This window comes from Macrobrachium rosenbergii, chromosome 32 (assembly GCF_040412425.1).
Source record: "Macrobrachium rosenbergii isolate ZJJX-2024 chromosome 32, ASM4041242v1, whole genome shotgun sequence".
In the NCBI taxonomy this organism is placed as follows: Eukaryota; Metazoa; Arthropoda; class Malacostraca; order Decapoda; family Palaemonidae; genus Macrobrachium; species Macrobrachium rosenbergii.
In genome coordinates, this window is record NC_089772.1 from 7,236,309 (window position 1) to 7,380,487 (window position 144,179).

General features: G+C 38.8%; 2 protein-coding genes across 4 annotated transcripts; both read right to left on the bottom strand.

Moving 5' to 3' along the window:
* Positions 1-9,676: 9,676 nt before the first annotated feature.
* On the bottom strand, positions 9,677-104,245 carry LOC136855588 (integrin-binding sialoprotein-like). The gene is made up of 3 exons (XM_067132681.1): positions 104,154-104,245; positions 98,273-98,359; positions 9,677-9,806 (listed from the first exon to the last, which is right to left on the bottom strand). Exons 1-3 carry the CDS (start codon positions 104,243-104,245, stop codon positions 9,677-9,679), a joined length of 309 nt encoding a protein of 102 aa, XP_066988782.1.
* Positions 104,246-127,878: 23,633 nt separating this feature from the next.
* LOC136855627 (uncharacterized) lies at positions 127,879-137,536 on the bottom strand. Of its 3 annotated transcripts, XR_010858086.1 has the most exons (4): positions 137,306-137,535; positions 132,555-133,087; positions 131,811-131,987; positions 127,879-128,561 (listed from the first exon to the last, which is right to left on the bottom strand). XR_010858086.1 is itself a non-coding variant. In XM_067132777.1 (3 exons), exons 1-3 carry the CDS (start codon positions 137,430-137,432, stop codon positions 131,962-131,964), a joined length of 681 nt encoding a protein of 226 aa, XP_066988878.1. In that variant the 5' UTR covers positions 137,433-137,536; the 3' UTR covers positions 127,879-131,961. The 3 variants fall into 3 exon arrangements, 2 of the variants coding, with proteins under 2 accessions (XP_066988878.1, XP_066988877.1); XM_067132777.1 differs by having other exon boundaries at positions 127,879-131,987; positions 132,560-133,087; positions 137,306-137,536; XM_067132776.1 differs by having other exon boundaries at positions 127,879-131,987.
* Between the last annotated feature and the right edge of the window lie 6,643 nt (positions 137,537-144,179).

Consider the following 144,179-nt stretch of genomic DNA (forward strand, 5'->3'; position numbering starts at 1 on the left):
TTCGAGTGATACGAAGGTTTTATTTTTCTCAGATTTAGACAGGTTTATGGAAGAGAACGCGGTTGACGATTCATATCTTTCGCGTATTTTCTGCATTGCCAAGCAACGGAGGTACTTCATTTCATCTACGGCAAGGCTGTTATGCATTTTGGCGCCTGTAGTTTAAAAAGCCTGAAATGCGACAATAGCATGTGTTTATATATAAGTATCACCCTTGAAGACATGAGATACTGGGTACTGGTGTTAGGATATAATATAGTAAACACAACACACACATACACACACACACACACACACACACACAACATGCATATACATACAACATACAGACACACGCAACACACAAACATATACATATATATATATATATATATATATATATTTGTATATATATATATATGTTTGTTTGTGTGTGTGTATGTTGTATGTGTTTGTGTGTGCATATATATATATATGTATATATATATGTGTATGTGTGTGTATGTGTGTATGAATGGATACAGCTTTTTCCCATTGACTCCCCATACAAATGTGATATTTACTATCTTAGCTCAAGATCTTGTATCCCTTATCTTCAGGGATACAAGATCGTATTTTGAAGAAAAAGATGAAAATCATTGCCGTGGTGTTTCATTAATCATTATTCAGTGCCAACAGCTGTTTGTTTTTATTAAAAGTTTTACTTATCATGTATTTTCATTCATCTTTCTTTATTTAATTTTATTTATAACTTAATGTCATACATTTTTTTACTCAGGAATATGAAACTTTGATTCATTTCGGTCGACTGGTTGTGTTCAGAGGTTGAGGGAAGGTTCACGAACCCTTTTGAAACCTTTGCACACTTTATTCTAACAGTCGATGATTCTGAATTTCACCTCAGTTCTTCCAAAGTCGTGGAGTAGAGTAGGACATCATATTTTATCGTACAGCATTGGGTTAACGCTGACAGAGCTCTACGCGTCTTCAGTGATTGAATAGAAATGAACCCAGTGAAACCGGCGTTAATAATAATAATTCAAGCGACGAATAACTGCGCAAAAAAAGGCAAGGCGAGAGGGAAACTAAATAAAATATATCGAGAAAACACAGCAGGATTACATTATAACAGGACCTAGTTGCGTCCTTTTTTTTGTTTTGTTGCGTCCTGCGGCAGCCGACCTTCAATGGGGTAGATAATATGACGGGCATTGTAACCTTGCTAACAATAATGATAAGCGATAATGTTAGAAAACAAGTAAAAAATGTGCCGAAGTTTCTTCGGCGTAATCGAGTTTTCTGTATAGCGTATAATGCTGCGTGAAACTTTCAGCCATGGCCCATGGAACTCAGCCACGGTCCATGAAACTCCTAGCAGCGGCCCATGAAACTCAGCTACGGTCCGGTGGTGGCCCGGGTTGTTAGTAACTATAGCGGTGCCAGAAGTACTATCATGGCTAACTTTAACTTTAAATAAAATGAAAACTACCGAGGCTAGTGGGCTGCAATTTGGTATGTTTGATGACTGGAGGGTGGATGATCAACATACCAATTTGCAGCCCTCTAGCCTCAGTAGGTTCTAAGATCTGAAGGCGGACTGAAAAAGTGCCGACGGACAGACAAAGCCGTCACAATAGTTTTCCTTTACAGAAAACCAAAAAGTGTTGGAAAAACATTGACACTTACGAGACCCTTAACGCCATCCACTATGCGACAAAATAAATTCAGATCGTGTTGCTCTTCTGCTTAACGTGTTATGGAGCAGTGAATTACCATAACTTGGTTCGAAGACCACACTGAATATAGCTCGCCTGAAAATCACTTTCAAATGATGATAATTGCTAAATGATAGCTAGCTGTGTTTGCAATGCGCCTCTGAATGTAATTATGAACAACGGCAATGCGGCCTATGGTCTCTCCTGTTTGGGATGTCCAAAGGGTACATCTGTAGACGCCACAGCAACGAGAGCGGAACAACAGCATTTGGATTTTCCTGTAACTGGAAGCAAACCTTTCAAATGTTTCGGGTTTCCAGTCAAGCAAAGAGTACGTCATCTCTGTCCTGAGTCAACCGTTTCATTTGGGTCGGCCGTGATGATGGGCCCCAGATGCGGGAATTCGCATGTGAATTCCAGGGGAAGTTTCCCGAGGGGCAACTGTGGTTCTTCAGCGCGTTTAGGCGATCTGGGTAGCAGCGACATGCACGGGGTCTTGTTTGCTTCATTCAATTCTGTTACATTCATCTGCACATCCACGGCAGATATCGATTAGTCCTTGGAGACCTTGCACAGAACGAGATATCAGAACCGTATAATCGGCGTAATAAAGGATGTTTATTGTTATCTCGATGCCAGTGCATCTGATTTGGTATGAATTAGTGAATAGCCCAATGGTTTTTTCGTTTATTCATTACATTAAGATCTCATTTTATTAAATTTAGATTATTTAGAAAGAGTCAGCTTTCCACCGAACATTCACCTTCCCTATAACACAACATAGAACGAAAAACAATTTTCATTTGTTCTTCCTTTTCATATTCTTAAGACACACCACTTCTGCTACTGAGAAGAGAAGTAATGTGGTAACTGCAAATGTTGAAATTGGACTGACAGATACAATAACCTATTTTTCGTAATTATGATGCTATCATAATGACATTGCAAACATGCATAAGCTCTACTTATTGATAAAGTTATCAACAAATGTTAAATATATATTTGCTTTTGTTGCGTATTATAGCTTTAAATCTAAAGTCGTTCGTTTATACATTCTATTCCTTTCTTTGACGAAGAACTGAATGGACGCAAATGCATTTTAAGAACAAAGGATTGCTTCTCAGAGGTTCTTAAAGGATGCCATATACTTCGATAAAAAAAGAAGAAGAAGGAAGCGCTGGTATGGTTATCACTGGTCCTCCAAGTGGAGGTGATACCCGTGATTTAGTACAGGCGCATGAGGATGACTAGAATATCAAGAAACTATGCCTGAAGTGCCCTGCAGGTGAAGATTACTGTGTGATCTATGAGGAATCTGGAGTAGATAATAGCATTCAGAGTTCAAACAAAATGCAAAAAGTCATTTTACCTAAGTTGAGGCATATTTTTACTTCTTGTGTGCCTTACATATTCCCCCCAAAAAAGATGGGGGCGAGGGAAAACTTCTGATCTTGCCAGAATTTCTCAGTGGACTGTTTACTAATGTGTATCAGATTTACTTAATCATCTAGCTGGTGAGACTTATAGGTGTGATAATGGATACAGAAACATACAGTACCAAGCGTCCAACTAATAAATGAATAAATTTACATCCTCGTGGGACAATGAATTTTTTCTGTATACAACATTCACATAACTGAAAGAGTAAATCAGCGGATCTCCTCTGCTCAGCTTTTGTCCAGCCAGCGAGTATCTGTCGTTTTCCTCAGATCAAAGACAGTTCTCATGTAGCATGAAATGATCCACCACCCTCTGTGAGATTCACATGTGGCCACTAAACACCTTAGTACTGATGAACTCATGGTTCGGTGTTTTGGGAGACTCCAATGAGAACAAGTTGGTGAGGAAAACCGATTTAGTTTCGTTACAATATATTGCTAGTGATTTGAACTGCTTTTAACTTTGTGAAAATACCTCCCCTCGCCACAGTTTTTTCAAAAACTAATTTACACCTTACGATCTATGCACCTGCATAGGGTGTTTCCATAAATACCATACAAGTAGAAGAAGGACCTGTTGGCTGTGACCAATATCAACTTTGTATATTCATTATTACTCGGAAAGGATAAGTGAATATTACAGGAAAATGCACCGTTTACTTTTACGTAAGTATTTTTATTGTGCATTATGTATATTGCTATAATGGTTGAGTTTTTATGATTTTATAAGTAAGGAAAATAAAGTAGCGTACTGAAACATTATCTAAGATATATTTCACTTCATCTAACGCATACATTGACCCGCGCGCACGCGCGGGCACACACACACACACACACACACACACACGTATACAGGGGAGGCTGATGATAAATAATAGTTCAACAATTCTTTCAGGATATAAATGCAAGTAAAGGCTGAGAGTTTAGCTTTAAATCCAAGCTGGAGGTGTGAGGTGAAATGGAAGGGGGGAAAAACCGCACAAAAAGAACGGACTTGAATATTATTGATGAAATATTAGTAACTGCAGTCGGGAGAAAGGTGCCTGGATCACATGCATCTTTTAGCCTGAATTAAGCAAGTACTGAATAATGAAACAGTTAAAAGAATCTGAAGCTTCTTATCCTGTGTTCACAGTCTCTGAAACTTATTATTCTGTGTTCACAGTCTCTGAAGCTTATTGTCCTGTGTTCACAGTCTCTGAAGCTTATTATTTTGTGTTCACAGGCTCTGAAGCTTATTATCCTGTGTTCACAGTCTCTGAAACTTATTATTCTGTGTTTACAGTCTCTGAAACTTATTATTCTGTGTTCACAGTCTCTGAAGCTTATTGTCCTGTGTTCACAGTCTCTGAAGCTTATTATTTTGTGTTCACAGTGTCTGAAGCTTATTATTCTGTGTTCACAGTCTCTGAAGCTTATTATCCTGTATTCACAGTCTCTGAAACTCATTATTCTGTTTTCACAGTCTCTGAAGCTCATTATTCTGTGTTCTCAGTCTCTGAAGCATATTATTCTGTGTTCACAGTCTCTGAAGCTTATTATTCTGTGTTCACAGTGTCTGAAGCTTATTATTCTGTGTTCACAGTCTCTGAAGCTTATTATTCTGTGTTCACAGTCTCTGAAACCTACTATTCTGTGTTCACAGTCTCTGAAGCTTATTATCCTGTATTCGAAGGCCATGAAACTCATTATTCTGTGTTCACAGTCTCTGAAGCTCATTATTCTGTGTTCACAGTCTCTGAAACTTATTATTCTGTGTTCACAGTCTCTGAGGCTTGTTGTCCTGTGTTCTCAGTCTCTGAAACTTATTATTCTGTGTTCACAGTCTCTTAAGCTTATTATTCTGTGTTCACAGTCTCTGAAGCTTTTTATCCTGTGTTCACAGTCTCTGAAGCTTATTATTCTGTGTTCACAGTCTCTGAAGCTTATTATTCTGTGTTCACAGTCTCTGAAGCTTATTATTCTGTGTTCACAGTCTCTGAAACTTACTATTCTGTGTTCACAGTCTCTGAGGTTTATTATCCTGTATTCACAGTCTCTGAAACTTATTATTCTGTGTTCACAGTCTCTGAGGCTTGTTGTCCTGTGTTCTCAGTCTCTGAAGCTTATTATTCTGTGTTCACAGTCTCTGAAGCTTATTATTCTGTGTTCTCAGTCTCTGAAGCTTATTATTCTGTGTTCACAGTCTCTGAAGCTTATTATTCTGTGTTCAAAGGCTCTGAAGCTTATTATTCTGTGTTCAAAGGCTCTGAAGCTTATTATTCTGTATTCAAAGTCTCTGTAGCTTATTATTCTGTGTTCAAAGGCTCTGAAGCTTATTATCCTGTATTCACAGTCTCTGAAACTTACTAGCCTCTGTCTGTGGCCTCTGTAGCTTATTATTCCTCTCTTTATGTTCGATAAAGCCACCGTTGGCAGTATTTGGGGGATTCTGTGCCCCTCACGACTTCCGTTTTAACAACGAGAGGGAAAAATATATTCTATAATCTTTCGGCGCTATTGCACGTTGCGTATCAATTGATCATTTGTTCATACTGATTTCTCTCTCTCTCTCTCTCTCTCTCTCTCTCTCTCTCTCTCTCTCTCTCTCTCCAGCAACTGAAGAAATGTCAACAAAGGTTAACATAACCTCGTACAACAAAAAAGCGTAACTAAACATGTTTACAAATGTATATTCGCAAATGTTTATAAGAAATATTTCCGATTTTTTATGGAACTTTGCTCGTGTTTAAAGATCTTCGCTTATTAAAGAAGCCTCGGTAGGCGTTATTGTACCTTTTCTAGTTCCTTCGCGCTCTCTTACAATAACCGATAACAAACACAAAATCAGTGCCCCTACGCCATGGCAACAGCCTCCCTTTACAAAACAAAACAAAATAAAAAAAGGTAAAAAATAAAAAATCAGACAGACTGACCTCGAGAACATCGCTTCTGCCAACAACATCAAAAAGAGTCCAGCAAATTAGTGCATGTGTGGCTTAAAATCCAGGGTGACGCTGTATGATAATCAACCTTATGAGATGAAATATATACTTCTCTCTCGTTCGTCAAAACACGTAACCCACACGATGTTTGTATTCCGATGGTGGCCAGACGTCTGTATTTTTGGAAACCAAGTTTTTAAAAGGATAAAATTTGAAATATGCGATCACATTAGCCGTGAAGATGGAGAGTTTTTACGCGATGAAGAAAGGATAAACCGTAGTGCAAGAGACGAGCTGATGAGGGAATAACAGTAAGTAGGTGACGTCACTATTTAAAGGTCTCTTAATTTGGCGGATTTCGTCGAGACGAGCGCGGCATTTCCGTTCTGGCGATATCTCAATTTTTCGCTCACCCGGGGAGGTGCGTTGTGGCCTTTTGCGTAATTTTTCATATTTTCCCTGTACCTTTTCTTAAAGAGTACTATTTTCTTTTTTACTGATATTAATGTACGCACGTTCGTCATTCCTATCAAGACGTTATTACTTCCAAAATTACAAACTAATGTCAAGGGAAACTCGACATTTAGAGGATAGTGACAGACGAATAGACTTGAGAAAAACACGAATGTTAAAGACATCGCTGAAAAGCGACTACGGAACTTACGATGAACCAATAGGCAGACGGTGGTTACCTCGGGCGTTTTGGTATATTTGGGTATGAGAAGAGAGAGAGAGAGAGAGAGAGAGAGAGAGAGAGAGAGAGAGAGAGAGAATCAACTCTTATCTTCCATAACCCTAATCCGAAGAGAATATCGAATTCGCGACTTGTACCGTAAATTTCAAACCAATTTTCTACAGAGATTATGGCGAAAGTCTTGACATTTTTCAGACTATAAATCGCAGATATTCGCGTACAGGTGCGAGCGTGGAGACTAGCCAAGTGGTTTCTTATCGTCTATAGTAAATAAACAAACAGTAATTCAATACAGCACAGTGTTGGAGCGTCGAGTTAGATAGGTTGCGTCTTTGTCATACTGCCTGCGCTCACCAAACGCTCTGCAGACAGCTCTCGCGTTATAGCATCCACAGCAACATTTACAACAGCACTGGCAGCAAACAGCCGACTTGAAATGCTGCTTTTTACAGCACCGTATGGTGGTTAAATCTCTGACTCTTATTTAAATCTATAATAAACGCCGAAGGCTGAATGCTTGACTACATTAACAATAACAGTCTCACAAGTCATTCAAAGCTGAATCTTGGAATTATCAGTAAAAACGCTTACCCCACCAACATGAGGTCTATTGAATTGAATGTAGAAATCAGGCCAAAGGCCAAGCACTGGGACCTATGAGGTCATTCAGCGCTGAAACGGAAGTTGACGGTAAAAGGTTTGAAAGGTGTAACAGGAGGAAAACCTCAAAGCAGTTGCACTATGAATCAACTGTTAGAAGAGGGTAGAAAGTAAGATGGAAGAAAGAGAATATGAAAGGAGGTACAGTCAAAGGAACGAACGTGGTTGCAGCTAGGGGCCGGAGGCTCGTTGCAAAGAACCTTAAGTGATGCCTACAGTGTACGGCATGAGGCACACTGACGGCACTAAGCCCCTACGGGGAACTGGAGGTCTAGTATCAGTTCCAAAACATCGACTCTTCCAACATTCTCAAGAAGACAGAGTTTCAAAACATCTTGAAAATAGAATCTCGGGCCTTCGACAACATTGCTTCGGTCGCTGAAAGCTGAATCTGAATCTGAATCCTTCAGGTTGAATTTAAAGCTGAAAATAGAAAATACAATTCGTTGAAGGCCGACTCGAACTTAGTAAAACTTAGTAAAACTTATACCGCCAAGTAAAAGGCCAGTTTCAGATCTGCTGTAGTAACAGTGCCAACTCTACGTCTCGAAACTCACACCAATCGAATCCAGGGAAAAAAGTCACAGAAAGAAAGTCACAGGGGAAAAAAGTCTCATTAAGATTTCCTAGATAGTGACCCCCAAGGATTTTAACCCGGTATGTATCCACCTTTGCGGCGTGGTTAGTGCAAGCCCGTTTGGGGATTACCGTAAAAATATAAACAAAAGACTGTAAATTAATGTGACTTTTGTTTCCTGTGACTTTTTCTCCTGGACAAAATTGTGGCTTTTTTTGACTGACTTTTTCCTGACTTTATTACCGGCCACCCAACAGCCACTTCTGCAAGTCGAATCTCAAGACTTGAAGTTGGCACACCAAGGCTTCGACAGCCACAATATTTACAGCTCCCATTTGAAGGTACACAGTATTTAACTGTAATGGTTCTCAATGCCCTCTCTGTAATGTTCCTTGGCTGCATAAACAACCGCTAGACGCTGTCTCAACACCAGATTGCGAAGAAGAAGAAATATGGCCTTTGGAGCAGTCATGGTTACGAATGAAATGTGTAATGAACTTATGGAAAATGGTAACATTAATTAAGAAAGTGATTTATAATGAGGTTTCAAAATGAAGTACGATAAAGGATCGGGAATATGGATGCAATATACATTTAAGGCGAGAAAGAAGATCTGGAGTAGAACTATAATCAGGAATGTAATATACAAATAACAAAAATTGACAAAATAATGATAATTTCTTACGATACTGATTATAAGCTCAATAAATAATAAACGAACTGCAAAAGAAATCATGTATTATGGTAACCGGACTTTATAAGCAATCAAAATTTACAATTATGATCATAAGTAATAGTAACGTTGTAGTCATTCTAAAGATGAATTTGATGATGATGATGATTATTAGCCTACACATATATACCGTCACAAGAGCGGTAATATAAGAGAGGGTCAACAGTGCAAAAATAAAATCTGGAGCAGTTCTTGAATAAATACAAAAATGGAAAACTGAAAAATAAAAGCGTTTTGGAGGCTTTATTGATTATCCATGAATAGAAGGGATTGAAAAGTTCAAACATTTGGACCATTAATGAATGTGGATGTCATAAGCAATGAAGATTTATGTGAGGTTACGGAAATCTATTATGTGAAAATAAAATCCTACGAAAGGAAGAGATGAAAAAGTCATAAAGTTTCAAATGTCTTGCTATAAAAAAAATATTAGTTACAGAACATACCTGACATGGGAAAAATTTAATAATAATTCTCAAAATACTTTGAGATTAACTGTTTTTTTATCTACTCTCTCTTCTCTCTCTCTCTCTCTCTCTCTCTCTCTCTCTCTCTCTCCTTACGTGTTTACATGCACAAAATTAGGATATGAGACTGGATGAAATTTTAATTGTCATAAAAGGACAAAGTGGCTGGGAGATGAAATAATAGTTGATAAATCAGGATTTTATTGGTTAGATTGGAACCTTCTCTCTCTCTCTCTCTCTCTCTCTCTCTCTCTCTCTCTCTCTCTCTCTCTCTCTCTCTCTCGTTGGGTGTCTGCGCACACCTGCATGGATATTCATGTTTGTGTGTATGTATATACACATATGTTTGTATCCGCATAGCAATATTCTCTTTGTACATAGATCACAAACGTCAGACTGAATCGTAGAAAGCTCTTAGATAATTCTGTTTGTAGTGACGTCTTCAACACGAACAATAATTAATTGACTGGGAAAAATGAGATATGCCATCAAGGGCTGAATGTCTTGTCGGGTGATGTTGCATTCGGTACCTCTTCTTCTTCTTCTTCTTCTTCTTCTTCTTCTTCTTCTTCTTCTTCTTCTTCTTCTTCTTCTTCTTCTTCTTTGTCAAGGTTAAGGCTGAGATTGCAGGTCGCGTCGTAGCCAGAGATGTCTTTGCAAAGCTTCTCCCTACCTTAGCATCAATCTGTATTTTGTTGGTATACTGTATATATATGTGTATATATATATATATATATATATATATATATATATATATATATATATATATATATATATATATATATATATATATATATATATATATACATATACATATATATACATATACATATACATACATATATATATATATATATATATATATATATATATATATATATATATAATCAAAAGTACGAATGACGTTATAATAATCCTGAAGATGAATTTGATAACGATGATGGTTATTAGTAGCGTACACATACATACCGTCACTAGGACGGTATTATAAGAGAGGATCGACCGTGCAATCCCGCCCTGGAGAGGGTCCGTATACCATTCCGAAGCTTGAATGAAAGTACTTTTATTCTCCTTCCTTGCATAGTGGGCCAGAGGCGTGAGGCTAGCCCTGGACTGGACGACGGCGGTATTTCTAAACATGGAGTGCATTACTTGCAGGCTATCGCTATTACGCACATACACAAACATACTATATATATATATATATATATATATATATATATATATATATATATATATATATATATATACACATATATGTATATACAGTATATATATTATATATATATAAGAAGATTACTAGTATATGTATATACATATATACATATATATATGTGTATATATATATATATATATATGTATATATATATATATATTTATATATATATATATACTGTATATATATATATATATATATATATATATATATATATATATATATATATATATATATATATATATATATATATATATATATACAGCAGAACGCTTCGAATGCCTGAGATTTTACTACAGCCTTTTAAAAATCTCACAACAACTCAAACGCTGCGCTTTCCTCAGCCCTGCGTACGGCGCTAGAGAGATGGAAATCCACCAATCAGCCCTCCTTCCTGGTTGAAAATGACATGAGGCGATGTGATAATCAAATTTCAAAAACAGACTCAAGAAGAGGAAGCGTTTGGAGTTTGGTAAAGATGCACAAGTCTGCCATAACATATAATATAAGGTGGCGGAAATTACGCAACACACAATTATCGAATTATTATTATTATTATTTCATTAGGTGAAACCTACCCACACAGAACAAGCCCCTGGGGCCCTTGACTTGAAACTCAAGCTTCCAAATAAATGCTGGTTTCAGCCTCCCACCCCGCAGACCCCATGCTGCAGCAGTAACTGATCATGATATAGTGCCAGCGACTTCTTCGTTGCCCTGGGGGAGACGCGAACTCGCGACATGTGAGCGGCATGTCACGACGCTAGCCGCCATAACCAAACAAGCGGACCGTTGATATAAAAATGAACGATAGAATTTTTGTTTTTCCACCGATAAACAGTAGTAAAAAACTTGCCTTTGCAGCATTGCATTAAAAAAATGAATTAAACACTCATTCAAAAGTGGATATTCCAGTAATATTATTTTCGAAAAGGAAAGTGCACCGGAACTGATATCTCATTTCTGATTTTTTTTATTCATCCTTTTTACTTCGTGTGACTTCTTTCAGATGAACGCCATATAAACTCTTTGAAAGCCTGTATTTCAAGTAAGTGGTCCCTGCGGCCTTGTTGTTCCATCAGATTAGGATTTATCTCCTTAACAATAATACTTAAATATTAAAATGCAAAAATAGGTCTAATCTTCAGTGTAAGCAGATATGAATCAAACGTTGATTATTAGGCAGGAGATTATTCTGGATTAATTAGAAAATGATAATGCCAGCGAGGAAACATTAATAAGAGCATTCGCCACATGTATGTATTGATAACAAATCACCCGGTGTATTGAACAGGTTAGGTATAATCTTAGTTTAACCAGACCACTGAGTTCACTAACAGCTCTCCTAGAGAGGGCTGGCCCGAAGGATTAGATTTATTTTACGTGGCTAAGAACCAACTGGTTACCTAGCAACGGGACCTACAGCTTATTGTGGAATCGAACCACATTATGACGAGAAATGAATTTCTATCATCAGAAATAAATTCCTCTAATTCTTCCTTGGCCGGTCGGAGAGTCGAACGCGGACCCAACAGCGTGCTTGCCGAGAGCTCCACCCACCCCTCCAATGAAGAACTTCAGGTGCATTGGACAATATTAAGAAACTGAACAATATTACGAAATCGATAGAGCCATTACAGTAAAGCTCCCCAGTATAGCGATATCATGAGACCAAACAAAAATTGCGTGCTATACGATTAAAATAGATTCATAGCTCCCGCATCTAAGACACAGATTTGAAACCAAACCAAAATCATCGTTAAAATCGAGTGCATACCTTAACACCTCACAATGGCTAATGCAACCGAGTCCTTGAATTCCCTTCGTTGCATTTCTTATGAGAGCGAAACGACATTTTTCTAGTCGCGGGAACCTTCTCAAGGAACAGATGCGATCGGCGTCACTGTCACGTGTGCCCCGCAGCTGCCGGTGAGAATTCTCCGATGAGTGTTCGATTAATTTATCATGCATCACGCATAATTAGTTCCAAGGAATACGAGAAACTGCAGCCCCTCTTGGCGAAGTTTCTCACGCTTTGACGTAGGTAGGCTATAAATTTGTTTGTCTCTACTTGTCCGATATTTTACAGAGTATGTTGTTATTATTATTATTATTATTATTATTATTATTATTATTATTATTATTATTATTATTATTATTATTAATTTTCGTCTCAGTCACCTGAATTCCTAATATTTCTGTTAATACACACAAACGACACAACGGCCTATGCCACATTCATATCTAATTGATGAATTGAAGAACAATCGGTGTTTTCAGCCGTATATCACCCCTTCAATTGCTATAATTTATAGTAATTTAGTTTCTAGAATGTTCCGTCTACGAAGGAACAAATACGTCAGCTAACTTTAACTGAATAATTAGCCTATTCAAAGTAATGGGTGAGATTCCGTGAGATTGGTGCCATTAAATCCCCGACCGAGATGAGTACGGGGTCGGTCTATTATACGTCACAGGGTGATGAGTGAGCGATGGCAGCGGAAGCATTTAAAAGAATTGGTTTACTCATCAAGGATGTAGACGAGACGATGATTAAAACTCCTTATGAGCGAAGCTCATTACGAGGCAGGCCGTAATATTCACAGAACCTATAGAGGAAGAACAGTTTGCTAGTAACAGTTTTAATTTCGTGAGAAAAATTGCATGCCCTTATTCCATGCGAAGATTTATAAAAAAAAAATTTATGTATATGTATATATATATAAAATATATATATATATATATGTATATATATATATATATATATATATATATATATATATATATATATATATATATATATATATATATATATATATATATATATATATATATATATATATCATAAGATCTTATTCTCATAGCCCATTGTCGATAATCACTAAAATGCTGTTTTATTTCTTATTTTAATGACAAAATAGCAACGAACCTTTCAGGTGAACTTTGTGTTCAAGCAAGAATACGAGAAGTTAAGAGGGCATTGTGGTTATTACAATTGTAATTGTAATAACCACAATGCTCTCTTAACTTCTCGTATTCTTGCTTGAACCACAGGATTGTAATAACCACAATGCTCTCTTAACTTTTCGTATTCTTGGCGAAACACAGGATTGTGATAACCACAATGCTCTCTTAACCTCTCGTACTCTTGCTTGAAACACAGGATTGTGATAACCACAATGCTCTCTTAACTTCTCGTATTCTTGCTTGAACCATAGGATTGTAATAACCTCAATGCTGTCTTAACTTTTCGTATTCTTGCTTGAACACAACGTTCACCTGAAAGGTTCGTTACCATTTTGTCACTAAAATAAAAAATAAAACCGTATGTTAGTAATTACCTACAATGGGCTACGGGAATAAGATCTTACGATATGTTTTTCTATAAATACACACCTCTATAAAAATAGGCTCAGCTGCATATCATGATGCAAAATGAAGGAAAAGACGAACGCATATCAATGTTAATAGGCCTACGAACATATCCTGAATAACCAATCCTGTGGATATGCAAATAGAAAAAAAACTAGGAACTTGTTCATCCTCTCTAAGCCTTCTAAATAGCATACTTTTAGCTAGGCTAAGTTCAAAATACCAGAGAGAGAGAGAGAGAGAGAGAGAGAGAGAGAGAGAGAGAGGAGTGTCTCTGTCGCCCTTAGCTTAACCAACATTATCTGGTAATTGGGGGGAATATTAGAGTCACTGCTTTATGTGTTCGGCCCCCAATTGGGAAGAAAAATCGCAGACCCTTATCTTGTATGCCATTTTACAGCGAAGGGAAAGGGCATCTGACTGCGACTAAAGAATGCAAAGCATTTGCTCAGAAGTGAGGTGGTGTAGTAAAAGAAGCGGAGTCGGGATTCTAGAGAGGTGAGGGCTACCGTAAAGAAGTGGGCTCCGAAAAAGATTCGCGCCCTCTTCGCACTTGTATCATTCGTCCTTGTCTTTCTACCGACAGTCTGTAATACCAGGTAATCCTTGATCATACAGTGAACATCTGTAATCCCTTCGCTAACTTCCAGAGCAGTTTTCATTTCCTCTCTCTCTCTCTCTCTCTAGGTGTATCACTTGAAACCTGCAACGTACGAAACGGACTCAGCGTACCCTGCGTTTCTTCCGAGACCAAAAAACAGTTTCCATTGTCGTTGGAAATCTCTGCTATTATTTCACCCAGCGATAAATCAGGCGTGTCCAGCAATTACGGCATTATCGCCGCTACATCGGTAATTGAATCCACCATATCTGCAACGGAAATAAATCATTTGACGTCATTGTCGCCATCGATTATTTTTTCACGGTCGCCAACGCTTTTAAAAAGGGATAAAACATTCTTGGGATGCAACGGACAGGCAATAATTAGTAAACCAGGGTCTTAATGGCACTCCCGAGGGAGCACTGAATTGCCGTTTCTGAGGCAACACTTAGGGGGTCTCCATACGTTACGTTGATGACCACAAGTGGTTCTTTTTAAAAGACTCCATTACTGGCACTCTCTAATGGTCTCCTCGCCATTACCGATTATCATTATAGACGACGTAATTTCCTTCCCTTCCTTTTGGAAACGAAGACGACGTTGGAGTAAGATAACTTATCCTTTTGACCTACGAGGTCTCATATCATTCCAGTAGCCAAAGGTTAAAAGCTAAATTTTGGCTTGAATTTGTACTTTCAATTATAAGCGTTGGTTCATTTTTATCTCTGAGGGACTGTGTTCACGTCTAATGAAGCGTTACATTTTTCCCTTTGCCGATGGAGACAATCTCTCGGAGTTACGATGACAGCCCTTTTTTTTAGGTCTAAAAATCAGCTTTCCATTTAACTGAATTTTATTCACGCTTAAAAGTATTTGTCTGTAGCGAAAGAAACAATATTTATCAGTGAATTCACGTTGCAGAGATCCTTTTTAGTTTCCTGTAAAGAAAACTGTTGAGATGACTATTTGTCTGTCCGTCCGCACTTTTTCTGTCCGCCCTCAGATCTTAAAAAACTACTGAGGCTAGAGGGCTGCAAGTTGGTATTTGATCATCAACCCTCCATTCATCAAACATACCAAATTACAGCTCTAGCCTCAGTAGCTTTGATTTCATTTAAGGTTAAATTTAGCCATGATCGTGCGTCTGGCACCGCTATAGGTGCCAAGAACACAGGCCACCACCGGGGCGTGGCTGAGAGTTTCATACAGCATTATACGCTGTACAGAAAACTCGATTGCGCTGAGGAAACTTCGGCGCATTTTTTACTTTTTTTTTTTTTTAAATCTCAAAATAAGTTTTCCATTTAACTGAATTTTATTCACGCTTAAATGTATTTGTCCCTAGCGAAAGAAATAATATTCATCACTAAATTCAGAGTCCAGACTTCCTTTTTTTTTTTTTTTTACTTAAGTTGCACTGAAGAGTCTTCAGCATATTTCACGTCCTTCTTGGAATACTTCTCTTACCAGATATCTTGATTTGCATGCATGAAAATATAATTAGTTTTACTGTTGCAATTCACTGTTTTTGGGGAGCTCTCGCAAATGGATTTTTGTCTGTCGATAAGGCAGAAAATACTGGAAAATTACTGAGAGATTTTGTGTGAGTATGTGCATATATATATATATATATATATATATATATATATATATATATATATATATATATATATATATATATATATATATATATATATATATAGAGAGAGAGAGAGAGAGAGAGAGAGAGAGAGAGAGAGAGAGAGAGAGAGAACTGTAGTAAAAATTTAGTCTCATCCATGATAAAATATTATATAACCTATCTGTATATCGATATAAACAGTGTGGATGAACCTCTGTGCAAAAAACTTTCACAGTATTGGCTGCTTCATGCTTCACAGAACGTTCACCAGATGCGCAGCAAACCCACCGACACTCTGCTGTTCGCTTCTGTTTTGCACGCAGTCTTGCACTTCTGGGATATTTAGGTCCTCTCCCTTTCCAAAACTTCTGTCAATCCCTTTCTAAGTCCATCTCTTCTCCTCCTTCTTTACCACCAATTTATACACTCTCTTCTCCAAATTATTGTCTTTCATTCTTTCCACATGACCAAACCATTTCACAACACTCGAGTCTACCCCGCCACCGATGTTAATCTTTTTATCATCTCTACATATTTCCTGTTTCTCAGCCTTTCTGGCCTTCGCTTTTTTCTCACTTTTTAAAGTTTTCTGTGAAAGAAAACTATTGTGCCGGCTTTGTCTGTCCATCCGCACTTTATTCTGTCCGCACTGTTTTTCTGTCTGCACTTTTTCTGTCCACCCTCAGATCTTAGAAACTAATGAGGCTAGAGGGCTGCATATTGGTATGCTGATCATCGAGCCCCCAATCATTAAACATACCAAATTGCAGCCCTCTAGCCTCAGTAGTTTTTATTTTATTTAAGGTTAAAGTTAGCCATAAACGTGCTTCTGGCTACGTTATAGGACAGGCCACCAACGGGCCGTGGTTAAAATTTCATGGGCCGCAGATCACACAGCATTATACCGAGACCACCGAAAGACAGCTCTATTATCGGTGACCTTGATTGTAAACTGTAGCGGCTGTACAGAAAACTCGATTGCGCCGGAGAAACTTCGGTGCATTTTTACTTTTTTTTTTTTGCATTCAGCATCCATACTCCACATTCATATTTGGACGTTGGTCCAGCAGGCTTTTCATGCACTACCATCTTGATTTCATTATATCATTAGTCTCTTCAGGCTTCTAAACACATCTCCCTACCTTTCTTGTTTCACATATTCTGTGACTAACTTCTTCTCTCATCCTGCCATCATATCCAATATATTTTCTCTTAAATACTGTGATGAATCAAATACTTCCGTTATTCCTCTATTTATATTACCATTCATTGAGCTATCTTCCAGTTCCTCGTTGGGCTTGTCGGTTGAGTTGTGGGCTAGCACTCGCTAGGCCCGAGTTCGAGTCTCCGGCCGGCTAATGAAGAATTAGAGGAATTTATTTCTGGTGATAGAAATTCATTTCTCGGTATAATGTGGTTCGGATTCCACAATAAGCTGTAGGTCCCGTTGCTAGGTAACCAATTGGTTCTTAGCCACGTAAAGAAAGTTTAATCCTTGGGGCCAGCCCTCTCTAGGAGAGCTGTTAATCAGCTCCTCAGTGGTCTGGTTAAACTAAGGTATACGTAACTTTTTTTCTTTGAGCTACCTTCCTGATTTCTATTAACTGTCATAACCGTCCTCTCGCTCACATATTTACTCTCAACTTCCTCTTCTTGGAAACGTTTTCAAACTCCTTCTCTAGTTTCTGCAGTTTTTCTTCACTATACCACTCTCCTCCATTTAATCATAACACAAACTTCGCTTTCATCATAGAATGTTTAATTGCTCAACAACCTCCTTACATACGTTGCATTCTTAACAGTCTCCGCTCTGCTTCACTGCTGTTCCGTCCTAGGCCTTTTCTTGGTCCAAACATCCCAAGTTCATCCGTTTTCCTTTCTTCACAAGCTTCTCACATAGCTGTTTTTATAACAAATAACTGATCCACACAACTTCTTCCTCGTCCAAACCCATACTGTTAACCAATTGGTTCTCAGCCACGTAAAATAAGTCTAATCCTTCGGGCCAGCCCTAGCAGAGCTGTTAATCAGCTCAGTGGTCTGGTAAAACTAAGGTATACTTTTTTTTATCTTCCCTTATCGATCCTCCTGCCATGTCGTACTCTAATTCTCAGCACGGTACATATTCATTCCGTAGCACAAAAGGAACGTTATGCTCTGTAACCGATACAGTCACCTCCATCATCTTCATCTTTATGTAACAGAGAAACTAAGTTTCTCTCTCATTCTTTCAGAACTTTCTTTACCCAGACACACACCAAGCAATTACATATGCAGTAGCGTCTCATTCTTAATGAAGGCACGTTAGCATTAAGGAACCAGTGTAGGCTTCCACATAAAAAGTTGTTTTTCATCTAGGGAATGGGAAAGGTCTCCTACGACTTTAAATGTTATTGCGCAAATGACATAATGCTAATTGATGTATATTAAATGAGATCACGTGATTAAGTAAGATTTGAAAAGGTTCAATTTTTAGAATAATATTTGAACATGATGTTACATCTGTTAAGTTTCGTGAACTTTAAATCATACTGGAAACGATGGGAACTCAAGTATCGGAAGGTAATCCATTATTATTATTATTATTATTATTATTATTATTATTATTATTATTATTATTATTATTATTTAGTAGATAAAACTTGTTCACATGGAACAAGCACACAGGAACCATTGACTTGAAATTCAAGCTTCCAAAGAGAGAGAGAGAGAGAGAGAGAGAGAGAGAGAGAGAGAGAGAGAGAGAGAGAGAGAGAGAATGTTGGTTAGAATCCCGGTATGGGAAAAAGTATAAATAGTGTAGTGAAAAGTTACCGTTGTCATGACAAGTTTTTTTTTTTATTGTTAATTATGATGGAGCCGCCCCCCCACCGTTCGCGCTTTCAATTAGAATTCCTTCAGTTACGAAATTTGCCTTCGGCGTATGCCGTTTACCAGATCACTTAGCTCCGATTACGTTACGCAGTATTCTCTAATTAAACTGATATTGCAATCTGTGAAATTGATATAGATATCAAATATCATTTTGTCATTTCTATGCGGCATTCAGACACTGCTATAGAGACAATGGGAGATGATTTTAAAACCATCTATCTTGTGGAATATTGATTCGAACGGTCGTATTCGGTGGCGATCATGGAAAGTTCATGAGAATTCAAAGAGTTGTTGACAAAGAAATGTATATATATATATATATATATATATATATATATATATATATATATATATATATATATATATATATTATATATAAATATGTATGTATGTATGTTTGTATATATGCATACTCCTTGTCTGCCCGTTGGACTGTGGATCTGTCGGATTAGACTTAAAGATTTATTTTTAAAGTTTACTTATATTATCATCACTTGCATGCAGGTACGAAACATTCATTTCAAATTAAAATGATTATTTGAGGCGTCATGAAGCTGCTCATTACTAAAAGGGACAGACAAGGAGGAAGAAGAAAAATAATAAACTGTTATTCGGGGCTAAAGACAGTCTCCATCTCATGAAATGCTTGAGCTTAAGGACATTCTTGTTCAAAATAATTTTCTCGTTCTTCCAATAATACACATTATAATTTCAAATAAGCAAACGAAGAAAATGTGTCAGTTACTATTATGACTTCGTTTATTTAAAAGAAAAAATACATATTTATAGTTATATGTTTAAATACAGTTTATTTGTATACATGGGTATGTGTTTGTTCATTTTCATAGCAATATTGTCCTCCTAACTACTGAACACCCACGCGCTTCTTTGGATATGATTATCGCTCAAGGCTGTAAACAGATTCTGTCACTTTTGTGACGGGATTCGAACCAGTGCAGATATCATTTTGTGTTGATTTTCTGGCTGTACTCGTCAAAATATTGTTTTATAGCCGGTTTAGCTGCGGCTTAATGATGAATTATTCGAGCGGAAGAGTAGCAGTTAGTGTTTGTCCTTTCAATATTTCAGCTTTGAAGATAGGAAGAAATATAAATTGTTGTAGAGTTCCCAGAGCACTAAGAGGGCGCATGCGCATTAGCATTTAATGACAGTAAAAGAAAGGCTGTGCCGGAAGAGCTTGCTTAAAAGTGGAGAAGTATGGACATCTTGGATGGTCACAGAGAGAAAACCACAGCTGCAAGAGAGTACTGCTGAATATTCAGCTTCCCCAATCTGACAGCCACCCTTCTGATGTAAAACTTTATCACTTCTAGTTGTCATCTGACTTCAGAGGATGTGTGGAAGCCTCTTGATAAGAACTGTGTTGGAAACTTGATGGGCGCACTCCAAATGAGAAGCCTTGTCACCTTTATGCACTCCAAGGAGTCTTGGATCAGCATAGTTTATAAATCTAAATTGGGAGGAGGCATGAAAGCCTCTCAATATGAACTGCACTGGGCATAAAGTGGCTGCATTCCACTAGGACTCTCTCTCTCTCTGGAGCATAGGATTCATGGAGAAGCATCCCAGCCTATGAAATCTGTTAATCATTTTTCTGAACTTTGATATTTGAATTAAATTTTCATATTGAGTTCTTTTTAATCTATTTTCTCTTTGTACTCAATTGTATGTTGGAGAGTACTGCCATTTAAGACCTGGCTTAGCCCTGAAGATGACCATGATTTTATGGCTGAAACAGCTGTCTGCTTAAGAGTTTGAAGAAGAGGAATTAATGAAATTACTGAAGAGATAGGAAGTTGTTTGTTTTGTGCAATATACATACATATATACATACATAAATACATACATATTATATATATAAATATATATATATATATATATATATATATATAGCATATATATATATATATATATATATATAGATACATGTATATATATATGATATACAAATATATATATAAAATTACACACACACACACACACATATATATATATATATATATATATATATATATATATATATATATATATACATATATATATATATATACATATATATATATATATATATATATATATATATATATATATATATATATATATATATATATATATATATACATACATGTATATATATATGATATACAAATATATATATAAAATATACACACACACACACACACACACACACACACATATATATATATATATATATATATATATATATATATATATATATATATATATATATATGAATGTCTTTTCCTGTAATACCACAGTGTAATATGAATATAAAAAAGGCCTATAAAACACTATTTAAACGTTGCAACCATATATTTCAGGCACTTGCTTCTGTGCCCAAGTTCACTGGTAGAATATGGACAGATGAGATGTTACAAGGGTATATATACAACACATACGTAGGTGTGCCATTGTCCCCGATGGTATGCAGGTGACCGTTTCCTAAGAAGGTGGAGAGTAACCAATTCCCTAGTGGCTTTTGGCCTCATTAACTCCTGTTTGGCGATATATATATATATATATATATATATATATATATATATATATATATATATATATATATATATATATATATATATATATATATATATGAGTTTGTGTGAAAAAGCCGCACAATATAGAAAGTGTTGAGGATGTTTGTTGCAGAGGTAATTTATTAAAAATAATTGACATTTTCATGATAAAAGGAAAGTTTTGTTGGGCTATGTCACCGGAAAAGTGACTGGTTTGGTGTAAAATTAACTGTTCATGATATTTTTCCTCGTTTATACCGTTCTCGGAAAAGTCATCGTGAAAGGCTGACGATGGTAGATGATGCAGATGTAATCGGTGATAGTGAGGAAAAACTGCTATGGTTGATGAAAAATTTTTGCAACTGATTAGACAAAAGGTAGAAAACGAATGTTAGCAATATTATGTTTCGAGGGCGAGTGAAGAGCATATTTTCGGAGAATGGAAATGGGTGATTCATGTAGTGTGGCCAAAAAGTTTGCATGCGAAAGCAGAATGAGAAAGAGTGCATTGTAAAATTGGTGAAACACGGAATATGTTAGGACCTCTGTTGAATTTTCGGAGGAGGATTAAGAAGGGGTTTGCGTGCCCACTGGTTTTAACGGAAGCAAATTATAGTTGTTGAATAATAACGAAAGGAAAAAGAAAAAAGCTGTCAAGATGAATTGTCTGAAAACAATGGCTGAAACGGTTAGAGATGCACAGATACGAAAAGATATGGTGAAAATCTTTGCATGCGCGCTCGACTTTTTTGAGTAAATTGGATTTCGTCTTCAAATTCGGAATAATGTGGCTTCATGTGATACTAATCACGAATCCGTTCCCTCACTGCAATATCGCGCTGAATATGATTATTACACACACACACACACACACACACACACATATATATATATATATATATATATATATATATATATATATATATATATATATATATATATATATATATATATATATATATATATATATATGTTTGTTTGTGAGAAAAAGAGAGAGAGAGCGAGAGATGCAGCTTTATTCAGTCTTTCACTTTTGTATTTCTTCGAATGACGGCCATCCATGCATGGATAAGTGAAGATTTTCAGGAACCAGATAGCGGGATGCCCTTTGTCTGCTTGTAAACCTCATCAGACATTCATGTCCAGTCTGCAACTGGGGACTGCACCAGGCTTCCTTCACGCCTAGGAATAATCTCTGTGTCAGTTCTTGCAATATCATTTTGCACCTTCAGAGCTTTGCATAATTTATTGCAGGTGTGTGAAATGTACATTTGTAATTGTATGAATCTGTAAAGCATTCGCAATAACCATTTAACTTTTCACCCGTAAAAGCCTGAGGCCTAACGTAACAAGGGAGGCCTGGTTTCTTCATTTGTTTTTAAAGAGGATTCAAGGCCCGTGTTTTCGTATCCAAAAGTGTGAGGAATTCGAGGAGGTTGGAATTCATTGTGTCTATTACAAATACATATATATCAATGTACCGACGTTTTTCACTAAAAAGAATTTAACTTCGCATTTGTGAATCTTTGAAGTGTTGCGTCACTCGCTACAGCCGAGTAAAGCGGCCGACGGGATGGGGAGCTTAATGTTCCTTTCAAGCCTAGATCTGACGAGAAACAAGGAGGCCTTGTGTTCTTGTATCAGTGAATTATGACCATGTTACGGCTCCCAACAGCTATTACCCGACTTGAATAAGTCTCGTCCCTTTCGTGCTACGAGAATTTTCCATTTTTCATGGAACCTAATTCTGTGTAAGGAGATCTAATTCTATAAAGTAATCCCTATCCCTACAGTCTGTTGCGGCTCAACAGGCATTACTTTTCGACAGTCTGCAATTGGAATAACGTCCAAGGCTTCTGCCACATAAAACTTCCCTCACGCTTACAAGGCAACTAATTACCCACTCAACGGATGTCGAGTGCTTGTGGAATTCATCACTGTTAAAAATCAATCCTGTCCCAGCGCAACTATAGAGCTGAAATTCATCCTGAGCAACAGAACAGTGACGACACCCATCTTCATAAAGCATATCTGAAACTAACTTATCTTCGTGGAAAGACAAATTTACCTTAATGGAACCTCAATAAGGTTAATACTGAGCCTAATGTGAAAACACACCTCACACCAAAGGTGATCTCAAATCACCAAAACTGACATCATATCAATCATGATAAAGAATCGGAGAGTATGATATTCATCCTTATGGAGTAAAAGCTCATCCTAAAATGTAGCAGAGTAACAGAAATGGAGCGCAAATTCATCCTTTTAGTACAAAGCTGCGTCTGAAATTCAGTCCTGTGAATAAAGTTTCACCCCAACTGAAAATCGGGCGCGGCGATGAGACATATCACGAGAGGACAAGGCCAATGAGAATTCTGTTCATCATAAATAAACAATACTGAGACTTAATATGTACCCCCAAAATGGAATTCAGCTCAGAATTTCTTTCGTCGCGATGGAATATGGAATACAGAGTTTAGGCCAAAGGCCAAGCACTGGGACCTATGAGGTCATTCAGCGCTGGAAAGGAAATTGAGAGTAGGAGGTTTGAAAGGTGTAACAGGAGGAAAACCTCGCAGCTGCACGTAATCCCAATGGGACACAAATCTGACTAAACAACTCTTTAACGGAAAAACAACTGAGAATAAAATTCTTTCTAATGAAACGCACCGAAAAGAAAGTATTTACAAATGGAGCAGAGTGGATAATTTAACGCAATTATGGAATGAAAAATGAAAAGTTGAGCATTCCACCTTTAGAGGACGAACACGAATTGAGCCAACAGACGAATAATTGGTATGGATACATAAAAAACAATAGTCTTTGTTACTCTTTGCTACTCGTAATTATTTCTGACAATATTTTCTCCGTTCTTTATTCGGTTCGTTTTAAAACCACGATACAAGAGTTGAAGAACGCTCAGACGAACGGCTACTTGCGCCCAATTACTCGGAAAGCAAACATTGACTGCACAGCATGATTTGCGAACGAAGGTCTTAAGTGCACTTGTAAATGTATCGCAAACCCTTATTTAAAAGAACTGTACACATTCTAGTCCGCACATAATACTACAATTAACACTTGACGCGCGTGTAATGTTCAAGTGCCAGCGCTTGAAATTCTTATTTATTGCAACAATGCAAACATTGAATAATTCGTGCTCCTTTTTATATTTGCGCTCACTGCAAGTGTGATTATATTCGAATGAATTATTGCTGTCGGGAACAATTACCAGTTTTCTTCTCAAACCTTGATAGGTCATACATTTTACAACTTTTTTATGGCAATACTTTGCCTGCCTATAAATTTATGATGGCCTTATTTGAACATTTCGGGGAGTCAACTATTTGGGTACTTTCTTTAGTGTATGTCAGTATTGCTTTCTAAAGAACAATGATAAAAAGTTATTTAACGATGAGGTTATTAGCGCGCGCTACGCGCGCTGGAACTCGGCGCTTCTGTCTCCCTTTCCCTCCCGATCCACTACCTACCCCGACCCCACCAGGGGTGGACAAACAGGTTTTCAGGAGGAGGGTGGATTTCTCCCCTACCCTCCCATTCCCCTACCTACCCCGCCCCCACCAAGGGAGGACAAACAGGTTTTCAGGAGGAGGGTGGATGTCTCCCCTACCCTCCCATTCCCCTACCTATCCCGCCCCACCTGGCCGGACAAACTGGTTTGCATGGGGTGGGTGGCTGTGTCATGTCTCCCCTACAGTCACCTGGGGGAGGACAAACGAGATCTACTCGGATATTATTATTATAGATTATCTTAAAACACCAAGTGAAATTGATGCTATTTTTCATAAAAACATAAGCTTAACTATAAAACGTACATACACACCAGCATTTGTACGCATATAAACTCTCAAAGTATAAGGCGACAGTCATCCAAAGTTGGTTCTGCGGCTAAGTGGTGCAGTGCTCGGACATCTTTGCTTGGTTCACAGATCGCTTCCGGCCAACCGGCGGCCAGTCTACCCAACTGTCAATGGGTACCAGAATCGGCTGCCATCAAGGAAATGACGTGCTTGGTCGCTAGTGGGATTCGAACCGCTGCCTGGTTTAGAAACAACGAAGACACAGTGACTTTGATCAATGAACCTCGAATCCTACAGGTGAAAAAGTACTTTTCACCTATCATTCCCCTTGAGTGTAAGTTATTCCCAAGGTATAGTGAACTGGATGCTAAGCTAAATTTGCAGCTTAAGATTTGTGAATATATTCTCGTGTGTGTATATATATGTGTATATATATATATATATATATATATATATATATATATATATATATATATATATATATATATATGTGTGTGTGTGTGTGTGTGTGTGTGTGTGTAAGCCACTTCACAAGGGGACCGATGTCTCACAATTCTACCCAATATGATCAGAGAGATGAAATATAGCCTATGTATGGGGTCACTTCTGGAAGCTGAATTACGCATTAATATTCCCCGTAAAAAGTCATGGTTTTTACATTTGTTCCAAGAGATACTCTATAATGATATTACATATAAATGAATATAAACAGTAAATTACAAAATTTATACTCTTGAAAGCCATTAAAACTTTTGTTTTTTTGTTTAGAAATTATAACAACAAAATAGCACAGCATAATATATTGGAAAGTTGAATCAAGTTAACCTAAAGCATCTATATGCAGCATAATCATGATTTGTTTCACGAAAATTCAGTGCTCGAGACAGTGAAAAGAGGCAGTTGCAGTGGAAGGACAGAGAGAGAGATTGAAGAAAAGCAGCGGAATAGAGTTAAAATAAAAAGCTAGACAAGTAAAAAATGCGCCGAAGTTTCTTCGGCCTAACCGAGTCTTCTATACAGCCTCTACGGCGCATAATCCATGCCACCAAAAATAGATCTATCTTTCGGTGGTCTCAGTATAATGCTGTATGAGCCGCAGCCCATGAAACTTTAACCACGACCTGGTGGTGGTCTGTCCTATATCGTTGCCAGAGACACGATTATGTCTAACTTTAACCTTAAATAAAATAAAAACTACTGAGGCCAGAGGGCTGCAGTTTTTGTATGCTTGATGACTGGAGGGTGGATGATCAACATACCAATTTGCAGCCCTCTAGCCTCAGTAGTTTTTAAGATCTGAGGGCGGACAGAAAAAGTGCGGACAGAAAAAAGTGCGGACGGATAGACAAAACCGGCACAATAGTTTTCTTTCACAGAAAACTAAAAGTGGGTGCAGCTAAGGTCTAAAGGGACGCTGCAAACCACCGTTAATAATGCTTACAGTGCGCCACGTGAGGTACACTGACGGCACTACCATCCTGCCGTAAAAGAATGAATCAAATGAATGACTCTTTATAAAAAAAAAAAAATAAATTGTATGAGAATTCATTGTTTTCAAGTGAGACAATTCAGCGCCATCTAAGGGCAAACTGTCATAAATTTATGTACGTCTTTTTGTAACAAAATTAAAAGCCACCAAAACTGCGAACAGACCGACGCACTACATAAATAACATATCGACAAAACTCTTTGATAAAAATAAAAATAAAAACCAAATGAAAATAAAACATCTCTTGGATTCCACCTCGGCTGTATCTCCTGGTTGCCATGACAACAACCCATAAATCTTCCCCGCCCCTCCCTCTCTCCTGGAGGTTATTTGGTGGCAGGTGTGGGGCGGGGGAGGAGGGGAAGGGGGTGCCGGACGGGGAGAGGAAAGAAAACCTGCGCTCCGGCCATCTTCGGCTTGACCTTTGACACATGGACGACAGTTTTGTTCCACTTGACTAATAGAGTCTGAAGGGAAGTGTGTCGCGGGAGTGGGAGGTGGGGGTTGAAAACGAATGGGGAGGGGGTGGCTACTAGGAGTGAGGGAGAGGTGTGTAAAAGGAAAGGATAGGAACGTCACTTGTAAGGAATTGAAGGAAATGATGCTGGGTGTATGATGAAGGGAAGGGGATCCATTCCGGGAATATGGAATGGAAAGAGAGAGAGAACACACCGTTGGGAATGCACTGAGAGAGAGAGAGAGACAGAGAGAGAGAGAAAGAGAGAGAGAGTTTGTGTGGGGGATACTCCATTGTCAATAATATTCATGTTCGTAGGTTTTTGAGAGAGAGAGAGAGAGAGAGAGAGAGAGAGAGAGAGAGAAGAGAGAGAGAGAGGGGGATACTCCATTGTCAATAATATCCATGTTGGTAGGTTTTGGAAAGAGAGAGAGAGAGAGAGAGAGAGAGAAGAGAGAGAGAGAGAGAGAGAGAGAGAGAGAGAGAGAGAGAGAGAGGGAGGGAGGGATACTCCATTGTCAATAATATTCAAGTCTGTAGGTTTTGGAAGAGAGAGAGAGAGAGAGAGAGAGAGAGAGAGAGAGAGAGAGAGAGAGAGAGAGAGAGAGAGAGAGGATACTCCATTGTCAATAATATTCAAGTTCGTAGGTTTTGGAAGCGAGAGAGAGAGAGAGAGAGAGAGAGAGAGAGAGAGAGAGAGAGGGAGGGGGATACTCCATTGTCAATAATACCCATGTTAGTAGGTTTTGGAAGAGAGAGAGAGAGAGAGAGAGAGAGAGAGAGAGAGAGAGAGAGAGAGAGAGAGAGAGAGAGAGAGAGAATACTCCATTGTCAATAAGGTTTTATTCAAGTTGTAGGTTTTGAAGGAGAGGAGAGAGAGAGAGAGAGAGAGAGAGAGAGAGAGAGAGAGAGAGGGGATACTCCATTGTCAATAATATTCAAGTTCGTAGGTTTTGGAAGAGAGAGAGAGAGAGAGAGAGAGAGAGAGAGAGAGAGAGAGAGAGGGGAGAGACTCCATTGTCAATAATATTCAAGTTCGTAGGTTTTGGATGAGAGAGAGAGAGAGAGAGAGTGGTGGGGATACTCCATTGTCAATAATACTCATGGTCGTAGGTTTTGGAAGCGAGGAATAGAGAGAGAGAGAGAGAGAGAGAGAGAGAGAGAGAGAGAGAGAGAGAGAGAGAGAGTCGTAGGTTTTGGAAGGAGGAAGAGAGAGAGAGAGAGAGAGAGAGAGAGAGAGAGATACTCCATTGTCAATAATATTCAAGTTCGTAGGTTTTGGAAGCGAGAGAGAGAGAGAGAGAGAGAGAGAGAGAGAGAGAGAGAGAGAGAGAGAGAGAGAGAGAGAGTGAGATACTCCATTGTCAATAATATTCAAGTTCGTAGGTTTTGGAGAGAGAGAGAGAGAGAGAGAGAGAGAGAGAGAGAGAGAGAGAGAGTGAGTGGTGGGTGATACTCCATTGTCAATAATACTCATGGTCGTAGGTTTTGGAAGGAGGAATAGAAAGAGAGAGAGAGAGAGAGAGAGAGAGAGAGAGAGAGAGAGAGAGAGATACTCATGGTCGTAGGTTTTGGAAAGGAGGAATAGAGAGAGAGAGAGAGATACTCCATTGTCAATAAAATTCATGTTCTTAGGTTTTAGAAGAGAGAGAGAGAGAGAGAGAGAGAGAGAGAGAGATACTCCATTGTCAATAATATTCATGTTCTTAGGTTTTGGAAGCGAGGAATAGAGAGAGAGAGAGAGAGAGAGAGACGGACAGCGAAAAGAAAAAGCGACACCCTAATAGCAGAACATCGGCGTGGACAAGCGCGAGAAAGAGAGAGAAAGTAAGAGAGAGAGAGAGAGAGAGAGAGGGAGAGAGAAAAAGAGAAATTTATGGACGGCGGGAAGAAAACGTCCAGACTTAAACAAATTATGATGATATGGCCCGGGCCCCTCCTCCTTCCTGTTTCGCATTTTATCACAAATTTTCATTTGCTGACGCAACTGAATTTTACAACTCCGGAATTTTGGGGAGCCGGGCCATTTTTCGAATAGCTCTTTAGGGTTCGTGGATTTCAGGTTCCAGTCATTAGGCAGCCGGGAAAAGTGACATTGCATTTTGGCCACGCGCGAGAAAAAGGTATCAGATTTATTATTTTTATATTTATATTCTAGTATTCTATACTCTCGTGCGTTTTATGTTTAACTTACTGAGACAGTTTTTTTTTTATTCATATCTGTTCACTGGATTTTTCATTTATTTTTTATTTACTCTGTGCTTCCGACGCTAAATCAGGCATAAATTTTGTCAAAGGATTAAGATTCCGTGACTTTAAATTCGTTATAGACTTTATTTGCATGAATGTAGCTTGTACTGCACATGTAGACAAGAGTGCACTAAAAGAAATTAAATATACTGACATTAATATTCATCTTTACACAAAATGCACTTACTCACAAATACTATTCTTGTACATAAACAAGTAAAAAATGAGCCGAAGTTTCTTCGGAACAATCGAGTTTTGTGTACAGCGTATAATGCTGTATGAAACTCTCAGCCACTGTCCATGAAATTCTCAGCAGGCCGTGGTGGCCTGTGTTGTTGCGGTGCCAGACGCACGATCATGGCTACCTTTAACCTGAAAAAATAATAATAAAAAAAAACTGCTAAGGCTAGTAGCTTATTTGGTATGTTTGATGATTAGAGGGTGGATGATCAACATACCAATTGGCAGCCCTCTAGCCTCAGTAGTTTTTAAGATCCGAGGGCGGACAGAAAAGTGCAGATGGACATACAAAGCCATCTCAATAGTTTTCTTTTACAGAAAACTGAAAAAGAGAATGTGGACGTTGGGTAACGAGTTTAGTATTGAAGTATTTCTTCGGCAGGGGTTGTGCAGGGTGCCTCATTGCCTGTTTAATACTTCTGTGAATGAAATAACGAGGGACGTTAGGTTAAGACTAGTTAATTTTGGTGTCAGTTTGAGGGAGAAGAGAAGGGATTTTACAAGGAAAACAGGAACTCAAGAGTAGTGTTGACTCGCGTACTGACTACACAAATATACCTGAGACATGAAACAACTGTCGGCAGCAAGGATGTTTGAAGTGTTCCTGAAATCCCCAAACAAATGTAAATGAACAATTGCTCTGAGACTTAAAATTTCCTGAGTAACTTTGTATATATATTTCCAAGAATGAGATATAACACGAGAACTTACAGAGCTGTTCCAGTAGACTGAAAAGCATATTTGTAACTTTCCAAATAAGAATTACAAAATTTACTGATATATACGTGCTCTCAGGACAAGGAGATAATCCACCATCACTCAAGATATTAAATTTTAAGTCTCAGAAGAACTGTTCATTTACACTTGTTTGGGGATTTCAGGAACACTTCAAACATCCTTGCTGCCGACAGTTGTTTCATGTTTCAGGTATATTTGTGTAGTCAGTCCGTGAGTCAACGCTACTCTTGAGTTCCTGTCTTCCTTGCAAATGGTTATTCACCTTGGCTATATCTAACACAAACTATAGACGCCACCAGGAATCGGATGGTCCTTGAATTAGGACAGAGCGTAAACTTAACAATAATGTACAAAAGGCTCTCAGAAAACAAAAAACAATTCAGATTGGGATCCCAGAAATTACCAATAAATCTATGAAAATTTTCGCCTATCATAAATGTAAAAAATTTCAAACTAGGGCAAACAGTTTTTATATTCCCCGTATGACTTACCGGAGTAGGTCATTTCCGCCTTCAAACTATCTTTGCATTGCAAAGTGACTTAAATGCTTGAACAGGCCTTCAATCTTCTGGAAATCTCGATTACCTATTTTCAATATATTCAAAATTAAGAAATATGACTTCGACTTTCTCTAAAATACTTTCGCCTTCTTTAATGAACCGTCAACATCTTCAAAAGATTTTTACTTTTATCAAGAGACTTCTACCTTCCTGAAAAACTGTTAACTGAAAAAGATTTCTACTTCCATGAGCAATTTTGCCGTCTTTAGGAAAAAAGAAACTGCATTCATTCACATGCTTTAGCTCCAGTACGTTCTGGGGGTCGTCACTAAGTACTTATGTTGCTTTTCTTAGGCAGTCCTAACTAACTGGTTAATCTAGCATAACACAGGCATCCTCACAGGCGGCTGGCGCTCTGCTCAAGGAAATCTACCACCAGATGGCTTAACCAGTCTACCCTAGAATTATTCACTCTATAACAGTGATTCTCAAACCGGGTGCCGTGGCACCCTGGGGTGCCACAGACAATGCCTAGGGGTGCCGCAAGGTTGTCATGAATTTTGTCTTGTCTAGATCATTTCAATGAACATTTGTAAAAAAAAAAAAAAAAACTTTGCAGAAGTCTTCATATAGTTATTATCAGTGTGTACTCTAATATATTAACATATATATATATATATATATATATATATATATATATATATATATATATATATATATATGTGTGTGTGTGTGTGTGTGTGTGTGTGTGTGTGTGTGTTAATCCATGCGATATGGTGGGATGGTAAAGAAGGGTGCCACGGTAATCATCACATTAGTTAGGGTGCCACCACTAAAAAAAAGTTGAGAACCACTGAATAAATAGTTTACAATTTTTCAACAGATTTCGAAACTTTCACCATCCCTTTAAATTTCTGAAAAGGCTATAAAATACTTCACGAATAGCCAAAAAACAAAAAGAAACATGTGTTCGATAGAGCCATCTATTTTCCGAAGCAGGGAGAAAGAACGGAAAGCACAGTCAGATTAGTTCAAAAGAACTGAATTTAAATGTGAAGGCCACCTTCCTTTTTGAATGACCTAGAAATGTGACTGTACTGAAGTACCTCCGTAACCACTCTTTACTTAGCGCTTGCGAAGAGTGAGTTTTGTACAACGAGGCTACTGAATGACGCACTAAATATAATAATAATAATAATAATAATAATAATAATAATAATAATAATAATAATAATACGAAGGAAGAAGAAGAAGAAGAAGAAGACCCTCTTTGAGGCAAGTTCTGTTGAGTAAAATGGCTGCATTTTGCGAATTGATTTTATACAGAGTTTTCTCAATTCTTCTAATAATTTGCTTTTCCTGCACGTATGAACATTGGACAATTACTGACTAATATTGATATGCAGGAAATGCGAATTATTAGAATTGAGAATACTCAGTGCAAAATCAATTCGCAAAATGCAGCCATTTTATTCAATAATAATAATAATAATAATAATAATAATAATAATAATAATAATAATAATAATAATAATAATAATAATAAACTTTCCATCAGATTAGAAGTTAGAAAAGGGTAATTTTTTTATCAGGTTTCACTAATAGTATTACAATTGATCTTTGTAAAATTCCACACACCTGCTCACAGAGGCATATATATATATATATATATATATATATATATATATATATATATATATATATATATATATATATATATATATATATATATATATATATATATATATATATATATATATATATATATATATATATATATATATATATCTGCACAAGAATAACCACAGTGATCCCTGGTAAATTGCAGCAACCTGGTATTACTGTAGCCTACGCATGCCGACAAAAACTGTAGTTTGATTCAGCACTTTTAAGAAATTTGGCACAAAGGGACGAGGTGGGACTCCATGAAAAAGGTGGACACAAGAACACATTTTGTCTTCGTTTGAAGAAATTTAAAAAGTATAGAAAATGGGATACGGATGCTTAGTTGTAAATAACTCCCTTCCCAATTATGCCCTAGTGACTGTCTCTCTCTCTCTCTCTCTCTCTCTCTCTCTCTCTCTCTCTCTCAAGCAAGAAAATTTGATCCCCCTCCTCTCTGGATTTTTAAGAGCACAAACCACTTATCTTTAACAACCGATTCAAGGTGACATTGCCCTATTATCGTTGATGATAAGGAACTGATTCACTTCTGTCTATCGCCGAACGTACTGTATACGTATAAATGTCTTTGGTTTGTGCGTATTTATCAAAAAGAGCAAATGGTAAAAATAAGAAAATTAAAAATGAAAAGTCGAGATTATGAAAGTAAGATATATGGAATGTCCAGACCGAAAAAATAACAAGACAAAAATCTAGAAGCGAGCGCTCCATTATAGTTCCATACATTTTAATTCTGGGCTCAAATGTACCGTAGTAAATCCTCATAAGTCATTTCCCGCCCTTCCTGATATCATGCGAAGAAATTTACTCATATTTCACTCATAAATTACTCCTAAGCTTCCAGACACCGCCTGGGGAGAACCGGGCCATGTATATACGCCGTTCTGCACTATTTCTCTCCCCCGTTCGAACAAGGTCTCCTCCTGGAAGCCCTACGATTGGCCGTGAGCAGTATCTCGACCAATAAGAAGTCAGGCGATTCATCAACCGCGTTCGTGGGATTTTTTGAGACAGAGATGCGTCAGGTTCTTTTCAAATCCAGCGTTCGTCTGGATTTCGTGTTTCATCTCGAAAGAGTGGGTTGGGAGGACGATAAGTTTAATGCTTTGCAAATAAGTTGGTTGATGCATTAAGCCAGAGATCGTTGCTTGACTAAGAGTGATTCACATTTTTTTTTTTACTGAATGGCGCATTTATCAAACGACGAATTTGACCTAATGCAATTTTTACTTTAGCTGACATCATTATGCCGCCATTAATTCCCTCGTCTTCTTACTTCTCTATTATTATTATTATTATTATTATTATTATTATTATTATTATTATTATTATTAAAAGATACTCATAGTAGCATGAGTCTTGAATGGGAGGAGCAAATCCACAGTTATGTACATGTACATATATTTAATGTACACATATTTAAAGATAAATCTGTACAGAGAGCTTTCGGGAATCTGTTCGATTCCCATTTCCAATCTTTAAAAATATGTACATACACATAACTGTGGATTTGTTTATCCATTATTATTATTATTATTATTATTATTATTATTATTATTATTATTATTATTATTATTATTATTATTATTATTATTGGAGAAAGCAAATCCAATACATGTCCATATATTTAAAGATAAATCAGTATAGATGGCTTTCGGGAACTTGTTCGGTTCCTCTTTTCAAGTTCCCGAAAGCCATCTATAGTCATTTATCTTTAAATATATGTACATATTCATAACTGTGGATTTGCTTCGCCATTTTAAGACTCATGCTATTATTATTATTATTATTATTATTATTATTATTATTATTATTATTATTATTATTATTATTATTACGTAAAATTCTGCTTTCTTGCACCTCACTAGTCGGCTCGCCTGCGGGTGAGTTCCTCTGGGTCATGGCGTGTGTGAGTGTAGCTTTTCAATTCACATGTCAGTCCCTTCATCTTTAATACTTCCGTATATCATCTCGTTCCCAGGCCTTGACTCCCTGTTGCATCTTTCATGAAAATTCCCTTTGTCTGCAACTCTCAGATTTAGATTTCCTGTCAATCACGTTCGCTCATCCATTATTTCTCGTTTTACGCGGGTTGGAAGGACTCGTGGTCTTCAAATGAACGAATTTAATTAGGCAATATCAGAAATAAGTAATGATTCCAAAGATCTCTGCCCGTCGCTGTGACGAGACGCGTCGCTCTAACATTTGATGCAAAGCTTCAATTTCTGATTTTGTCTTTGTTGTTTAATTCACCTGTCTGTCAATTGGTTGTCCGTCCCTTCCTCAGTGTCTAGCATTATGTATCAGGTGTTTTTCTGTTTGTATTTTCACATTTTCTCTTTATTTATTTTGTCTGGCTGATTTACCTGCCCGTCAGATTATCCTAAATTTTACTCGGCATTCTATCTCATTTTTGGTGTCTTTCCACGTCGTTCCTTGGTTCATTTGTGTAACGTTCCCGTGTCCAATCGCTCTCCTCTAGAGCATGAATGCGTTTCTCTTTCGTGCGCCGTTGCAAAAACAACGATGCAAAAGGGAACTGAAATCTCTCCTCGACTCAATTATGCGTCTAGAAATTTTGGTGTTTCGTATTTTTCTGTTAGTTCTTTCTTTATCTAATTGCCTTTACTTTTAGTGCTCTGTGCCTCATTATATATCTTTGCTTTCTTTAATCTGTTTCCCTCTTTTATCTGGTGCTTCGTTCCGTTTCATGGACGCTTGTTCAGTAAGCCGGTTTGCTTTATGCTTTTACCGAATGGATGTGCCAACGTTCAGGGTCTAGAGAGTATAGACTCACTCTCTAGACCTTGCACAGGTTATCTGTAGTGATGATAAACATATACTTTAATAGTTTATTACTTATTTCAATTTCCGGTTTCATTGCCCCTAGTGCTATCAATACCCCTTGGCCTTTTAACAGCATATCCTGCGATATGTAACTGGACGCATTCCATCATGACCAACCAAACTGGAAAAACCGCTTATCAACCTCCAATTCTTTAAGGGAAGAAAGGGGATGATTGCAAATGACCACCACCCACCCACCTTAGAACCCAATTCCGGCAAATCTTACGATCAGAAAAGACTAAGTGTCTTCCTATTCACTTATACTATCAAGCAAAAACAAAACCTGCCGAGATGAAAAATTAGCAATGCGTAAAAGAAGGTTCCAAGAGAACGCAATGTTACATTCCAAGGGATCATAACCCACTTTATGACGCGACAAGTTATCGCAATTCAGGTCAAAATAAATCAGAATATCAAAAAATCTACGAGAGGAAGTTGATTAGGAATATAAGAACTAATTCTTCATTCACCATAAACCACGCCCAACCCAGCCCATCAGCAGTTCGGCCATCCCCTCTCCCCGCCCCATACCCACTACCAGAGAGTATAATGAAGTCCAGTTCATCCTCGTCAGAACTCTGGAGTTTACTTGTAACTGAAAGTGGGACACAGGCAGCTCCTCCATACAAAGATCATTTGCCATTTTGTCCTTGCTTCTTAAATATCTCAGTGTAGCTTAAGCCTTAGGCCTAATGGATCTTTGTCCCCTTAGTACCACACTTAGAGGTGTTAAGGTTTCTCTCCTTCATGAAGCTCTTCATTAGAGGGGTGGGTAGAGCCTCGTCTAGCACGCTGTTGGCCCAGCGTTCGACTCTCCGACCCGGCTAATGAAGAATTAGAGGAATTTATTTCTGGTGATAGAAATTCATTTCCCGTCATAATGTGGTTTGGATTCCACAATAAGCTGTAGGTCCCGTTGCTAGGTAACCAGTTGGTTCTTAGCCACGTAAAATAAATCTAATCCTTCGGGCCAGCCCTAGAAGAGCTGTTAATTAGCTCAGTGGTCTGGTTAAACTAACATATACTTACTTTCTCCTTCACGAACGTACTGGCATCCTCAAACCACGATTGGATGCCATATAAACCTTTCTTATCAGAAACCTTCCCTAAACTCTTTGAGCTCCTTTGCATATACTTCGGCTCAATGGCCATCAACCGCTCATTAGCCAACTTACGGCTGTACTTCTCGAGCAACGCGGCTAAATAGTATTTTTGTCATCTACCTCATCTAGGCCCCCCTGGCCAAAAATCTTACAATTTCCTTCCAAATACTCCTCAGAATGGAACCTTCAAGGCATACATGCTGGCCATATGGTGTTCACTTTTGAAAAACGAACTTAATCCCAAGCATCAGCAATGAAGCAGATTGCATCTAGGATGTTGAAGTTCTTTCACTATTCTATCGGGACAAAGGCCAGCAAATAAGAGCGAGCTCTCCTCATACACTGCAGATAATACCCCTTAAATGTCCAGATAATCCCTTGGTCCCGGGAGGCAAAACCAACACCTGTGTTGTGATACTAAAAGCCTCACAAACATCATCAATAGGAGGAACCTGTTGGGGATTTTATTCTACCTGCCAAACCACTTAATGGGTGCCAAAACATATCCATTCATGTACCTATGATTGATAGCTGTTATCACCCGTGATCTCAATTTGTACATCCAAATTTCTTTGTAGTTGCTCTGTGTTGAATCCCCTCAGTGACTACTGATTCTCAGAGTCGCAAATCAGTCAAGGTATCAGGTTCAAATTTACTTCTGCAGGGGGAAGCAGAAAAAGGTATGACACAGTACTGACCTTGGCAGCCTTAAACTTGAAGTCAATCCTCTCTTTTTGGTCAACAAACTTCTCTTTGGTCATTCCAGAAGAGGTGCGGCTTTCTCGTGCTCAAGGCTTGCTTTGTACTGTAGTTCAACTAACGTCATGAATTTGTTTCTTCCTTATTAACACCAGCAACTTTTGTGGATGACTTCTTAGAGTCCCTGTACCACCACCTATGACTTCACAATGCCTAAGTACCTCAAACACTCTCCAAGTGAATATGGAAGAATGTACGGTAATCCAAAATTAACAAACAGAAACAAGGATTATTTTCACATTACACATCAAAGAAATAAAAAAAAATAGTATTTTTACAGTATGATTGCTAACACACAATCAAGCTTTTGAAAGGACTGGATGATATAGCTCACGTAAGATTAAACATTTCTGCAAAATGAAAAATATCTCATATAAAAGACTTCAAAAGCATGGAATAAATATAAATACATCTTCTGCAGGACTGAACAGTAGTGGAAAATGTAAATGCAGTCTTTTACGTAGCGGTAAAATGAACTCTTTCTCAGGAATGCAATTTCCTATATAATCATGTCATGAGTGTCCAGAATATCAAGGTTAATCTAAGCATGCACCTCATTCACTCAAGCACTCCTTGAATCCAATCAATAAATGAAATACCAAAGTAAACAGTCTCAAAATAATAAATTGTAGGGGGTATTATACTCATAATAGCAATAGCAAATGCTAGAGTTTATTTCCATAGCAGAAACAGATAAAACTCAGAGGCAAATAATTACACACTAGTAATGTGATATACAAATAAATATTCTTATCCTCACCGGTGATTCCCCTCAGTAGTCAACTGCTACAAAACATTCATGAGTTACTATGGCTGCATGATATATGGATATACGATTCCTTAAGGCAAAATCAGATACAGTAACATTAAATAATAACACTGAGACAATCAGACACTTATTTTGGACACTTTTTAGAATGGAAATGATTACTCTTGTAGTCATTTTTATGAACTCTGGTAACATTTCCCCTTTTAGAACTTTTCTTCTACATTTCAAAATACTTGTTAACTATTTCTTCCCCATTCTGAACCAGTGGGTCATTTAAATGCCCCTCTTCATTCCTACCCTTCCCTAATTGTGTACATTTTTTACTTAGTTTTTCTGGTCCGTGAGTTTTTCAGTGGTAATGTGGCACTATGCGATCTTCCATGACAAGAGATGGCACTGGGATGAATGGAATGAGACTGCAAGGTTCCAAATCGGCCGTCTAAGTGCTTTTGGACTATTTAATTAACTCGTCCCCTGTGCTCTCACAGCGAGGGAAATTTCAACCATCAAACTCCCTGTACTGGCCACCCAGGACAATAATGAGACGTAATAAAACCCAATGCCTTAATGGCATGCTCCTTCAGCCTTCATCTAACTCAGTCTATAAACTCCTTATCGTACCTTGATCCCTATTCCCTTCAACGGTATTTCGTCTTGTGTCCAGCAACCTGCATACACTAAGAGGGAGATAAAAGTGATGCATCTCTGAATCAGTCTATGTCATTCAGAGGGGTTATGGGTAATGACAGAGCGAGCTAGGGACCTGGCTAGGGAGGAGAGTGCAGGTAAATCACGACATAGAGGAAAGAATCGGAGAGGGTGGAAGGAAAGGATATAGGGAAAGCGGAAAGAACCAGAGAGATAGACACCGGCCCTTGGGAATGAGGTGGTCATTGTACTAGGAAGTGGTTGGGTCTAGGATGGGAGCCGGTGGAGAAGGGATGAGATTGGATAGTAGAGACGGGGTGGGGGGGTGTGGGGGTTGTCTGGGGATTTGACGGGGAGGGATGGGGACCCCTCCAGGCGAGAGGAGAGTGATTTTGAAGGAGGGAAGGGTTATAAACAAAGACGCTGGTTGATCACACGTTGCATTATTAAGTGATTCCTGCGCGTGTGATTTGCCACTTCGTGAAATGCTGGTCTCTTGGTGTTCGCTCGGGTCGCGCCCTTATAACCCTCCAATTTATGACTTGCCAGAGGCATAATTGACGTTTGCTTTTAATGAAGAATTCATTGGTAATTTTTCCCCGTCATTCATTTAAACCTTCGCATTTTAAGGCTTCGTGACGATCTTAATGCACTCGTTGCGTTTTAATGTATCCATAATCTCGTACCTTCTATTTCCCCTTCCTATTGCAGCAAAATCGATAGCTATTACGTACGAAAATTAAACTTATGTTGGACGATTTCGTGCCGAGGAACAAATTCGAGATAAGTTTAGCTTATAGAAAACGTAGGTCACTGGTCTTGATAAATTTCGCCTGATCCGCCTCTTAGTGACAAGATAGACAAAGGAAAGAGATTTATTGGCGATGAAGAACTGACTGAAAATTCGAGAGAGAGATTACGCGGGAGATTAAGAACACAGAGACACACGGCAACAGAGAGAGAGAGAGAGAGAGAGAGAGAGAGAGAGAGAGAGAGAGAGAGAGAGATGGACTGACAAAAGAAAACACACACACACATACAGAGAGAGAGAGAGAGAGAGAGAGAGAGAGAGAGAGAGAGAATCTGTTTTTGCGCCTTTCAGGCATTTCTCGTTTTGTCGTGCGTATTCATCATACTTTCAGAGATGCTTCTGGGACTGGCCAAATCATACTTCTTCTCAAGTCCTCCATTTCCAAAATGCTTCATATCCTTCCTTTTTAGTATTCTGTAAAAGAAAACTATTGTGCCGGCTTTATCTGTACGTCCGCACTTTATTCTATCAGCACTTTATTCTGTCCGCACTTTTTCTGTCCGCCCTCAGATCTTGAAAACTACTGAGGCTAGAGGGCTGCAAATTGATATGTTGATCATCAACCCTCCAATCGTCAACAATACCAAGTTGCAACCCTCTAGCCTTAGTAGTTTTTATTTTATTCAAGTTTAAAGGTAGCCATAATTGTGCTTCTGGCAACGATATAGGACAGGCCACCACCAGGCCGTAGTTAAGATTTCATGGTCCACGGCTCATACAGCATTATACCGAGACCACCGAAAGATAGATCTATTTTCGATGGCCTTAATTATACGCTGTAGCGGCTGTACAGAAAACTCGATTGCTCTGAGGAAGCTTCGGCGCATTTTTTACTTGTTTATCCTTCAAAACTTCTCCCGTCCACATCTCCTGTACTAACTCAGCTTAGCTAGACTGCCTAGTCACACACTTGTAATTTAGCGCTTACTTAGTGTCCAATTAGCTTCAAACGACAAAAACAACGGGCCAGATTTATCATTTACTTACGCCAATGTTATCCCAAGATCTTTCCGGAGAGCACGCGCGCATTATTGGGCCCGAGACACTTTCCTTTATCTCTGGAATCTCATAGTCTAAAATTTTAACTCGGAAAAACCTGTATCATGGAGGTTTACACAGCGATCTCAGATTCCATTATCGCGCGCTGAATGAGTCAACACTGACGCCGAACGACGGTACGGATTACAATATGCGCGTCCATGCGCGCCTATTGAACGCATTTCAGCAGCACTTTATTTATTATGACAGATACGTAACGCCCCCAGTGCTAAGAAACAGAAGCAGAGAGAACTAGGCCTATCTACAAACTTGGGTCGGTCTAACTTGGTGCCGAATTGTCGTTTTCTGTTGTTGACAAGTCAGAAGCTCCCTTCCATTCCCTTTCTTAGCTTCGTTCCAAAGAGGTAAGAAGAGGCGAAACTGACATATTTATTAATGTTAATTAGTTTCACGCTTGACAGACCAGTCGGCGCGTTCGTCTCCCTCCTTCCGAAAGGATTACTGGTTGTGTTTGCTTTCGCTGAGATCCACGACACATTCTCGATTACCAAACATCTGCTGACAATCTGAGAATGTCCGAGCCATTAAATGATGCAATTAGCTTTAAGGTGGGATAAAAGGCAGATAGCCACCGACTGAAGACCACTTAAAATGAGTTCATTTCAAAAAGGATTTATTAAAATATATACATCTCCTAACATATGTAGAATGATAAAAATAACGGCAAATCAAATGAATATTTAACGTCATTCACCTGTGAAATACGGAATCCTTATCTCTCTTTTGTGACTTCTGAATTTTAGTGCCGCGACAATCAAGAGGAATTTTGCACTACAAAATGAAGAAAATCCGGTAAAATTACCTTTTTATGCCGTAAGAGTAGACTTGGCTTCCCAGACTCGATCTACTTAATGAGAAAAATTTTAAGAATAATAAATGCAGAGGTTCCTGGAATGGAAAATCAAAGCTTGTGTACCGAGTCATGACCGGACGGGACCAGACCACTTGACTCACTCTTGCTCGATAAAAAAAAAAAAAAAGTGTGTCGAAGTTTCTTCGGCGCAATCGAGTCTTCTATGCAACTGCTACGGCGTATAATCAAGGCCACCGAAAATAGATCTATCTTCCGGTGGTCTCGGTATAGTGTTGTATGAGCCGCGACCCATGAAACTTTAACCACTGGCCAGTGGTGGCCTATCATATATCGTTGCCAGAAGCACGATTATGGCTAACTTTTACCTTAAATAAAAACTGCTGAGGCTAGAGGGCTGCGATTAGGTATGTTTGATGATTGGAGGGTGGATGAGCAACATACCAACTTGCAGCCCTCTAGCCTCAGTAGTCTTTAGGATCTGAAGGCGGACAGAAAAAGTGCGGACAGAAAAAAGTGCGGAGAGAAAAAAGCGCGGATAGAATAAAGTGAGGACGGACAGACAAAGCCGGCACAATAGTTTTCTTTTACAGAAAACTAAAAGTCTAAATATTGGCAGTGGAAAATAAGAAATAGTGCCGATTTCAAAAGTCAACCTGAAATCCTTATAACAGAAGCAAACAACAAACAATAACTGAGCAACAACACGCAAACAACATCTATGCATTTCTGGCTCTGCAAAACAAAATTCATTTGCGACTCAGGAAAATAGATATGATGGCCATGACAATTAAAGTAATGACTGTTCTGGCTGACTGCAAAAATCGTTATTTTTCCATCAAGTGTTATTCAATCATAGTTATCTTATAGGGGCTAGGGTGTGATGTATACACGTACACAAACATTTACATTTTATATATATATATATATATATATATATATATATATATATATATATATATATATACTATATATATATATATACATATATATACAGTATATATATAAATATTTATATATATAAATAAATATATAAGTATATAAATATATATTTATATATATATATATATATATATATATATATATATATATATATATATATATATATATATATACTGTATATATATGTATATATATATTTATATTTATTTATTTATATATACATATTTTTATATATAAATATATATACAGTATATATATAAATATATACAGTATATATATATTATATAAAACTATGTATATATATATATATACACAAATAAATATAAATATATATATATATATATATATATATATATATATATATATATAAATATATATATATATAATATATATATATATATATATATATATTTATATATATATATATATATATATACATATATGTATATATATATTTATATTTATTTATATATATACATATTTCTATATATAAATATATACAGTCTATATATATATATATATATATATATATATATATATATATATATATATATATATACATTATATGTATATGTATATATATAAATTCATATTTATATATATATTTAATATATATATATATATATATATATATAAATATGTATTTAAATGTTTATGTATGTGTATTTATCACACCCTAGCCCCTATAAGATAACTATGATTGAATAACACTTGATGGAAAAATAACGATTTTTTGCAGTCAGCCAGAACAGTCATTACTTTAATTGTCATGGCCATCATATCTATTTTCCTGAGTCGCAAATGAATTTTGTTTTGCAGAGCCAGAAATGCATAGATGTTGTTTGCGTGTTGTTGCTCAGTTATTGTTTGTTGTTTGCTTCTGTTATAAGGATTTCAGGTTGACTTTTGAAATCGGCACTATTTCTTATTTTCCACTGCCAATATTTAGACTCTTTTAGTTTTCTGTAAAAGAAAACTATTGTGCCGGCTTTGTCTGTCCGTCCTCACTTTATTCTATCCGCGCTTTTTTCTCTCCGCGCTTTTTTCTGTCCGCACTTTTTCTGTCCGCCATCAGATCCTAAAGACTACTGAGGCTAGAAGGCTGCAAATTGGTATGTTGATCATCCACCACCCAATCATCTAGCCTCAGTAGTTTTCATTTTATTTAAGGTTAAAGTTAGCCATAATCGTGCTTCTGGCAACGATATAGGATAGGCCACCACCGGCCAGTGGCTAAAGTTTATAGGTCGCGGCTCATACAGCACTATACCGAGACCACCGGAAGATAGATCTATTTTCGGTGGCCTTGATTATACGCCGTAGCAGTCGCACAGAAGACTCGATTGCGCCGAAGAAACTTCGGCGCATTTTTTATTTGTTTTTTTCTGTTTTCATCTTCTTGATTCCTGTCTTCTTCTTCTTCTTCTTCTTCTTCTTCTTCTTCTTCTTCTTCTTCTTCTTCTTCTTCTTCTTCTTCTTCTTTTCTTTTCTTTTTTATCGAGCAAGAGTGAGTCACGTGGTTTGGTCCCGTCCGGTCATGACTCGTTACACAAGCTTTGATTTTCTTCATTTTTGTAATGCAAAATTCCTCTTGATTATCGCGGCACTGAAATTCAGGAGATACAAAAGAGAGATAAGAATTCCGTATTTCACAGGTGAATGACGTAAAATATTCATTTGATTTTCCCTTATTTTTTTCATTCTACATATGTTAGGAGATGTATAAGATTTTAATTGATCCTTTTTGAAATGAGCTCATTTTGAATGGTCCTCAGGCGTGGCTATCTGATTTTATATATATATATATATATATATATATATATATATATATATATATATATATATATATATGTGTGTGTGTGTGTGTGTGTGTGTGTGTATGTATATTTGGGTGTAGGAAACATAATAAGATTATTTTCAAGAAAGTTCTATTGTTAGTTTTTAAGATATGGCGTCACGCTTTTTTTCAGGGAAAGTTCCTGGTACTTGGTTACATCTCGGGAAAATGCTGTGGCGTTTCCTTGTACTCTCAAGGTTCTTCCCTGTCTTTTGCGCGCACGCACGCACACACACCACACACACACACCCACACACTCACACACGCCCACCTAACTGAAGAGCCCCTTAAAAATGACGGTCCCTTAAAAGTAAAATAACAAGATACAACAATTTTGTTTCTAGAAACTTCTTAAACTCTGCACCAACTGTTAAGAAATGAAGTAATATTCAAGCACAGTCTATATATGCTTGATCCCTTCCTGCACAAGGTGTTCAAAGGTTTAGAAGAGAAACTAAAAAATCTCAGTGATCCTTGTTAATGCATTTTGCCTGCCTTAGTTAATCCGGTACTGGAGTTAATGACAGACCTATGTTCCTCATCTAAGGAGCTACCTTAAATGTAATGACATCCGTAAGCTATAAAATTATTATATACTACTTTAACCTTAGTTTTTGTTTGTAAGACAGAGTGATACAGTTACGTGCTGTATGAGTGAAAATATGTGTGCACTGTATTGCGCATGTATCCCAAATGTGCAGGACTAGGAAACTCTTTTATCAGCAAAGAATGTGCCCATCCACATATATATATATATATATATATATATATATATATATATATATATATATATATATATATATATATGTATATAGAAGTAATCAACATGGTCATATGCGGAACAGAAATCAATTTCTGACTCACATCGAGATCGAACCCAATTCTTTTAACTGAAAGGCAAGGGCGCTACCAACTGGATCACACAAGTCATAAAAGTAGTAGGAACCTAGGTACCACTGCACCTGAGGCTTTACCTTATATATATAATATATATATATATATATACATACATCTGAAAGACATTCAGGTTTAAGGGCTATAAAATCCAGGGCACCTTATCAAGAATATCTGAAAAAATACCTGTCACTCACTTTTCCCATTCAGTCATAGAAATATTTCATGTCTCTCTCTCTCTCTCTCTCTCTCTCTCTCTCTCTCTCTCTCTCTCTTCTCCTTTGTTTCCTTCTACCAGATCTCTTCAAAACTGCCTGGAAGACGAGGTTTCAAGTTCCTAAATTATAGATTAGCAAGCAAGCTTTTACTGATTTTGCGGGAAATAAGGATTTCAGTAATCTAGAGTAATGATTCTTATCAACCATTTCCGATGCAAGCGAGGAAGAGTATTGCTATGAAGAAAAATAGACATCACTTTAACCATTTCAGTTCAACCCTGCCATTTTTGTTTTCTTTTATAGTAAACATTTTTTCATTCACTCATATACTAGGAAAAAATAAACAGACTATTAAGCGAAATGATAAAAACACGGACAAAATTAGAAACGATTATAGTACTGAGGATACTGACGCCTGAATGAGAATCCGAATAGCTGTGTTTTCTCAGGCCCGGATCATCATCTCAGCTGAGTTACCACCAACGACCTTGACTTTGCTGCTTCATTTTTTTTAACCTCAAAACCAGATCATGTCTTCATTCTTTAACCGCACAACCGCTACTACGTGTCCCGTCATGCTCGATTGCTGTTTGGCCACACTCTTCCTGTGGATTTGTGTGTGAGAGAGAGAGAGAGAGAGAGAGAGAGAGAATATTAAGAGTGAGAGGAGTTAGGATCAACTAACGGGCTGTACCATTTTGATGGTACACATTTCAGCTGAGGGTTGAGTACCGCATTTGGTTCTCTCTCTCTCTCTCTCTCTCTCTCTCTCTCTCTCTCTCTCTCTCGATCCACAGTATTCAAATAAGATTCAGGTAACTATTCATTACTATGGTCCACAGAGGCATACTGCATTTTTATAAAACGAGCCTATTAATCGAGCACTCGTCCATCACAATAGAACTTCCTGCTCCATATCAATTTTTTTTTTATTGTTTAAAACGGTAAGCCACTAATCTTATGCTGTGGTTTCCTCTAGTGATGCGACAAGTTAAAATTAGCGTGAAAACCACACACACGCGTTAACTGCGGTGTCGAATTTCAAGAGAGAATGGTATATGCATGTAAGCGTTTGTGAATACATGTTCGTACTGATCCATTTCGTATTCATATACAAGTACATATTCATACTTATTCATTTCATCAGTATTATCGTGAGTAACCTTAATCACCGTTAACATTTTATGAATAATATTTTCAAAGCCTTTTGTTTTTTTATTTGTTTTTTATTCAATATATTAACATTAGCAAAAGAATATTCGGCTTTCTATTTGCTACTGTTAATATTAAGAAGCTACTTATTAATCTTATGTCTGTTTGAAGTTGTACTATTATTATTATTATTATTATTATTATTATTATTATTATTATTATTATCATCAGAGTAGCAGTAATAGTTATCATTATCAGACTTAATCTAACCTCCAAAAGCACAGCTGCAAGTATGCATTTTTCTATATTCCCAACCTCATACTAGTTCTAGACTTTGCAGCAAGCCTTTACGGTATTTGGTGCCGCTAGATGAGAGAGAGAGAGAGAGAGAGAGAGAGAGAGAGAGAGAGAGAGAGAGAGAGAGAGAGAGCGCATGCCTGTAGGATAGTTTCATCCCGGCGTGATGTGTGTTGCCTCGTCATCGAGTTCCACGCCCTGAAGTGAATTGCGTCACTGGGAAAGAAAGTTCTTCTTCTTCTTTCTAAAAACAAAAACAAACAGATAAAAAATGAGCCGAAGATTCTTCGGCGCAATCGAGTTTTCTGTACATCATATAATCAAGACCACCGAAAACAGATCTATCTTTCGGTAATCTCGGTATAATGCTGTATGAGCCACGTCCCACGAAACTTTAACCACGACCCGGTGGTGGCCTGGCCTATATCGTTGCCGGACGCATGATTATGGCTAACTTTATAACCTTGAATAAAATAAAAACTACTGTGGTCAGAGGGCTGCAATTTGGTATGTTTGATGATTGAAGGGTGGATGATCAACATACCAGTTTGCAGCCCCCTAGCCTCAGTAGTTTTTAAGATCTGAAGGCGGACAGAAAAGGTGCGGACGGACAGACAAATAGCCATCTCAAAAGTTTTCTTTTACAGAAAACCAAAAATGAAATGCAACTTAGATTTCATAAAAGAGACCACAGTTCAGTTCCTCGGAAGGAAACCGACTTGTGCCTCATTATGAACATTCCAACGGGTTGCTGTTGACTTAAACACTGAATTAAAAAAAGCAAGAGGTTGCGTGAATCAGTAGCTCTTTATTTAATTGTTAGTAAGAAGTTAAAGAACAAAGCCAAAGGTACGTGGATACTGAATGAGCCTATGGCAGGACGAACAAGAGATGTTATGCAAAGGGTGTCAAGGATATTTTGTGTGGAAAATCATTCGTTTGAGAGTGAAACATTTGGTAGAATAAGTAGATGGTAGAGTGACTGGTTTTGTATGAAGGTGGGTCTGAAACAAGCAGGTGTTATCCTTCCATAGGTATTTTTAGTTTTTTGTAAAAGAAAACTATTGTGCCGGCTTTGTCTGTCCGTCCTCACTTTTTTTGTCCGACCCCAGATCTTAAAAACTACTGAGGCTAGCCGGCTGCAAATTGGTATGTTGATCATCCACCTTTTCTGACCCCACTCAGATCTTAAAAACTACTGAGGCTAGACGGCTGCAAATTGGTATGTTGATCATCCACCTTCCAATCATCAAACATACCAAATTGCAGCCCTCTAGCCTCAGTACCTTTTATTTTATTTAATGTTCAAGTTAGCCATAATCGTGTGTCTGACAACGATGTAGGTTATGACACCATTGGGCGGCGGTTAAAGATTCATGTGCCGCGGCTCATACAGCATTATACCAAGACCACAGAAAGATAGACCTATTGTCGGTGGCCTTGATTATACGCTGTAGTGGCTGTACAGAAAACTCGATTGCGCAGAAGAAACTTTGGCGCATTGTTTACTTGTTTATTCATACAGAGGAAATGATGCGAGAGTTTACCTCCTACCTCCTCCAGCCGCCCAGAAAAAAGAGATTTAAGTGCAATATTGCGGAATAAGAAAAGTGGTTATGAATGCAATGTGAAATAGCTGGCATTGCCAGCGTTGACGGAGAATAGCGAAAAGCGAGATTAATGTTAGCAGAGCAAGAAGAAACCAGGAAGATGGATCATTAAATAGTAACATGGCTAGCGATGAAATGGAAGCTGGCGATATGGACAGGAATTTGTGAATAAATGTACTGGATGATGTGGACGAGTCACAGCGGTGAAGAAAGGCAGCCGACATGGTGTATGCAAAAGACTGTGATAAGAGAGTTGTGATGTAAGAAGAGGTTGTTGAACCGACTCTCATTCATGAAAATGAAGTGTGGAGGATGTTGAATGATAATTAAAGAAAACAAGGTTGAAACTGTGGAAGAGAACTGTTTGCACGGTGAATGTGAAGTTAGAAGGGTTAAAAGAATAAGAAATGTGGGGGTTGCAAAAGAGATAAAAATGGTAACGTAGATGAAAGGGTGGATCAGATTGTTTAGATGAAAGGTGGATCGGATTGTTTAGATGAAAGGTGGATCGGATTGTTTAGATGAAAGGGTGGATCGATTGTTTAGATGAAAGGTGGATCCGATTGTTTACATGAAAGAGTGGATCAGATTGTTTAGATGAAAGGTTGGATCAGATTGTTTAGATGGAAGGTGGATCGGATTATTTAGATGGGAGTTTGGATCAGATTGTTTAGATGAAAGAGTGGATCAGATTGTTGAGATGGAGAGGGTGGATCAGATTGTTCAGATGGAAGGTGGATCGGATTATTTAGATGGAAAGGTGGACCAGATTGTTTAGGTGAAAGGATGGATCATACTGATTAGATAAAAGGATGGATCAGATTGTTTAGATGGAAGGGTGGATCAGATTGTTTAGAAGAAAGGGTGGATCAGATTCAGATTGTTTAGATTAAAGGGTGGATCAAATTGTTTAGATGGAAAGTTCATCAGATTGTTTAGATGGAAGGGTGGATCAGGTTGTTTAGATAAGAGGGTCGATCCTCTGTTTAGAAAGAAGTCGATAAAAAAAGAAGTTCGTAATCCAGAAGAGTTGTCAGCATAAGATGACAATATAAAAAAAAAAGAGGTTTTGGAACGGAAGGACCGCAATATCCAGGAATCAAGAGAGTAAACGCAAGATTATGGCGAATGGCACAATGTGTCCGTCTGTGGGTGTAGCTTGCTCTTCACATTTAGCAGACGAACCTTCTGTGTAGGTGTAAGGAGCAGCTTATGTTGTGGAAAATACCCGTACTTAGCGGTTATAAACGAGTGAATGTGTCATTTCACTGTTATTCTCTGTAGCCACTCCAAAAAGTCCCTAATTAATACATGACTTTTCTCGACTCTTAAATATTCAACCACAAGTACTCCTTAGCATCGAATTCACTTACGAATAACTTACGAGCAATGGGACCTGCATATAATGAGTGCATCTGCCTCGGTCAGGATTCGCGCTTCTGCCTTTTGGGTTTGATGCAAAGGTAGACAGCTGACTTATCCAATAACCAATACTTGCTGGATCTGGCGTCTGATGCGGTGAGACTACACATCGAGCACCCGTTCTATTTTCTTCTCAGTGCGCTGTCAGGAGAAATGAAAATTGATTCCGACTCTGTTCTACATATTCCTGTCGAATGCAGACGCAGTGATGGGTCTGTGTGCAGGAACTTCGCTTGCTCGGACGACAAGCGGCTTAGAGAATGTGTCTGTCTGTCGGAGGTGCATAATATACACAATAGCATTTGAAATAGCTACAGCAACACAATTCCTACAGTTAGCAATTTCATCTCAGTTCCAACGAATAAAACTTCTTTCCATTAAATAAGGCTCTTGTTTCCTACGAGCGATTCAGTTGGTTAGCCTAATAACCACAATAGCAGAAGCAGCAGAAGCATTAGTAGTAGCAGTAGTAGTAGCAGTCTAATATCAGTGACAGGTTAAGGAAAATATTACCCGCCATTTGTGACGCTGCAACAATTGCGCCGCAGACAAATGAGAGGATCCGAGCATGACGAAGTGTTGAAAAACATCCGTGGGAACGGAGGCATCGAGAGACTCTGCCACCGTTTTCCGGACTTTGTCTCGTCTTCTCCTTTCTCCTTCTAATAGAGGAGAGATTTAGCTTTTCTAATTATAAGAAATGAGAGAGAGAGAGAGAGAGAGAGAGAGAGAGAGAGAGAGAGAGAGAGAGAGAGAGAATTTGAGGGGTAGGATTTAGAGAGAGAAATCGTAAGAAACATCAACACTCAGTTGGATAACTTCTTCTTCTTCTTCTTTTAAGTTGGATAACATTTCCTAGAAAAATTGTGTCTCCGACGAAAGGTAGGAAGGTAGGAGGAGGACAGATCTTCTTCTTCTTCTTCTTCTTCTTTTAAGGACAGATATATATCGATAAAACTCTGAAAAAAAAAAAAACATCCAAACGAGATAGATAACGAAGCTGTGATAACTTCGGACCGGACGCTGAGGTTATGTTATCTCCACGAAGAGAACACTGCAAAGATTTTGCGTTGTCTTAAAGGAGGGCAAGTTTGTTTTTTTCGCTTCTGGTGGCACGCGGAGTGGAGTTCACATATATACGCATTTGCTACCTGCGACTGGGGACTCAATATTGAGGCGGATTGTTTGATTGCATATGATAAGCTGGCGTCACGAAATAAATGCCTACCACTGTAACGGTGGGAGGTAATATAGGTTGGGGCATCCACTACATAGGAAAACATAAGCTACCTATCTATCTATCTATCTATCTATCTATCTATCTATCTGTCTATCTATCTATCTATCTATCTATCTATCTATCTATCTATCTATCTGTCTGTCTGTCTGTCTCCCTATCTATCTATCTATCTATCTATCTATCTATCTATCTATCTATCTATCTGTCTGTCAATCTATCTATCTATCTATCTATCTGTCTGTGTCTGTCTGTCTCCCTATCTATCTGTCTATCTATTTATCTATCCATTATCTATCTGTCTGTCTTTCTCCCTATCTATCTATCTATCTATCTATCTATCTATCTGTCTATCTATCTATCTATATATATACATATATATTATGTATAAGTTTCAGTATTTCATGCTACATTTAAAAATACGCTCCGTATGATCTTATACATAAGTAAGTAAAATTTAGAGAAAGGGAAAAAAAAGAACAATCCACTTTACCGCCGTGGACTCCCATCTGGGGATTATGGCAAGTCCTCGGGGCCTGTGAAGACAAAAATCGAGGCTGGGCCACTTCGTCTTGACGCTGCCCAGGTGGATTCTTCTCCTCCTCGTTATCTGTATCTGAAAACAGGATGTCAAGACATTTGAGTTTCTTTCGTGGCTTAAGAACTGCGTTTTAAGATGAACTAAACATTACTAGTTGATGACGTGTAATTGCATACTCACCATATTATCTATTACAGTATTCATAAAGAGTATATAGTATGTTCTTCTGTGAGCTTCTTCTGTGAGCGTCTGTAGTACTCATCCACCAATATATATATATATATATATATATATATATATATATATATATATATATATATATATATATATATAGTGCGTAAGTACTACAGAAGCTTCCTGGACGAATGTAACTATTAGCTAACGATGGAAAGGATGCAATTATTAAATAATAACTGCATAAGATTAAAAATACATTGTCAAATAAAAGAATAAATACGGGCAGGTAAGTGTGAAAGAGAGAAAGAGAGAGAAAGGTAGAACAAACCTGCATCGACTCAGAGAGAGAGAGAGAGAGAGAGAGAGAGAGAGAGAGAGAGAATAAACCTGCATCGACTCAGAGAGACAGACAGACAGCCAGATTTTTTCAGTGCATTGGCGCCTAGGTTATTCATTACTCTCACCAAAAAAACTAGAAGATTAGAAGACCTGGAGACATGCAAGAAGAATATAAAGACACGTCTGTTCCAATATTTATGACCTACAAGAAAAAGTTGAGTGAGTTAAACCTCCAGCGGTTGCCTGCGTTATCTCAGGCATATTTCTGTCATCCGCAGCAACCAAATTACACTTTCCCGGTTAGCTTACCTCGCACTTAAATAAATAACCATAGCTCGGGTACCGCCTCAGTAGCTGAACATGTCTAAAACACGATCAAAGTACATATCTGTAGTAATCATTTTGCCAAATACTCCCGCATATTTAGTTGTATCTCAAGCACACTCCTTTAGTGAGCTACACACAGGCATTTTCCTGAAGTTAGATATAATTCTAGCAAACCCTATTTTTAACTATATATAATGCAAGCTCCTGCATTTATTTGTGCCTCAAGGTCTCTTCTGTAAACAGTTTCATCTCAGGCACACTCCTGTGTTTAGCTATGACGATACCGTCCACCACGCAGAACTAGGTATGAGGCTAATTCTAACAGTTTCGCCTTTTCTTATCGGAAGTTCAATGCCACGCCATTTTCAGGAACTCTTGTTGTGATAAAACTGGGGAATGATCGTCTTCTCCTGTGGCTGAATTGTCGGAACTTCAAACGTAATGTATTTCGAATGCTTTTAGTTAATCAGGCTATCATGTGTCTCGCTTCGCAAAATTATGTGTTACTTATTAATCTGGGTATTTGTCTTAATTGGTTTTCGTTGTTTCTTTTATATAGTGCCCATTTCTCAATATTTTGTTCTGCACAGAAAGCTTTCCCAACTGGTTCCCTTGGGTTTAGCATTCTGCTGTTTCATCTAGGCTTGCAGTTTGGCTTGCATCTTAGGCACACTCACATTATTGGTCTTATAACCAACTTAGCCACGTAAAAATAAATCTAATCCTTCGGGCCAGCCCTAGGAGAGCTGTTAATCAGCTCAGTGGTCTGGTTAAACTAAGATATACTTTTTCTTCTTCTTTTAACGTGCTTTTTTTCCCATTTGTATGGGGTAAGCACGATGCCTTCTTTTGAGGGACTTTTGATTTGGCTTTGGGGTAGACCGTAGTCTCGATCGGCTGCCCTGCCTGTCATCACTTAGACCCCGGTAGTGTATGTACATGTATTATACCAATCACCAGCGCCCTTTCTCCCAGCAGTGAGAAGTTGTTGTGCGGTTAGGTCGACAGTTCGAGACGTGTGAGGTGTCTGTTATGTTTTTAGAAGATGTTGGAGTGGCTTTGTTTGTGTGTGTGTATTAGTCTAACACCCATTTGCTTTTTAAGCAAACCTATCCGTTGATTACATACATAATCCCGGGGTGTCTACACGGATAGCAAAGTGTCCGCCTCTCTGACCGGTCGGCTGCAGATTTGAACCCGCACCACAGACCTCTATGAAGTCCGAAGCTGCTGCTCTAACCGACTTGGCCATCGAGGCTCTATTGGTCTTATAACCAACACTCTCTCTTAATTAGTCCAATTTTGACAAATGCTCTTTTAATTAGCTAGTGTAAATAACAAACTGCCGAAAATACTCTGGTTAGGTCAGGGACAACCTACACGTTAGGTAGTCAAAGGACTAACGGACATCGAGGAAAACCTCCTACAAAAACCGGACTCCACCCCTGAAGAAAGCAGCGTAGCTTCATGCGTGAAAGAATTTATAAAAGAAAAATAGAAAAGTTACTTTAATTTTTTTTAGTAGTTACAATAAGAGCTTTAGCAGATACATCCTTGACAAAGCCTGGTTTACAAAGCGGGATTTAAAGTACTGCAGGAGTTTCCAAAGTACAACCAACAGCTGACGTTAGATGTTGGTATGAATATCACAATAGACCAGCACCAGAGTTCTAAGAGCATTATAAACTGAAGTTAGGAAATTAAGGCTGCCTGAAAGTACAATTCTCACCACTAAATCACTTGTAGATAATAAAGTAAAATAACAGATTGAGCAGAGACAGTCGGAATATCATTGCCACGATGTGCGCAGTCAAAATATACAATTGCAGTTCGTTCACCTATAGTTGTTGAACTATTCGACCGAACCACGTAAATATTTCGCCCTGGCAACAAGACTTTCCCAGCCTTAGACGAGAAATTGCATTTCCCACCCATTCTCTTCCTTTTTCCAAACATTGATTGAAATAACATTTCAATTTTTATCAGTTTTAAGACTTTTTAAGTCTTAAAACTAAAATTTGTTATGACTGTCCTAAATGAAAGTATATTTCTCGCTTCGGCATATGTGCAGTATATTAACTGAATGAAATTTTCCCGAGTCTCGAGATTTACAATAACATTGCAGTAGTTTTTTTGTCACTTTACGACTTATCGTTTCGCTCTAGAGAGAGAGAGAGAGAGAGAGAGAGAGAGAGAGAGAGAGAGAGAGAGAGAGAGAGACTTTCGATTAACAAATCTAGAATCAATAGTTTTGTGGGAATCCAGCAATATTATATTCCTTTTTCTGTTTAAGCAAAGAGAGGATACTTTGACGGAATTATCGTCGTTATTCACTTAGCCTTTCTTACTGACGATCATTCTCACGATTACCCAGATTATTTTGGGGAGTATCAGACCAAATAAAATGCTTTCTGTTACCTACCGGACTCGAAATAAATAATAAAGTTTAACCCAACGACGCCTATGTCCACGCATGTAACCACACTAAGAAGCAAGGAGTTCAATCATCCAGAGGGGTTCATTCATGTTGGCAGCGTTTCCAACACCTTCATTCATGATTTCCAACAGAGGAAAAGGGTTTCAAGAACAAATCACATTTGCTATTTGGACATCACGACGTCATGAGATATAAACATTAAAGTGATCACAATTTGAGAAGTTAAACGTCGCTATTCATCGTGAGCCAATTCTCAGAGTTTCCGAATAGTGTTGGTATTTTGTCATTTTCCAATTTAACTCAGTACGGAAATTCATTAGGAATTTTTATAAAATGAATGAGTTTTAATTTTTTATTGCAAACATAGATACTTTATCATTTTCGTTTTATCTTTATTTTTTGTCAGATATATGAAATTAATGGCGTGGAACACGAATTTTTTGTTTCAGATATATTTTTGTGTTGTTTTTTCTCGACGGATGGCTGTACCGTGAAATTAGGCTTATTCGCTTCACTACCCTTCTAATGAAGACATTTAATATAAATGACATTATATATATATATATATATATATATATATATATATATATATATATATATATATATATATATATATACATATACATATACATATACAGTTCTGGAACTCTGGTTAGACTGGCTACTGCAGATGTTACTATTGAAAGGAACTGGTTAACAGATGACAAACTCTTTATAAGCTTAAGTTTGCAAAAATTGTGTAGACTATAAAATATTTCTTAATATTTGAAAATCAGCACCAATCCGCAAGTTCCTGAGTAAACACTGTCACGAACACTGGAAAATAAATTCACTAGTGAACTTAAAGCCTACTTTTCTAGCTCTTTTTTAAACCCGTAGGGGGTAGCGCTGTCAGTGCACCTCACGTGGTGCACTGTAGGCATTGCTTGAGGTTCATTGCAGCGTCCCTTCGGTCCCTAGCTGCAACCCCTTCATTTCTTTTACTGTATCTCCATTCATATTCTCTTTCTTTCGTCTTGCTGTCCAACCTCTCTTAACATTTTTTTTCATAGTGCAGCTGCGAGGTTTTTCCCTCTTATTTTACATCTTTCAAACCTTTCTACTCCCAATTTCTGTTTCAGCGTTGAATGACCCATAGGTCCCAGCGCTTGGCCTTTGGCCCAAATTCTATGTGCCGTTCCACTGACATTTTCAACAAGGAAGAGAGGAACTGTATGTTGACAAGGTCCAGACTGCCCTTGGTCGTGGCCCACTGTAAGCGGTCTGCTCAGGTGATTCGTCATTGAGCCCCTGTCCAGCCGACCTGTCTTAACAGGTCCTGGTACCACCCGTGGTAGGCACGGTGTCTGAGTAGTGCAGTTCGTGCCCCATGTTTGCTAGGTCTCTGGAATGCTCCAGGCCTGTTGACGTATCGTTCCATCTGGCTATGCATGGGTGCCAGCTTCTGCTGGAGTCAAAAGAAGGTGTGCGAGGCTAGCAACCTCATCTCTTAAGACTTGCCGAGAATTCGGAAGGCTTTAACCATCGGTCGTCACCCCGTCCCAGGAAAAAAAAATATATATATATATATATATATATATATATATATATATATATATATATATATATATATATATATATATATATATATATATATACATATATATATATATATATATATACAGTATATATATTTATACATACATATACATATATACATATGTATATACTGTATATGTATGTATATATATATATATATATATATATATATATATATATATATATATATATATATATATATTTATTTATTTATTTATACACACATACACACACACACACACACACACACACACACACATATATATATATATATATATATATATATATATATATATATATATATATATATATATATATATATATATATATATATATGGATGTTTCTAAATGACGCTACTCTATCGAGTTCAACGCGTCATCTAGGATGAGATTACTAAGCCCTGCCTGTGTCAAGTATAAGGTATGAGATAACATGGAAACAGGAGGACGAAGCAGTGTGGAAGAGCGGAGACTGTTAATTCGCTTACATGATCTCGAGTAAATATGAGAGTTGGTGGCAGGGATAGGGAAGGGGTGAGTTGCAAAGTAGGCGAAACAAAGAAGTATATTGCAGCAGGGTGCGCAAAAGATCAGAAGAGAAGGGAAGTGTCTATGGACTAAGGTCTTGCTTTAGGTTTATGAAATTGAATAAATGACTGAGGTGTTAAGGCTTAAAATGTGCGTTTAATTTTCGCGATTAAAGAACTTTTTAGCACTGGAATGGGGCTGCGCTTTCAGAGTCCGCCCCGGGCGCCGCTAACGATAGTTGCGCCGCAGGCTGAACCTAAGCCTGATCCGTTGAATCAGTCTGTCAGTCACATAAGACGAGTCCAACAACATTTTCGTTTTGTTTTTCCTGTATCTGTGATGCAGAGGCAGATCAACAAATTTGATTTGATTTTATGAAAGTTTGGTCAGAACACCTGGCACCCGAATGGAGATACGAATTAATATAGTTCGTAGGTGTTTCTTCAAAGAAATAACGAAAATTTTACAGGCATTATGTATTCAATAACTGAGCAGCAAGTATGAAAATACATTGAAAAACTGAAGAACTAAGAAACGAGAATAAACTGAAGGTGTATTGGGAACATGAAATTAGAGTCGGAAGGAGAAAAACTGAAAAACCAAGTTTAGAAAAAAATGCTTTGATTAGTCCGAGGTAAAGGTATTAGCAATATTACAAGGAAGACGAGGGAAAAGGGATCTTGATAAAAGCTTAAAATTGGAAAACAAAGAGAGAGAGAGAGAGAGTAGGAAGGAAGTTAAGGGCTTTCGTGTAAGCATCGCATTCATTAGTGGAAATTCGATTTGGACACTTGATTAGATTATGCCATGCATTAACAGTAGTTTGATACGAACATCGATTTCCGATTTAACTCCCGTTCCTATTCCCTGTTCGCACCGCGTCTTCGGGGTGGGGGCGGCGAAGTCGTCATTACGTCTGCTTAGGGAGGAATCCGAGGCGGGTTGCACTTGGACCAAATTGGATGACATAGACCCGTCATCCATCCGCGAGAAAGAGGGTGAGTTACCATCTATGCAAGTGATGTCAGACGGCACCGTTTACACTTATTTAGTAGCATCAAGAGGCATTTTTAGTTTTCTGTAAAAGAAAACTATTGGGATGGCTAGTTGTCTGTACGTCCGCACTTTTTCTGTCCGACCTCAGATCTTAAAAACTACTGAGGCTAGAGGGCTGCAAATTGGTACATTGATCATACACCCTCCAATCATCAAACATATCAAATTGCAGCCCTCTAGCCTCAGTAGTTTTTATTTTATTTAAGGTTAAAGTTAGTCATGATCGTGCGTCTGATACCGTTATAGGTGCCAAGAACACAGGCCACCACCGGCCCGTGGCTGAAAGTTTCACGGCCCGCGGCTGAGAGTTTCATGGGCCGTGGTTGAAAGTTTCATACAGCATTATACGCTGTACAGAAAACTCGATTGCGCCGAAGAAACTTAGGAACTTTTTTTTTTTCTTTTGGTTGAAAAATTAATGTTGCACCTGTCCGAAGTCGTCTAGCACATCCTTAAAGAACAGACGTGACTCAAATTTCACTCAAACATAGAAAAGTACTAAATGGAAATTCTCTCTCTCTCTCTCTCTCTCTCTCTCTCTCTCTCTCTCTCTCTCTCTCATACGGCAAAAATGAGCCTATGCTTGTTCAACTGATAGCAAATCTGCAGCATCTCTTTTCTTAATTCATTCATAAACAGAGTTTAAGTTTAAATAAAGAAATAAAAAGGTGCATGGAAAAAAAATCAATAAAAACATATATTCATCAGGCAATACTTCCTTCGTTAATCAGAACAATTTCATTCATTAATCTATTCACCCTTCATCAATCAGCAAAGCATTGAAATCTGCACAAACTCATTGAAGCCTCATTCGTTATTCCGCACAGCCTTATTCGTTAATCAGCGCTCCATTATTCGTTATGCCTTTGCATATTGTAGGTCACACGACAGCAGGGATTTAACAAGTCTTTTGTCTGCGATTTTCAAGAGGAAGAAGAAACCTGTTGTCTATTTCGTTCGTTGTCCTCGGCTGGCAAACTGAAGAGGTGGGTCGAGCCACAATGGAGAGGTGGCACAAATATTCCATCCATTAGATTACGGAAGTTACGAAAACTCATTTTATAGGTAGGAAATATTCTAATTTTAATTTTTGTGTTGCTGTAGTATAGGGATTAAATTTGTTGAAGAATTTATCCTTGGGATCAGGTGGGGTTCTCCGCTTCGTATATCAAAGGTTTTTTTTTTTTTTAACTATGGCAAGAACTTAATAGGTCCATTAATGGTGACTAAAGTCTACTTTTCACTCAGCTTCGGTGACGGCAAGAACTTTTGTCTTTCAAATTTCTCGATACTTCAAGGAGAAATTTTACTTTTTGCAACATGAATCTTAGATTAGATATGAGCTAAACAAAACCCAGAATGAAGCGAGCTTAGAGTCACCGTTAGGAGAAACTGCGATTCTCAGCAATACTTGTGCACAAAGACTAGTCCGAAAGTATATTTACGGAATGATTTCGAAATAAATTTCTGTTTATTCGATTCTGGAAAGGAGCTCTAGAGTTATAGTGGAGTTTAAAGTTTTCTAGATGTTGTCATTTGCAATAAATTTCAACTAAAAGAATTTTCAATAAAATGAAAGTACAGAAATTATTTGAATAACACGTCATTGTAAATATTTAGAAAGTTCGGTAGCAGTCTGAAGACGTCTCTCTCTCTCTCTCTCTCTCTCTCTCTCTCTCTCTCTCTCTCTCTCTCTCTCTCTCTCTCTCTCTCTCTCTCAAAACTTCTTTAATGGCATTAATTTACTTAAGTAAATTAACACAGCAAAGTCCACAACAGCTCATCCCCGCTGGGTGGTAATGCCGTCAGTGCACCTCATGAGGTGCACTGTAGGCATTGCCTGAGGTTCTTTGCAGCATCCCTTCGGCTCTTAGCTGCAACCCCTTTCGTTTCTTTTACTGTACCTCCTCCCATATTCTCTTCCTTCCATGTTACTTTCCACCCGCTCCTAACAACTGATTCATACTGCTAATGTGAGGTTTTCCACCTGCTACACCTTTCAAACCTTTTACTGTCAATTTCCGTTTCAGCGCTGAATGACCTCGTAGGTCCCAGTGCTTGGCCTTTGGCCTAAATTCTGTATTCAGTTCAACTACAGATCACACGGCAGTAAATACTCACATGTAAAGGACTTCTCCGACAAAAGACCAATGTGCTGCAACGGTTACAGGTAATGAGTCAAATCGATCGAAGTGATCTTGGAACCTCGACCCTTCGGCTGGTACTTCGACTGTTGTTACCTGAAACTCAGATTAATACTGACGTTAATTAAGTATTAGTTATTAACGGTGTGACACTCGAATAAAGCTTAGGGGGGGAATCTATGTGAATTGTTTACTTATGCTGAAAGTAAATGCATTAATAGTTTAATCATTTTGAAGAGATTACTGAGTAAGGCTTAATTAGTTTACGATCCTTCTTTCTCTCTTCCTCTGTATTTCCAATAAACAATATATATATATATATATATATATATATATATATATATATATATATATATATATATATATATATATATATATATACACAATGTCAATTCCTGTGTATCGTGTTGCAAACATGTTAAGAATTCAAGACATATACATGATAATTTTTTATGTAGAATTTGAACCATATTTTGCAGTGATGTAGAATTCTTTAGATTTCGAGGGGGTACTGGACCCTTCGCCAAAAAACTAATTAAGCGACGATAACTACTCAGGCTCCCTGTTTACATAATTATGCTCTCCTTGCAGATCTGACCAGGGGCCATTTTCGTTTACTCTTAAGATACCACCGTGAAAGGTTTCCCTTCCGTGGTATCAAGATTATTAGGCAAATGATATATTCCTACCATAGAAAATGTATTTATGTTTGCTTCTCCAACCAATCAAAAGGCCAGTTCCTAGTAAGACATATTTTAATGGATCCTGTCTATGGTGCCACAGGGTTTTTTCCCAGCCAGCATGGGCATACAGTTAATTAATGTCTCCTCATGTTATTTCTTTTGGACATTGTTCCATAATCATCAAAATTGATACTACAATGTTTGCCCGACAGTGAATTGAAAAAGCATTATTCCTGTCATTTGTCAAGTTCAGAGCGAAGTCTCTTCAAATTCCTGCCTAATATTCCTGAAAAAAAAAGTTGCAAATCTCTCGTTTTGAGCTGTATAATTCTGCGTTTTCTTTTTTAGCTTTACTTTCGTTACTTATGGTTTCGTTGGAATGGAAAACGAATTCATAGTCCCCATTCTTTAATCTTTGGACGTTTCTGCAGCATTATTATGAAAAGGTCATTTTATGTTTATTTTAGTAGTACTCCATACATTCCTGCCGTTAGAAGAGTGTTCTAGATTTCTGTACTGCTTCGTATAAAACCGACGTTGGATAAGGTAGCTTTTCAAAGCAATCCCTTGCGTAACTCATTTACAAATCCAAATAGACAAAGGCATCAGCCACGCATAGTCTAAAAGTTTACAGATTTTTCCAATTTCCGGTGGTAGTTCATACACTTGTTCCTCACCTTCAGTCCAGGATAAAATCTGAAGCTTTCCGGCAAGGAAATACTGGTGAAAAGAGAGATGACATCAACGCTGACCAATGCGTTGAAATTATATACAACTTTCGGGAAGTCTGTGAACTCCCACCACTGTTTAAAGGCTGCCACTAACGTTCAGTTATACCTGCGCAGGTATGCCTGCACAGTAGGCCTTTGCGGGCAAAACTGAACCCACTAACGCTCAGTTACACCTGCGCATTATGCCTGCAGAGTCGGCCTTTGCTGGCAAAACTGAACCCACTAACGCTCAGGCATACCTGCGTAGTTATGTCTATGCAGCCAAAACTGAACGTTAGTGGGCTCAGTTTGGCCTGCACAGGCCGACTGTGCAGGCGTAACTGCGCAGGTATAACTGAACGTTAGTGACAGCTTTCAGGTAAGCTTAGGGAACGACCCCTGAGTATTTGAGTCACAACAATAAACAGCTAAATTATTCTACGTTAGTGTGATTCCATTTCGATTATGGAGAGGGTGCAGTCGTGCTCCTTGGGATGCCATCTTTATGAATCTTCGGGAGAATGTACGTACAAGGTAATGGCGTCTCCGGAAGTCCATGAGAAAGAGCCGAATAGTAAAATCCTTTGACGGTATCGCTTTTGAGACATACACGGAAATTCTATGTTCTGATTGTCATGCGTGGATAACGTATATTTGTGCATGTGTAGTGAGTACGTATGAAGAACAATTTCATAACCTTGTCAAAATTTGTTTCTTTTTCCGTTTGACGCACTTCATAAAGGATACTTGCTGAGCAAAAAAAAAAATCTGATGTCAATCTTTTCCAGTTTAAGATGCAAAAGACATTTAACCTTTGTTATGTTATTCAGATCATTATCGGGAAACAACCTCGGCCTCTTGCATAGCTTTACTGAAACTGCAAGAAAGTTTGACGATGCTTTGAGAAATATCGATGATCTCATTTCATAATTGGTCCGTCTGTGACGAAAGTACTTCCTTTCAGTCATGCCAAGAGCAAGCAAAAAAGTATTCCTTCATACTGAGATTTTTTTTTTACCTAAAGCTACATGTCTGGTAGAATGGGTAAGTTATTCATTTACAAAAAGGGCATACGAGAGCGAACAGATAATAAATCATGCCTCCTCAGTACGTGAGGGAACGTCCATTTCGACGCCTGCATTCCCCCGCACATTTCCACTCGCCTAAATTTATAATAATAATGATATTAATACCTTCTCTCCCTTCGCCCATTATACGTTCTCCATTTTTGGCTATCTGTCCGTTCTGCATCACCGCCCCTTTTCTTTTCGCCTCTCTTCTCTTCTTTTCCCTTTTCCACTGACTTCTATTCCAGCCGGAATTTGCGCGTTTAGTCCCTCCCTCCAATTCCTTTTCTTTGTTTCCGTCCTTCCAAATTTATCAAGTTGATGCGATCCCTTTCCCTGTTGTTTAGACGAATTCATTTTTCCCCTTCCGTTACGTTGCGTTGGCACCTGTCTCGTCTGATATGATTTCGTGTATTTACGCGTCGCATATTGTATTTTCGAGCCCGTCCTCCTTCGAGGGCACTCTCCCCTTTTCTGTTCGTGAGAGAAAGTTTTAAGATTGATATTATATTAACCTCCTTTATGGCTGCAAACAGGAGAGTCATTTGAGGGGAAGGAAAATGAGGGAAATTGAGTATGGCAGAGATGGGCGGGAAGTTTCTGAGGACAAGTGCGTGTCAATATTCCGGGGTTGCTGATGCGGAAAATATAATGTGGACTTTACATTAGAATAACAAACTGACACGCAAGGAGAAACACTTGATGAAATGGAGGGAGAGCGTGGAAGAAATAAGGAAAAGAAGAGGAGGGACGGCGAGAGGAAGCCAACGGGGAAGAGACGCGCGCGGGAAAATGAAACAAGCGACGTACTTGTTGCATCCGAGCGGCCGCGCGAGGGAGACAGAGAATAGGCAGATAGGGTTCGACCCGGCAGAAAATACACCAAGAAATAGCACGAATGATTGCATGATTTCTTACTCTTTGTCTGCGAGAGAATGTCATGGACGTTTCCATTAACAGGGCTTTGTACTTCGAGGAAAAAGTTCTGTCGGCGTAAAAGTTCCGATGTTTAAACAAATAGCTTTGATACTCTCCTGATGACGAGGGAGGTACCTATACGCGCACTTCTCTTGCTTCGCAGTTTTTTTTTCTTTTGGTTGGTTATAATGACAGCAACTTCACCTCGAAGTCCAGAGTAGCAGGAAACCAGCCGTAGGAGAGCTGTTAATCAGCTCAGTGGTCTGGTTAAACTAAGGTATGCTTAACGTAACTTGATAATGGATGGAATAAGATCAATCTAGGCTCAAGATTTATAATCTGCCGTGATTGGTGACTGGGAGATGCATAAGCAAAATAAGCGCATCTTCAGCCTGCTGGCCGGAACCAGCCTTACAGATGAGTGTTGTTTTAATTTTCTTTAGTTTTCTTTTTTCTTTGGTTAGTTTGTGCTACCGAATTCGTCGCCTTTAATTCGTTTTTTTATTTTTCTTCCAAGGCTAACATGACGGAACACTTCGGCGCAGTCGAGTTTTCTGCTCAGCGTATAATGCTGTATGAAACTCTCAGCCACGGCCCATGAAACTCTCAGCCGTGGCCCATGAAACTTTCAGCCACGGTCCGGTAGTGGCATGTATTCTTGACACCTATAGCGGTGCCAGACGCTCGATCATGGCTAACTTTAACCTTAAATAAAATTAAAACTACTGAGGCTAGAGGGCTGCAATTTGGTATGTTTGATGATTGGAGGGTGGATGATCAACATACCAATTTGCAGCCTTCTAGCCTCAGTAGCTTTTAAGATCTGAGGACGGACAGAAAAGGTGCGGACGGACAGAGAAAGCCATCTCAGTAGTTTTACAGAAAACTAAAAATGATAATTTCAATTTATTGTTTGAACTTTGGATCTCAAGATTCCTAAGTTGTTCAGAGATTTCCCTCCGTCGTGACTGTAATACTGAATTTTTCTTATATATGCGTTTCCCCATAAGGAAGGAGGTTCGTTTTCACCGATTGACAACCGCCTCTACTTTCAGAAAATGCAGGAACTGATGAGCCAGGGAGATTCGTGCCAAGTGGAAATAGGTAAAACAGAATAAAGGGAAAAAGAAAAGTTGGATTTGATCTTACGTAGACGTAAGATTTGCTGGTTCGTTTTCTTGAACAGGTACTACTCAGAATTTCTTACTGATTTTAGTTCTTTTAATTTTACAAAATAAAATAAAAAAAGTAATATAAGCAAACACTTATAACTTGGCAAAATTAGCATAATTTTACGATTGTCTTTTGGAAAAGAGGCCCTGCACAGGGTTGGAAATATTCACTTTCAACTTCCCCTGGAAGGTACAGAAAATTTTTTTGAATTTTTTTTTTTTTTACTTATACATTGATTTTTTTTTTTTTTTAATTGGCCATCCTTAAATTTAGCCCGGTCTAGGGGTGTGTTTATAATATATATTTAGACCAGACAGTGAGGGTTAATTCTGGGCTAATTTGTTATGATTTTCTTAGGAAAAGAAAGGAATGAAGTGATTACCGAGCGTATTCGCGAACAATTCTGCCGAAGATCTTGAATTCCAAAACCGAACAAATATTGGAAAAACAAGAATAGAATTACAATTTTATATTGTTAAATAAAAACCGGACAGTATTTGTCACATGTTTTATAGGAATGGTTACGATTCCACTTTGATCGTTATGTCTTCTATATGAACTGATATGCTGTAATGAATAATATTCTTCAATACTATATCTATATACTGTGATGCTCGGTATCTTAATGTATGAGCGTTACAAATAATAATAATAATAATAATAATAATAATAATTATAATAATAACACAGTTGTCCTTACTGGTTTCTAAAGCAAAGGTTATGGACAGGTAACTAAGGGCATTATAGATATACTACAAATATTTGTCCGTGCCAAGGTATGCTTTTACATTTTAACCAACGCAAGTTATCTTGCAATTGCAAGAATTAGAGAATACAACATAAACCAATCTGCAGAATATATTGAAGAAGCATTTTTGTGGACCAATCTTTCATGACTTAGAATTTTCCTATTATTAAAACGTTATCACACTATTACTTATCAATATGATATAACGCATCTGAAAGCCAATTATTTCTTGTAATGTGTTCAGTAATGTAGATAAGATAAAAGGCGAGTTGAATTGTTAACGAGCTGGAGCCGCGAATAGAATTTGGGTAACAGATTTATCAGTGGAATAGAAATGCAGAGTCCCGTAGGGGCACGCGGTGCACTGTAGGCATTACTTGGGGTTCTTTGCAGCGTCCCTGCGGCCCCTAGTTGCAACCTCTTTCATTCCTTTTACTGTACCTCCGTTCATATTCTCACTGTTCCATCTTACTTTCCTTAACCCTCTCCTAACAATTTTTTCGTAGTGGAACTGTGAGGTTTTCCTCCTGTTACACCTGTCAAACCTTTTACTCTCAATTCTACTTTCAGAGCTGAATGGCCTCTTGGGTCCCAGCGCTTAGCCTTTGGATTAAATCTTATGTCCCTACAAACACAGAATGACTGATTATCCAAAATCTGGATGATATTTTATGAGAAAATATTGTGAAGTTCGGTATCAACCATTCGCTTCAGTTTTTTTTTTTATTTCATTCGTCTATAAGAAGCACAATTCACTTTCTTCAACCAGATTTCATCTCCAATCACAATAAAAACTCCAATCGAGTTTTCTGTACAGCCGCTACAGCGTACAATCAAGACCGTTGAAAACAGATCTATCTTACGATGGTCTCGGTATAATGCTGTATGAGCCGCGGCCCGTGAGACTTTAACCACGGATCGGTGGTGGCCTATCCCATATCGTTGCCAGAAGCACGATTATGGCTAACTTCAACCTTAAACAAAATAAGAACTACCGAGGCTAGAGGGCTGCAATTTGGTATGTTTGATGATTAGAGGGTGGATGATCGACATACCAATTTGCAGCCCTCTAGCCTCAGTGGTTTTTAAGATCTGAGGGCGGACAGAAAATTGCGGACAGAATAAAGTTCGGACGGACAGAAAAGCCGGCGCAATAGTTTTCTTTTACAGAAAACTACAAATCCGTTCAAAAATTTATTTTAATGGTAGCAGCGAATTAGGTGATTGCCGTACATTTGTCAATGAATAGGGGAAAAAAAGCATTGCAAGTGAAGACAATAGCAAACTGGAATTGCGTTACACACTGTTTACTGACTAGCAATTGCAGTCAATCTTTTCTCCCTAGAGGCGAGAACTCTCCAGAAAAACAAAGCAGCCGGGGAAGAGATTCATAACAATATTCTCATAGCTTCTTGATTCTCGAATAAACTAAGTCACCTTAAACACGTGGCTGTAATTTGTCATGTCCTTTGTCGTTTCTCGATTTATCGTTGCTTCATACCACTCGTTCCTTTCCTCTGCGTTGTTGCTCCACAGATGGACACAGATATCATCATTTTTATTGTTTAAGGACAAGACGAAGCCGAAGATGACTGGGGGGAGGAACGCATTCACCAACGCCCTGTTCAAGCGCGCATGTGTCGACCGGTTCTGTACAGATGCACAGCTTGCGTGGGAGATGAATCATCAGACACGCTCATGAGTTCAGGGGTTGGATTGTGGGTGGATTGCGTGGGGAAGGAATCAGAGAGAGAGAGAGAGAGAGAGAGAATGGGTGGATGGTATGGGGAAGGAACAAGAGAGAGAAAGAGAGAGAAAATGGGTGGATGGTATGGGGAAGGAATTAGAAAGAGAGAGAGAGAGAGAAATAAAATGGGTGATGGTATGGGGAAGGAATGAGAGAGAGAGAGAGAGAGAGAGAGAGAGAGAGAGAGAGAGAAAGAATGAGAGAGAGAGAGAGAATCGGTTGATGGCATGGGGAAGGAATGAATGAGAGAGAGAGAGAGAGAGAGAAGGAATGAGAGAGAGAGAGAGAGAGAGAGAGGGAGAGAAGGAGAGAGAGAGAGAGAGAGGAGAGAGAGAGAGAGAGAGAGAGAGAGAGAGAGAGAGAGAGAGAGGAATGAGAGAGAGGAAGGAAGAGAGAGAGAGAGAGAGTGGAAGGAATGAGAGAGAGAGAGAGAGTGGAAGAATGAGAGAGAGAGAGAGAGAGAGAGAAGAGAGAGAGAGAGAGAGAGAGAGGGGGAGAGGAAGGAATGAGAGAGAGAGAGAGAGAGAGAGAGAGAGAGAGAGAGAGAGAGAGAGGGAGAGGAAGGAATGAGAGAGAGAGAGAGAGAGGAAGGAATGAGAGAGAGAGAGAGAGTGGAAGGAATGAGAGAGAGAGAGAGAGAGAGAGAGAGAGAGAGAGAGAGAGAGAGAGAGAACCGGTGGATGGCATGGGGAAGGAATGAATGAGAGAGAGAGACAGAGAGACAGAGAGATTGAGGGAGAGAGAGAGAGAGAGAAAGAGAGTGAGAGAGAAGAAAGAGAGAGAGAGAGAGAGAGAGAGAGAGAGAGAATGGCTGGATCAGACAAATAGACACTGAAAAATTCACGGCATTGCATATAAACAAGATTAACTATATTATATCAGTAACAAGATTTTATTTCACTTTGCCATTCATTTTTCCTGTACAAAGCAATTATTATCGGTCATTTCTTTGTTTTCTGATTCCTCCCGTATCTGTTATTTTATCATTGTCAGTCAGGCAGATTGCAATGTACTATTTTTATATATATATATATATATATATATATATATATATATATATTATACATATATATATATATATATATATATATATATATATATATGTGTATATATATATATATATGTATATATGTATGATATTTTTATCACATGATTTATATGCTGTCATTAAGCTACCCCGATATTTTTTATTGATAAATTATGGGGTCCGCCGGGTCTCGATGTAATTAGTATCCAATGTATTCGACGGTCAAACCATTGAGCATTCTACTCTTGTGCTTCAATGATTTGATATGCTGTCGAGGGATCGATTACCAATCCATTTATCAATAAAAAATTCCCATTCGGTGATAATTCCCCGTTTCGGGGATATTCCCAAAGTAGCGTGAATTGGATATTACACGACGTTTGTAGCTTCATGGTTATATTTATATATGTATGTATATATATATTGTATATAGACATTATATATATAGATATAAATACACATATGTATATATAAATATTCATATATATGTATATATATATATATATATATATATATATATATATATATATATATATATATATATATATATATATATATATATAGTATATATTTATATATATATATATATATATATATATATATAAATCCATCAAACAACTTTGAAATAATAATAATAATAATAATAATAATATAATTTGGCAGCAGACCCTCTTTTAAACAGGTTCTATTGAATATTATTGCTGCTTCAGCTGCATTTATTTTGTAGAAGACTTTTTCTATTTTCCTTACCTTCTCTTCAGTGGAGGTGCGTGCTAACAGCCTATATTTGTCATTTCATGGGGAAAATCAAAATCTGGATTTGCTTCTTTATATATTCTAACAGTTAGTTTATACAATTGTACCGTTTCGACAGACTCTTCTGTCATTCTCCAGCGGAGCTAGTAGAGGACTAGCAGATTGCATAGGTCCTTCTGAATTTATACACGGGCTTCAGCGGGGGTCATGGATGGCGAATTCTGATTGGTTGCAGTCAACTTCAAGCCAAATTTCTGCGGCGAAGCTCGATTGACAGATCTTCAACCTGGGAATGTCATTCATTCCAGCGTTCCTATCATGGCCTGCCGTTGCGTGATGTCATGCCGGCTGACATCATCGGTAGTTTGGCTGCTATTGGGCTGCGGATGAATGATGTCATTATCTACTCTTTCTGTCGTGAATGGGGATTGTCTCGAAGGGCGCCTCGTCATCAGGGCATCTCCATTTTCAGGGTTGTCGTTTTAGGTATTCGTTGGATTTATGGGTGTTCTGCATTATTATATATAGGATATGCCTCCTGCGTCGTATTCATTGTTGGTTTTTCTCGGCAATGAGGAGCGCCTCTAGCAGGCGCAGACGTCGAGGGTCGGCGGCTCTCCCGATTATACTTATATTTTGTATAATACGGAGATGGAAATATTGTAGATACGGGCGTGGTTCATGATGGCACCTCCTGGGCGTGGCAGGAGATCCTTTTGACAGACGCATCGTGGTCATTCCCCTCTCCGCCAGCAAGAGAACCCTCAAGCAGAAGAACGTGGTCTACCAATTTGTATGTCCTGTCCGAGGATGCTGGCGCTTATATTGGAATGACCACGATGCGTCTGTCAAAAGGATCTCCTGCCACGCCCAGGAGGGTGCTATCATGAACCACGCCCGTGCTACTCACAATATTTCCATCTCCCGCGACAGTATTATACAAAATATAAGTATAATTTTTTTTTTTTTTTTGCCGAGAGAAAACCAACAATGAATACGACGCAGGAGGCATCGCTCCTACCCACGAATTTAAGAAGAATAATGCAGAACACCCACCAAATCCAACGAATTGAAAACGACAACCCTGAAAATGGAGATGATGAGCGAGGCGCCCTTCGAGACAATCAACTACGACAGAAAGAGTAGATACATTTCATCCGCAGCCCAAAGCAGCCAATCACCGATGATGTCAGCCGGCATGACATCACGCAACGGCAGGTAATGGGAACGCTGGAATGAATGACATTCCCAGGTTGCGAAGATTTCGAGCTTCAGAAATTTGGGAGTTCGCTGGCTGCAACCAATCAGAATTCGCCATTGACCCCCGCTGAAGCCCGTGTATAAATTTTTGCAATAGTCCTAATAGCTCCCGCTGGAGAATGACAGAAGATCGAAACGCGTCGCGGCAACAATTGTATAGAACTAACTGTATAGAATATATAAAGAAGCAGAATCCAGATTTTGACTTTTCCCCATGAAATGACAAATATAGGCGAGCTGTTAGTGCACCTCCACTGAAGAGAAGTCCGCAATAAGGAAAATAGAAAAAGTCTTCTACAAAATAAATGCAGCTGAAGCATCAATAATAATAATAGTATAATGACGTCCACAAAAAATGGACAAAAAGACACGCTGGGTAAATGAGGCTTTTTGGGACACACGGGCAATCCAGTCAAAATATGTCAACAAGAATATGTAACAGACGCAACATCAATATTAATTTTGGAATCAATCAAAATTGCTAAAGCAATTTTGGGCTTATATTTTTTATATTTACCTCAAAGGGATGTCAATCATCTTTTGAAAACTGTTATCTTTTTCAATAATAATAATAATTATGGAAAATTTTACAGTTTGAAAAGCGGATGTGGTGATTCCACGGAAAACGTCACCAAGTTACACGAGCTTGTAAGATGTCACCTTATATATATATATATATATATATATATATATATATATATATATATATATATATATATATATATATATATATATCACATCCGCTTTTCAAACTAAAATTTTATATATTATTATTATTATTATTATTATATATTATTGAAAAAGATAACATTTTCAAAAAGATGATTGATATCCCTTTGAGGTAAATATAAAAAATATAAACCAAAATTGCTTTAGCAATTTTGATTGATCATCCGTTACATATTCTTTTCATATTTTGACTGATTGCCCGTGTGTCCCAAAAAGCCTCATTCCATAGCGTGTCCTTTGTCCATTTTTTTATTATTATTATTATTATTATTATTATTATTATTATTATTATTATTATTATTATTTCAAAGTTGTTTGATGGATTTTTCCTCAGAAAGAGTATCACTGGTTCGGACTGTTCGTTTAGAGTCATTCTACGCTATATTCCGCGGCTTTTTCTCTCGATTGATGCTTTCTAACTTGTTCATTATTTATAGCAAAAAGATAACTAAGTTAAGATTACTAGATACTTGATATGCCCATCGTTATCTACGACTAATATTTCTTTGGGGTCATTATCCTTATGATAATTACAGTCTTTTGTTCATTAGTTTGTACTGTCATCCCCAGCGGGCTTGTTGGTAAACACGCCGCAAAGGTGGATACATATCGGGTTAAAACCCCGGGGGTTCACTATCCAGGAAAGATCCAACTGTAAGTAGAAAGTTCAAGGGATACGTCATCATAAAGGAGTGAAAAGTAACAATGAGATGGCAAACCTAATTAACTAGAAAAAAAAAAAAAGAAGAAGCAGCGACTGTCGCCATGCGTACGGTGTCACGTAGCGTTAGGTCTCTTTTTTGGCTTCATTTTAAGGAAAACTTCGCCCGAGCTGCGTCGGGAATGTAATTGCTCATTTCCTGTGTAAGAAAGTCACCTTTTTTTTGATACAGTGTTTTTATTTTAACTGTTGTTGATCTGTATTCTGCGTCTCTTTTATATGTATTGTAAGGCGTGAATCTCACTTCTTGCAACCCTGCTCCGAGGAAGTACACTATGGAATTCAGGCCAGTCATTCGGCATTAAACGGGAAACTGACATTAAGAAGGGTTGAAAGGTGTAACAGGAGGAAAACCTCGCAGTTGCACCATGAAATAATTGTAAGGAGAGGATGGAAAGCAAGATGGAAGGAAGGTAATATGAATGGAGGCACAGTAAAAAGAATGAAAGGGGTTGAGGCTAGGGGCCGAAGGGACGCTGCAAAGAACTTAGGTAATGCTTACAGTGTACCCCGTGAGGCTCACTGACGACACTAACCCCCTACGGGTTGCTCCGAATAAGATCCATCCATTCATAGACTTTCCTAACAAATAACCAAAAGAATATGTCGCATTCCTTCACAGGACGGACAACGGATGATACAAAAAGCGGAATATCGGTCAAAGGTAAGAGACATATAAAAAAAAATGAGGAGTTTATTTTTATATATATATATATATATATATATATATATATATATATATATATATATATATATATATATATATATATTTTTTTTTTTTTTTTTTTTTTTTTTTGTAGTTTGTGCAAATCAACGGAAGACAGGTTCTGGCAATATCCTGAAATGCTGAAATGCCGACTTTGCTTTGATTGAAAATATGATGTGATGCGCAATGACTGATGGGTGTACTGTTCATTTCAGTGTGAAAATTTTAATCATTTTTATATTCATTTATTATCAAGCCATTTTGTTGTACCGATTAATTATAACTTTTTAGTTTTCTGTAAAAGAAAACTAAAAAGTTATAATCAATCGGTACAACAAAATGGCTTGATAATAAATGAATATAAAAATGATTAAAATTTTCAGTTTTCTGTAAAAGAAAACTATTGTGCCGGCTTTGTCTGTCCGTCCGCCCTCAGATCTTAAAAACTACTGAGGCTAGAGGGCTGCAAATTGGTATGGTGATCATCCACCCTCCAGTCATCAGACATACCAAATTGCAGCCCTCTAGCATCAGTAGTTTTTCTATTTCATTTAAGGTTAAAGTTAGCCATAATGGTGCGTCTGGCAACGATATAGGACAGACCACCAACCTGGCAGTGGTTAAAGTTTCATGGGCAGCGGCTCATACAGCATTATACCGAGACTGCCGAAAGATAGATCTAGTTTCGGTGGCCTTGATTATACGCCGTAGCGGCTGTACACTTTTTCCGGCGCATTTTTAACTTGTTTACATTAACATTAATAAGATTTAAAATGAAATGAAATGGAAACAAATAGAGGAAACTGTATTTCTCTTCATAGAGTATATTTGGAATTTCCTTATTCGCCAGCAAAACAAAAGGCATTAGAGACCTTTTACAAGTAGGACTGGCGTCCTCGCTCGAGGCCACATTATAAAATGTCCATATAAATAGCCTGTGTCAAAGAAGTTAAAAGCCTTGCCATTTGATTTGATTAGTAAGTTCATCAGTTCTGAAAAAAATAAGCGAAAGAAAGATAGGTTCGGTTAGTAGTGCAACTTGTTGCTAAATATCCGGTATGACGAATTTACGAGAAGCTGATTCCATGAAAACGACCAACAATGAGTTGGGGTTGTTATGAGAATTTCTGATTCTTATTTTAGCTTATTGCTTTATTTCCTATTGATGATTCCTAAACCAAAGTATTTGCAAAGAGACACAAGTCTTTCACTAAGAGCTGCCTGTCCTACTTTCATTTTTCCTTCTTTTAGTTCTTTGTAAAAAAAAAACTATTATAGAGAAGTCTATTTCTCTGTCCGTCCGCACTTTTTCTGTGCGCCCTCTGACATTAAAAACTCCTGAGGTTAGAGGGCTGCAAATTGGTGTGTTGATCATCCAGCCTCCAATCATCAAACATACCAAATTGCAGCCCTCTAGCCTCAGTAGTTTTTTTTTATTTTATTTAAGGTTAAAGTTAGCCATGATCGTGCGTCTGCCAACAACACAGGCCACCATCGGGACGTAGCTGAAGTTTCATGGGCCGCGGCTGAGAGTTTCGTTGGCCGTGGCTGAGAGTTTCATACAGCATTAGACGCTGTACAGAAAACTTTTTTACTTGTTTATTCTTGCATTGCTCTACAATGCATTTTTTCCGAGAGTCGCGTCTTGCATTTATAAACAGTATTTCTTTGTCATTGGCCTCAACTCTCGGTTACGGAGTCTTCGCTTTCACCTCCACGACCAGAAACCATTCGGGCCACGAACCCTCCTCTTTTATCCGTCTTGGACCACAAGTGGGTCGGGTCCTCCTGCTCCAGTGGTCATGACTCACATCTCAAGAGGTGAACCCCCGTAGGCATTACTTAAGAGCCTTTGCAGCGTCCCTTCGGCTCCCTAGCTGCAACTGCTTTCATTCCGTTTACTGTACCTCCGTTGATATTCTCTTTCTTCCATCTTACTGTCCACACTCTCCTAACGACTGATTCATAGTGCAACTGCTTTGAGGTTTTCCTCCTGTTACACCTCTCAAACTTTTACTGTCAGTTTCCGTTTCAGCGCTGAATGACCTCATAGGTCCCAGTGAAAGCTCTGATCATCATTCCGTCTCGTTTTCCTTCGAGATGGTGATCACTTCCCTCTTCCGTGTTTCCCATTCCTCCAGTCTTTCGTAAATGGAATTCAGGTTTGTCAGACTTTTTTTTTTATTATGAAAGAAACTGCAATATAATCATATTTAATACATATATTAGATATATACCGCTTTATATTTAGTCAAATCATCAAACTTACATTCTTAATAGACTGTACAAGTTATAAACTTAAACCATTCACAACTGAAGTACTTTTACTGGTACTCAAACCTGGTATAAACCAATCATGAAGTATTAACTTCTACAAAAAATGAGCAAGAAACATGAATTATTACTTTTGATATCAGTTTTTTCACTTCTTCTAACAAAGGTTACTGGTATTATATAAGTCGACTACCTTATCCCGTTAAAAGTTATAAAGTAAATATTCCCACACTGGAGAAACTGCTCCGTTGTACAAAGATGGCGATGAACTCACATCTGTACGGATGTGAGCGCGTCCCTCTAAATTTGCGTATACGCTTCTGTGAGCATGGTGAGTCGACTGTTAGACTAAAAAGGTAGATGAACAGACAAAAAAATAGGGTGCTATTCGTGACCTACCAAAAATTAGGGTACTATCTGCCAATGAAGGCCTATGGCAATTACTTCCTCAAACTATATACAAAACTATTTGATCCTCCTGGGGCTAGTACTAAACACGGCGAGACAGTGATTCACCTAAACTGTTTCGCCGTGTTTAGTACTAGCCCCTCGGCGATCTAATGTGTTTCGCCGTGTTTAGTACTAGCCCTTAAGAGGTCTTATGTAGAAAGTGGATGGTAGACAGCGTACTACAGCAGCACCAAAAATAGTTATCGATACATTTGTTAAGTAGAAAAGTAGAAAAAAGTAACGACGCGAAACAAAAGAGTAAAAGAGTCTAAAGTTAACTTTGGACAAAATGTTAAAAGTTCATGAAGTTTCCGCTCTGAAGTGAAAAGTTTAATCACAAAAATTATTTAGTTAATTATTAGTCTTTTTTTCTAAGTGAGATTTCTTTTGCCCCCACATGCAAGTTACAAACTCAAGGGCCCACCAGCCCCCGCTGGTGAAAGTGGAAAATTCTCTGGCTTCCTCTAAATGAACTGAAACTTGCTCGTCTCGGGTCCTTATGGAGAGAGAAACATTCGAACTGAACCTTCAACGTATCCTCACGAGAGGTTCATGGATTTTCGCTCATTTTCTGTTACGTTATTTTCAGCTGCAGAAGACCGAGTGCATTTCTGGGAATAATACTTACTGCCACCACTACGGGATGTCAGTTATGCACGTACTTCAAAGATAACATTCCGTCACTCACACAAGTGAAATCTCATTATCCCCTTTTCTGTCTACAGATACATATGCACGCACGAGCGCCCACAGGCACGCACACACACACACGCACATATATATAATGTATATATATGTAGACACACATTGTTAGGCAATGATTAGCCTACGCTCGCTTCACTAACCAGAGAAGCGATGCTTAATTCCTGAACTCAGCGAAGTGATATGATCAAGTGCAGTTTGAAATCCATCGTGGCTATCGAAAGAAAAGCAGCGAGATCCGAATAACATGGCCTTCAGGAGACAACCGCCACCCCACCCCCGCCCTTGGAGGAAGGAACTGAGTCTTGATTTTATTCAGCGAGCGAGAGATCACGTGCAAAACAGTATAGAGGGGTGCAGAGTGTGTATGGGGACCGGGGGGGTGGAATGTCGCCAGGCTAGCTACAGCTACACGGTGGAAATCAAGTTGTGGGAGTTTCTGGCCGTGGGTTCATCCTTGATTTAGCGATTAAAACAGATGTGGTTGGGGCTTGTATGATGACTTTTATCTTCGAAAGTTCTCTCCTTTCGCGGGAAACGATTTATGGGCGAGAGAGCTCGCTTCGCCAGCAAGGAAGTACTGGGATCGACTCCCCCTTCCTGATGGGCGAGATTTGGGCTGCTGTCCGTTAACATTAATCGTGTCTCTGTCGACCTAAGCATGAAAACAGTTAGCCGACAATGCTTCGTTGCTAGCAGTGTTAGTTATCAAGAAGGGTATGGGGTTATAAAAAATTATAATAGGAAGAATTTAAAAAAAAAAATTAAATTAGGAAGGTTAATGCGCTTTCGGAGGAAAGAAGATCGATATTAAGCAGAATATCAAGGAGGCAGAAAATTCATGAGAAAAATCTCTGTTGTATAGACAAAATATAGCCCAATGAGCGGGAAACTGGGATTGAAAATGCGTAGATAAATAACGCCTGCATAGCAGAGCTCACAGTACAGATTTTTTCCCAGAAGTTGTGGCGCTGTTACGCAAGACGAATCTTGAACGACATATTTTTTGCGTTATGAGTTCAGTGGAGGAAATTGTTATTTCCTATTAAATGTTTACTCGAGGATGAAAAATATCATTCGTTGCAGAGATGATTTCTTGGTCCCAGTAATAACAGCAATTACAAGTCAGCTGTTCCTAGTCATTTTGAAGTTCCCCCCATGTTGCTTTTGTCCTACACGGGAACTCTCCGTCAGCGAAAATGTCTTACGTGTTCCCCCGGCATGTAAGCAACGTGTTCGTCATCCGACAGTGTCAGCTGACATTTGGCTGACCAATCAGCGACGATGGGATAAACATGGCATGATTGTCCTACGAACATGATTGGCCGGAGGGCAATCTCCGGTAACCAGTAAGGCGACGCCTTTTTCGCGACGAAACGTTGGTGGGATGAGCGGACGCCAAGGTACATCCTCACTGCAGCCCACATGGTCGAAAACTACCTTACCGGCCTGAGTAATTTGAACCTTGCCACTGCTGTTTACCTTATTTGGGCAGATTCGGGACCGCGAACCCATCGTGCGTGACCAATACAAAACGTAGCTACTAAATGTCTTTCTGTTGTAGGTCTAGAGATGACCGTACTTCTGAGGCTAATTTACGATGGCTCCCGTGTTGCACCACTTCTTGCAATTGAAGGTCTGGCGTCAGATTCTAAGAATAACACCCACCTTTGTTCCTGTCATTTTTAACCGGTGCCCAAAACCTCCCCTGCCGGTTTCATTGCTGTCATGTTTACAGTGTTCGTCATTTTGTTTATACAACAATAAACATACATGCACATTACACACACACACACACACACACACACACACACACACACATATATATATATATATATATATATATATATATATATATATATATATATATATATATATATCTCAAACTTTGTAACATCTGTAAGAGAAAAAAAAATATACCTTATTTTAACCAGACCACTGAGCTGATTAACAGCTCTCCTACAGAGGGCTGGCCCGAAGGATTAGACTTATTTTACGTAGCTAAGAACCAGCTCCTAGCAACGGGACCTACAGCTTATTGTGGAATCCGAACCACATTATACCTAGAAATGAATTTCTATCACCAGAAATAAATTCCTCTAATTCTTCATTGGCCGGCCGGAGAATCGAACGCGTGCTCAGCGCGGTGCTAGCCGAGAACGATATCGACTGGTCCAAAGAGGAACTATAGTTGATAGATAACTTTACTTCTTATTCTTTTCACGCTTTCAAGATTAAGTTTACCTTTTGTAACAAGGTTGAATGTTGAAATCTGTAGATAACTTGGAAGTTAAGAAGCGTCTTTCTCATCCAAGACATAGCAAAGCAAACTCTGAAAACCGTTGAAAGAAATCCTGAGACGAGAAATACTGTCGAACATATCGCCCGCTTCAGGAACAAGATCCCGTGCCGGCACAAGGCCTGATATTGTAACAAATCTAAAAAAAAAAAAAACAGCCTTCAGAAGCTACTTCCGCCGCTGAAGAAAAAAGTAATTTGAGTATTTATCTCTGGGAGAAATAAGAAAAGAAAAAGACTTATTATCTAAACGCTACTGCGTCGTTCTTCAGAAACTAGCACTGCTCTGACGAACTTCCCAAATAAGTTGACAATATGAAATGATCCAGAATTCCTTAGTTTAGAATTTGGGTGAGTTGGTCGACATGTGTGAAAGAGAGGCTTTTAAAAAACAATTCCATGATGGCAAGATAGGAAAGGAAATGAATCCTTGAAATTCAAGAAAAGAAGGGAACTTTATTCTTCAGAGACGCAGATTGGTATAACTGTACATTATGACGTAGCTGAACGAGACCGCGTTGCCACACATACAGACTAGGGGGGGGGTCCCACCGCAGAATAAGTTGGTACACAAATGAAAACTAGACAAAGACAAAAGTAAAGAATTTGGTTGGCTAAGCGGGAAGAAGACGACGGGAGCGCGTGAATGGACTATTATTTTTTAAACTTTTATTGAGAAAATTTAGTTGAAATATGAATGTCAATGCGAATAAAAGTGGAAAGCTAATTTCTGCTGAAGTGAACTATTTGCAAAGTGTCGGCTTTGCGCTACCGGGAAAAACTAGATGATTGGCGAATGTAAAGACACGCAGAAGAGTTAAAAACAGCAGCTTTAGCAGAAAGGTTGGATTATAGTGTTTTGAAATGGTTTGGGCACGTGGAAAGAATGAATGGTGAAAATGAAATACAACTCCGGAGCGGCAGGAGTTAGTAGGAGAGAAAGATTGTGTTTGACAATTGGAGCAAAAGTATTTGAAAGTAAATGACTTGACATCCTTGAAGCACAATAGGAGAATAGCGACATTCCTGTAGGACATTCTTCTGCTGTGCCTTCAGGGTAGGGTGAATGAAATGGCCAATGTTGAGGAGGTTCTTTGGAAAAGTGATTTATCTGCGATTCAGCACTTAACATATGAATGTGGCAGTGTGTGTGTATATATATATATATATATATATATATATATATATATATATATATATATATATATATATATATATATATATATATATATATATATATATATATATATAAATACACATATTGTCAATTAGGTTGGCGAAACTTTTTATTTTCACAAATATTAAGCGGCAAACATCGCTACATATCGAGTTTACTATACCTTAGGAATAATTTAAACCCAGTTAGGATAATATCTGCTTCTGCGCCGCCCAGGATTCGAACCGTGGCCAGTTTTAGAGACAACGATAGACTGCTGTTGAACCTATATATATATATATATATATATATATATATATATATATATATATATATATATATATATATATATATATATAATGAGTGTGTCGGCTTTCTTTGACTCTCAAAAACAGTTGATAGGTTACGTTTCAAGTTACGAACAGCCTTCCCTTAAGTTTCAAGTTACGAACAGCCTTGCCTTTCCGTGCTTCAGCGCTAAAAACGATTACGCAATATTCCCAGCGTAACGAGCGCGATAATGCGCGTGACATTCTCACACTTGGTCCGAGAATTCCGAGAAGCTTCGCTCGCAACACAACATTCTCCAGATTCAACCTCTGACCTATTACATTATATCGAACGTGTCTTTTTCATGGCTGTTGTTTATATCTATATAATTATCTGTCTATTTATCTGTCTATTTGTCTATATTTACGTGTGTATATAAGTATACACATATATATATATATATATATATATATATATATATATATATATATATATATATATATATATATATATATATATATATATATATATACGTGTGTGTGTGTGTATTTATATTTATATGTATGTATGTATGCATTAATGTGTGCGTGTATTATTCACCTGATCTTGCTATTTCGCACCGACCCACAGCAACGATATCACAGCGGCAGTTTTCGAAGCCGCGAACGGTTTTGTGCGTTCCATTACGGCGCCAGTGTCCTGACTTCGAGGGGAGCCGAAAAAACAATCACCAGCCACTCCCCGCATCCTTAACATTTTCTCTTTCCTCCGAAGGGCTGTCATTTGCACGGGAGCCTCGTCATTTCCATGTTAGAGAAACGAGTAATGACGCAGGGCGGAAAAATAAAGGGGAAAATTCACAGTCATTATCTAACAATGAAGTTAACAGTTTAATACATAGTTTTTCCGAATTCCCTCTCACTCCTGGGAGGCAGGGGGCAGGGGCCGCCCTTACTGGTACCCCCTGAGTCCATATGGGGCATTCCCCGGGGTATTGATATGGTTTCTAGGTCCTTTTCAGGCTGTTTTTAAGCTTTTATTGTTTTTCCTAGTTTTTTCTCATACTCTTTATGAGTTTTCCGCCATTCCAGTTTATTTGTTAATCAATTCACGGTCATTGGTCAAGGCTGATTTCTTGAATTATTGCTATAAACTGGCATTGCAATGATTGATCGAATGCTTTATCTATTAGATTTTCTATTTGGTTCCAGTTATCGTTGTTCACTATTCTCCTTCTCTTTTTTTTTTTTTACTAGCGACGATTTCTCTCTCTCTCTCTCTCTCTTCTCTCTCTCTCTCTATTTCTTCTCTCTCTCTCTATCTCCTTCTCTCTCTCTCTCTCTCTCTCTCTCTCATCTCTTTCCTTCTCCCTCTTATATCTCTCTTTCTCTCTCTCTCTCTCCTTCTTCTCTCTCTCTCTCTCTCTCTCTCTCTCTCTCTCTCTCTCTCTCTCTCTCTCGTATCTTTTCCTTCTCCCTCACACATATATCTCCTTATTCTCTCTCTCTCTCTCTCTCTCTCTCTCTCTCTCTCTCTCTCTCTCTCTCTCTCTCTCTCTCTCGTATCTTTTTCTCTTCACATATATTCTCTCTCTCTCTCTCTCTCTCTCTCTCTCAATATACTTCCACTTGTATACGTACGATAAGAAATTTATAAGTAAAAGATCTTACGAGATCATCAAAATGCTCTAATGTCAAAATAGCTGGCGACGTTTCTAGACATGTACATCATTTTGTATTTTATAATCTTCGTAACATTGTTGCTAAAATCCGACATACAATCCTTTGTAAAGCTTCCGTCTTACTTTGACCTCTTGTAACTTTCAAATATTATTCTGAAATCATTGATACTTAAATGCAGTAGTAAGTTTTACAGTATTCGTTCAAGTTGTAATTTAGCGACAGTTCTGAGCAAAATATTTTTATATAATATCAAGCAACCTTACGCAAATGAATTTATGAGACCACATTGAACGGAATGCTTATAATATATCTTATATGAAATCAAGAGTTAAATGAGCAATGTCCAACGAAAAGGAACGAATGCATTGTTATATGAGAGAGAGAGAGAGAGAGAGAGAGAGAGAGAGAGAGAGAGAGAGAGATATATATATATGTGTGTGTGTGTGTGTGTGTGCCTATGTGTGTGTGTTTATATTTTTTCTTTTTGAGATTAGCTATACTATATTTGTATAGTATGTTTTAGCAATACTATGGCAACGTCAAGAAATTAAGTGGTCACATCATAGAGAACGTTCTTGCGGAGAAAAGAACTGAAGTCATAGGTGTCACAACATTTACTCAATCATCAGTACAAAATGAACGTTAAAATTAAAGATGATGATGCAATAATAAGCCTGTTCATAACGGAAAATCATTGTCTGATGATTAGTACTGAGTGATATCATACGACGAACGAAGATTGGAAAATACAGAACGTTTTTGTTTTGAACATTGTACATATTCTCGTAAAACGAGATTATGTGTTGTCTGTAAGAAAAAATTGAAATTCAATCATTCGAGTGTACATCATTTTGTATTGTATATGTAACATTAGCTAAAAACCTCATACTGTAAATACAGGCTACTACAAATATTATTCTGAAACTCCTGCACAACAGTTTGCATTATATATATATATATATATATATATATATATATATATATATATATATATATATATATATATATATATATATATATATATATATATATATATATATATGTGTGTGTGTGTGTATGTGTGTGTGACACAAGTCGCTCATATTCTTAATACGTTTTATTCCAGAAGTGGTGATAGTTCTGAGAAAAGAACTGAAGTCATTGTCGCAACGCTCAATCATCAGTAATGTTAATAGAGCTGTTGCGATCATTGTCGAATTTTGCGTGAATATCCGACGTAGATTGGAAATACAGACTTGAACGACTCGTAAACGGCTTTCGCTTAAAACAATCATTGCGCAAAAGAATTCGCAGTAGCCCGCGTACATGATGCGCTCTGATTAGCTGTCGGTATCAGAACAAAGACCTGACGTACAGGATGCGGTGACACAATCGCTCTTTCTTATCGCGTTTGCTTCTGATAGTGGGAAGAGAGTAGCGGTCCACTTCGTTTGGGTTTTGGGTTGTTTCTCTTGTAAAAAATATAGATATGCATATATAAATATTCACACACACACGCACGCATATATATATGTGTGTATATGTGTGTGTGTGTGTATAACTGAATCACGAAGATATGGAACGTGATGAATGTATAGATAAAGACAAATGCCACGATGGAAAGTTAAACAACGGTGTGGTTGCCAGGCCTTTCGACACAATGGTCCTTTACTAGCTAGTAAAGGACCGTTGTGTCGAAAGGCCTATAGCAATCACACCGTAGTTTCACTTTCCTTCGTGGCATTTGTCTTTATATATATATATATATATATATATATATATATATATATATATATATATATATATATATAAATACATACACACACATATATATGCAATATATATATATATATATATATATATATATATATATATATATATATATATATATATATATATATATATATATATATATATATATATATATATACGAAGTTGTTCTTACATTACATTTATTTCCGAACTGAGAGTCACCTTTGGGCGACAATGGGTCACAATAAGACACAAAGAGATAGGAGAGAGTTAGTCAAAGAGAGAGAGAGCCCGGCCGCCTCCCCCATTCTCTCTCTCTCTCTCTCTCTCTCTCTCTCTCTCTCTCTCTCTCTCTCTTTATCTTATTCTTTCCTCCTCTTACCATTCCGTCCCCTATACTGCCAGTCTCTCCATCTCTAGAGGAAAATATATAGGTATTCCTTTTACTGTACCTCTGTTCTTATTCTCTTTCTTCCGTCTCACTTTCCACCCTCTTCTAATAATTGTGTAATAGTGCAACGGCGAGGTTTTCCTCCTGTTACACCTGTGAAGCCTTCCCACCATCAATTTCCCTTTCAGCTCTGAATGACCTCAAAGGTTCCAGCGCTTGGCCTCGGGCCAAAACTCCGTATTCCATTCCACTGAATTTTAATGAATTTTATCGCATGTCACTGAGTATACTCTCAACCTCTCTCGTCCCCCAGGCTTGATTTCGCTCTAATGTACATTCTTACTCATTTATTTTGGCTTAGTCATTCACTCACCAAGAAGAAGAAAGATCGCTTCTTGCAGACTGCGTGGCTCCTCTGGCTCAGTCACCGTGGAAGAATCCTTCCTTGTTTTTTCTTTTTTTTTTTTTTACCTCTCCTTTATTTGGCAATGCTCTCGGGACGTCACTTGCCACGTTGTTTATCACGAGCCGCTTCTCTTCGCTTCTTTTGTTTTTGTCGTTCGGTTTATTTTTCTCCTTGGCGCTTGTGATGATGATGATGATGTTTGCAATTTTGTTTGGGGCTTTTCTTTGCCTGATCTCTCTCTCTTTGCTATTGTTCTCTTTATTCATTCATTCCTCTCTCTCTCTCTCTCTCTCTCTCTCTCTCTCTCTCTCTCTCTCTCTCTCTCTATTATTTTTCCTACTCATTCCCCTCCCCTCCACACCCCACCTCTCCTCGCCTCTCTAGGAAAAATCTTAAGTTGTCTATTGGTTATGTGTTTACCATTATTTTTACGCGCCGTTTTGCAATACCAACCATTCATGTCAAGCATACACACGCGCGTGTGTGTGCGCACACACACACACACGCACACGCACATGCACAAAGACTACTCACTCCTTTCTTAATGTGATAGTTTAACGAAGCTACAGACTGGAAAGTTAAAATTATTGTAAATAATAGCCTGGACCTTCAACTTTTTTTCGTAAGACTATTTAATGATAAAGTAAAAAGCAATAAGTTATTTTGTCTGACACCTCTGGTGTGAAATAGTAGTCTCGAATCTCGGTGGTGGCGATTAGGACCTGAATCGTGGACATCGCCACACTGGAGGCGACAGTAGCAACTGTCCAACCCAAGAGTTCGTCTCTCTTTCCGACCTTATACTTGGGAGATCGTGTTGTAAGAAGAGGCGTTTAAAAGGGCATTTGCTTGTTGCTTGTACTTGTGTATCTCTCAACTACGACATTGACCATTAGAGGACTTATTCTTCCGTAGCGATTACGGGGACTGCAACTCCGTGAGGACCTCTGTAACACGGCGGATGAGATGCCCCGGCAAATCCCCTCATGTCATGCTGTCTCACGGAATAAGTAGATGTGAGAGTAATTTTTTTGCATATTTAATCGGGCTTCTTCTCTTTTTGCAACGTTGCTTTAATCTGTTGCAACCGGGCAACAGATGATAGCAGAGGTTAGGTAACGCCTTCGCCCGAGTACAGAGGACGTAACGCACATGTCCGTTTATTTTTAGAAATTACGACGTTGTTCGAGCGGTCTTTGGTTCTGCTGACATTTGGTTGTTGGTGATGCAGTGGTAGGTGTTTTGTTTAGTTGCTGTTCGTCGTTCGTCTTCTCCTTCTTCTCACTATTATTTTTCCCCCAAACAGGAGACCAAAGCTGAACTTGCGAAGAATATGAGATGACAGAACTGAAAGAAATATTTTTTTTTTCCATTGATGACCAAAATTATCAAGCAAAAGATAGAAATCTGGAGAATTCAAGAATCGTTTTCGAGAACATTTGGAAATGCCATGAGCAGGGTTGCTGGGAGTTCAAGGAAGGGAAAAAAAAAGAACAGCACTCGGTTTCAGGAGAGGACCGACTCGCCATACCAAGTCGTACGAAGGTTCGGAATCGAACTTGAACACTGCCACGTCTGAACTGAATCTCGGGGCATCTTTGTTCAGGACGGGCGGTCTTTAACGCCACTCGGCGCTGCGGATGAGTAACGCTGGGTACGTCCGTTACATGTTTTATGAAATAATGGCGTTACCTTAACTGTACAGTAGAGCATCCAGTGGAAACATATCAGTACTTCAGTTCAAGCTTTCAGTGTTTATAGAAAATGAGGATGGTACTCCAAAAAAGTGAAGTTCCATCATTAAATCTATAAACATGAATCATACGCCGGTGACAATCTTCCTTTCTTCTATCACGTTCCCGAGTCATCCCATCCACCGCGATCCCTCACTTTTCCTGCCTTGCAAAAAGTAGATCTATTGCTTTCTTCGGAGTTAAGCATACTCTTTTTCCATGAGGTTGCCCAGTCCACCAACACCTGCGTCAAAAAAGGCAGCTTTCCCAGGCTGTCGTCGAGAGAGAGAGAGAGAGAGAGAGAGAGAGAGAGAGAATACAGAAGTCTATCTAGTGTTTATATTCTTACGTACGAAGATTTAATCTAATACCGCATCTCATGGTTTAGTCGCGGAGAGAGAGAGAGAGAGAGGAGACTAACCTCTCGAAACTGTCAATCAAAAATATGACTAGAGTCCCCTACTGGTGAGATCATATCAAAACGTCACTCCAACCCTCCTTTCCCTTCAGACATCTGTGTTCTCTGCTTATTCGAGTTTTTCCGTTTTTTTAATCCCTCGGTTTTTTTTTTTTTTTTAGTGACCTAAAGGTATCTTTAGCCATGGTCTGCCACAACAAAGGAAGTAGCTACGCACAGAGAGAGAGAGAGAGAGAGAGAGAGAGAGAGAGAGAGAGAGAGAGAGCTTAATGTCTATATTCGTTTTCTGCAATATTTAAGTGACTGCAGCCTCTTTGGTAGGGTTATAAACATGGATAAGTGGATCAGCATTACCGTGAAAGATTAATACTCTGTTTATTCATCTTCTCCTCTCTCGGTGAAATCCTTAGAGCTAAGGCTGCAAGCCTCTAACTAGAGACGTGTTTTGAAACAACTCTGTCGAGCACACTCCACCCTGGCCATCTCTTTCTCAAGGGATTAATGCTGTCAGTCTTGATGTTGTTGCTTCTTTAAACGACAGTGTTATATGAACACGCTGTTGCGCACAGTACAACTGGACATCTTAAGAGCTCGTTAGACGCGTCGAACACTTCTTGTGCAATAACTCTCGCGATAATCTGCGTCTGGTGACTGTGTTTATTGACGAAGAGGCTTCCACGCGCGAAGGCGCTGCTCTTCTGTGTCGGGTTTCGTGGGCACCAATACGTCATGCACTCAAGCTTCTATTCATCTTTTCATCTCTTGTCATTGCACGTGGACAGATATCTGAACGGTTTATGTACGAAGTGTCTTGTACTGCCAACTTACATAATATTTATTTTTGATCGAAAAATAGATATTTCCCATAATGCACCTGGATACGCAGACGGAAATCTTGTTATCAGAAGTAACGATCATTTATGAACATTCAGTCTGTTATGGCCGTGAAAGACGTAACTATTCCACCTCGTTGGCTCTCTTCAGACTCCTACAATCTGTTGCGAGCGGTCACCCATCGAGGTGCCCACAAGGCCGAAAGTTGCTAAACTTCACAGGTCGATGCCCAACTGGGCATTTCTCGGAGATTACTCATTCCGATAAATAATGTCGAAGCCGTAAAGTTCGTGACGATGACACGAAGATGAATAGATCACTGGACAGAATTTCTCTCTCTTCAAACAAAAAAATAGGAACCTGACACTTCAATTGCATTGAGCTAGTTACATTTTCTGGCAATTAATGTTTTTTGTATGTATATATATATATATATATATATATATATATATATATATATATATATATATATATATATATATATATATATATATATGTATATATATATATATATATATATATATATATATATATATATATATATATATACACACTGTCATATGAGATCATATATATAGTTACAAGCACGATATTCTGAAACAAAATACTGCTGAGGGATTTGCTAAAAGAATGGAAAGTGAACGTCATAAAATACAGATAAGATATTTCAAACAATGCGTTACTTCTAATCGGATGGAGTCATTATATTCAAGATAATATTGACAGAACGAAATATATGCATATCGTTTGTCGTCTAATTTGGGCTGTTATTTTAAGTAATCGTAGATCGTTTGGGGCAGGATCGCTAAATAATCCTTACCGTGTGTTTGGAAATCATCTTTAATCCAAGACATTCGTACGAAAAATTGAAGAGAATTCATATGACATCTCTTGTTCTTGAGAGGCATGTTAACATTTCCTTATATTGATTCAAAATATTTCTTCTTGTAATTTACGATTACCAAAATAGGGCAAATGAACTCAGCTGAATTCTAGAACTGCAAAGATACTTATAATCCGCCCATGATATGAATTATCTTTGGGTATCTCTGAAATTTTTCAAATAATTTCAAAACTGTTGTACGAATCTTTTGCTAGCAATCTGGTTCGTGCTTTCAAGGGATGTTTTTTATTTATTTTTTATTCGAAATTTATTTGCGTCTGTACAACATCGCTCATCAGTTTTTTATATATTATTTTCTTATAATTATAATTATATTTTTATAATTATATCATATGTCTTGTCTTCTGAATAAAAATTCCTAGATCATATTTTCTTCACGTTTTTATGTATGTGAAAACCTATTGTTGAATTGAAATCTTCTAGCTTCAATCAGAAATGAAAATCGCGTTATAGATAGAAATAATTAAGAATGTATGTAGGTGAAGAAAAAGAATGATAAAATAGCAGATAAAGACACAAAAGTCACGAGACGCAATAATAAAAAAAGTAAGTTATCAGAATTAGATAAAAAATATGTTACACTGATAATCAGCGAATCAGTCAGCCAATCGATACAAAGTGTTAGAAAAATGTCATTCAATTATACTGATAACAGATATGTGCATATATTGGACGGGTTCTTAATTGGTATAGTATGTATTTCAAACAGGTGAAAAATGATTTTATCTTCGTGAAAGTTAGGATTTGGAAAACTGATAATCTTAGAAAGTGAACCAGAGAGATCTTATTTTATTAGATTTAACTTCGTTTAGCAAAGAGAGAGAGAGAGAGAGAGAGAGAGAGAGAGAGAGAGAGAGAGAGAGAGAGAGAGAGAGAGAGAGAGAGAGCTTCTAACAGAAAGATTATTATACAGGAAACACGAAGAGTTGGTGATTTTTCTTTTTTCTTATTTTCAAACTTTTCTCTTCATATTTATGTGTCCATACACTGAGCTTCAAAAATGCATAGGCCAACAATGATGATAAAAGCCCAAAAGTTTTAATGAATGCGAAACGAAGATTAAATCCATAGATTTTAATTTAAGACGGCAATCTTGAATTATGAAACCTACGTATGGGGTACTTCTATACTTGCTGGTAAAAAAAAAAACACAAAGGAATAAAAACAAACAATTAAAATATTAGGAGAGGACTTCATACCTTTATAGTCTATTTAAGAAATAAAACGAATAAAAGGAAAATTCCTCGGTAAAAAGGTGAAAAATAAACACGGGAGAAAGGGTGATATGATAAAAGACGGGGGAGAAGGACGCGAAGGTGATAAAAATATTGATTAAAATTTGTTCAGGGGAGCTTAGTTGATGAGAACCACTTAGAAGACGGCGTCGTCCCACCCGCATTCGTCCTTTTCCTGCGGAGAAGAGACCACTCCTAAAGCAACGCCCTCGAAATCTTCAACCGGTTGCTGGGAAGACCTTCTCAAAGACATCACCCACCCCTCCCCACACCTCGTCTATTTCCTTGTAGAGATGGGCCCCATAGACCCATCACACTCATGCCATGCCATCCTTGGTAAAAGAGATCATTCAAAGACTGCATAGGCTATATATCCCTATCTCTTATCTTTTTTGCAAAGAAGAGCCGTTTTATAGGCTGCTATTCATTGATGGAGAAGATCGACTCTCAGCAACAAGCTCTTTCTCTATCCCATTCCAGGGAGAGGAATTGTGCCCCAAAACATACGCTTGCCTTCACGTCCTCTCCATGCAGTAAAGATCCATTTGGAGCCCATCCTTTGTCTAAGGATGGGCTCCAAAAACCACACGGCTCACAGATCTAAAGCTCATACCCCGTGGCCTATTTTAATGGAGGAAAAAAGCCCCAAATATTCCATCTAATCCCATCCTTATCCAATTCTTGGTAAAGGGGAGTTACACCACAGACCACAACCCCCTGCCTGCTTTGCATCTCTTCCCCGGCACATTAAAACAACTTCCAAAGTCAAATTCGACAGTGCGAGAGAAGGCTCCGAAGAATCTCCTCATACAGGCATGTGTCCCATGCATGGTGAGAGGACTTTTCCAAGGACCCCTTTTTGTTTTAGCCATGGCTGAAGACAGGCACTCCAAGGACACGCATTTTTATCCCTTCCACTGTCCCATGCAAAGTAGAGAACCAAGTTAAAAGACCATTTGACTCTTCCTCTAGTGACTAGGATGGGACTAGAGTCTAGTCCCATCCTATATCCTTTAAAGAAGATCCAATCCAAAGACTACTTCCCTCCCCCGTCTCCATCCCATCCCTGTAAGAGGAGTTGCACTCCAATGACCTAATCCTCATCCAATCCCAGTAGAGGAGATCCACTCCAAAAACCACTCCCCAACTCCTTCCCCATCCCAACCCGGGAGAGACGGGCCACGGCACCCGTTCCTCTTCTCTGAACTTGTGTATGGAAACTCCACGAAGCGTTTCCTTTCAAAACTGCATTTTTCATCAGACCTCTTCCCCTTTAAAAACTCAGTTTCTGAGAAAGCTCCCTGGCTGAGGGGAGAGAGAGAGAGAGAGGGAGAGAGAGAGAGAGAGGGGGGAGGAGGAGGAGGAGGAGGAGGAGAAGGAAAACGAGGAGGAGGAGATGAGGAGGAGGAGGGGGGCGGGAATAAAACTGAATAAGGGTTAGAAAACGAAACAACAGCTAAGACCAACGACAGAGAGAGAGAGAGAGAGAGAGAGAGAGAGAGAGAGAGAGAGAGAGAGAGGAGAGAGTTGGCGGTAAGGGACGCATACTGAAGAGAAGCAGAGGAAGTCTCGTATCTTATTCTCAGGAAAATTAACCTTAGAATGTGTATACTGTGGCCATCAGATTTTCCTGAAGATGTGGTGGTGTAAGATGAGTGTCTCTGTTACTGGGTCTAAAATGTAAGACTAAGACATCAATAATATTTAAAACGAACTTTTGCCTCTTGTTTACTTCAGTTAAAATTTCGAAAACTAACTTTTTGTGTAGCCATTTCTTCTCACCAAGTGCTCTTATCAAAACAACTAAAAGTGAAGTGATATTTTCCACTTTCTTCTTCGTTTGACATTTGACAATAGATGACTAACTCTTTTGATGTTAAGGATGGCGGTCATTTTGGCCTGAGAGAGAGAGAGAGAGAGAGAGAGAGAGAGAGAGAGAGAGAGAGAGAGAGAGAGAGAAGTTGAGGAATGTGAAAAGGGGAACATAATATCACATGGGCGCAAGAATCGCGGTCTCGTTTTTCACACACTGTTTTGATTTAATGGCATAACACCATCTTTATCTTTATGCACGATTATAATACGCTATGGTTAAGATATCCGCTGACATCTAAGAAGTTCTATTTGTCATTTCCTTCTCGTATAATTGTTTACATTCGACAGATCGATGAGCAGCGAAGAACTGGAGGGAACAGTTTGACAAAAAATACTGTACGCGCATCAGCAGTTTCTCTGATATTACAGCTAATCCCTCTTTTATTACGGCACACCAGCTCACCTGTTCCCCACTCCCTGTGCTCTAAAAGTCCCCGGACCAGGAGGACGGAGCTGTCGCCCCCTGTGTGCCTTCTTTCGCCCTCCCTAGACACCCCGTACCCAGTCCTCCACCCCTACCCTTAGGGACAAGAGTGTAAACAAAGAATTTGACAACCGAAAATATAGCAACTCTCGCTGTCATAATATCCGGACGGTAGGAGAGAGAGAGAGAGAGAGAGAGAGAGAGAGAGAGAGAGAGAGAGAGAGGGACGTGCCCGGGTCGTGCTATCTTAATGTTTTGATCTGCGAAGCTTTGTCAGCACGGCGCGTGATTCTAGCTGAGCTTGACCTTTTCGTGAGTTTGTTCACCGGAGGTAATTGTCGTGACGTCTTAATGTTTGTCTAAGATCCATTTTATTTCGAAAGCTGCAGATGTGACGAAGACTCGCATCAAGATCTGTTATCGTCATTAGCAACAAGATCTTGACGTATTCTTGGACGTCCATTGTTGTCGAATGTTGGCAGGTTATTCTGTGAAGACTCGCTACGCAATGTAATTGCCTTTTTGGTTTGTTATAAATGGTCATGATGGGCGTTTACAGTAGAAGAGACTGGGGACTTTCTGTTCTTTTGGTTAAATAACAGAATCTCTCTCAAAGGATTTTATGCATTAGAGTGCATTGTTTACAACAAAATGTTTTCCATTTCCGTCGAAACACTACGAAAATGCAGTTTGGTGTCCTCTTGGATGAATGCAGGGAAACATCATCACTCAAATGCTAATGTTGATGTTTGTGCTTTTTTTAGTCGGCTTCGAAGGGAGATTGTCTCAATATTCAATGCTTAATTCACCCTTTGGGCATTGCTGGTGTTGCTTTTGTTATTGTTGTTTCTCTCCGTTATTGTTCTGCCTGCATTTCATATTCATTGGTCAGTTTTGCAATTTCTCCTTCTCCAAACATCTTTGGAGAAGAGTGCCGAGGGAGGGAGGGAAGGAAAGCAAACATTATTATCCTTTCTTGGAAGAGAAATCTTCCACGATAATATTTTCCTCTTCTTTTGGCACTGAAATTTTCTACCCAGATCCTTCATTCGTCTTACAAATTCATGAGAACATCATCGTCTTGTGAAATAGATTTATGTGGGGGTTTGAGAATGACATCTCGCTCTGCCTGAAATTCTTAACCCTTATTGACAATTTAAACAGCTTTTCAAAATGATGATTGAATTCGGAAATCATTTTCTAAGAATGTAGTTGAATTTAAAAGAACAGAACTCTGCGTAGTCGACGCCACTTCTCTGGATTTTTGGCACAACTTTCGGAGGTCCTGATTGATTGCTTAATTCATCTACTTTGATACACTGAAATGGGAGCGAACAGCAGTTAAGTTTGAATTTTCGAGTAAGGTAAATATGAGAATGATTAAATATGAGAATGATTCCTCTAGATACCAGATTTTAAGAATAGTAGACGGATATTTTCTTATACCAAAATATTTCAGGGGGGTTTCAAGGCCCATTCCTTAATTTAAAGATTTCAAAAGGAACAGAGTAATTAACTTTTCTTTGAATCAGAACACTTCAGGGAACTGAAACTTTTGATTCTACAAATTCCAAAATTCCCACGGAATCTCTTATCTTAGCCTGAGGGCTCAAAAATCTTAGAGAATTTCGGGGGCGATTCCTCAGTTTTAAAGAAATGCTGAGACTGATTTCAGTATTTAAGGGGAAGCGTAATGACCAATTTGGGTAATTTTACGATTAAAATGGAATTGATTGAATGATGCCTCGACATTATGGAATTCATCAAGAAGTGACTGGTTTCCCTAAAACGTCCAATAAAACTAATTTGTTCTCAAATTAACATTTAGTAAGTACATTATAAAACATTTTGATTATTTTCAGGACAGAGATTCGGAATTCATGTAATTTCTAGCAATAAATTTACTCAAAAGAAATCAAATTCCTTTATATGTTTCTTGGTCTTAATGGTACTGTAATCCTCTTTCCTCGTTGAACAACTGAAGACCCGGATGCACAACGCTCATGTTTACGCTTTCCCTTGATTTGCTAATTCGGCAGAAAGGGTCAGTGGACAATACGTCTAACCACTTGCTTGCTGACAGCGCTGAAGTCAGCGCGGCGTCGCTGCAGGTGTGGTGCGAGATTGCTGACACGTGCCGTGGGCAAATCAGAAAATTTGGCATTCGAGTCTACCTCTTTGTTTGATTTTTCCTTCTACTTAATTTTTCTCATTTTCTACAAAAGGGAAAGAGAGACGTGGATAGCAGTCCACGAACATTTTTTTTCGGGAGTTCTGCTTGTTTTGAGGCAACCTTTAAGAACCCTTGGTTCTGTCTAGCCTCTTCAGCCAAAGTGACGCTGTCAAGAACCCTTAGTGCCGTCTAAGGTTGTAAGCAGTAACCCCTATGAGGTCTGAAACCAGCGCAGTTCAAGATCGATTAAACCTGCTGGCCATCGACTTCGTAATTTCTACTTTTGTTTCTGGATGATAAACTAAATTGACGACTAATCGATTTTCAGTTTATACTTTTTATTTATATAACGCGAACGCAACATTTTAATGAGTAGTGTATGGACCATCTAATTTAATTGTGTAGGCTAAACAAAGTATGTTATGATGGAAATAGTAAATCAGAATGTTACCATCTCTCTCTCTCTCTCTCTCTCTCTCTCTCTCTCTCTCTCTCTCTCTCTCTCTCTCTCTCTCTCTCAGTGGTTTTCTACAATCTCGGCGCGCTAAGTCTCGAGAAGGCAAGCAGCCACTTTTCTTATTCCACTTACAAACCTAGATAGTGGGTTCATAATAAATGTTGAATGGAATCAAGTTTCAAATAACTAAACCACAAATTAGTCTTTAACATGTTTTGGGTTACTGAGTGCAAAATGATACTTATCACTGCGGTACGAGCTTTCACTCGTTAAATATTTTCACTGTGCTCTGGAAAATCACCACATAACAAAAAAAAAAAATGTAACGGCTGTAATAGGAAAAGACGTGGAAAGGTATGTTTATACTTAATCTTCAATAATTCCTGGCTTCAATAGCTTTTACCAACACCTGTTGGGTTTATTGTTAACGTAATAAAATCACACTCTGTCTTAATACTTCCAATTTAACTTTTTTCCTTTCTGTACAAGAAAACTACTGTGCCGGCTTTGTCTGTCCGTCCGCGCATTTCTGTCCCTCCTCAGATCTTAAAAACTACTGAAGCTAGAGGGCTGCAAATTGGTAAGTTGATCATCTACCCTTCAATCATCAAACATACCAAATTGCAGCCCTCTAGCCTCAGTAGGTTTTATTTTATTCAAGGTTAAAGTTAGCCATAATCGTGCGTCTGGCAACAATAAAGGATAGGCCACCACCGAGCCGTGGTTAAAGTTTCTTGGGTAGCGGCTCATATAGCATTATACCGAGACCACCGAAAGATAGGTCTATTTCCGGTGGCTTTGATTATACCTTGTAGCGGGTGTACAGAAAACTCGATTGCGACGAAGAAACCTCTGCGCATTTTTTGCTTTCTTTTTCGTTCTCGCTTAATCCTTGTTCTTCACATTCGGCAAAGAAAAAAAAAATAACGAGGAAACGCTTCGCCAGCTCTGTTCTGGTCCTTGTCGGACACAAAATTAGCAAACAAGCCTCTTCATCGAAATCGTGCGTTATCCCAGAAGCCCTTAATTAATCAAACTCCCCGTGGCTGAAAAGGCGCGCTCATTGTACCACACAGGAAAAAATAAACCAAGAAACTCGCCACGATTCGCTGCGTACGGCGCTTTTTGCCAGTCCCTTATTCTCAGGTGCCCCCCAGAATAAATGGTCCTACTGCTCCTTTCTGAGAACGGGAGGGCGACAGCCCAAAAGTGCCGGGGCATAAGCCCCAGGGCTTCACGCGTGACATAGTTACCAACACCGCCTGGCCTTTTGGATTTAGCTCAATGGACGCAGAAGAATTTCGTTTTCCGTGACTTCCTGGAACAACAGCCGGTCCAGTGTACGTCAGCATTCATTTCCATGGTTCTTTTGTCCAGGATTTTGCCCTCTGGGACAAGACCACTCAAAACCTTCATATAAATAACGGGTTGTTGGTTCGGCAGAGTTGATTGGCTGTACGCCTCTGACTTTTCTGTGTTTGGTCATAGCAGAGTTTTCTTTTCATGCCTGGTCATGCTGTCTCTCTCTCTCTCTCTCTCTCTCTCTCTCTCTCTCTCTCTCTCTCTCTCTCTCTCTCTCTCACCAAATAACACCAAGCAGAGGAAACAATGTGGACCACGTACAAACCAACTCTGCCTTGCTTTTCCCAGAATGGACCTTGGGTTTATGCACCCTCACAGGACACGCCGGACACAAGGTGAATGAGTTCTTGGTAAGTTTACTTATTAATACACTTTAAATAGTGCTGCACATCACACCTACTTGTGTGAATAAGGCTTGAGACTATTACACCGTTGCGCTTGAGATGAATATGCAATTTCCCGGTCTTGTATCTACCGACGGATTTTACTTTCCTAAATTTTTGTGAATCAAATTTCCGAAATACGTAATGAAGAAGTTTTTTGTTGGGAAATTATTCCCAAAGATAAAATTCTGAACAATTCTTCGTTTGTTCAGAGGAAATTTTCCAGAGCTGAGTGTATTCTGTCTTGACTTGCTGCGCATGTGTCGCCGTCATCTACTGGACAGAAATATTCTTTCTGGTGTCTCTCGCACCGCATTGTGACCCATTCTCCCTTTCCACCAGACTCGTGCCCGAGTACTGTTGCAAATTTTGCAGTCACCTGAATTCATTAAAATATAAAACAGAAAACACATTTATAAGCAAATATCACGTAATTCATAAATAATCTATAATAATAAAATCCGAGTGGATCGGGCGGAGTAGATAGGGGATTGGGAGGGTAGGGTAGACATGACACATCCACCCTCCTCATGCAAACCTGTTTGTCCGCCCCGGGTGCAGGTGGAGTAGGTAGGGATTGGGAAGGTAGGGTAGACATGACACATCCACCCTCCTCATGCAAACATGTTTGTCCGCCCCGGGTACGGGTGGAGTAGGTGAGGGATCAGGAGGAAGGTAGAGGGGACATGACACATCCACCCTCCTCCTGCAAACCTGTTTGTCCAACCCGGGTAGGGGCAGGGGATCAGGAGGATGGGGCGAGGGCATGACACATCCACCTTCCCCCTGCAAACCTGTTTGTCCGCCCGGGTGGGGGCGGGGTAGGCAGGGAATCATGAGGGTAGAGGAGACATGACAGGCAGCGCCAGGTTCCAGCGCAGCGCAACGCGCACCATCAAGCTCGTACTAATGTAATAACTATAAGGAAGATTATAAGTCTGTTCTTTCTAACTGACAGTCTCAAGTTTCGAGATAGGAAGTTTCACATTTCTCTTGAGCAAAAGTCGTTCTTTTGACGCTCATCCCTTTCTGTCGAGGAAATTTGCCAATTAGCCTTCCTGGTTCGTTCGTATCAGCTGAGCACAGCGTATTAAGCGGTGATCTGCGTTCCCAAGATTACTGTGATTTGTTTTTGTAATGTCATAATTCAGCCATGACTGTAAAAGACTTCTCCTTTTGTAGACTCAGGTTAATTCCTTCTCTGATGATGCTATTGACAGGCCTTTAACATTTAGCTTTTAATTATTATCCTCGTTGTTATATAAGTCGATTCCATCTATATAAATTTGTTGAAAAAATAATGTTTGTTATTCTAACATGTTTTATCTTTATTTCCATTAGTGTAGCTTTTACTGTTATTATCCTCGTTGTTATATTAATCGATTAAGTCGTCTATATATAAATTGTCGAGATAAAATAATATTTATTATCAGTCTAACCATGTTTATAACCCGCAGAATGTTAGATGCTGTATATCAGTCTTATACAATTTTGTCTGGACCTTCATTTCAGTAAAACCGATTTCTTTGGAGGGATGCTAGAGCTTTCCACGGCAGCTGTGACTCTCCGAGCAGAATGAAGAATTGGGGAATAAATTTCTTGATAGAAAAGCTTGTCAAATGTGGCGGATTCCACAATAAGCTGTAGGTCCCGTTACTAGGCAACCAGTTGGTTATTCAGAAAAATACAGCTCACGCTGTCGGGCCATAGGAGAGCTGTTAACACTGAATGGTCAGGTCTTCAGGATAATTTTTTTTCAGTAAAACCTGGAGTTCACATGCACCATGGTCCGTCCATCCCACAATTTAGTGAACATGATATTTTACGGGTAATTAATGGCCACTGCGATTTCTCCCGCAGACTTCATCCTCGAATTCCTTCGACAACTGCGACGTTAGAGCCTCGAAACTGGTAACAAGCACGTAAAAAATTGCGCCGAAGTTTCTGCGGTGCAATCGACTTTTCTCGACAGCCGCTACAGCTTATAATCAATGCCACCGACAATAGATCTATCTTTCGGTGGTCTCGGTGTAATGCTTTATGAGCCGCGGCCCATGAAACTTTAACCACGGCCAGGAGCACGATCATGGCTAACTTTAACCTCAAATAAAATGAAAACTACTGAGGCTGGAGGGCTGCAATTTGGTATGTTTGATGACTGGAAGGTGGATGATCAACATATCAATTTACAGCCCTCTAGCCTCAGTGGTTTTGAAGATCTGAGGCCCGACAGAAAAAAGTGCGGACGGACAGAAAAAGCCGGCACAGTAATTTTCTTTTCAGAAAACTATAAAAAGTCTATAAAGATAAGTTAAAAAAACTTAACCTTCTTCAAGAAGCGCCGTAGTCTTCTAACAAAGATCACCGTCTTGGTTCTTGTAATTTTAATCTACTCATTCTTATTTTAGTATTTTATGTAAAACTCAGAATTAAGCAGACTGGGTTTCAGAGACTTTATAAGGAGAAATTTAAACTTAGATTGAGTGTAGGCAACTCTATGACCTCAACTGGAAAATTATGAACTACATTCCGAATGTAGTTCATAATTTTAATTCCTTTTTTCAGTGTTATTATATTCATTATTTTTATTTCTATCCATATAGGTAAATTTGTTTTTATTTTTACGGAAACTTAAGGTGGACATATATCCGAAACGCTGTGCAAATGAAGAAAAATAAAAACAAGGAAAAATGTCAAGGTTTGTTATTGTGGTGCAGTTACTAAGCTAAGCTTGCAACGAATTCTTCTTCTTCTTCTTCTTCTTCTTCTTCTTCTCCTTCTTCTTCTTCTTCTTCTTCTTCTTCTTCTCTTTATATCATTATCATTATTGATATTACTGTTATCATTACCGCAGTACTATTATTATGAAACTCTTCTGTGAACTCACAGAATAAAAATAATTAAACTCTTGCAGGTGCGCTGAGACTAAATTTCTCGACTCATGAAACATATTCTCCTCCTTGTTTGAGAACTCAAAGTTTTGCAGAGTCATGTGATACAACGTCCCCCACAAGAGAGAGAGAGAGAGAGAGAGAGAGAGAGAGAGAGAGAGAGAGAGAGAGAGAGAACTCGGTAGCTTATCGCTATTTTAACTTTCTACCCATTGCTATTTTTAAAGTGAGTGTGAGGGGGATCGAAGGACATCAATCGAAGCAATATGCCGGAAGATATCTGTTGACTGAGAAGTTTAATAAGCCGTTCCGCGGTGCACGTCTCTCCGGACAAAATCCAATATCTGGAGATGTTGAACAATAGCGGTCTGTCACGGAGGCGCACGTTCTACCCTTGGCAGTTGCGTGACACTGCACCTCTCGCTTTTCCTTCTCAAGATCAGCTCGAGAGTTCTCTCTCTGTCCTTTGTTTTTGCGTCGATTTAAAATATAAAGCAAAGCAGTAAAAGGATTTTGTTAGTGTCACGTCAGTGGCCTGTCGTATTAAGATCATTCTTTTTCTCTCCTTGCGGTGGTGAGATCAGGAATTTCCCAAAGACACAATCGTCTCGGGAATGACGCGCAGAAGAATCTGATTTCTACTCGTAGTTTTAGCTCTTACCTGTGTCACGAGATATCTTCGATAGTCCTGAAATATACTACTGATGCTGAGGTTCAGGTTTTAAATTAAACTCTCCGTTATTATTATTATTATTATTATTATTATTATTATTATTATTATTATTATTATTATTATTATTATTATTATAGTTAACAGTAGTAGTAGCAATAGCTCGACACATTTGTAGAAAGTGCTTAAATGATTTCGTTTGCTTGGCGATAAGTTTATTTTATCATGACCGTTTTCACAGTCGACATGTGATTAAGTCTTCTTATCTGCGTGTACACATATGCCCACTCTTACGTGCCTGTTTATCTATCTATCTATCTATCTATCTATCTATCTATCTCTATATTTATTCGATGTTTATACTTGTTTTCCTGATATCAGGAATTTGAGTTCCGGCTGTTTGTGTAAACTTGATCCACTTTTGGTAAAATGACCTAGGGATTAAATACAGATCTTGTGTCTCCAAAAACGGGAGATAAAAAATGAAATGAGCCGGGGAGAAATTTTCTCAAGTCTCTTTTTAGTTTTCTGTAGACGAAAACTATTGAGATGGCTATTTGTCTGTCCGTCGGAACTTTTTCTGTCCGCCCTCAGATCTTAAAAGCTACTGAGGCTAGAGGGCTGCAAATTGGTATGTTGATCATCCATCTTCCAATCATCAAACATACCAAATGGCAGCCCTCTAGCCTCAGTAGTTTTTATTTTATTTAAGGTTAAAGTTAGCCATAATCGTACTTCTAGCACCGCTATAGGTACCAACAAAACAGGCCACCATCCGATCGTGGCTGAGTTTCACGAGCCGCGGCTCAGAGTTTCATGGGCCGTGGCTGACAGTTTCATACAGCATTATACGCTGTACAGAAAACTCGATAGCGCCGGCATTTTTTACTTGTTTTGGATCATACATTGATGTGATTTCAAGGCGTATTTCTGAAATGAAGTTGGTTGCCGATTGGGCGTTTCAAGGTCAAATGTCACTGCATGCACAGATGGTATCGGGTTGCTGGACCATCGGCAACTGGTCTGTGAAAACTTATAGATGCAACTTATGAGGAAGCTTCCATAACTGATTAGGATTTGAAACAGCAAAAAAAAAAGTGTATGATTTTCAATAATAACACGAAAGAAAACGAAAATATCAAGCAGTTGTAAAATTGGTAGAGATGAGGTTGGACTTGTAAAGCATTAGGCACAGAGGTACTTAGGTTCCAACTTCTTTTATGACTTGAGTGGCTTAGTTGTCAGCGGCCTTGCCTTTCACTAGAAAGACCTCCATGGGTTCGATGCTGATGTGAGTCAGAAATTTATAAATATATATGTATGTATATATATATAAATTATTATATATATATATGTGTGTGTATATATATACTTTGTTTGTGTAAACTCGGTTTAAGGGCTATGTGTTGCAAATGTAATATCCTGCAAGCATAAGCTACTCAGTCTAATAAGAACTAAATCTGTACTCCGCGTCTTGTCTTGTGTAAATATTGTGACAACTAAAGCAACGTAACTGAGAGTCTCGGCTCCGGAAACACCTGTGAGGACAGAGAGCGGGATCCTTCGAATCTGGATTGGAAGCCTTGTAGCTTGTTCCCATTTCTCATCGTTTTTTAGTCTTCTGAAAAGTAAACTATTGTGCCGGCTTTGTCTGTCCGTCCGCACTTTATTCTGTCCGTACTTTTTTCTGTCCGCATTTTTCTGTCCGCACTTTTTCTGTCCACCCTCAGATCTTCAAAACTTCTGAGGCTAGAGGGCTGCAAATTGGTATGTTGATCATCCACCCTCCTATCATCAAACATACCAAATTGCAGCCCTCCAACCTCAGTAGTTTTCATTGTATTGAAAGTTAAATTTAGCCATAATAGTGCTTCTGGCAACGATATAAGATAGGCCACCACCGGGCCGTCGTTAAAGTTTCATACAGCATTATATACCGAGACCACCGAAAGATAGATCTGGTTTCGGTGTCCTTGATTATACGCTGCAGCGGCTGTACAGAAAACCTGACTGCGCCGAAGAAACTTCGGCGCATTTTTTACTTGTTTTATAATGCTTTCATATTTTCAAATTATTCTTAACTGTCTCAATTTTCCAAAAAACATTTACAAACACCTCTTTTTTTTTTTATCAATTTTTTTGGTAGTTGTGTAATTTTCGCTTTTAAAATTATTTGTTATATGTATACACACACACACACTCACACACACACACACACATATATATATATATATATATATATATATATATATATATATATATATATATATATATATATATATATATATATATATATATAATCTTTCTCAATTTCTTTTTATATCTGAAACCTTCTTATCTCCTTTCCTATTCCATTCTTGCCTGGTTTATATAATTTTTGTGCCTTTATTTTCATCCGGTTAAAAAATCTTCTATATTTTTTTATTTCTCCTTTTTTTAAGTCTGTTTTTGCGTTTTTTTCAGATCTTTTTATATTTCCTTTTATTTTCGGTACATTTTGACGCTGTGTTGCTTCGTTCTTTTCTTTTCTCTCTCTCTCTCTCTCTCTCTCTCTCTCTCTCTGCCATTTTTCGCCACTGTTTCTTGCTCTCTCGCTCATGATTTTGTCAACAACCTTCGACGATTTTCTGCACTCTCTTTTCTAATCTTATTCTTCATCTTTTTACTTTTCTGTACAAGAAAGTTACTGAGATGCTCTTTGTCCGTCCGCACTTTTTCTGTCCGCCCTCAGATCTTAAAAACTACTGAGGCTAGAGGGCTGCAAATTGGTATGTTGATCATCCACCCTCCAGTCATCAAACATACCAAATTGCAGTCCTCTAGACTCAGTAGTTTTGATTTTATTTCAGGTCAAAGTTAGCCATGATCGTGCGTCTGGCACCGCTATATGTTCCAAAAACACAGGCCACCATGGGGCCGTGGCTGAGAGTTTCATGGGTCGCGGCTGAGAGTTTCATGCGCCGTGGCTGAGAGTTTCATACAGCAATATCGCTATACAGAAAACTCGATTGCGCCGAAGAAACTTCGCCGCATTATTGACTTATTTGTTTATTATTTTATCTTTTATTCTAGTTCTCATTATGTTCTACGCACGTGATGGCTTATGCTCATCTTTTTAGATATTATTTCGCATCATCCTCGTATTTTTGTATTTACTTCCAGAGTCCGTTGAATTGAATCTGAACCAGGCAGTATTATTCTCCAGGAGTTCTTAATATATATACATGAACTATATTATATATATATATATATATATATATATATATATATGGACAAACAGTCCACATTATCATAGTATATATATATATATTTATATATATACAATATATGGATATATATATATATATATATATGTTTGTCCAAGAAAGATGGTTGTAAGTTTTTTTTTGAATACAAAAGTCCCATTATCAAGATACCTGTTTGTCCAGTTTTGAATAAAAATCCATTAGTCCAGTTTTAGTCCTTTTAATTCTACTAATGCACAGAACAAGTGTGTATGTGATAAAGTTAATATATACATATATATATATATATATATATATATATATATATATATATATATATATATATATATATATATATATATATACATATTTATATATTGTGTATTTCCACCGTGTATTTCTACCCTTATTCCTTTCTGTTACCTTGAGAGGTGTTCTTCAGAAATTCTCCTTGGATATTCTTAATATTTCCCGCTTGTATAACCTCTCAGTTCTGGCGTTTCCGGCTGACCTGAGGAATACTAATATTTCAATGGCAACGGTAAATGTTTCACAGCAAAAACCTGTGATCTTTTCCTGTGCAGTTGTTTTTTGAAATCTTAACGTTCCTGGTAAATTTTATTTCCTGCGCAGATTCTGTGCATGTGTTATTACAAAAGACGCTTTGAACTATTGATGCCTCGGGTAAAAGAATGTATTACTTGTACTTTTAAAGTCAAAATAATTCAGGTACAGAAGTTTAATTATGGAACGGATTTTAGCGAATACATCATAAAAAGATGCTTTGAGCTTTTAAGACTTCAGTCAATAGAAGTTTTTCCATTTCTTAGTAGTTATCTATTCATGCATATTATGTATTTTAAAACATGCATTCAAGTTTTAACACTTATTAAGATTCCATTTTTCAAACTAGCAGGTAAGAGGCAAATTTTTACCTCATCATTCCGTGTAGGAGAGGTAGCGTCATTTGTGCATCTCATGCGGTGCACTGTAGGCACTTCTTAAGGTTCTTTGCAGCGTCCCTTCGTCCCCTAGCTGCAACCCCTTTCATTCCTTTTACTGTACCTCCGTTCATATTGTCTTTCTTCCATCTTACTATCCACCCCCTCCTCACAATAGTTTCATAGTGGAACTGCGAGGTTTTCCTCCTGTTACACCTGTCAAGCCTTTTCACTGTCAATTTCCCTTACAGCGCCGAATGACCTTGTAGGTCCCAGCGCTTGGCCTGTGGCCAAAATTCTATATTCTGTTCTCTTTTACTTACCTATCCATTTACTTAAACCGTTTCTTACCTGCCGTTCATTCTACTTGATCTTGCTGCGTTGTTCCAGAACCACTGGAGGCCGCAGGCAAGCACACACATAGGCTTTCACTTACCTCTGTCCTTTCATAGTTGAAGAGGGCAGTTGTCTTCATTTGTTTCTTATAATTCGGTTTCTTTTTTAGTTTTCTGTCAAAGAAAACTATTGTGCCGACTGTGTCTGTCCGTCCGCACTTTTTCTGTCCGCCCTCAGATCTTAAAAATTACTGAGGCTAGAGGCCTTCAAATTGGTATGTTGATCATCCACCCTCCAATAATCAAACATACCAAATTGCAACCCTCTAGCCTCAGTAGTTTTGATTTTATTTAAGGTTAAAGTTAGCAATAATCGTGAACTTGGCGATGATATAGGACAGGTCACCACCGGGCCGTGGTTAGAGATTCACGGGCCGCGGCTCATACAACATTATATCGAGACCACCGAAGGACAGATCTATTCTCGGTGGCCTTGATTATACGCTGTACAGAAAATTCGATTGCGCCAAAAGCTTCATACCTTTCCATTTGAACATGGCCTCCCGCCCCCACCCCCGACGCCGCGCCACCTTTGGTCCCTTCAGAAGTTTGATTCTTCTTTTTCCGGCTCATTGCTAATTCACCTCGTCTCGTCTTCTCTCTTCTTACTCGATGTTCTTTTGCCTTTCTCACTTTCTCTCTTTCAGTTTTCTCAGATTTTTGGGGACAAAACTCCCGTGGCAACGTCTTTCCAGGATGTTTCCGGTCACCGTTTTTCGTCAGTGTTTTATTCTCATCTTTCCGTTGCAGTCCTTTATATATATATATATATATATATATATATATATATATATATATATATATATATATATATATATATATATATATATATATATATATATGTAACTCTGCCATCGCCTTGTCTTATTCCTTTTTATTTTTACTCTCTTTTTCTTTTGCATATCTTTCTCCTTTCGACCGTCTTTCTCTCTCATCCTTCCCTTTCTTTCTTACGCTGCTCTCTCCCTGATTTATCGGTTCTCCCTTCTTCCCCTTCTCTCTCTACTACCATTCATCGACATGTTTTGTGTTGTTTTCCATTCAACGGTGAATCATTTCATTTACTAGTATTGTATCGCTCCCTCCGTCTTTTCCTTTCCCTTTATTTATTTTCTTCTTTCTCTCTTCTCTCTCTCTCTCTCTCTCTCTCTCTCTCTCTCTCTCTCTCTCTCTCTACATCCCAGTTGCCCAAGCCAGCTTCCACGCCACCTCACGGCACGTGGTGTCTGTCGCTCCCGAGAACAAAGACGGGACTGGAACAGATCGAGTTTCGCGTGGCGGAATTTTTTCCCGTCTCGGCTAAATGCCAGAGTGAGCCAATGTGACCGTGCCCAAGGGAGAGAGAGAGAGAGAGAGAGAGAGAGAGAGAGAGAGAGAGAGAGAGAGGGAAATGGCACGGGAGAACGAGGGGGAAAAGGGTGATAAGTGAAGGGAAATAGGGAGAAAGTGAAATCGAGAAGGGGAACACGCGATAGATAAATAAAAAGTAGGAAGAAGCAGGAGACGGGAGAAGGGACGGAAAAGGACGGGAGGAGGAGGAGGAGGAGGAGGAGGAGGAGACGGCAGTTGCAGCCTGGGCCATGCACGACTCATCATGTCCCCTTACAGTGGGTGCATCGGGTTCGGTGCCTCTAGCAACAGGTGGCGCTTGTTTACGAGGATGCAACAGTGGCATCGTTACAGATGCATCCACGCAAGAAGGAATAAGGTTTCTTATGCCTTCTTGCCCATGCGCGTCTCTCTCTCTCTCTCTCTCTCTCTCTCTCTCTCTCTCTCTCTCTCTCTCTCTCTCTCTCTCAAGTAATTCGGCAGCCTTGACTGCTAACGCGTTACAAAGAAAAATCTGTCCATATGCCGACTGCACGTACTTTTGGGCGAAGGAAATTTAGTAAAATTCCTTTGTAATACAGAATGGATTATAAACAATTAATTTAAATATGTCATGGACCGACGAAGAGAGAGAGAAGAGAGAGAGAGAGAGAGAGAGGAGAGAAGAGAGAGAGAACATTGTATGAATGTACAGGGATGAGAATGGCTTCTTCGATATCCTCTTGTTGTGATGGCATACATTTGAACGAACACTGAACACAAGTCTAGTTTTCTCTCTTCTTCTCTTTTTCTCTACCATAGCTGTGACTCACAACGGTCGTCTAACAACTGTAAGTGACTAATTCGCTCTTAGGTTAGTAGAGACACACTGGATTCTCAGGGAAAGCAAAATGCATATATTATCATCCAGGTGTTCTTTAGCTTCTGGTACACCAAAGACCTTATTTATCCTCTTATTTCTTTTCCATGACCTCACAAAAATGTACCTGTCAGAGTAAAAGTCTTTCTCCTGCTATTGTTCATGTGACCCGTCACTGCTTTTGCAAGCATTCTCTTCTTTTTCTTATCGCCCATGGGTATTTCATCGATAATCATCTGAGCTACACTGGCGCTATGGTTTTGTCAACATCACCAGCCTGTTTGTCCAGAAATTCCCTCGTGTTTCTTCTTGAGATTCGTTCAGCTTCATTCTTTAGACTTTAGTACTTAGCGCGTCCCGTTTTGCATTATTATACTTATTCCTGAAGTTTTTCTTCATATTCATATTGCTTTTGTCTGTTATTATATACAGGCCTCATTCTATATCCAAGTTTACATCTTGTTACCCCATATCCCAATACTTCTTCTCCAGCTAAAATAAGTCTAATCCTTCGGGCCAGCCCTAGGAGAGCTGTTAATCAGCTCAGTGGTCTGGTAAAACTACGGTATACTTATTTTTCCAGCTGACTGACATACATTCCTGATATATCATACACTCCTCATCGATTGTCTGAACTTCCTCAGATATACTCTTTTGAACTGCAATTCTATTTCGGCAGTCAGTTGAAAGAGCATCTCCAGTGGAGAAGAAACTTTATTGAATCAAGCTTGCATGCACAGTCAACCTTGTCGAAGGTGCTTCAATTCCCGCTTTAGTGTGGCATTGACGAGTTGGTTATCACCACCGACGGTATCTGCTCCTTCCCTAGCGTCCAACATTCCCTAGGATCCTTTTTTCCCCCTCTTGATTAAATGCTTGTGATCGGGTGGTTTCTGCGATTACCGTCTAGGAATGCACGAGCATGCTTGTGGTTGTTGTTTGTCATCATTGATTAATCGCAGCACGAAAACTAAAAGTTCTTTTAATTCTCTTTCTATATCAAGGAGAGCATTACATTTTCCTTACCTTTATTGCTCAGCATTTGCAGTGGTCTCAATAAAAGTTCTTTTAACTCTTTCTAGGAGAGCTGTTAATCAGCTCAGTGGTCTGGTAAAACTAAGGTATACTTAAGTCTTTTAGAATTTCCTTTGTAATATTCTGCAACTGTAGATAAACAAACTTCGTATTTTATATCTTCGGAGATTTAATTTTTTGGTGCGTCAAGCTCTGTAATACTCGTGTTTCTACCTCTCAATGCCCTCCAGTCATTCAGCTCTTTTGTTTCATTTCGTGTTAGAATCATGCCTGTTCCTCAATTAACTCATCTCCTCTTCCTGAATAAATATATATATTAGCCAAATCCAAACTCTTGTTTCCATTCACGATAGGTAATTTTATTTAACTTTATTCCAAAACGAACTTTTGACATTGCAACATGGAGACAATTTTCAAAAATCTTCCTGCGGTGAAAAATACTCTCCCGTTCTGTGCTAGCACCATAATAAAACGCCTAATACACTAAATTTATTTGCAGGAAAACTCTAAACTCTCTCTCTCTCTCTCTCTCTCTCTCTCTCTCTCTCTCTCTCTCTCTCTCTCTCTCTCTCTCTCATACCAGGCTCTGCTCTATGAAAGCACGCCTGCCTCTCTTCCTGTCACGTTGTTACGTGTTGATTCAGAGACTGAGAAGTTCTTCAACACAAAGAACTCAGACTTCAAACGTTTCTTTTGCCGTATTTGGTTATTCTCTTCCGTAGAAATTCGTTCCGCTGTTAATGACCTTTATCGCTGCTTCTATAAGACGATTTGCTTTTTTAATACTAATCTATAATAATAAAATCCGAGTGGGTCTTTCTTGTTTGTCCGCCCCGGGTGGGGGCGGGGTAGGTACGAGATCAGGAGGGTAGGGGAGACATGATACATCCACCCTCCTCCTGCAAACCTGTCTGTCCGCTCCGGGTGGGGGCTGGGTAGGTAGGGATCAGAAAGGTAGGGGAGACATGACACATCCACCCTCCTCCTGCAAACCTGTTTCTCCTCGCCAGTTGGGGGCGGGGTAGGTAGGAGATCGGGAGGGTAGGGGAGACATGACACATCCACCCTCCTCCTGCAAACCTGTTTCTCCTCGCCAGTTGGGGGCGGGGTAGGTAGGAGATCGGGAGGGTAGGGGAGACATGACACATCCACCCTCCTCCTGCAAAACTGTTTGTCCGCCCCGGTGGGGCGTGCTAGGTATTGGATCGGGATTTAAGGGGAGACATGACAGGCAGCGCCGAGTTCCAGCGCAGCGTAGCACGCGCCATCAAGCTCGTAAAATAATAAACCAATTTTGTTTTTCACAGCATTTTCTTCAGTTACATACCAAACAATTCATTTAAAATTTTGGCATTTACATTTTGGTATTAACGAGCACAAAATCGTTTACATTTTTGCTGTTAAAAACTAGTTTTAATTTGGAAAATATTGATAATATTATCTGTTAACGATCATTAAATTCTTGTTATTACCACGTTATTAATGACATAAGCAGTTAAAACCATTCTTCTGACAAAAATTTCATTTTCTTTATAACTGTTCGTTTTGTTATGTCAGACTTTCGTCAGTTTTATAAGGAAATTTATCGATCGTTCTCTCCTTTGACTCATTTTTACGTTCCAAGAAAATCGGTTGATGTTTTTCTTGCTTCCGTTGGAAATCGAATGACTTGTGGGATATTTGGAGAAGAAATCCTTTGTGATATTTATAACAAACCTCAGCAACACAAAACGTCAACCCCGTAGCGGGTCAGTGCCGTCAGTGCACCTCACAGGGTGCACTGTAGGCATTAGCCTACTAAAGGTTCCTTTTACTGTACCTCCGTTCATACCTTTCTTCCATCTTCCTATTCACCCTCTCCTAACAATTATTTCAAAGTGCAACTGCGAGGTTTTCCTCCTGTTACACCACCTTCCTACCTACTCTCGCAATTTCCTTTCCCTTGGCCTAAACTCCACATTCCATTCCATCCCCCACAAAACATCAAGGCAAGCCCTCACTAACCTACTTTTTACGAGCCTTACGTAAATGCCTACGTAATGAAGAAGACATTGCGTTAAAATGACGTCACAGTGACGTACAGTGTATCTCTTTGGTCACGAGGTAGTTCCTCGTCCTTCCTCCACTGAGTTGCAGCCTTCAAGATGACGTGGCTGTAAGCTGCCTTCGTGATTTCTCTCTGTTTATTTTCTTTAACTGGTGATTTTTTTTCCTGTGTGAGAAAGTAAAATTGCCACAAAGTGGTATGAAAGTAGATTAGATAGGCTTTATTTATTAGCCTAAATATACGGCAGTTCAGATGTGTTGGTCCAGCTGATATCTTCTTTAAAATAGGCGTACTTTGTTTCATTATCGAAGGTAATTTTTCTAATGACTTATTCATAAGCAATGCGGAATTCATTTGAATATCAATGACAAGAGAAGGATGAACTGAACAGGAGTGAAAGAACATTCCGCGCGCATAATGAACTATAAAAAAAATATAAGAATCGATGGCCATTCATTTGTATTCCCATTGCCAATGAAAAACTATACCGCCGTCTACATTCTTCTTGCAGCCGGGAATGATCCAAAGGCCACACAAGCGCCGAGTCATGAAAGTCGGACAAAGATGTCAGCTAAATACTGTAGACCATGCAATGGAGCCCCGTGCTTCTTAAATCAAAGTAATGGCGCGTAATTATATTCCCCACCGTTCAGCACGAATGATATAGGAGTACTAGTAATTTACACGACCTTCAATTCACTTGCGGAATATACATATTAAATCTCTTGAATTAGAAGCGGTAAAAGTGGAATTTTTAGCGTATGCAGATTTCTGGGTAGCAGTCTGGAGTACATAATGTTTTAGCAAGTCAGTGACGAGGCAAAAAGGTTTCCCCTCTTCTCGTCACTGATGCCAGCACATTCGCATTACTGTCCTTTCCCAAATCGACGCAGGACATCGAGGCAAAGACCGAAGTTTAGAGTATTCTTTAGACCTTGGGCAAAAACGATACAAAACATCATGCGTAGCGTAAGCTGAAATAGGCAATGTCTTGTTAGAACGCCACTCGATGGCCTGCTAGGACTAACGGAGAGTGGTGCTTGTCGCAACGTCAGGAATAACTCCTGTTGCTTCCAATCACTTTTGACAGGTAAAGCTGGTAACCTTTTGATTTTCTCGTACATTTATGCAATTTACAGTTTACTTACATTACACATTTTGCGCATAAGACGGGACCATGATGCTGCTTAAAATCTAAGAGGGTAGCCTACTGTGCAGTTAAACTGACCTCATCGTGTTAGGTGATGCTATTGATTGTCAAGATTAATTTATTTCACTACAACGTCTTATACTTACGTCAAAGGACTATGAACGTTGAATAATATATCTGAAGACCTATTAGCACACAATCATCAAATAAAATCCATCCATACACGAAGCCTCTAGATGTTTTGCGCTAATTTGGGACTAAGGTTTGAAAATGATCCGTTGTAACATAATTATACAAGAAACACGTTATCACAAGCAAATGATAATGCTATTTTAATAAAGTAAAGTGTTTGCTATCATTCCTTTGAAGTTATACGTAACTTCAAATTTTAATAGCGTATCCGTCAGATTTTTAAGCCTAAGATCGATGGCCTGAGGCAAAATTACCATCAGTTGCTTCTTAATGATACAAGGCAAATATCTACCATACACGGAAATACATATTTAAGTGTCTCTACAACTACTCATTCAAAAATATAATATTGTCCGGTTTAAGACGCAAAGGCGGATATTTCCTAGCATTAAAAACTGCTTTTCTTTCTTATTTTTTGTATCAGTGATATTTGTTCTTTGCAACTGTGGCATTTCTGAAGAGGTCACAACGAAGCTGATTTCCTAATATCTAAAAAGCGAATCCTCATGGAATCGTTTCCCTACGCTGCCCAGGACTGCATTTAGTATGCTAGTATGAGAATGTTATGTTAGTCCTTGTGGGAAATCACATTCATGGTCCTTACTTCATTTACTCAAACGAATGAAAACGTTTTAGAGAAAAGTGCACACTAAGTATACTAAAAATGTAGGTCATGTGAAGTCCAGGATTAAGTAATAGTATGTTAGGTTACTGGGAACGACACAAGAGCGGTCGATCCAATTATCCGAGGAATAGGGAAGGAGTCTGATATTTTATTATACATACCGTTTGACTTTTCTTACTACGTGAAATACCACATCTATCACTTTTATTTTTTCCAAGGGCTTCATGATTTATTGTAACTGCGTGTAAGTAATTATTGGTCATAAATTGAATGTCTATCTGTAGTTTTCTGTAAAAGAAAACTATTGCACCGGCTTTGTCTGTCCGTCCGCACTTTTTTCTGTCCGCACTTTTTCTGTCCGCCCTCAGATCTTAAAAAATACTGAGATTAGAGGGCTGTAAATTGGTATGTTGATCGTCCACCCTCCAATCATCAAACATACCAAATTACAGCCCTCTAGCCTCACTAGTTTTTATTTTATTTAAGGTTAAAGTTAGCCATAATGGTGCGTCTGGCAACGATATAGGAGAGTCCACCACCAGGCGTTGGTTAAAGTTTCATGGGCCGCGGCTCATACAGCATTATACAGAAAGCTCGATCGCATTTTTTACTTGTTCATTGTTGAATCACACTTAATTTATAAACTGCATGTTGTAATTGTGTTGTATTACGTCTTCAGTTAATTGCAATTCAATTTAACCACCAGGTTTCTAGTTTGTTAACACTTTGGTCATTTCATTATTCTGTTCAGAGCACTTTGCAAACGTTAACGCTCTTATTAGTTTATTTTCCTTAATATTATCAGTATCTTCTTTAACCAGTCACAAGTTATTCTAGTTCATATGCTATTGTTTTCGTAAACTGGGGTCTTTCCTATCTTTCGTCAGGAGTCCACGAAAGGATGTTGCCACAGTTCAGTCACATTACTCTCTCCACTGCAACGGGAGACGCGCCATCTGTTGGGACTACTATAAAAAACAAGTTGCAACGCGATCTCTCATGTCTGCGTAACTGCTAATGGTCTGCAAAGTGTTTTCTTTGGTTTTGCTTTATAAGTTTCATGAGAGTAACTCTTATTACACGTGTTTTGAAGTTGAATACTTACGACTCTTGTCGTAAGTCTAGTTCTTCAAGTTCACATCTTCCCAGTGTGGTCAATAAAATATCAGTTCTTTTTCAGTCTCTCAGGAGGGAATGCTTCCTCGCCAAATGCTGCCTGGCATATCTTCATTGGCTTGTTTTGTCTGTTTGAGTCTACTATAACAATAAATATAAACATTTTGAGCAATTGTAGTTAAGAGTCATGGCTTACATTACTGTAGACAGACTTTTAACTTCTCCAGAAAGTCAGTTACTCTACTTCCACTGTGGCGAATGCTTTGGAGAAGCACACGAAAGTCATTCCCTGGGAAAAAGTATAAACAAGTAAAAAATGCGCCGAAGTTTCTTCGGTACAATCGAGTTTTCTATACAGCGTATGAAACTCTCGATGTGCTGCAGTATGAAACTCTCTACCACGACCGGGCAGCGCTCAGTAGCTCCCCAGATACGGTCAAGACGCACGATCCATGGCTAACCTTAACCTTAAAAAAAAAAAAAAAACTACTGGGGCTAGATGGCAGCAATTTGGTATGTTTGATGATTGAAGGATGGATGATCAACATACCAGTTTGCAGCCCTCTAGCCTTAGTAGTTTTTAAGATCTGAGAGCGGACAGAAAAAGTGCGGACGGACAGACAAATAGCCTTCTCAATAGTTTTCTTTTACAGTAAACTAATAAAAAAAAGGGTAATGCTATTTGCTAATGCGCCTACCTTGAGAACAAAATCTCTTAGAAAGATTCGAAAAGAAAATCCTATTTCATATTTTGGAAAGTGGAATGATATACAGCTCATTCAATCCAAAATGCGGTATCACGTCGTTTACCACCATCTTTTAAACATCTTCTCATGCGTGGCCTTAATGTTCACCAGTGTGAGATAAACATCTCATGATTAGAGCCAAAGTTGACAAGGAGCTTCTAGAAGACATTGCAATGTGACGTCGATGGAACTGATTTGTACTAACAAGTACCCGAGTGTCGACGTGTGCCACAACAGAGTCTAATTATAATCATGACGTCCGGTGTGTGCCCTCTTGGTTATTGACCTGATGGGCAGGACTTCCGAATGAATTACAACATGTGGTGTTTGGGATGATGCCTTGCTCTGTTATTCGTGTTCTGTGGTCAGGGTTCTCTCGCCTTGACCTTGGTGTCGCAGAACCAATGTAGAAGCCGCTTTCTTTCTTTGGACAATAGTACCAGCCTTAATAATAATAGTGTTGGAGAACCAAATCCACAGTTATGTATATGTACATATATTTAAAGATAAATCTGCACAGTTTTATCTTTAAATATATGGACGTATACATAACTGTGAATTTGTTTCTCCATTTCAAGACTAATGCTACGGTGAGTATTTTTTAATAATAATGGCAGTAGTGATTTTGATAGGGTTTCGACCCAAATCCCCGACCTAGATCTAAGGTATCTATTTGAAGCCCCCAGGTAAAACACGATCTAAAGCGATCAATAATGAGAATAAGATATTAGGACTTGAACCGTTCAGTACGACTACTGTAAGGTAACAATGACGATCGGTTCTTCGCCGAAACTTAGCAGAAGCCTTTTTGGGGGTCAAGTGTTAGAACTGAATAAGGGGGGACCAAACCACTTTCAGGAAGTAACAGACTTGAAAACAGGTTAAGGGAACAGATCAATAGTTTCGAAATAAAAGGATGACTGTCAGATCAGAATTTGAGCAACGGAAGAAAACAGGAAATGAGGTTACGTACTCTCTTCAATCCTGCGACAATGACAGCGTACAGTAGTCTCACTCTCTATATTTAGCTAATTTCTACAGTAGATGAATCATTACAACAGGTCTTTCGGGGTTGAAGAATCACTAACAAAAATCCATGAAGCGCTGATAAAATGTAATACAAGACATTAAGAAATTCTTAAGTTTTTTATCTGCCTCAGATTATTAGGACTCAAGAGAACATTTCAATTGCTAACGAATCAAATGAATATCTGTATTTTCACTAAAAACAACGCACCACATTTCTATATTCACAACCATTAACATTATTCCTTGTGTATATATATAGATATATATATGTGTGTATATATATAGTAATATAAAATGAAAAAGATTCATCTTGATCATATTTGCAACAGTAAAAAAAAAAATGCTAATAAAACACCTCTTCGTGAATAACAAAAGCATCCGAGTCATACCAAAAATCGTTGTTGTTTTGGTAAGAAGAATACAAATTTTAACGTTCCTTAGATGCACCCAGAAACGCTGATGCGTATGAGCCAGTTAGCCATCATCTATTCCCGGGAAAACCATTTTGTGGATGCGGAAAACTGCAGCTGTAGGCTGTGCAGGTTGCGGCGAACAGGTCCCAACAAGTTAAGCTACTCGTACACCGTTTCCTTGTTTTACGAAGGGAAGTTGCTTTCGGTTGAGTATTAAAAAAAAAAGAGATGAGGAAAACCTTCTTCACGTTGTCTAGAGATGGGTTTGTGATTCTGACTAATCACCGACTTCAGTTTTTTTTTTTTTTCGCTGAAAGAAATACGTATGGAGGAACAAATGTTTGAGCTGTGGGGCAGCTTTTCTAGTCCAACCAAATATGGAGATATACAGTACGTACAACGTGTTCTCTGTTTTTCATGAAATTGCGTCAGATTCTGAAATGCTTATACATACATACATATATATACAGTATTTACTTACTTCTTCTTTTAACGTGCTTTTATTCCCATTTTTGTATGGGGTAAGCACGATGCCTTCTTTTGAAGGACTTTTTGATTTGGCTTTGGGGTAGACCTGTGGTCTCGATCGGCTGCCCTGCCTGACATCGCTTAGACCCCGGTACGTATGTTTCATGTATCATACCCGACCCAACGGCCTTTCTATATATATATATATATATATATATATATATATATATATATATATATATATATATATATATATATATATATATATATATATATATATATCCGGTGTTCAATTTTGTACATGTTTTTGGATTTTGTATGGCTAAACTTCCGTATCTCGTGTAGTTAGGTCTACGGTTTTAGTTTGTGACCGCTGATTAGTTTGACTGATTGTCAATGGGCAAAAAAATTGATTGCCAATGGGCAAAAAAAATTGATTGCCAATGGGCAAAAAAATTGATTGCCAATGGGCAAAAAAATTGATTGCCAATGGGCAAAAAAATTGATTGCCAATGGGCAAAAAAAATTATTGCCAATGGGCAAAAAAATTGATTGCCAATGGGCAAAAAAATTGATTGCCAATGGGCAAAAAAATTGATTGCCAATGGGCAAAAAAATTATTGCCAATGGGCAAAAATTGATTGCCAATGGGCAAAAAATTATTGCCAATGGGCAAAAAAATTGATTGCCAATGGGCAAAAAATTATTGCCAATGGGCAAAAAATTGATTGCCAATGGGCAAAAAATTGATTGCCAATGGGCAAAAAATGATTGCCAATGGGCAAAAAAATTGATTGCCAATGGGCAAAATTGATTGCCAATGGGCAAAAAAAATTATTGCCAATGGGCAAAAAAATTGATTGCCAATGGGCAAAAAATTGATTGCCAATGGGCAAAAAAAATTATTGCCAATGGGCAAAAAAAATTGATTGCCAATGGGCAAAAAAAATTGATTGCCAATGGGCAAAAAAATTGATTGCCAATGGGCAAAAAAATTGATTGCCAATGGGCAAAAAAAAATTATTGCCAATGGACAAAAAAATTTATTGCCAATGGACAAAAAAAACTGATTGTCAATGGGCAAAAAAAAAATTAAATTAATTGCCAACAGGCAAAAAAAAAAAAAACTTGAAATAGGAAGACTTTAACATTCGTCTAATGGACTTAATCCTTCATTTAATTGCAAAAGAGTGAAAAATTCCGGATAGGTAGTCAACTAGTCAAATTTCAAGATTCATTCACAAGAGATGTTTAACTAACTCGAACTGTTGCGAAATATTACATAACAGATATTTGAAAATATGGAGAAATGTTTCAGAATAAATATTTGGATTACTCATAAGGGTCAAGAATTGTTTTACAATGAGGAATCAGACTCGGAAAAAGAAAAATCAGAATGTATTCATTATATAGAAAATGAAAAAGCACAACAATTCAGACAAATTTTTACACTGCATCAATTTCATTCAGTTTCAAACTACTTTGATTTTTCTTGCATAATTGTCGTCTAGTTTTTCATTTGTTTTTTTAGTTACGTTTTTTGTATGTGTTCATTTTTAATCATATATATATATATATTATTTATATTTTGCAATACTTCATTTCTGTTAGTTGTGTATTTTTTTTTTTTGGCATACTCTTCATAAAAATGCTCATGTTAATAATAATAATAATAATAATAATAATAATAATAATAATAATAATAATAATAATAATAATAATACTCAAGTATTTTTAGTAGCAGTAGTAATACTTATTTCGATTGTTATCAGTATGTTATCAGTTATTCTCCTCTTATTACTTAGAGAACACAATCAAACCTTTAATAGCATGATGTTATGCTAATCTGTTCCTTACTCACATTAGGGTGGGTCACGTAGGCGCGTTGCATATGCTTGTGACTAATTAAGTTCATAGCGCCAGTGTGATGACGTGGCTTTTACCCCGATTACGAATCAGTTACCACTTTTCTTCACTTCGATTGATAGCTCATTATCAAAATGGTAAACGGTATATCCCTTCAGTTACTTTCCCGTTTTCTGTAAAAGAAAACTATTGTTCCGGCTTTGTCTGTCCGGCCTCAGATCTTAAAAACTACTGAGGCTAGAGGGCTGCAAATTGGCAAGTTGATCATCCACCCTCCAATCATCAAACATACCAAATTGCAGCCCTCTAGACTCAGTAGTTTTTATTTTATTTAAGGTTAAAGTTAGCCAAAATCGTGCCTCTGGAAACGATATAGGCCATGCCACCACCGGGCCGTGGTTAGTTTCAATGGCCGCGGTTCATACAGCATTATACCGAGACCACCGAAAGATAGATCTACTTTCGGTGGCCTTGATTATATGATGTGCAGAAAACTCGATTGCGCAGAAGAAACTTAGGCGCATTTTTTACTTGTTTCTTACAGTGCATTACGGTCAGATTAAGTCTAACCACGTAAAATAGTGCTATTAGCATTATCATTCACTGAGAGCCAAATCAGAATGAATCAGCAAATTGATAGATATATGCTTACAAAAATGCTTAAGTAATGAGAGGGTCTTGCAAGCTTATGTCATTATTACGGGCCATCTGAAATGATTGCGTATCCCCGGAGCAGTGGCTCTTGGCAACGCTCCCAGCCAGACAGCGCGGCGCCGTCACTTCGGAACTATTTCCTGATAACAGTCTCTCCATCTTTCCGATAGAGTACGATTGTGCAACGACTTCCATATGTTTGTCTGTGGCTTTTTTTTTTTTTTGGGCAGGGTGTGTTCGTTCTTTCCTGTCTGGGTATTGCGTTGTTTTATGTGCGGCCAGGTCTATGTAGGTGCAGATACTTCAGGACAATTCCTGCTTAGCTCATGCTCGTAGACACCATGAATGTAAGCAGGAGAACATTCTTTCTGCGAAGATGCTCGCATTTGCAGGGATTAATCCAGCTGGAGTTCCTCTGAACCGGCCGTGGTTCAAATCCTGGTTATCGTAGAAGCCCTTATCAGTGATAATTCCCCTTAAGTAGAAGTTATTCAAAATTACACTATATATATATATATATATATATATATATATATATATATATATATATATATATATATATGTGTGTGTGTGTGTGTGTGTGTGTGTGTGTGTGTGTAATATAACGCTCTTCTCCTTTTCAAACCTGAAACGCAGATGCGCTATGAGAGCTGTGAAAGTTCAGTGCTAAAAATGAATTATCTTGAGGAAGTTACGGAAGATATGACTTGATTACATAAAATGTCCCAAGATCTTATGACATTTCTACGCATCCGTTTGAACATTCAGATCTGTGTCCTGAATCCAGCGTTAAAATTTCGGCAGTTCTTATACGTTTATTTGGAACGTATTTAGTTTTAATTGTTAGAAAAATTATTATTATTATTATTATTATTATTATTATTATTATTATTATTATTATTATTATTATTTCGGAAGAAGACCCTCTTTCAAGCAAACTTCATTGAACAGTATGGCCATCTGGATGCCGTTCAGTTTGTAATAAAGTATCTCAATCCCTCGAATGAGTAAATCATATAACAGCTGTCCAAAGTTCATTTATTTCTTGACGTTTCGATGGTACTCTCTACTATTTGCTAAAAGGTGAATGAAGCCAGAGGTACAATTACGCCATATTCCCATAAGGGGGTAGTGCCATCAGTGGGCCTCACGTGGTGCACTGTAGGCATTACTTAAGGTTCTTTGCAACGTCCCTTTGGCCACTACCTGCAACCCCTTTCATTCCTTACATTATACCTCCATTCATTTTTTTGTTCTTCCATCTTACTTTCCACCCCCTCCTAACAATTGTTTCAACATTATTTTCAGCACTGAATGACCTCATAGGTCCCAGCACTTGGCCTTTGGCCTAAATTTTGCATTTTATTCCATTCTAATATGCCATATTTATACCCACAAGTGGGCTTACAGCTCAGACATGTTGCCAAAACTCTGGTGGATAACGGGTATTCTTACCGTCGGGTTGCCAGGGTGACGAGAAATGGTGTCGACAGGTGGTATCATCAGGAGGACCATGACCCCTGTGAGAATGAGCAGACCATTAGATTGTTCTAGATGGCTACATAAACGCTAAGTACAAGGAAGACAAGGCAGCCCTAAAGAACATCATCAGCAACCATGAAAAACCCACCGATGCAGACAAAAAAGTCGACAATTAGTTCTGCTACAATGATTGGAAGACTGCCCAGTACCTCTTGAGGAGTAGCTCCATCACCAGTGACAATCCCATAAGGAGGAGAGGAGTGGCCTACCAAATATCATGCCCCGAGAATGGATGTTACCGTTCGTTCATCAGTATCACTACAACTCGCTTTTCCAAGAGGGACGTTATACCAGCACTGCATGAGGGAACATGGCAGTGCTCCCCAACATGAGCACATCATATGGAACGCAAAAATCCTGGACACCAATGACGACCATTGCCACCTCCAATATAAGGAGGACCTGGCCATCATCTAATGGAAACCAACGCTGAACATGACCCAGGAGACCCTTTTCCATACCAACATCAAGAAAACAGCAAGGGGCTCCCTTGGGATAACCCTTCAGCCGCCAGCTACTGCAGGCAGCACGCCCTACAGTCACAACTCACGGGACCTGGCAGCAGCCAATCACCACCTTTGCCAGTTAGTCAGACTCTCCCAGATTAGTCATTCCACTCCCAGCCAATAGGAGGAGCACACCCCCCACCCCCCCACCCAGCTTTTGATAGCTAGTCAATAATCGTCTAAAAATTCTGTAACCCCACTTGCAGGTATAAATGCGACATAATTGTACCCCTGCTCTAGAAGCAAGAGCCTGTGTTAACTGGCTTCATTTGCCTTTTGGTAAATGGTAGAGAGTATTATCGAAACGTCAAGGAATGAATGAGCTTTGGACAGCTGTTATATATTTTACCTGCTGCTACAATGAAACTCATTCAGAAGATTGAGAAAATCAATAAAAACTCAACGGCATCCAGACAGCCATTCTGTTGGATGAAGTTTATCATGATTAAAAAATATGAATTGTCCTAGTTTACTCACAGCGTAGGTTGCCCTTGCTGAAAGTCTCAGCTGTGAAGTTTGGTTTACCAAGAAAGTTTCGGTTCTTACCAGAGATTTATTGTACTTTACTTTACAATCATATCAGTGAAACAGCTCGTAACAAGGATTTGCTTTTCTCCGATAATTTCAGTGAGTAAATTTCATTTATCGTTCTTTCTGTTCTTATACGGAAAATAATAACATAGCAATAATATTTATGTTGAGTTTCTTAGCCACATATCATGAGGTTGTAACAGAACTTACACACACACACACACACACACACACACACACACACACACACACACACAAAACCTGCTTTTTAGAAGTAGCCCTGTTGTCGTGAAACCTTGAATATCAGAGGTAGTGATGAAGTTTAAGGGTCAAAGTAAATAGGGTTCCTTTCACTCTGATTCTGTCACAAGATACAACAAAGGAAGCTCGTGCCTTTTTCACGACCATTATCAGTGTGACAGACTTTCCTTTATCAATTTCGTGAAGAAGAAAATCACGTGGCAACAAATTTGTTTTACTATGAAATTACGACGTATGTTGTTCTAATTTTTTTTTTTTTCCAAAGAAATTTTCTTGCCATGCGAGATTTCAAGTAAAGAAACGTCACCCAGCCTTCCAGGCACCGAGATAATTGTTTATATTGAAGGTGCTTATCAAAAAAAGTGAATGTATGTTATTGGGCTAAAAGACGCTTTATTTTAGTATCCATAATATATACAGGGTCCCGGCAATGGCATGAGATGGCTATAACAAAAATAGAACGAATTAATTTTTCCGTTTCATACACGCCGTATAGCAATGTCAAAAAATTCCCTGCGCTTCATCCCCATTCTTAAGCAGCAAGGTAATTAAAAAGAGATGTACGTAGAGCGAAAAGCTAATTAGACCTAGGTGCTGATGCCAGGCGCAGGATCTCGATCTACTGAGGGAGGGGATGGGTTAATAAAGGAAAAGAAGCAGCTTAGGCCTAAAGAAACCTTTCAGTATCTTGTTGAGATGCCGCATCAACACGCCGAGGCCGGCGTATTTCCACGCTGCGTTGGATATGGAGGCTAGTCAAGTGTGAATAATTTCTCCTCTCCTTTTTCTTTTTTTTGAAGAAGAAGAATCCTCTTGCTTAGTGCTTCCAGCGGAAACTCGGATTATGATGCAGAGGCTGGGAGGGGTATTTGAAACTCTTGCTCGAGGGGATAACCGCGCTGAAGGTGTCTTGTCTTGTCTTGATTTATGAAAAATATCTCCCGTTAAAATATTGATAAGGGCTAACGCTTAGGCTTTAGAGAGTGAGACTGACGGCTTGTCGAAGAGCAAGCCTCTTGTGGCGTCGTCATTCTTAATATTTGCCTTGGCTGTTACTCACACTGACTGCTCTATTTTGTTGTAGAAAATATGAAGAAGCCAATTGAGTCATTCGACGTGACGCAATTTCCCTTGAACGTATAATTTTATCGCCATCTTTTAGTTTTATGTTAAAGAAAACTGCTGAGATGGCGATTTGTCTGTCCGTCCGCACTTTTTCTGTCCGTCCTCAGCTCTTAAAAACTACTGAGGCTAGAGGGCTGCAAATTGATATGTTGATCATCCACCCTCCAATCATCAAACGTATCAAATTGCAGCTCTCGAGCCTCAGTAGTTTTATTTTATTTAAGGTTAAAGTTAGCCATGATCGTGCGTTTAGCACCGCTACAGGTGCTAACATGCCACCACGGGGCAGTGGCTGAAAGTTTCATGGGCCGTGGCTGAAAGTTTCATGGGCCGCGGCTGAAAGTTTCATGGGCCGCGGCTGAGGGTTTTATGGGCCGTTGCTTAGAGTTTCATACAACATTAAACACTGTATAGAAAACTCGAATGCGCCGAAGTGCCTAAGAAATTTCGGCGCTGTATTTACTTGTTTACTTTCCAAAATACTTCCACATAGTAGTGCTGCATATTCATAACCATGCTGGCAGTAAGAGCACCTTTGCTGAGACGAGAAATAGTTTTACAAAATACTTTTATTTAATGTTATTACTCGTAAAAAAAAAAAAAAAAAAAACTACTTTCTGGAGAAAGAAAATACTAGTGAACGTTACCGAAGTATTCTGCCACTGTGAATGTCACAGCTAGGGCGACATATGTTTTTTTTTTATCTTTTATTAGACAAAATATACAATATTTTACATTTTTAATAGTATTACAATCAGAATTTAATCAAAGCTTAACTTTACCAAAAACAAATATAATTTTATATCGTGCCATTCGGGCTGACAAATATTTTATCAAGTACATTTTACAAATGATCTACGTATTTCAATGTTAATATTTTTCTGCAGCTACCCATCCAAGATTTTATCAGTACATATCTATTTTTTATTATCCTTGATTTTATAAACTTGGGTTGTAGGACCCTTTAATGGATCCTATTTCATACACCGAACGTTGCCGTTCTCCTCTCTATACTAACGCAAACTGTTGATGTTCGTGTTTTCATATGTTAAAAGCCAATGCAACTCAAGTTTCACGTCTTTCCTGGGATGTTTTCGCTGATAAAGTTATTAATTCGTGCCTTTTTCTGGAGATTTTCCTGTTAGTGGAACTCTTCAGCCCAGCAGCTTGGGTCGTGATTGTAGGTTTCTTTGAAGCTTTCAAGCATGCATGATTTTGGAGTGTGTAGAGTTTAGGCCAAAGGCCAAGCACTGGGACCTATGGGGTCATTCCGCGCTGAAACGGAAATTGACAGTAAATGGTTTGAAAGGTGTAACAGGAAGAAAACCTCGCAGTTGCACTGTGAAATAATTGTTAGGAGAGGGTGGAAAATAAGATGGAAGAAAGGTAATACGAATGGAGGTACAGTAAAAGGAATGAAAGGGGTTGCAACTCGGGGCCGAAGGGGCGCCCTCGGTCGGCGGTGAAGATGCCCATAAATTCTCAGTCCTTTTGTGTATGACTTGGAATTGTAGTTTCCAACTCGAATCCTGAGGAAAAATTTTAGTTCTTTGTTGTCAGTAATATTACTGTAGTTCAGCTCCAAATTCTCTATAATTATTAGCACTGAATTCTCAGACCTCTTTTCAAAGTAGTGCGAAAGTTTAAACTGTGTTTGTCGGAAATATTCTCATTCTGAAAACTTAAAAGAATCGACAAACTTAATATTCTGAGTACGGGATTTTTTTCTCTTCCCCCTGTTAAGGTACCACATACTCAAAGAGTGTTCAATGTCTATTAAACACCTGATTTATAACTCTTCGCATTTAATATTTAAATTTTCAAAATGCTTTTGTAAACTTTGCATGCATTCTAAGGTTTTTAAAGCATTTTTATAGCTTGTAATTGTTGCATTCTCAGCACTGTTTTCGATATATACCATTTCTCATGTAATTATTCTCGATTCTTTTCAAACTAGTATTTTTTGTTCTCAGTCTCGTTTATAAAATTTGCAGTTCTAATAACCGTAAGTTTAATTATAAGCTTTCTTAAACATTTACTCTCAGTGTTTCTTAATTGTATGGATTAAAAAATTTGCAGTTCTAATAAACATATAAGTTTAATTACAAGCTTTCTTAAAAAGGGTCAAGGTTCAGAACTGCTTACATTTGTCGTAAATAGTTGATCAACTCTTGGTAATGTCAATCTTGATCAACTAAAATTGCAGCCTTATCCAAGGAATACATTCCAATGTTTAATAATAATATTCGAGTACTGAGAATTGAACATAAAAATTCAATCATTTTTTCCTTTACATATAATGAAGTTATATGAGAGAAACTCTTAGTCAAGTTTTATGCTTTAATTAATTTAGTTCCAAGCACGTATCCACAATGTTTACGTCTTACAGACTAAGGTACACCAGGGGAAATCGAAAGGAAACGCTGCATACATTGAATCCCTTTTTATTATAATTACAAAAATGAAAAGATAATTTATATACAAACATGAAAGACCGATTGGGTAGTGACGATTTTTTTTTAGCACAGTTCGAGACCTCTGTGGACCCAATATTTACACACTAGGAATTGTCCAGCCTTGGCCTGACAGCGAGAGAGGCAGGGAAAAGAAAAAACCCAAATAGAGGCCAGGGAGTGTAAGGAGAAATGTCTCTACAGAAGGGAAGTACAGTCAGAGTCAAAGTCATGAATAGCTTTCTGGATACTTTGACAAATACATGAACGACTTAAAGTGGCAAAATCTGCTTCCTAATCATAACAGTACATTGTGAACACAAGTTGCACGTGGGGCAAGTTTGGTCAAGCTTTCCATTGTGAAAACAAGTTGCACGTGGGGCAAGTTTGGTCAAGCTTTCCATTTCTCTGAAGCGCTCTCTCTCTCTCTCTCTCTGTCAGACCAATTCTGGCTGTGGCTGGGCAGCAGCGACATCAGCTCTCATTTTTACACAGAGCACTTTAAGGCCTTCTAAATATCCTTGAAAGACTTTCGGTATAGGAGATATAAAAACTTCAAAAATTCCAGCTTCCCCGTTACCCTTCACGGCCCTCTGCACTTACAAAAGAATCATTCTTATTCTTTTAATGGTTCCCGCACAGAGAAAGCAAACAGAAATTATTACAATGTTATTCTCTGTACGCATGAAACATACATAATAGGAAAACAAGAAACAGAACTACATTAATGCATTCTATACATATGAAATATACACTAATGAAAATTAAAACCTCCTTCTTCAACAACTTCCTGCGTTCCTTCCCAAACTGAGTAACATCATATTGCAACCACGTGAATAATGCATCAATGCACTTTCACAGATATTATGCACTTTCTTATTTTTCACATTTTCACATATTATGCTTAAATTTGGTCCAGCCTCAATATTATGCATAGATCCTTAGTTGAACGATTAAAATTTGTCAAAAAATATTACAATAACAAAATCATTCTATATTCTAGTGAACAACCAAAAAAACACAAATGCTAACTTTTGTTATTTGTTGAATAAAATACGAAATTCCTGATATATATATATATATATATATATATATATATATATATATATATATATATATATATATATATATATATATATATATATATATATATATATATATATATATATATATATATAATATAAAACTCCTGTTCTGAAAGGTTTAAAAAAATGCAATTTTACGTACACTGACTAAAAGTATAAATGCCTTTCCCTGTCTCAGGACTTACGCTAATACCTACTACTTCTGAGAATAGAAATATAGTACCAAATTAAATGACAAAATACCACTTATTGAAGAGTAACAACTTAAAATAATTCTTCGAGATCACAAACGAAGCCTCTGGATGTCAAGTTAAGAACAGTATTCAGTACTCAATACCAGCATTTATTCATGGCCCTATTTTGACACACAATAAAAAGAAATGACCAAACAGTAAAACTTCTAGATCTGACAGAGCTTGTGAAGCAGCGAACGGCCAATTTCCAGAATACAGTAAAGATTAGATATGTCATAAAGATTTCCGCATGAGAAAAATCAACATTTACAAAATTTTATTGCTGGAGATTAGATATTCTTATAACACCAACTTAAGAATAAAGGCTGATGGGATTTTACCAAAAGAAATTTTCAAAATCTCAAAAGAATTTTCCAAAAACTTATCCGAAGGAAAGAATATTGTCGAAGGCCCAATCCGGCCATTCAACAAGGGCCATATTTAGTGTTCCGCGTGACCTCGTCTCCCTCACACAAATATTTTGACTTGACGTCATTCGGCAGTGATAAAAACCTTGCATCGTTCCGCACTTGAGAAAAGTGCATATGTCTTTTTACCTTTCACCTGTGCTTCCAACGACCCCACTCTACCACCGTACATGAGCTCTACGGAAACTCCTTTTGACCTTACTTGCGTCTCGGAATGATACCAAGAGGGGAAAAAACATGTCCACCATATTTTCACTTTGTTTCCCTGGTTTTCTCATATAGGTTCAAAGGACTGAGTTAACAAAGGTTCCTGTGTCTAGATTTATCTGAAAAGAGCGACCAAACGTAGTTACCTGCAAGAGGAACAAAAACTTTTTCTCGGGAAGGAGTGAACTAGAAATCCTGACAGCTTGATTCTTACATGATGACCAACGATGAGTCTCAACAGCTCCACTCACAAAAAAGTAGACTATTAAGTCTCAACAGATCGACTTAAAACAAAGAGCAGCGAGGCCTCAGTACTTTAACTCACCCAGAGTACCAACAGCTACTCACCCATGAGTGAACAGCTCAGAGTACCAACAGCTAGACTCACCCATGAGTGGGCAGCTAAGAGTACCAACAGGCAGACTTACCCATGAGTGAACAGCTCAGAGTACCAACAGCTACTGTAGGCTCACCCATGAGTGGGTAGCTAAGAGTACAGCTAGACTTATCCATGAGTGAACAGCTCAGAGTACCAACAGCTAGGCTCACCCATGAGTGGGTAGCTAAGAGTACCAACAGCTAGACTTACCCATGAGTGAACAGCTCAGAGTACCAACAGCTAGGCTCACCCATGAGTGGGTAGCTAAGACTACCAACAGCTAGACTTACCCATGAGTGAACAGCTCAGAGTACCAACAGCTAGGCTCACCCATGAGTGGGTAGCTAAGAGTACCAACAGACTTACCCATGACTACCCATGCGTGAACAGCTCAGAGTACCAACAGCTAGGCTCACCCATGAGTGGGTAGCTAAGAGTACCAACAGCTAGACTTACCCATGAGTGAACAGCTCAGAGTACCAACAGCTGGGCTCACCCATGAGTGGGTAGCTAAGAGTACCAAGAGCTAGACTTATCCAAGAGTGAGCAGTTAAGAGAATCACCTAGACTCGACCAAGAGTGGGGTAGCGAAGACTCCCTAAAGCTAGATTCACAAAAGAGTTGGCCACCGACAACTATTCATAAAAAATTGGGCAAGCAAAGTTCCAATACACAGAAATGAGTGAACCAATCAGGAATCCCAGTGCCTACACAAGAGGCTCAATGGTCATCATTTTTCAACGTTTGTCTACAAAACAGCCAAAGTTCGCGGGGTTCTGAACACCAGTAAGTAAAAAGCAGCATGCGCTTAGCTTCTTATTTCACGAAGGAGTTGGGAAATGATACATAAACATTCTCAAACCAGCTCGGGATGTGAATTAAATTGCATATAATTTCTCAAAACAAGCCTAAAAATTGAGAAGGTAAAATAATGAGTGAATCTCACAAAAACAAACTTAAAAATGTGAACAAATTTTTCACACCGGGTCGAGACACTCGGGAATACAATTTCTCACGACAGTGATGATAACACTTTAATCGTCCTTTGGGACGCGTGAGAGAACAGCTACAAAATTACGTGGTGGTTTGGTTTTAAGTCAATGGGGGTTCTTTATGAAAGCTAATCACATACTTTGAGCAAAATGAGGAATAAATAATGAAAACAAACCAAAAATGAAAGACAGCTACAACTCCTGAAAATGCCCTCCGGTACATCTACTTTACCATAATGCTCGAGAACTTGACTACTGTACTACAAAATTTAACAGTATATATAAAGTTATCAAATCGACATTAAAGCATGAAGTGGACTACAGCCATCCCGTGTATCATACAAAATAGAGTTCCTACATCTACACGAAACTAAAGGAGAAAACGCATTACTCCTAGTACCAACAGCAACGATGTAAACTGGCAGGTGTCTTACCTGTTGTAAAGTTATGATTTCACTAATTCTCTAGGCAATAAAATTAATCAGATCACTTCATCTTCAAACAATGAAGAAGCAAAATTCAAATTTACTCTTACCCCTCACCTCATCAGCAATGAACGTAAGACTGCTAATTCTTTCTTTTTAGTTCGAAGTTCAGCAAACAAGCTGTCGAACACTCTACGGAAAAGTACCTTCCTATTCCATACCTTTGCTATTTCATCTCAACACGGCTAATTGGCACTGCACAGTTTTCCCAGCAATGCTAGAAGTTGCATTCGATCAAACAGCACTTCTTGTCCGGTGAATCTGATGAAGTGAAAACGCCCAAGGTAGTCAGTCCACCATCACGAAAAGTTAAGGACAGACAATCTGACAAACACAATATTTACATCGACACTACATCATTAAGATTATAAACTGTCAAAGCGCTGAAAGACTTGAAGAAAGGCATCGTTCAAAGGCTTTTCCAGTCCCCTGAAGAAATAAAAGACTAAAGGAATGTTTTTTTTATTAGAAATTAACCTGGCTTACAAAAGATTTCGAAACACTTAATTTTGGCTGTGTTTATACAGAATTTTAAGCTCGTGTCTTCCAGGAAAATTAACATCAAAACTGACTGCAATATTACAACTCAGGTTTTGATATACTACAAGGAAAATTAAAATATCAAAAAGGTGCTTGTTTTACGAAGGAAGTTCAAATGCCACGTTTCGCCTACTTTCCAAGTGAATAAAAAATGTCAAGTTTTAAGTGGTTAAAATGTCATGAATTACATGGTAGTTTTACAAGAGCCGCTATTTTACCTACAATTTTCTTGGAAATGAGGCTGCATCCTCCAGTTCTATCTCTGCACCTTTCAAAAGGTAGTTAATAAGACAGAATCTGCCAAGAATTACGATTTACAAGGGTAGTTATGTCAGGCTTCACCTATATAGCATCTATGTGAATCTTGACGTAACTTCCCCTCGAATCTGTAACCCTTGTCAATATCTGTCCTTTTAACCTCCTCAAAATTGGAGGATGTGGCCCCCTTCCAAGAAATTAAGCTTTAAATATCAGTATTAGAAACTTCACTCCTATCAGAAACGTCACTCCAGACTCAACAACCTAACACCCGTTCATTGGATCACCGCAAGATCAAAGTCGCCAAACAGGATGTATTTGTTACCGACACAAGCCTATAAAAAAAAAAAGAAAACAGAATAAGTAATTATAACACTTCACTGGTCAAGATTCAGTAGGAAGGGGGGGAACTTGTAAACCTCTGAAGTATTTAGTAGCATCTTCTCTTCCAAACCGTGACATCTGCTGAGTCATAAGCATTTCGAAGTATGGCCTAAGCTGTCCTACAAAATCTCAGAGACACTTCCATCAAGGACTACGCAGAAACTGAGATAAAACGATACTTTTGTAACAACTTACAGAGAACTGAAAATGTGAACAACCGATGTAAAATAAAGCCAAAAAGGTTTGTTTACAATCCGTTCAGATGACGTCTGGGTACAGAAAATGCTGTACAAGAGCACGAATTTCTGTACAAATAATTGCACAATCCATAATATTACCAAGAGATCATTTTGATTGCTGATAATGCTGACTAGGGCAAAACAGTGTTGACACATAAACCAAACACAAATACATTTCCAAAGGGGCAAATGAGCTAGAATGAACGAATCAGGGTTAAAAAGCCGCAGTACGGAATTCAATCAGTTTATCGCGCTGCTGTCAACGCAAGCGCACCACACTCTTACAAAAATTTCCTTGGCTAAATGTCAGGCAACACTGTTTCGGAGAAGATATAGAAGGACTTCTGGCCTCCGTTCTAAAACTTATTACCTTCATAAAGTAAAACGAGTGAGCAAAAACAAATAAAGCAACATCAGGAGGCGACGAAGAGCTTCTATACGAAGAGCCAGGTCAGCTCAGGCTGTAACAAATACTAGTCATTATTTATGGCTTTTCTTGAATGGAGCGTCCTTGCTGCCAAACTCTAGCGACGTGGACGCCTATTCATTCCCTAGCTACAAAGAGATCGATATCCGGAGGCGTCCAAATCTGAGGGTATTTGTTGATTATACTTCATCAACGTTGGGGTATAACACACACTACTACGAAATCTTCAAGACGACAGATTAAGAAACGAGATATTGGACCCAAAGAAAGTACAATACCTCAGATAAGGACCCTGGACACCTTAATACAAAAAGCAGGCAATATATTTCATATATCCACAATAACTTCGTAAAGTTCAAGAAGAAAAAATTATCACGTTTCCTAGCTTTGATGATCATTGGGGGCGGGGGATACCATTCAATAACAATCGTTCGCCAGAGATCAAAACACCCCTTTATGACTATTCAAGACAACAGAGGCCCGGCCTTTGACAACAACAAATCTCATGAATAGTTCAGTTCAGCTTCCATAACATTGTCGTAACTAATTTACAGAGGTCGGGGGTGTTTCGAACTCTTGGTTCATGAAGGCATAATTAAATCACTTGAGTAATTTTAAATAAAATTATATTGAAGTGAATTTTTGTCTCATAAACTTGATAAAAAAAAAATCAACATCCTACAATCCGAGACTTATAAACAAAACAAAAATTTTTTTAAACGTACTCTGAACAATAATAACAGAGGAGATTTTACTGAATGGCACAGTTGAAAGAAATCAGTACTTAAGAATGTATGACTAAAGAGCACCAATTAAACTACTAGCTTTATTTACAAAACCTCCCAACCGTAAAAGTGTAAGATTCTGCTCAAACGGGAAACTTCTGGCTTCGCTCCCTCCTGACCCCAACCTTTCGATTCATGAAAAGGAAACAGGTCAGAGATGCTTCGCCGAAGACCAACTGAAAATCTTTTCCAGTGATACATCTAGGGAACACAAAGTCAACGTCTTCCCTTCGCGCAAAATCTTAGGAAAATAAAGCTTCGTTCCCAAAGAAAAGAATACATTCAAGAGTATGCGGGCGACAACCGCCGCCCTCGTAAAATTATTTCAATACATACCTCAGGTGCTCATGTCTCTATTTACAGGAAATTGTCTTTCTATTCGCAACAAACAAAACTTAATGCAATGATGCCCTTACATGACTACGAAGAAGCAAAAAAAAAAGTTACGCAAGATATAAAAAAAAATTGTATAAAAAGGTCCTCTCGAAGATATACAAGAGAAAACGAAAAGGAGTCTTGATACAAAATCTTAATTCTACGGAAACAACACTACACGGGGCCAGAAGGCGAATACAAAATTCATTCTCTCTCTCTCTCTCTCTCTCATCTCTTACTACTATTACACGAGATCCATCAGTTACTTTGCTATAAAGCTACACCAACTTAAGTCAGGTGCCTTCGCAAATAAAGGCGAACAATGCTACTGTGGCTTAGTTTTCCGCTGGATTTATCGACAAGCATCCTGGCTCGCTGTCAATCGTCGCAAAGGCATTAAATACACATTTCCTCATTAAATAATAATTTTCCAAGTTGACACGAAAACGATCTAAATGGCCGCTTTCTGAAAAGCAAGGACAACCTAAAAATTGACTACCCCGCAGAATTTTTCATATGGTAAAAAAGAAACTCCCTTTTTAAATTCGATGGACCCATTCCAGCGAGCCAGGATTCTCTGATACAATTATGAAAGACACCTGGGTAGTGACGTACACTGGACCAAACAGGGTTATATCAGAACCTCCATCTAGTGTCCGAAAAACAATGGTGAAAGACTAATGAGCTTTTCAAGTCTTAAAGCAACTTGTGACTGTACTCTTCACTTCTTTTTTTGGTTTTTACATTTGGCAGGAAAACAAACTGGATTAACTTGAGCTATGTTGCACACGGAAGGTTGCACGAACCTATCACTGAACCTTTTCTTTATCACTTTTCGAAAAACAAAAAATCATGCAACCAAGAAGAATAACGTTATACTTAATGTGGGCTGCACCACAAGACAACCTCAAAAATGCATTCCACTTACTTCATCTTATAACTCTAGTTTACCGTGATCTATCCACATTTGAAAACAAGTAAAAAAAAAAACATGTCCGTATACGGTTACATTAAATATCTTGCACATGTTACACAAAATTTTAATACGTAAATACAATTTTCTTCCGCCATGGCTCTGACACTGTTAAACAACCCGAGTGGAAAAAAGTGGATGGACTTTGGACCCAAAGGTGCACACCATGAGGTAGAAAGTCTTCAAAACAAATTTTGTCCTCTTGAAACGGATGCTTAGGGGACGGGGTCAGCAAAAGCATGATATAACCGAACACCACGGAAGGAGATTTGGGACAGCAGCCATGATACGCCCATTCGGGAACCAACTCTCAAAAAACGTTCATTTCTCAAGAAGAAAAAAAAAAAATTCTTTAGCAGCAGCCAAAAAATCTACACGCAGCAACTGCGTTCTCCTTCTACCTTTCATGTCCAAGTGCTATGGCAATCCGGCAGGTCACGGATTGCTGAATCAGCGAAGCTTGTTCAGAGCCTCCACCACAGGAGGCAGAGCAGAGACGCTGAGAGACACCTGGTGAAGGCCTCTGGCACCGCCCATGACACTCTTGCTTCATCACCTTTTTTCGGGGAGACTCCGCCCTGTTGAATACAGAAAGAGGGGGAAATGGAAGCTGGTTATTATTGTACATGAAAATAAATTTATTACTTTAACCTAAGTTTCAACTCCTAATCTATTACCTAATCACGTAGGCATACGTGACGAAGACGGAATCGCTGACGTCACGAATACTAATTGTATGTTTGTTCCGTGCCTACCAAACCACAAAAGGTGTTACAACAAAACTCGTTATCAGCTGGTGATAACGTTCAAGGACATCTCAAATTAGTGCAAGAGCTAAATTTCAGCTGCTGACTGATACAACGCTAACTCGGCAAGCAGAAAACATCGAGCAAAACTGCTTCGCAGTACAAAAGCAAGAATGATAATATTCGCTGACGTCACTTGAAAACTTACGAGCTGAAACCCATAAAGTATTGCAACTGAAATGTTTTGTTTAAATAAAAACGCATCGTCACATTTGCCACACACATACAGACGTAACAGCTGACAAGCCGTCTCACACACACACACACACACACACACACACACACACACACACACACACACACACACACACACAAACGCCTCACGCTGGATCAACGTACCTTACCGTTGTCAAGCTGAAACTGGTCAGCGATCCTTCGAAGGTCGGCCCCAATCTGACGGAGTCTTTCGTCTCTCGTCTCTGGGCCTTCCTGGTCGCCCTGCCCTCTCTGTCCGTTGTCGCCGCCCTCCCGCACTCGGGCAGAAGTCATCCTGCGGGACCTCTGAATGCTTGGCACTTCCCAGGTCAACTGAGGGAGCGACTGGTGGGGCTGGAAGTGGGCAGGGTTTCCACCCAGGCGCCTCCGGATTTCCTGGATGTGCCCCAGGCGGGTTCTGGCGCTGTCGATGTCCGGATCGTCATCTCTGCTGCGCTGGGTGCGCTCGCCCCCGGGGTCGTGCGTCCCTTCTTGTGGACTGGTGGGTGTCGGGGGTGGAGTGGGCAGGAAGGACAAAGTCCTCTGGTAGGCTTCTCTTGAGGGGCGTAGCTGGTCGTCTGACTTTTCGGGGAAGAGGAAATGGTAAGAATGAGCCCTCCGCAGGGGCGAGGAGGGAGGGGTGTTGCTCAGGATCACGTCAGGAAGAGGTGGATGTCCTACAGGAGAAAAATTAGTAGCCGTGGTTAGTGGATTATCCGCAGCCACTCAGCGACTGTTAAAAACATACTGATTAATACACTTGGTAAACAGAGTCATTTGCTGCTGTGATCTTGGAAGTATCAGTCAAACTTTAGTTTATGAGTACAAAGTTATGACAAACGCTATAAATGTAGCTAAAGATTATGGGATTTCACATCAAGAAAGCTTTACATTATACCACAATTAGCATGCACGTAACATACCGATTACTTTATTTTTATAGCATCAGTGAACTCTTCAAGTTAACTCAGCTTTGCCTTAATGTAAAAACGTTCTTTTGCAGAGCACTGTGCGGGGGGGGGAGGGGAGAGGGGATTAAGATGAAATAAAAAGCTCTATTGGAAGGCATGCAGAGAGAGAGAGAGAGAGAGAGAGAGAGAGAGAGAGAGAGAGAGAGAGAGAGAGAGAGAGAGAGAGATCCACTACACAACTAAATTCAGATAATACGGCCCAACAACATCGCACCCTCAAAAAATTCCAAAACCCATATGCCTTGCAAAAAAAAAAAAAAAAAAAATAAATAAATGAGACACTCGATCTTCAAACTCAAATACGCAACAGCAGTTGGACCAGGTAATGAGAAAGATCGATGTGTCGTAACTGTCATTAATCTCAGTTTGTCAACACACAGAAAACTGAAAAACTAGCACATGATTACCCCAGCTTAAAAACTCATGAAAGTCATGGAATGTAAGACCAGAGTCTTGGTGTGGACGGGACCCTTCTTACTACGTGGATTTTTTTCTTTCTTACAACAATTTTCACCTATCATTAGACAGTGACTGATAGAAGGCTGCGACGCAGGTGTCCGGGCATTTGACAGGCGAAAGGGAAGTCGCTGGGGTTGGAAAGGGGATTGGGGGTACCCCAGGAATGATGGGGGGGGAGAGTAAAGAAGATGAGAAGTCAACAAGAAAATTCCCTAGAAACTACTAAACTATTAGGCTATACTAAGTTTCGCCTATCAAACTACAAAATATATAGAGTTCTTACGTATAAAACAGTCGACCAACGATCATAATTCACACTCTGAACGCACCTGTTGAAAATATGTATTAAATAAAAACAAAAAACTGGCGATTACCACGAGGACACAACCAACTTCAGATAAAGAGCGCTAGACCAGAAACAAATGGACAAAAAGAGAAAAACGACACGGCTGAGGATAAATGGCATAACACAGCCGAATAAAGACAAGGCGGTTGACGTATTGGGTGCTAATTTGTCACCCCGAGGGCGCTGAGACGACAAGGAGGCGGAGGGGGGAGACGAGACGAAGTGAGGAAGATACTAAATCTGCGTGTTAAGTTTCTGTGCACTGCTGAAGTCACCTGAAAATAGGCTTAACTGAAATCACGATAGTTGAAGAGACAAATATTAAAAAAAGGCCTACAAAAACTACACAAGTCTAAAAACCTAGGGTTTAGAGATTAACAGAAACACAATTTTGGTACTAAACCAAATATTGTTACGTACTATGACAATCAGATTGCTAATGCAACACGTCTAAAACACTTTTTTTCAAGTGCAAGTCAATGTCCCGCCTCATGTAACCCAAATCCCTGATCATACGTTCACGTCATTTCTTGTTCTTTGTCTCACAGAGAGAGAGAGAGAGAGAGAGAGAGAGAGAGAGAGAGAGAGAGAGAGAGAGAGAGAGAGAGAGAGAGAGAGAGAATTTCCATAAAACAACTTAGCTGCTGGCAGTTTACTCCAGAAGATTAGTTATACGCCTATATGTATGGAGAGAGAGAGAGAGAGAGAGAGAGAGAGAGAGAGAGAGAGAGAGAGAGAGAGAGACGTACCCGAAGTCAAGTTCAACGTGAGGGCGTCCACTCGAATCTCTCCTCCTAACTCCCTCTCCCCAACCCCAAAAGCAACTCCCACCACCGCCCTCTCTCTCTCTCTCTCTCTCTCTCTCTCTCTCTCTCTCTCTCTCTCTCTCTCTCTCCTTCACCATCACTCCCAGCCAACCTCTGTAAACCAGAATCTCGCAGACTCTACGACGCCAGCCACCCGCGAGTTAGTGACAATTAGCGCGCGGTTTCGGCGTGTCTGGCGTATTTAATTAATAATTCCCTCTTGTCCCACTTTATAATCCCAGCCAAGGTATATTAATTACTCATTTATAACCATTATATCGGCACAAACCTGCTTTCCATATTAGCTTTAAGGCAACTGAAATATCCTTATTGGAAAAGTTTTCGAAAACATATAGACACACATATTAGCTCAATATACTATGCCAACCTTAGCCTACGTCATTAAACATAATATACAAAAATACAAATTGTACCGTATCCAGTAAGTGACCTTAGAAATTTGGGTACAAAAAATAAAAAAACTTAAATCACAAAAAGAGTTACGGAGACGCGTCAAAACCTCCTGAGGTCTCGAGAACCAAGAAAAACAACAACCATTTACCCACATATAAAGACTACTGATGTCACGACAATCAAGAAAAACAACAATCATTAAGTCCTGTAACATTATATAAGGCAAAAGGAGCAATACCGAAAATTTAAAAATCTACGGGAGTATATACTGCGATAAAGCGTTGAATTCCTCCGCTTTGCACATCTTCTTACCTTAGATAAAAGGTCAAGTGGGCCTAGCTACGCAGTTGCGTAGCTCGGGGCCACATCCCGAATTTGGTAAGTTTAGACGCAACGACAGAGGGAAAAAGTGGGCGTGGAACTTAATAAGACGTTAAGAAATATCTTTTCATAATATGTAACGTAAGCATTCGCAAATCTCATATTTTGTCTGTTAAAAGAAGCGCCTTTGGTAAAATACTCTGTTACAACTTGTCGTCGTCCAGTCTGTGACCAACCTGTCACCTATCACCAATGGCCTTATGCGAATATGCTGCATGAAGATACCTTGGTCCAAGCTTTAATGCAGTACCGTATCCCTGGTACTGGGACTTTCAGTCTCGACTACGTTAGTCTTTCGTTTTTTTTTTTTTTCTGTTTGCAGTATAAGCACACCACATTTCTAAGTATAATATTTATATCCCACACAGACATCTTCACGAATTAAACACTTCTCTTGAGAGAGAGAGAGAGAGAGAGAGAGAGAGAGAGAGAGAGAGAGAGAGAGAGAGAGAGAGAGAGAGAACCTATTCCCTTCTGAGCATCAGGTAATTTCATGTCCCAGCTTGTTCACAACTCGGGGCTAGGCGGGGAAGACACAACGCTCCGGGTAGGTCCATATTATCTTAACGGGGCTTCTTGACAGCCTAATAACACACATTTCTGCATATTTGCGCTGAACCACACTGACTGCACACGTTCATATACGTGTATATATGTGGATATACGCGTATACACGTACGTCAATTTACGCATGACCATAGCATTGGATATGGAACACACATGTCACTGGATAAACCGTTGTTACTTTGGAGGCCATGACAGTCATCAAGATGACAGCAGCTTGACAGGTGTCTGACAGACTGCCGTGCATGTCCGTACCAAAGAAGTTACATTTAAATCTAACCTCCTTGGCCAGTACCACTTAAACAGACACCGTATTAATTGCGGGGTTAGGTTTGCCTTGTCTTTTGTAAATGTGACGATAAGATGTGCACCGGCAGTCGATATATTTTTCCTGCCTTTTTTTCGCCAAGATCTTCGTAGGGTAGGAACATTAAGCAAGTTGGTGCGTGTTTACGAAAAAAAAAATGTTGGCGAATGCTTAGTACAAAAACGCACACACACACACACGCACACACACACATATATAAATAATATAATATAATATATATATATATATATATATTATATATATATATATATATATATATATATATATATATAAATTTTGTTTCCTGTGTAAAGCACCGTGTAACATTTAGAAGAAACTCTCTCTCTCTAAAAATAATATATATATATATATATATATATATATATATATATATATATATATATATATATATATATATGGACTTCCCTTGTCTGCCTCGTTGCTTGCAATATCTCACGATTTTTCCCGTACGTAACAGGTTTTAAATTTACAAAACATCAAATATTCTAAAAGTCGGGGCTTGAGCGCAGGAGTACAAATCATTACACACATTAACGAACACCGGTCGAAAACAAAATAAAAAAGTCAATTGCTAATCTCCAAAAAAAAAGACGAAAAATATACAGTGCAACAATTAACCTACTTACCACCACGGAAATTTTGAAAGTTCATTTCCATCACAGAGCAAAGTTCACTAGAGGCCCAGTCGTATTCACTGTCTAATTCACTCGTGTAGCCAAGAGGCACAGCTCCCCAAGTAAGGAGACTGATCATGTTTCATGAGCACAAAGTAATCCAGGATCTGCTTGCAAAGTCTCATGAGCGAGTCAGGACGTGCAACCTCTACGAAGTCTGGTCGTATACTGATGGAGAGGAGGGTTTGGCGGTTGCGTTTCTTTTAGCAGGTTCATCCAATGAGAGCGCCGGTGATTGCGCATCCAAAACAAAGGATTGACACCATCGTTCGTTAGTTCCATTTTTATCTTCGTCAAATGGTGGAGCAGGCTCGAATTTAAACAGTATTGCTATATATTTGGTGTTGGTAACATTTCAATATGATAGAAAAAGAGAACTGTCATTGCTGGGCTTCCGCTGAGAAAAGAATCTAAAATAAGCAGAATTGGCAACTGTCCTTGTAGACGCTTAGCCAACCACCGTTGGCGGTGAGCGAAACACGTGTTCTGGGAGGAACAAAAAAGAAAGAAAAAAAGTCGGGGAAAAAAGAGCAGAACCTTCTCTCCCCAAAAGTTGGGTCAGCACAGAAAACTCTCCTACTGACACAATAACATTATATTTCGCGATCAATTTCCTTTCTGTAAAACCTAACTTTCTCAAGCTATTTCGTCGTTTGAGGCTTACTTTTTAAAGTAGCACTTAATAATGATTTAATTCTTGGTGAACGAAATGTTATGAAGGGTATGAGTCAGTGGTACGGGGGTGGGAGGTCACCGCCCCGCGAAACTCTTCTCCACACGACTGGTTGCGGGAGCTGATTATTTGTTTTCAGTCGGGACACGACGCGTGTCGCACCTGACTCTGCTCGTTCTCTCCTCCCCCTCCCCCCACCCGCTCCTAGAGAAACGAACCCAGGTCTTAAACGATTAAATGTTAGGACTTTTAGCTCTGTGAATGGGCTTACCATACACTTTTCTGTAGATTTTTATTAGTCATTGTATATCATCGTAAGTTACTTTCCTGAATTTTATATCGGCCGTATTTTTAATCATGCTTATTTTAAACTTATCACTAATTCTCCGTGATTTCCACACCGTCATAGCGCTTATTCGACGTTACCCTGTTTTTATTATTTCCCCTGAACTTCTAATTTACTTGCATTATGAAAAAATAAATCGCTGAAGTACTCTTTATTCGGTGTCAGGCATCATACTTTTGGTCCGCTTTTCATCGCTCTTATCATCTTGACTTGGGCTAACTTGACGTCATTTGGTCGGCCGTTTAGTTTGATAAAATTTAATATCTTCATGGGCTAAATATTTATCAAGTAAGACTACCAAAAGTTGTTCACATTGGTTTATTGCTCTGTTGACAAAATACTGCTACTACTACTACTACTAAATAATAATAATAATAATAATAATAATAATACTTGTAATGGCTGGCGTCAGAGGAGGAAAGAAAAACTCCGGTAAAGAAAAGGATGAAGTTGTAGCTAAGCGGGAGAAACTATGAACGCGCTCTGGTGTCGTGTTCGCGCGTTTTATTAACCGACATGAATGTTCATGTCAGCCAGAACTTTCGGGAAGATCGTCATTAAACTCTTACGAGAATGAAACAAGTGGGAGCGTTCTCTCTGATGGTGACCGTTAAGAAAGGTTTGTATATATGTAGCATCTAAGTTAGACTTACAGCACAACTTACAGTACTTTCATGTATTAAGATGTTTGACCTAAATTACAGCCATATAATGAGTCGTGTTAGTCAGGGGATATCAGACCTTCTAAAGTTACGTAATATGCACTGCTGTTGTGGATTCGGTATAATTAAGTCACCAAAAGTTAAACAATGACTCGTAGATCAGGGCTTCGTCACATTTCGTAAATGTTATGTTAATCACGATATAAAGCGCATTTTATTGATTAGGTCGGACTCGTTCTGAAAAAAAGGACAGTACAAGGCTGTGCTTAGAATGAATGTTTGTGTATTTAATTTTTTTATTCGTGTGCTAGATTGTCGAAACAAAGGCTTGCAGAGGAAAATTGTTCACTCTAGTTAACATGTTACGAAATCGTTTTCCCTCGATCACGATATTTATTAGAATGAGTTATATATATACATGATAGTATCAGGAGCGCGATCGTTTATACACATAAGAAACGTTCTGCGAAACCCTATCGGAGGTTTGGCCGCTAGTAGCCAAGAATATTCATTTATATACCTGGGAAGACTGGAATATTGCCTTAGAGGTACTCGGTTTAAATAACAGTTTAGAGCCATCTTCCCAGCTGAGAGAGAGAGAGAGAGAGAGAAAGGGAAGGTGTTACTGAGTTCTTGGAGGAAGAAAGAGAAAGTACATACTTCGTATAGTACTACGAAATTTGACTGGCGACACCAGAAACATTCGCTCTACCGATCCATAACCATGGCTTTGGTTAGTATCTGGAGGGTTTAGAAAATGACAGACACTGTAGACACACGACCTCTTAGACATCTGTGGCGACAGGACGGGGCGGTGGCTGTGTGTGCGTGCAGGTGGTTCTCGCAAGAAAATGGAGCCAACAATCACGGCCACGTTCATTCTTAAATACCTAGTCGAGGATAGGCCTAGCAGAAAGCTTCCTCATTACTGTCTACATCGTCTAACTCAGAGCTTATCAGCAACGCATCGAACACACACACGCACACGATACGCTACTCAAACCAGTTTTGAATTCATGCTTTGATGCTGTTTAGCCAACATTTACTCGGTTTCAATTTCCTCTTTTCTTATAAAATCTATGAATCGTAAACCATTTTCTTCGTTCTCTACATGGGACCAAACAGCTGTAGAACGTAATGATCTACCTTCAACCATCCCAACGCTTTCCACTCAATACATACACTACAAATAATTCATCTGTAAAGCTCGAACTGCCGCATTTACATTCAGTATTCACACATCACTTCCATAAAGGAGAGTTGGCTTACTTTCGACTCCCTTCTCTTCCAAATCTTATGCACAGACCTTGAGACTTCCCTTTCTCCATACATTCTATAACTTCTCTCGTCTCACCTTCATCCGTTACATTTACGCCAGCATCCCGTAGGGGGTAGCGCCGTCAGTGCACCTCATGCGGTGCGCTGTAGGCATTACTTAAGGTTATTTGCGGCGTCCCCTCGGCAACCAGCTGCAACTCCTTTCATTCCTTTTACTGTATCTCCGTTCATATTCTCTTTTTCTATCTTACTTTCTACCCTCTCCCAATGATTATGGATTCACAGTGCAACTGCGAGGTTTTCCTCCTGTTACACCTTTCAAACCTTTTACTGTCAATTTCCGTTTCAGTGCTGAAAGACCTCATAGGTCTCTTGGCCAAAATTCAATGTTCAATTCAATTCACGCCTGCAGGAAACCACCCGTTTCACTCTGCCACTGCTATTCATTGCTTCATCTTGGTTTTCACCATCATGACTTCACACACGTTCATATTCATAATCAAGGTTATTCTCTTAAAATACTATGATTGTCACTGGTTTGAGCTGTTTCTCTTCACTGTTCCTATTATAACATCAGCCACTCCATAATCCATTCACTGTTTGGTTTCTTATTCCACAACTTGCAACTATATCTCCCTGTCTCTGGCCTTTTGTGCCACTCCATCCCTGAAAGAAATAAACGGCCAAGGACTTACAACACAACCTTGGATTAGATCAGTTTTCACAACAAACCAGTCATTTTCTCTCTGTAAGTTTCAAAATGTTTCTCTTTTATCATAGAGACTGTTGACTGAGATAATGAAAAATTGTCTTCTACATCATATATTGTCAACAACTCACTATATCTGTTACAATTAGTTTAACAATTGCTTTTGCTATGTCTCTGTATATATCAGCTGAAGCCACAGGAAACGCTTGAAAAGGAACAACAGAGGGTCAAGTACTTTTGTGTAATTAACAGTCTTGTTATTAGTTTTCTTATTAGTCTTATGAAATCTATGACATTCTTTTTCCAAAGATGAGGCTTTTGGACCTCATCCTTGAAGTTCTTGGGCCCTCTCTAGGCCCGCTTCCCCAGCCCCTCAAGTCTGCCCTCAAAAGACTGGTGAGCCTTGGTGGTTTTTAGGTCTCATCCTTGAAGTTCTTGGGCCCTCTCCAGGCCTGCTTCCCCAGCCTGGCAGGATACCTGCCTTCCTCCAAGGAAGCAGCCTCTGGGTCGGACCCTTCCTTCAAGGCTGCCCTCAAGAGACTGGTGAGCACTGGGGCTTTGGGCCTCATCCTTGAAGTTCTTGGGCCCTCTCCAGGCCTGCTTCCCCGGCCTGGCAGGATACCTGCCTTCCTCCAAGGAAGCAGCCTCTGGGTCGGACCCTGCCCTTCAAGGCTGCCCTCAAGAGGTTGGCAAGCCTTGGGGCTTTTGGGCCTCATCCTTAAAGTTCTTGGGCCCTCTCCAGGCCCACTTCCCCAGCCTGGAAGAATACCTACACTCCTCCGAGGAAGCAGCCTCTGGGTCGGACCACTTCCTTCAAGGCTGCCCTCAAGAGACTGGCAAGCCTTGGGGGCTTTTGGACCTCATCCTTGAAGTTCTTGGGCCCTCTCTAGGCCTGCTTCCCCAGCCTGGCAAGATACCTGCCTTCCTCCAAGGAAGCAGCCTCTGGTTCAGACCCTTCCCTTCAAGGGTGCCCTCAAGAGACTGGCAAGCCTTGGGGGCTTTTGGGCCTCATCCTTGAAGTTCTCGGGTCCTCTCCAGGCCCACTTCCCCAGCCTAGCAGGATACCTGCCTTCCTCCAAGGAAGCAGCCTCTTGTTTAGACCCTTCCCTTCAAGGCTGCCCTCAAGAGACTGGTGAGCCTTGGTGACTTTTGGGCCTCATCCTTGAAGTTCTTTGGCCCTCTCCAGGCCCGCTTCCCCAGCCTAGCAGGATACCTGCCTTCCTCCAAGGAAGCAGCCTCTTGTTCAGACCCTTCCCTTCAAGGCTGCCCTCAAGAGACTGGTGAGCCTTGGGGGCTTTTGGGCCTCATCCTTGAAGTTTTTGGGCCCTCTCCAGGCCCACTTCCCCAGCCTGTCAGGATACCTGCTTTCCTCTGAGGAAGCAGCCTCTGGGTGAGACCCTTCCCTTCAAGGCTGCCCTCAAGAGACTGGCGACCCTTGGTGGCTTTTGGGCCTCATCCCTGAAGTTCTTTGGTCTTCTCCAGGCCCGCTTCCCCAGCCTGGCAGGATACCTGCCTTCCCCCAAGGAAGCAGCCTCTGGTTCAGACCATTCCCTTCAAGGCTGCCCTCAAGTGACTGGCAAGCATTGGGGGCTTTTGGGTCTCACCCTTGTCCTGAGAGGAGGGCTTGCGTAGGCAGCTTTTGGACTCCATTCTGAGGAGGACCCTCTGCTTCTTGTTTTCTCATTCTCTTCTGAATTTCCATTTCCATTATTCTGCGTTGATATTCAAATCCCTTCACAATATTCTTTGATTTCTCTTACCCAGCTTTTCAAATATGACACTTGCTCTAACTGAAGGCTTCAGGACGATTTGAAGCATCTCGTAGATTGTTCCTGGAGACTTTGGAGTTCAGCTCATTCACGAATGGCATTTCTCTCGTCCTTCTAGGAACCGTTTACTGAAGAATTCCAAAATGTCTTCAAGGAAAATCCCAAAGGTTTTAGATAATTTTAACATTGCATTAACCATTACTTAGAGTTCTTTTTCTGATACACTAGCAGTTTCTTTTCTTTAACAAGTCGTCTTCTATAATCTTATGTGATTCCCTCTTACTGACGATATTGATCATTCCTTCGATTTTACCTTGCTTACCCAAAAAGTAATTCTGTAAATCCAAAATCTTTCAAGCAGCTTCTAAAACCTCAGGTTCTCTACCTTTTTCTTCGTCAACATTCTTCAGTTTACCCCCATGCTGATATCCTCTCTTTTCTTTATTCCTTTTCTTTCTTCTTTTGAGCGAAGAACTGCTCCAAATGGTCATTTTGGGCATCCAAAATCTTCTCTCAGTAAGCTTAGAAAACACTTCAAGTTCACTGCCTTTTATTTCGTATAAATTCTTTAGTTCCTCCATGCCAATGTCTTCCTATCTTCTTGATTATTTCCTTCCTTATTTCGAATGAAGAACTTGCGTCCATAAGTGACAGTACAACTGTAGAGCTGCTGAATAAATCCATAATCACAGAAAGCAGGAACCTCGACTCCATACTGCTCCTCGAAGTAGTCCATATTTTCATCAGTAAACAATTGTAGACTGAAGTTATCTGCCATTCTCCTGATGTACTGTTCCCTCTGTAAAATCTCTTTTAGTCGATCTGCTTCGTCAACCAGTTAATTTTAACCATAATCTTCGCCTTCTTTGGTCACAGCTGTCTCTGAAGGCTTCAAGACGATTTGAAGGTTCTCGGAGATGGCCATTGGAGGCCTTGGCGTCAATGCACCTACTGAGTTATGGCGCTATAAGCATGCCCGATTGGCATTTATCTCGTCCTTTCAGGAGCTGGAGACAGAAGGGTTCTAAAACGTCTTAGGGAAATAACAAAGATATTACGGTATCAGGCAACTATTATCCTTTCTCGCAGCAGATGATACAGAAATTTCTTGAAAGCTTTATTGCTACGAAAATATCAATGTTTTAAAAAAAGAAAGAAATATAAATTTAGCGAAAATCATCATCATCATATCCTTTTCTCTCATCGTTGGGAGGTGTGTATGTATGTATATATATATATATATATATATATATATATATATATATATATATATATATATATATATATATATATATATATATATATATATATATATATATATTATATATATATATATATATATATATATATATATATATATATATATATATACATATATATATATATATA

Coding starts and splice junctions, on each gene's coding strand:
- LOC136855627 (XM_067132776.1), bottom strand. CDS start 137,432: ATGATCAGTCTCCTTACTTGGGGAGCTGTGCCTCTTGGCTACACGAGT. Junction 133,088..137,305: donor CTTTCAAAATTTCCGTGGTG/GTAAGTAGGTTA, acceptor TTTCTCCTGTAG/GACATCCACCTCTTCCTGAC. Junction 131,988..132,554: donor TTCAGCTTGACAACGGTAAG/GTACGTTGATCC, acceptor TGTATTCAACAG/GGCGGAGTCTCCCCGAAAAA.
- LOC136855588 (XM_067132681.1), bottom strand. CDS start 104,245: ATGAGCCGGAAAAAGAAGAATCAAACTTCTGAAGGGACCAAAGGTGGC. Junction 98,360..104,153: donor GGCCATGTTCAAATGGAAAG/GTATGAAGCTTT, acceptor AATGATATAAAG/AGAAGAAGAAGAAGAAGAAG. Junction 9,807..98,272: donor TTCGTTGCAAGCTTAGCTTA/GTAACTGCACCA, acceptor CTGCAATCTCAG/CCTTAACCTTGACAAAGAAG.